Source organism: Suncus etruscus, chromosome 14 (genome assembly GCF_024139225.1).
Source record: "Suncus etruscus isolate mSunEtr1 chromosome 14, mSunEtr1.pri.cur, whole genome shotgun sequence".
Classification (NCBI taxonomy): domain Eukaryota; kingdom Metazoa; phylum Chordata; class Mammalia; order Eulipotyphla; family Soricidae; genus Suncus; species Suncus etruscus.
This window is the reverse complement of record NC_064861.1, coordinates 66,289,551-66,411,446: the sequence shown is the minus strand read 5'-3', so window position 1 is coordinate 66,411,446 and position 121,896 is coordinate 66,289,551. Positions and strand designations below refer to the sequence as shown.

At 44.5% G+C, this 121,896-nt stretch overlaps 5 protein-coding genes and 1 pseudogene across 5 annotated transcripts; 2 read left to right on the top strand and 4 right to left on the bottom strand.

Annotated features, from left to right (window-relative positions):
* The first annotated feature begins 3,224 nt into the window (after positions 1-3,224).
* On the top strand, positions 3,225-6,152 carry LOC126028451 (haptoglobin-like). Its single transcript, XM_049787431.1, has 4 exons — positions 3,225-3,336; positions 3,537-3,638; positions 4,148-4,222; positions 5,374-6,152. The coding sequence occupies exons 1-4, from the start codon at positions 3,225-3,227 to the stop codon at positions 6,150-6,152; spliced, it is 1,068 nt and encodes a 355-aa protein (XP_049643388.1).
* A 4,411-nt stretch (positions 6,153-10,563) lies between these two features.
* On the bottom strand, positions 10,564-19,016 carry LOC126028450 (ras GTPase-activating protein-binding protein 1-like). The gene is made up of 2 exons (XM_049787430.1): positions 18,869-19,016; positions 10,564-11,753 (listed from the first exon to the last, which is right to left on the bottom strand). The coding sequence occupies exons 1-2, from the start codon at positions 19,014-19,016 to the stop codon at positions 10,564-10,566; spliced, it is 1,338 nt and encodes a 445-aa protein (XP_049643387.1).
* An 884-nt stretch (positions 19,017-19,900) lies between these two features.
* On the bottom strand, positions 19,901-20,412 carry LOC126027459 (ubiquitin-conjugating enzyme E2 D3-like; annotated as a pseudogene).
* Positions 20,413-26,749: 6,337 nt separating this feature from the next.
* TXNL4B (thioredoxin like 4B) lies at positions 26,750-35,071 on the bottom strand. Its single transcript, XM_049786472.1, has 3 exons — positions 34,852-35,071; positions 32,254-32,405; positions 26,750-27,222 (listed from the first exon to the last, which is right to left on the bottom strand). Exons 1-3 carry the CDS (start codon positions 35,050-35,052, stop codon positions 27,057-27,059), a joined length of 519 nt encoding a protein of 172 aa, XP_049642429.1. The 5' UTR covers positions 35,053-35,071; the 3' UTR covers positions 26,750-27,056.
* Positions 35,072-36,375: 1,304 nt separating this feature from the next.
* DHX38 (DEAH-box helicase 38) lies at positions 36,376-52,272 on the top strand. The gene is made up of 27 exons (XM_049786333.1): positions 36,376-36,512; positions 39,220-39,561; positions 40,023-40,210; positions 40,861-40,965; positions 41,366-41,507; positions 41,625-41,743; positions 41,880-41,956; positions 42,341-42,496; positions 42,932-43,093; positions 43,248-43,355; positions 43,633-43,745; positions 44,472-44,609; positions 44,804-44,990; positions 45,075-45,260; positions 45,470-45,610; positions 45,924-46,034; positions 46,122-46,238; positions 46,396-46,503; positions 46,858-46,970; positions 47,547-47,755; positions 47,858-48,012; positions 48,439-48,594; positions 48,705-48,839; positions 49,008-49,133; positions 49,646-49,741; positions 50,786-50,907; positions 51,818-52,272. The coding sequence occupies exons 2-27, from the start codon at positions 39,239-39,241 to the stop codon at positions 51,900-51,902; spliced, it is 3,678 nt and encodes a 1,225-aa protein (XP_049642290.1). The 5' UTR covers positions 36,376-36,512; positions 39,220-39,238; the 3' UTR covers positions 51,903-52,272.
* A 257-nt stretch (positions 52,273-52,529) lies between these two features.
* On the bottom strand, positions 52,530-101,221 carry PMFBP1 (polyamine modulated factor 1 binding protein 1). Its single transcript, XM_049787429.1, is given in 21 exon segments — positions 52,530-52,631; positions 53,415-53,608; positions 57,437-57,675; positions 60,034-60,108; positions 60,746-60,849; positions 61,796-61,963; positions 62,304-62,471; positions 63,219-63,383; positions 71,909-72,046; positions 72,287-72,454; positions 73,126-73,279; positions 73,426-73,615; positions 73,915-74,137; positions 78,606-78,763; positions 78,873-78,999; positions 81,956-82,063; positions 83,006-83,176; positions 84,292-84,513; positions 87,431-87,685; positions 94,848-95,003; positions 101,210-101,221. Coding segments are annotated over 21 exon segments (3,297 nt in total).
* Positions 101,222-121,896: the final 20,675 nt, after the last annotated feature.

Sequence of the window (121,896 nt, the reverse complement as noted above, 5' to 3'; positions counted from 1 at the left end):
TAAACTGGTTTAGCTTCTCAGAAAAAGCAGTACAAAGTCTTCTCCAAAAACTAAAAATATGGAATGAAGAGATAGTTCAATGGGATGAGAGTATGCTTTGCATGTAGGAGGCCCAGCTTCAATCTCCAGCACTACATATGGTTTTTCAACTTCTGCCAGAAGTGGCCCCCAAATAAAAACATATGAAAAAATACAACTACCATATGAGGCAGTGATTATTATTCTTGCTATTGATGCTTCAAGGACACAAATATTTAATTTGAAAAGATATATGTACACATAGGCTTATTGAAATACTATTTCTGAAAGACAATATCTAGAAACAACTCATGTGCTCCCTAACAAATAAGTGGACAGAGGTTGAGACAGCTGTACACAATGGAACACTATTCAGCAATAAAAATGATGAGAGCTTGCATTTTGCCACACAAGGGGTGGAAATCAGAGAGTTGTATGAAGTCAGTCAGATGAAGACAAATACTAGATGATTTCACTCACATGTGGTGTATTTCTATACAAAGTAAAAACATAAGAGGAGAGGCAAAATTCTATGAAAATAAACTCTTGGTATGACTTGACCTGAGGTGACTAGAGGCCAGGAATTTTGGATAATGGTGAAGAGATAATGGCATATCAGTAATTGGAAACAACAGTCATTTTTTAAAAATTATTTATTTATTTATATTTATTTATTTATTTATTGGGGGCTTCTTTGGCCACACCCAGCGATGCTCAGGGGTTACTCCTGGCTCTTGTGTTGAGAAATCACACCTGGCAAGCTTGGAGGAACACATGGGATGCCAGGAACCAAACTGGATCCATCCCAGGTCGGTAGCATGCAAGGCAAATGTCTTACTGCTGCGGTATCTCTCTGGCCCCCACTTGTCATCTAAATAAAATAAATTGTCTTAATATTGAGGTGACGTGTATTTTTTTGTTTGTTTTTGTTTTTGTTTTTTTGTTTTTGTTTTTGGGCCACACCCGTTTAATGCTCAGGGGCTACTCCTGGCTATACGCTCAGAAGTCGCTCCTGGCTTGGGGGGACCATATGGGACGCCGGGGGATTGAACCGCGGTCCATCCTACACTAGCGCTTGCAAGGCAGACACCTTACCTCTAGCACCACCTTCCCGGCCCCAAGGTGACGTGTTTTACAGAGTGTTATCATTTATGCCTTTGGTGTAAATTTTATCAATTTAAAAATAATTTATGCCATTTATGCATAGTGACTGATTGCATCACCACCACGATGATTCCAAAGACTCTCCATGCCTGTCCCCAGGTCCCTCACTGTCTATAAAGTCGTGGATGCTTCACAAACCTGGAAGTCATCTTCATGCTGGAACCAAGAAAATCTCTCTGTATTGCCCCAACTTTAGCGTCCATGTGGCTCAAGTGAGACGTGGTATGGTTTTTCTGCCAGAGTATTCAGAAAGGCACCATAAATAAATCTGGTACTGATTCAGAGTTTAACTGCCTTAAGCAATATGGAGATGTTGACATGGGGTCAGGGAAGTGGTGAAAAGGAAACATTTTCTTCAGCACCTGTTTCAGCTGGAGCACAGGAAGTGCCTTGAAGGTATTTGAAATCACTCAAAGCCCTTTGGAGGGGGAGGTAACAAGGAAGTTCCCAAAGAGACAATAGGTGGCTCTTGTCCCTCTTGCTCAGCTGTTGCTTTTGGGAACGTGCTGGCAGCTCCCTAGAGAAATTTGAATATGAAGCAAGAGCTGGTCTCTTATCAGGGCTGCTATTTGTGGTCTTATTACTGGAAGATGTCCATAACTTGAGCAAGACCAACCCATGTAGACACAGGAATTACAAAATCGGGGTGGCAGGGGTGGGAGGGCTGGGGAAGCCAGGATGGCATAAAAGCATTCACAGGGCCTCCCACAGTACTGCTTAGACCAAGATGAGGTGAGTCCACTCTGGTCCCTCTCTCCTACCTTCTGACCTCATTTGTATCTGCCCAGGGGAAGGAGAAAACAGCAGTGGAGATGCAGACCATGAGAAATGGTGTATAGGGGCCGAGTGGTAAAGAAGGGGAGGGTCTAGTGTGCTAAGCTAATTCTCTTCCAGGGGACCCACTGCAGCAACTTACAGGGCTGGAATGGTAGCACAGCAGGGAAGGCACCTGCCTTGCACGTGGCTGACCCGGGTTTCAGCCCAGAAATAATTCTCGAGTGTAAAGTCAAGAGTTAACCCCTAGTGGATAGAGAGAAGAGAGAGAGAGAGAGAGAGAGAGAGAGAGAGAGAGAGAGAGAGAGAGAGAGAGAGAGAGAGAGAGAGAGAGAGAGAGAGAGAGAGAGAGAGAGACTGACAAGGAAAGAGGGAGAGGGAGGGAGAGAGCGGAAGCAAGAAAGAAAAAGAGGAGGAGAGAGGGAAAGAGAGAAATGTGTCAGTTTCTGCCTTAGAGGCAGGCTGGAGGGGGGGACAGGAGGAAAACTGGGGACATTGGTGGCAGAACATGTGGAATGGTGAAGGGATGGGTGTTGGAACAGTGTATCACTGCAACTCAATCACCACCAGCTTTTTAACTATATCACAGTGATTAATATATTAACATATATAATATATAATTATATATATAAAATGTATAGAAAATTCCCAGAGTAGAGGAGCCAGAATGAGAACATAGTGGGTAGGATGTTTACCTTACACGAGGTCGACCCAAGTTCAATCCTGACATCCCATATGGTCCCCAAGCCTGCCAGAAGTAATTTCTGAGTGCAGAGTCTGGGGTAACCTGAGCACTGTTGGGGGTGGCCCCCCAAAATAAAAAAAAATCTAGCTTACTTCATTTTATCAGCATCTGTGCCCTGAGCCTTAGGGGCATCTGAGGGCGGTTCTTTCTGCTGAGCACCCATTGACCTTGACTGGACTCACTTGTGCGACTGGACTGTGCCTGGTCATTGTTGCCTTGTGCTTCTGCAGAATTCTCGAGAGTTGGGATGTGCTGGAATTGGGGGGACTGGGAAGCTGCCCCATGCTGTGGGTAGGTGGGACAGATACTTAGTTCTAGAAAGGCCTAGCTCTAGTTTCTTTCCAACGGCTTGATAGAGCTTTGCGTGAGCTTGTGTGCGAACATGGGTGTATGCATCTATGTATGTGTCTACACATATGTGTGTATGCACGTGTTTCTGTGTACATGTCTGTGCATGCCCGCATCTGTGCATGTGTGTGTGTGTGTGTGTGTGTGTGTGTGTGTGTGCAGCAGGCTGCCAGCCATGAACTCTTTCTCGTCTCCTCCTGGCAGGGTCCTAGGAGCTGTTGTCGCCTTCCTGCTCTGGGGGCAGCTGTTTGCTGCGGACACGGGAAATGAAGTCACAGATGCAGCAGGTGGGCTCTTGTTACCAAGGTCAGCTCTACAACCTCACTGGGAAAGCAAACTCCCCCTTCTCAAGAGACCCTGGGAAGGGCCCTCCAGAAAGTGACTGTCCTCCTCTGGAAGGAGGGGTTGCTGATGTGCACAAAAAGGTCACTGGGAGCAATTTCCAAAGAAAACCCTTATCATTCTTCTTCTTCTTCTTCCCCCACAGATGACATCTGCCCCAAACCCCCTATGATTGCAAATGGCTATGTGGAGCATGCAGTGCACTATGGATGCCAGGAGTACTACCAGCTGCGCAGTGAAGGAGATGGTAAGATACCCAGCCTGACCCTTCGTTATGCATGGGGCCAGGGACCCAAGATTCCCTTGTTCTCCTTGTTCTAGTTAGTTTTGTCATCAGGCATTATATGCCCCTTGAACAAGCTAACATTTCTCAGCTCAAGCTCTGGTTAATGCCACGCTTCCAAGTAAGACCTACAGGTCCAAAGGGATGTGGTGGAAGAAATATAGATGGTGGAGGGCAGCGTGCAGCCTCCCCCAGAGAATCCTGACACCCAGCATGGTTCTCTGCCCTCCTCACGCAGGGATGCTGTGATCCTCCTCATCCTGCCTATGAAGAAGCAGACTGGGTGGGGACTGCCCCCAGGGGCTTGCCTCAGAGTCAGGATCCAAGTCTGGCTCTTTCTCACCCTGCCATGCCTGGCTGTGTCCATCACCACGGCTGAGCTGCCATGCTCAGCAGCCATCCAGCATCTGCCTCCAACACTCCTCCTACTCCTCCTGAGTTTCCCTGTTTCAGACTCTCTCCCTCCACTGCAGGAGTTTACACCTTAGACGGAGAGAAGCGCTGGGTCAATAAGGTTGTTGGAGAGAAACTTCCTGAGTGTGAAGCAGGTAGGAAGTGTGTGTGGGGGAGGGAAGGGAAGAAGAAGGGTGGCAGAGGGTGGTCGACAGGGGTCAGGATTCTCCATTGGATGGTCCAGAGGCACCTTCTGGTTTGTCTTCTGAGCACAGATAAAGAAGGTCCAGAGGCAACCTCGGCCAAGTGGCCAAGCTGAACTGAGCACACACTGGGAGAAGCTGGGAACTTGCTAAGGTCTTGCTTATCTGAATTTGGCCTTCCAAACTGAATTCTGTGCACATGACCCCCAGGCTCAGGTGCAGGCAAAGCCCAGTGAGTTTCAGGGGACATAAATGAGGTCCACACCTCACTCAACAAAAGGAAGCAGGGTGGGTACATAAGAAGGGCCTCCAGGTAGTTTGGAAGAACCACAGCTGCTCTCTCCGTTATTTTTTTTCTCAAAATTTTTATAAGTTGGAAGACAATATTCAACAACCCTAGGATCAGCAGTGATAGAGAATATTTATCATTTTGATGAAGTAGGCCATCTCAAAAATCCAAGTGGGTCAATTTAGAATAGAGAGAAAATACTAGAAATACTGCTTTGTCATGGAATCTCCTTTTGGAAGAAGAAAATCATGGCTTCCATTTGCTCTTGTGGTGGGGAACCTCTAACCTCTGTCTTCCAGCACTGAGAGCCGAGATTGGATTAACACTACTACTGACCCCATTTTAACATTGTACCCAGGGGCTAAGGTGATTGCACAGTGGGGAGGGCACTTGCCAAGGTTCAATCCCTAGCATCCCATATGGCCTGGCAAGCAGCACTAGGAATAATTCCTGAGTTAAAGCCAGGAGTAACCCCTGAGCATCGCTGACTGTGGTACCCAAACCTAAAACCAAAAAATGGTGTGTACCCAGGAATATGAATTGTAATAGCCCCCAGCCCTCTGACACGTTTAAGCAACCTGGGCCAGGTTTTGATGGGGAGGACCTATGGAAGGCATAGGGGCTGGCAGCCACCACCCAAAAATCTGGGTGACATTTCTCTTCCAATTGCAAGAGCTGCTAACAAGGCAGCAGAGTGAGGTCAGAGCACCCAGTACTACTGTGCTGAAGCAATGAGACACAACACTCTAGCCACCAGCAAGGGCTAGTTTCCCCAGGTGGGGCTGCTCAGGTTTCTTCTATCTATCCTTCACAGTGTGTGGGAAGCCGAAGAATCCTGTGACCCAGGTGCAGCGGATCCTGGGGGGATCTGTGGATGCCAAGGGCAGCTTTCCCTGGCAGGCCAAAATGATCTCTCCCCACAACCTCACCTTGGGGGCCACGCTGATCCACGAGCAGTGGCTGCTGACCACAGCCAAGAATCTCCTCCTGGGCCAGCCTGAAGGGGTGGAGGCAAAGGACATTGGCCCCACACTCAGACTCTACGTGGGGAGGCAGCAGCAAGTGCGGGTGGAGAAAGTGGTTCTCCACCCTGACCCCGCCAACGTGGACATCGGCCTCATCAAACTCAAGGAGAAGGTGCCCGTCAACGAGAGGGTGATGCCCATCTGCCTCCCCTCTGAAGACTACACCCAAGTGGGGCGTTTGGGCTATGTGTCTGGCTGGGGCCGGAACACCAATTTCAGGTATACAGATCAGCTCAAGTATGTCACATTGCCTGTGGCTGACCAGAAGAATTGTGTGGAGCACTATGAGGGCAGTGTTGAGCCTGAGAAGAAGGTCGCCAAGAGCCCCGTCGGGGTGCAGCCCACGCTGAATGAACACACTTTCTGTGCTGGCCTGTCTCGGTACCAGGAAGACACCTGCAATGGGGATGCGGGCAGCGCCTTCGCGGTCCACGACCAGGAGAAGGACACATGGTATGCGGCCGGCATCCTGAGCTTCGATAAGAGCTGCCGGGTGGCTGAGTATGGGGTGTACGTGAAGGTGTCCTCCTTCCTGAACTGGATCCGAGAAACCATGGCTGAGGCATAGGGCAATGCTGTTGCGAGCTCATGGCAGGGGAGGATGATATTGGCAGCCCTTGTCCTTTCATGGGGGCTGGAGCGGCAGCTCAATGGGCTTTGCAGATGGGAGACCTGTTCTGATCCCCAGCATCACATGGTTCTCTGCAGCAGCATTGGAATCAAACAATAAGCACAGAGCTGGGAGTAGGCACTGAGCATCAACAGGTGTGATCCCTCAAGCCAAAAAAAAAAAAATGAGATCACAATAAAGAGTTTCCTTTGGACCCATTTTGATGTGGTTTTTTTCTGAATCTTTCCTATCCCCATGCTCCCTTGGAAGTGTGACCCCAAACTCCGAGCCAGTTGATATCCCTTATAGTGATCATCTATCCCCAATGGGTGCTCAGCATGGCTTTGTTTCAGGTGCATGGCGCAGACTCATACCCGGGAGGTGCTTTAAGGCCATAGAGACTGTGTAAGCAAGCCGAACCTTGTACCTTAGGCTGTCAGATCACAGGGTACAAGTTCTTCCCTGTATCCTTTGCCCATTGGAAGCAGATCAGGAGAAAAAAAAATGCCAGCCTAGTAGGAAGAGACCGGCTTCCAGTGAGATGGAAATAAGCTTTTCACACAGCACAGATCCCAAAATCACAGCAAACCAAGTGAGAATGAAAAGGCGAGAGAGCACAGAAAAAACTGGGTTCAAATGGGTCAGTCATAAATTTGCCCAGTAGTTTAATGTTCTGGCCATCAGCCTTGTATACCTCCTCAGTATTACAAGAGAAGCCCCCTCTCAGCAGTCACAAGCCCTCTCCCAAGACTCAGATGCAGTCACTGCCTTCCATTATACAAAGATGAGTGCCTTACAAATCATAGCTCTCTTCCATGTTCCAAAGATGAGGGTTTTCCTCCTCAAGGCTGCGTTCCATGTGAAAATATGAGGGCCTTTTTCCTCAGGGATGCATTCCATGTTACCAAGATGAAAACCTTAAAAAAAAAAAACCGGGGCCGGACGGTGGCGCTGGAGGTAAGGTGCCTGCCTTGCCAGCGCTAGCCTAGGACGGACCGCGGTTCGATCCCCCGGCGTCCCATATGGTCCCCCAAGCCAGGAGCGACTTCTGAGCGCATAGCCAGGAGTAACCCCTGAGCGTCACCGGGTGTGGCCCAAAAACAAACAAAAAAAAAAAACAAAAAACAAAACAAAAAAACAAAACAAAAAAAAAACCCAAAAACAAAAAACAGAGATGAAAACCTATTACCACAACTATGGATCATGTACAATTGAAAAAAAAAAAAGAGTACCTTTCTACTAAAATCTATATTCCAGGTGAAAATGATTGAGAACCTTACACACAGGCTTGACTGTCACAAATATGAGGGCCATCCTGCTCAGGGCTGCCTTCTAGATCATAAAGATGAGGGTGTTCCTTCTCAGGAATGCCTTCCAAGTCACAGAGATGAGGACTTTGCAACTAAGGGTTGATTTCAATGTCCAAAACGATGAGTCTTTCCTGTATGTTCCAGGTCACACCACAAAGGAAACCTTTGAAAACCTTTCCCCAAATTTGACACTTTGGTTACAAAATAAGGTCCTTCCCCCCATTACTCTTAAGGGTACCTTAAAGGATGAGGGCTTCTTCCTCAGTGCTGCCATCTTGTCAAAAACATGAGGGACATGTCTTAGGGTTGCTTACATGTCTAAATGTTGAAAGTCATATTCCTCAGAAAAGAATTTAGTGTCAAAAGATGAAAGCAGGGCCGGGAAGGTGGCGCTAGAGGTAAGGTGTCTGCCTTGCAAGCGCTAGCGTAGGACGGACCACGGTTCGATCCCCCGGTGTCCCATATGGTCCCCCCAAGCCAGGGGCGATTTCTGAGCACATAGCCAGGAGTAACCCCTGAGCGTCAAATGGGTGTGGCCCAAAAACCAAAAAAAAAAAAAAAAGATGAAAGCATTCCTCTTCAATATACCTCCACCATAAACAAGATGATATTTTACCAACTACAAGCTACAATCCATGTAACAAAAAGGCAGTCCCAAACAAATATTCCATTCCAGGACATATAAAGGACTTTCCCCAACAATGAACCATTTCAAATCATAAAGAGACAGGAGGCAATCACCTTCCCCCATTCCAGGCTCCCCTACAAGGTCCTTCTACCCCAGCTGCAAGTGTTTCCCTTCCATGTCACATATTGCAGGCCTTTCCCCAACAATGCTCCCTTCCAAGTTACAGAGAGACGGGAGGTCTTCCCTTCTCCCCATTCAGGGCCGCCCAACAAGGTCACAAATAAGAGGCCCTTACCCCAAGAGGACCCTACACAGCTGCTTTCCATGTCACAATCAGGAAGACTTTCTTTCCATGTCTACCTCCCATGTCTCACACATGAAGGCCTTGCTCTTCAGTGTTGCCATCAGTGTCACAACTCTCAGGTCCGTGGCCCTCAGGGTTTCCTTTCAAGTCACACATGGAGGTCCTTTACTCCCCAATGCACAATTTCGCATCACAAAGCTGAGAGACATGCCATTGAGGCTTCCTACCAGTGTAGAGAGATCAGGGCCTTCATACTCTAGGCTCCTTTCCATGGTTCTAAGAGGAAGGCCTTCTTCTTCAACACTGTCTTCCATGTTGCAAACATGAAGTTCTTCCTCCTGAGTGTCACCACTCTCAGGGCCATGGCCCTCAGGGCTTTCTTTTAGGTCACACATATGGAGGGCCATTTTCACCAGTGCAGCATTCCACATCAGAAAGCTGAGGGACTTGCCATCGGGGCTTCCTACCAGGATGTGGTGATCAGGGTCTTCATACTCGAGGCTCCTTTCCATGATTCTAAGAGGAAGGCCTTCCTCCTCGACACTGTCTTCCATGTCGCAAACATGAAGTTCTTCCTCCTCAGGGCTGCCTGCCTTTCATGTTACAAAGAAAGAAGAGGGCCTTGGAACCCCAGGCTCAGCACTGCAGCACTGCCTTCCGGTTCCCAAAGAGTAGGGTCTCCCTAATCAGGGTTGAATCCCTGTCACATAAATATGACAGGAATGATGCCTCACTTCCTTATCATCAAAATCAGGGTTTTTGCACCTGAGGGCTCGCTGCTTCTTGGTCACAAAGATGTGGGAATTTCTTCTCAAGGCTCCCTCCCAGTCACAATTTGAAGGCCTTTTTGGGGCTCTTTTCTTGGGGGCCATCCTCCCATAGCTACCTCCCAGCTACTATTATGAAGGTCTTCTTCCCCAGGGCTTGCTGTAATTTCACAAAGATGAGGGCCTTTCCTTGCCCTCCCAAGGCTCCTGTCGATGCCACACAGATGAAGACTTGTCAATTCAGGCAGGCCTTCCATGTCCTAAATGAGGGCCCTCCCACTCATGGCTTCCATCCATGCTACTAATTTTCCTTTTTTTTGTATTTATTTATTTTTAATATAATTTTTATTTTGAACATAGTGGCTTACATATTGTTGACAATAATATTTTAGGTACATATTTGTGGGGAGCCTAGCTGATGAAACCTGGGACATAGGACACCTCAGTAATTCCTAATCTGGTCACCCACGTGACCAAAAGGCCCATGCCTTGAGAACAAAGGAAATAGACAAAAATAAAGTAATTCAGAGCAGCCTAATATATCCAGCCAGAAAGAAAAATATAGTTTGCCTTTGTGTTAGCAAACATTATTAAGAACTCTGTTTGAATCTTATGCCTTTTAGTAAAACGTGCTCAGGTCTACCTCTTTGCCCCTCCCTACTACCTGCCCCAGTTTATGCTAATGAATGCTTGTAACTGTGATTGGTGTAAAATTTGTAACACCCCTGACGTGTTTCAGCCCTTAAAAGCTGATCCCCCAACAATAAACTCCCCTTTTTGAACAGCATGCGTTGTCTTGAAGGCTTCTGTTACTAATTTCTCTAGTTCTTCTTTACAGGTCGGTTCTGCTCGAGTGAACCCACTAATAACTAGCAACTTTCATCTCCACACCCCCGCGGGTCGGGGGACTCCCACGGAAGTTGCAGAGTGGCGCCCAACGTGGGGCTGTAGAGATAGCATGGAGGCAGGGTGTTTGCCTTGAATGCAGAAGGAAGGTGGTTTGAATCCCGGCATCCCCTGTGGTCCCCCGAGCTTGCCAGGAGCGATTTCTGAGTGCACAGCCAGGAGTAACCCCTGAACGCCTCCAGGCGTGACACCCCCCCCCAAAAAAAAGGAAAGAAAAAGAAAGCAATCCCACAGGAGACAGAACCGAGACACTCCTTTTGGGGGAAAGGCCAGTAAACACACACACACACACACACACACACACACACACACACACACACACACACACACCTCAGTCTGTATACAAAGTAAGCCAGGAGAGTCAGCCCAAGATTGTGACTGGGGCAGACCCTATGACACAGAAAATGTTCATCCAGTGTCCACCTACTGGTTAAGTTAAACTCTCCTCTCACTGTCACGGGAACTGGTTTTCACCCACCTCCGAGTCGGACATCTGCATCAGGTTCCCTCGGGGAGGCCCTCGCGGGCCAGAGCCCGGAGCCCCACCAGGGCAAGAGTCCCGCAGGGCTGCTCGGGGCCTCTTCTCCTGCACGTTGAAGCGCACACCCCCCCGGATTGTGATGGGCCTCCTGCTCAGGGCCTTCTGCACCGGCTCGCAGCCATCGAACACCACGAAGCCGAAGTCGGGCGCCTCCCCGCCGCTGAGCACCCGCAGCTCCAACACCTTGCCAAAGGCCTGGAACACTTGGAGCAGCTCCTGCTCCTGCACCTCGTGGGGCAGGTTGCCCAGGAAGAGCTGGTGGCTGTTGGGGTGCCTCGACAACCTTGGCCTTCGGGGCACCAGGCTGCCTGGCTGTCTGGGGTCACGGAGGGGCCTGGGCGGCCCTCGGGGAGCAGGGTTGGTCCCTGCCTCCCTGCCTCTCTGCTCCTGCTGCCCGAGTTTCTGGGATTCGGGCTTGGACTCAGGACTGGGCTGGGAGGCCGGGACCTTTGGCCGCTGGGGTGGGGTCCCGGTCACAGGCCCCAGGTTCTTGCAGACCATGGACGCCCATGAGACGGGCGGCTCATCCTCCTGTGCTTCGGGGACCTGGCCTTTAGGGGCAGCATCCTCTGGGATCCTGTTCTTGGGGGCCTCCTGCTCAGCGGGGCTCTTCTCTGCGGCCTCAGGGACAGCTTCCTCCAGGATGGCCTCCAGCTTCTCTTCCTGAGGCTCCCGTACTGGCTCTAGCTCAGCTTCTTCTGGCTCGATCTTTGCTTCTTCCTTTGCTTCCTCCAGGATGGCCTCCAGCTTCTCTTCCTGAGGCTCTCGCACTGGCTCTAGCTCAGCTTCTGGCTCGCCCTTTGCTTCTTCCTTTGCTTCCTCCAGGATGGCCTCCAGCTTCTCTTCCTGAGGCTCTCGCACTGGCTCTAGCTCAGCTGCTGGCTCCCCCTTTGCTTCTTCCTTTGCTTCCTCCAGGATGGCCTCCAGCTTCTCTTCCTGAGGCTCTCGCACTGGCTCTTGCTCAGCTTCTGGCTCGCCCTTTGCTTCTTCCTTTGCTTCCTCCTGAGTCTCAGTGATGAAGCCCCCCAAGACTTCATCCTGGTAGCTGAAGATGTCGTTGTGCACGTAGAACTTCCCTTCAGGTGAGTCCTGGGGTGCGAGGACTAAAAAAAAAAAAAAAAAAAAAAATTCTCAAATGGCCATCAGGAATAATTTTTTCCTGGAGAATTTCTGGACTTTACAATCGCCCAACTTTCTGCTATGTGTAGTTAAGGCCAAAAGAATAAGGCCAAATGTGACTAGATAAAGAAGCATCTAGCTTTAATATGATAACTAATAAGTTTAAAAAAAAATTCATTTAAGTTCAGTTTAAAGGTTTTTGAACAATAGGCTATCATTAATTATAAAATTTTTTAAAGTGCTAAAGTCTGGCAAAAGTCACAAGGCATTCCTGTGGCATTCAAAAATAATCATTTTGCCTCCTGCCAAGCTGTTTTCTTATAGACAGACTTCCTGCAGCTTCCCGCAGTCCTGTCCTCATTCACTTCAAAAAAGCCTGTCACCCCTCCTGCTATTGCCATTCCTGCGGACCTGTTTCTAACTGACTCCACCTTTGACAATGCTGAATTTGGTACTCTGCCTGGCTGCCTCCAACCACCCCCTTCGAACCAAGGCTTCATTAATTTGTTTGCTCACTTGACTCTCCCTTGCAAGACGATAACAACACCTCTGGTTCCTTCCCTTCCCCTTTTATGGTGCCGGAGACATAGCCAACTCCCCTGGCGATGTCAGCTCAACCTCTCCCATGCCCTAAGCTCTTCAGAACTCTGCCTGCTTCCTCACCCTTCCAGCCCACGCTGTCTTCCGGACCCCCCTCCTCTTCTCAGCTCATCCTTGTCATGATCAATGCCTCCGCCCAAACGCCTTCGGTACCTGCTATTCACCCACCTCACCGGCCTAAATTGCTGCCTTGACCTGCCTTACTTCACCAATGACACCAACCTTCTGCGATGCGGTATGAAGCTTCAACAACGTGGCTTAACTTTAAAACTAGTGGTGGAACTTGAACTTTGCCCCTTGGTACCCAATATGATTCCCCCTATTGAAAATTGTAATCAAATTCTTGTCGTTGATTTCTCCTTTCAGTTCATAATTGCCCCCAATTCAACGTTTTTTGCCTATTTCACTGGTTTATCTCCCCCATTGTTTTACATTTGTTTCTTTAGTCCTAGGACTACTGTGTTTTGGTTGTTTTAATGCCTAAATTGACTGTTAAATCAAAAATTGCCTTATTACCTCTTAAAAATAACCTTGTCTCTCTCCCGCTGCAGTATAAAAACAAACATTGCCTCCACCCCAGCCTTATTGAAAGGCCTGGGTGTTACTGGTGTAAGCACAAAAATTTATTCATTGGTTCATACTCTAGAATCTGTTAATGCCTTATAACTGTTGTTAAAAATGTTTACAAACTTAGAAAAAGTTTACACTACTTAACTGTTGAATCCCTAGCAGTATTAGAGCAGAAAAACTGCCGTGGTTTAAATTTGACTTTTTTTGAGGGAGGGGGAAAATTTGTGTCATCCTCAGAGAAAAATGTTGCTTTTTAAAATAAACTTGGCTTAGCTAAAGATAGCATTAAACTTGTGGAAGAAAGTCTAGAGAATAGAAATAGACAGAGGGATTAAGATGAGTCCTGATATAAAAATTGGTCCTCTACCTCATCCTGGCTGTCTAAGCTGCTACCTAATTCGGTCCTTTCATTGGCTTTTTGCTAATTTTTCCTTTGGCCCCAAGGCATTCTGTCGCCTCACAAGTTTGTTAAAAATCCGGTTACTGAGATTGCCCTAATGTTCAATATAGGTCCAATATCAGTGGCTCTCCTAAATGCACCCCGAAGAACTTGAAGCCTTGGATATACCTCTGAGCTTTAAGGAGTTTTGAGTATCTGGCTAAACGCCCCTGCTTGCTCTGCTCCTGGCTGTGGAGATGCCCATGACGGGGATAGCTTGGTGCCAGTGTCTGGGTGCAAACATGGCATTCCTAATATTTTGCGCGCAAAAACTTTTAATTTGGTCTCTTGTTGCCATGTCCAGTACTGGAAGCCCACCAAACGACCTAAGACAGGCTACTTCACCCACCTTGCTCTTCTTCTTTTATTATTTACAGGAAAGGGGGAACTGTGGGGAGCCTAGCTGATGAAACCTGGGACATAGGACACCTCAGTAATTCCTAATCTGGTCACCCACGTGACCAAAAGGCCCATGCCTTGAGAACAAAGGAAATAGACAAAAATAAAGTAATTCAGAGCAGCCTAATATATCCAGCCAGAAAGAAAAATATAGAGTTTGCCTTTGTGTTAGCAAACATTATTAAGAACTCTGTTTGAATCTTATGCCTTTTAGTAAAACGTGCTCAGGTCTACCTCTTTGCCCCTCCCTACTACCTGCCCCAGTTTATGCTAATGAATGCTTGTAACTGTGATTGGTGTAAAATTTGTAACACCCCTGACGTGTTTCAGCCCTTAAAAGCTGATCCCCCAACAATAAACTCCCCTTTTTGAACAGCATGCATTGTCTTGAAGGCTTCTGTTACTAATTTCTCTAGTTCTTCTTTACAGGTCGGTTCTGCTCGAGTGAACCCACTAATAACTAGCAACTTTCATCTCCACACCCCCGCGGGTCGGGGGACTCCCACGGAAGTTGCACATATTTACATAAAATCAGGGGGATTCCCATCACCGATTTGTCCTCCCTATACCTCCGTTTTCATCCTACCTCCCAAATTCTCCTCTCTCACTCCTGGGGCTGCTAGAAAATGTGGTTCCCTTTGTACCTAGTTTACTACTTAGTAGTCTTGCACCTGTTTGGTCTTGGTGCCCCCCCCCCTTATTTCCCCCTCTAACTGGGAGGCAGGACTAGATAGTTCAAGTTATGTGGTTTTGTTTGAAGAAGAGAAAAGTAATAAACTGGGGTAAAAGTCTAATCCGCCGAAAATGGGTGGGATCCTTCTAGAGGCTCTTGTCATTGGTTTGAGAGACAAAGGAGAGAAATAAGGTGTAACACCCCAACAATACAAAAAGAAGTGTTAAATATCCAGTGAGCATTCCAACAATAACAATGATAAGCACCACAAAAATAGCCATGGTCTTGAGATAAAAAACATGGCAGGGCATATAAAGAAAGAAAAGAAAAAAAGGAAAAAACATAAATGTAAATGGGGACTGTAGCATATGAAAAAGTTTCCATAAGATAATTCTTGGAATTGTATATAAAAGTGTTTCCTTAGAATTGTTCTGTGACTTTTGCCCCACCTAACCCTTCCAGGTGGGGCGCTGTGAAGTTGAAAATAAATAGCTTGAAAAACAGGAGTGAGGGGTCCTTCTGTGAAAAGCTGCTGGCTGCAGAAGGATTCTCTGGCTCTCCTTGCCCAATCTTTTAAACCCTATCGTTCTTGTCTGTGTGAATTATTATTTGCTGCAAATAAATATTACCAAGGTCTTCCCCCAAAAGGAAACAAGGAAATGGAAAGTAATTTCTCATTCTGGGAACTGTTCTTGAATTCACAAATACCCAGCAAAGTTAACAGCAAAGATACATTGCAGGGGACAACTTCAATAACCACACCAAAACAAGGAAATTGACAAGAAGTAGATAGGCAAATAAAAATAATTAAAAAATGAGTATTTAAAAAAATAATATATATAAAAACATAAAAAATGTTTTGTGCTTTTTGCCTTTTTTCCCCCTCCTGCAATGGCACAGTAAATATTGGGGTCATTCGAAAAGGAATTCACTTGGCCTAAGAGATATGGGGTTTCTCCACCCTTAGAGTATATTGTCATGGGATTAACTATAGACTCCGTTCAGGTTCATTTACTCTCCCCTTGGTGCTTTCGTGGTGTTTGGAAGGCTTCTGCTCCTTCCTGGGTGATAAAATCAGACCTCTGTATCTAGAGATCTCAGTATCTGCACAGGTCCAGGAGTGGGATTTATGATGAAGTCTTTCTTTGTTGTTCTAGAAGTCCTGTTCCCTCAGTGTCATTTTAATCCATCTTCTGTGGTTGGTGGTCTTGGTCTTTGCACTGATCCTAGGATGGAACCTAGGATAGCGTCTTTCATTGTGTTTCCAGAAGCCCCATTCCGTTGCAATTGTCTCAGCCAGACCTTTGGAACTGGGGATCATGGCTGTTGTGCAGGTCAAACCCTAGACTGGGGCTTTTTTATTGGTCCCAAGATATATACAGTCCAGTCATGGTTCTAGTAGCCAGTCATCTGTAAATCGCAATCTTGGCATTTGGACCGACCAAAGGGTGACAAGTCTTCTGATTTTGTCTTATCATTAGCTAGTGAGGTAGGATAACCCGCTCTTAGGTCAAGTTGTTCCCATTTTCCTCGTTGTCAGGATATTATATTAGAGCTGACACTTGTTGGTGGCCCAGCAGTATCAAGGATGTCCTGGTTGGGATTTGTTTCCTGTAGCTGTTGTGAAGAACTTTGTCATTTCTATGTCTGGGATCCAGGGTTCAAGGCTGGATGGATGGTGTCTAATCACCTGGGGTCTAAGTTGGGTCCGCATGACATATTTTCAAGGTGGGAGATATCCCTGTTTTGTTAACAAGTATGAGTTCTTATCCCTAGTAGATAAGAGCTTGTTTTTATATGTAGGATTTCCCCTATTATTAGTGTGCCTTTGCAGGGAGGAATGGTGCTACATTATATTGTTGGTGCATTTGGGGGTGGACAGAGAAGAAAACAGAAACAGGTCGCACACCCAAAAAAGATAAAAATAGGAATAAAAATATATGTGCTCACCTATATATATGTAGAACAAACATTTTTTAAAAATGAATTAAAGTAATTAAAGGAACAAAGTGATTCAAGAGACTACTTTACTTTTGGGGATAAGCAGGTAAGGAGGTGGTGTAATACAGGTCTTATACTTATGTTGAAAGTTTAGGTTTCCCCATTGTCTTTTGGGATTTTCTTGTGGTGTGTGGGTTCCCAGGCACCTTTCCATCACAGCCCCTGACCTTCTTGAGATTGGTAAAAATTTGTGGCAGGGAGGTGTTGGAAGAGCTCTTGCATTTGGGATATTTTTAGAGCTAAGTCCAGTTTCAAGTAACAGTCCAGTTTCAAGTAACAGTTAGGGGGAGTTGGAAGGGAGGGCCACGCAGCCAGAGTCCGTAGGGGAGTTGGTTGCCTTTTCTTGCAGGGGACGAGGTGTGGGTTTAACTGGGTGTCCCTTTGCTTGGGTGCTGAGTACTGGTTCGTTGGGGTAGGAGGTCAGTCTTGATGCCTAATAGATTAAGAACTGAAGGTGAAGAGTTTTAATACGGTGGGAGGTCTGGATGGGATTGAAGGGTGAAGGGATAGTTGGATTTCCAAAGGGGGGAAAAGGGAAAGTATATGGAAGGTGTAGGAAGGAAGAAAAGAGAAAATACATTAGAAAGAAAGGGAGAAGAGGAAAGAAAAAAGGAAAAGAGAAGAAAGGTATAGAAAAGAAAAAAAAAGAAAGTAGTGAGAAGAGAGGAGAAAATAGCAAGGGAATGCTAGTTTGCTTGAATGTGCTCGATGAATAGGATCTGTTGTAGTATAAGTTTGTACGTCACAGTTGCTGCTTTGGTGGTGCTTCAAATCCTAAAAGAAGGTATAACCTAGAGATAAAGTGTATGTTAAAGAGTTTTCTCAGGACATTCTCGTAGTGCAAGCTGGGTATGGTATCTCGTGTGACTGGGTCCCAAGATGCCATCTTAGTTTGTCCACCCTTTGTATCCAAGAACGCCTATGGATAGAAAAGCTGAGAGGTTATTTTAAATATAGTAAGATTAAGGCATTAAAACATAGTGTTATGAGATGTTTCCATTGGAGTCAGTGATTTCCCGTGGTGTTCTTTACCTGTGATCCTGTATAAGATCCCTAAGGGATTATTATGGGCCTTTGTATTAGAAGGCTGATTACATACCTGTTCTCTCAATGCTGCTGTTTCTGCTGTTGCTGGTTTCTTTGTGGTATAATGTGTTGTCAAGAGTTTGTGTTGCTCCTTTTTCTTGTATTTTGGACCCTACTCCCGAGTATATGTTGACTATTACAGTGTTTGGAGTTTCTACCCTGTTAAACTCTGTTATTTGGTTGTTGAGTATTAGTTGTCTATAAGGTGTATGTTCTAGGTGCTTCAGAATAGTGCTATCATTCTGTGTTTATCTTTTGTCTTCTGACTTACTTTGTTTAACATAATATGTTCTAGGTCCATCCACGTTGCTGCAAAGTCTGTGATTGTATCATTTCTGACTGCCATGTAGTATTCTATTGTGTATAGATACACATCTTAATCCATTCATCTGTTGTTGGGCATCGAGGTTGGTTCCAGGACTTGGCTATTATACTGAGTACTGCGATAAATAGCGGGGTGCACATATACTTTGGAATGAATGTCCTTCCAACTTGGGGTATATACCTAGGAGAGCAATTGCTGGGTCAAATGGCAGCTCAATTTTGAGTTCTTTGAGCACTCTCCAGACTGTTCTCCATAGGTGTAGAACTAGGGGGCATTCCCACCAGCAGTGGATGAGAGTGCCTTTCATACTGCATCCATGCCAACACAGATTGTTCCCATTATTTTTGATGTGAGCCATCGTAAGTGGAGGACATTCCTGCGCAAGGTTTCCTACCGTGTTACTGTGGTCAAGACCTTCTTCCTCAGGGCTGAGTTGCATGTCACATCGATGAGGTCCTTCCAGTAGGTGGGGTTCCTTGTAACTTCCATGTTGCAGTGCTGAGAGCTTTGCAGCTCAGGGATCTTTACCTTTGATGTCTTGTCTCCAAGGCCTTCCAGCTGATGGCTTCTTCCATATGTCTCAGATGAGGGTCTTCCTTTTCAGGGCTGGCTACCCGAATCCCAAAGCATGTTTTCCCCAACCAACAAGGGAAAGCCTCCAAGGTCATAAATGACAGGCATCTTCCCAGTACTGTTCCCTTTCATGTCCCAAAGATGAGGAACTCCCCCACCATGCCCCCTTCAAGTATGCCTCCCATGGCACAAAGATAAGTTCTCCTCCCCAACCAAAATGCATTCCTGTCCATATACAGAATGAAGGCCTTTCCCCAATATTGCTCCCTTCCATTTCAGAAAGATGAGGGCCCCATCCCCGTCACCTTCCCTCTTCAAGGGTGCTTTGCTGGTCCAACCAATGAGGGCTTCCTCCTCAGGGCTGCCTTTCTCTTGAATCACACAAAGGCCTTTCTCCTCAGGGCTGCCTTCATGTCCCAAAGATGACAAGGGCCTGGCGCCTCATGCTGGACTTCCATGTCAAAAAGAAGAGGGCCTTCTTCGTCAAGGCTGCCTTCCATGTCCAAAAGATGAGTCTTCCTCCTCTGGCTGCCTCCCAAGTCACAAGGATCATGGTCTTTCACCACAGGACTGGCTTCCATTTCAGGAAATGAGGTTCTTCATTTGCGTGGCTGCCCTCCATATCCCAAAGCAGAGGACCTCCCCTGGTCACAATGATTCCCATTGGTCCCTGGCACATTTCAAAAAAGACATCACCCCCTCCCCTGCGCCACCCTTCAACTATGCCTCCCTTGTCACAAAGTTGAGGTCCTCCCACAAACTCGATTCTTTCTCAAGTCACATATTGAAGGCCTTTCCCCTACATTGTTCCCTTTGCGTGTCACAAACCAGGGCCTCCCCCCACACTCATCCTCTTCCAAAGATGACTGCTTCCACTTCACAGCTGCCTTCCTAGTCACAAAGATATGGGAAGTCCTCCTCAAGGCAGCCTGGATGTCGTAAATTTGAGGTCCGTCCTCTTCAGGACTCACATCCATGTCCCAAAAACGAGGGAGGGCCTTCCTCCCTCAAAAATGAGGATTTGTCAGTTTTTTCAAATCAGGGAGGCCCTCTGTGTCCTAAAGAGGAGGGCCCTCCCACTCATGGCTTCAATCCAAGTTGAGGACATTCCCCGCAAGGCTTCCTACTGCATGACCATGGTCAGGGCTTTCTTCCTCAGGGCTGCCTTCCATGCCAGAAGGATGAGGTCCTTCTTGTACGTGGCATTCCTTGTAATTTCCATGTTGCAGTGCTCAGAGCTTTACAGCTCAGGGTTCCCTATCTTCGATGTCAGGCCTCCAAGGCTGAGGGCTGCTTCCATATGTCGTAGATGAGGATCTCTCTTTTTAGGTCTGGTTTCCTTATCCAAAGCTCTTTTTTTTTTTTTTTTTTTGTAAACTCCTAGGGCACCCTTCGTTTTACATTTTGCAAATGTTTTCCAACTTTGCTTTCTTCCAGATATCAAATATGAGGACTTTCCTCCCTCTTCTTTTTTTCTCAGTAATTTAAAGTTTATTCCAACTGTAATGCAGGTTATTCTGACTTTAAGGGAGCATCACATGGCTTACTTCTGAGTCCATTCCCGAAATAGTCTGTTGTACTTACTTCTTTCTGTTTTATAGATCCGTGCAATCGCTATCACTAGGGGGTCATCTGGGTTTGGATCACATAGCAGTGAACAAATGGATAAAAGAACTTTAGAAATAGTTAAAGCAGGAGACCACTGTGACCTTAGAATATCGAGACAAATGCTGCCATTGCTGTTAATATTTGGATGATAAATTCTTGTTGTAAATGCAACCGTAGGTGGTTTGAAGGGGTAGTCTGTAGAAAAATGAATTGTCACAAAGAACACACCGCCTTGATATGGGCTGTCTTTAGGTCCCATATTTGTGGCTTGCCAATGAAACATATCGTCCCCAACTGGACCTGGGAACATTGTGCTGGAGGGTCACGGGCCAAATCACTAAGTTCCTTATTGATCCGCTCCAGCGCCATAGTCGTCTGTGCCGGTGTGCTCTCCGGGGCGGCCCGACTCCTGGTGTCTCAGGGCAGCAGGGACGGGGAATGGGGGAATGGAGGGTCGTCTCCCCTCCACACAGGCGCCTGGTCAGTGAGGAGATCGCGGGCCGCACCGGGGGCTGCTACGGCGGGGGAAACGACTCAGAGCCGGAGAAACAGAGAACCGAAAGGAGACCTAGGAAGGAAGGTAAGCGGTGCGGTGAGCCCCTCCCGCCGCGCCCCCCAACCGCGTTTCCTCACTTTATTTGAGGAGCACCTCCCTCTTCTTTTATTTTTGTTTTTTTGGGTCACACCCGGCAGCGCTCAGGGGTTACTCTTGGCAGGCTCGGGGGACCATATGGGATGCCGGGATGCGAACCAATGACCTTCTGCATGAAAGGCAAACGCCTTACCTCCGTGCTATCTCTCTGGCTCCTCCCTCTTCTTTTGAAGGCTTTTTTTTTGGGTTTTGGGTTTTGGGTCACACCCGGCGGTGCTCAGGGGTTACTCCTGGCTGTCTGCTCAGAAATAGCTCCTGGCAGGCACGGGGGGGGGGGGGGACCATATGGGACACCAGGATTCGAACCAACCACCTTGGGTCCTGGATCGGCTGCTTGCAAGGCAAACGCCGCTGTGCTATCTCTCCGGGCCCATGAAGGCTTTTCTTTTACTTAGATTGTGCTTCCTTGCCAAATTCCTTCCATCTCAATAAAAAGAGGTACATCATCTTCTCTTCCATTCATTTCCTAAATATAAGGGCTTTACTCCTCAATGCAGCATTTTGTCTCTGATTTTTTTACTCCTGAAATATCAAGGTTTCCTTTCCCTTAGAACATAGTATGAATCATCAATACCCATATTAAAAGCCTTTCCCCAACACACTCACTTACCTATCACCAAATGTCTTTTCTCTCTTCCTGCAGTATACGTGACTTTTTTTTTTTTAGGGTTTTTGGTTCACGCTCTGCAGTGCTCAGGGGTTACTCCTGGCTCTACACCCAGAAATCACTCCTGGCAGGCTCAGGGGAACCATATGAGATACCGGGATTTGAACACTGTCCTTCTGCATGCAAGGCAAATGCTCTACCTCCATGCTATCTCTCTGGCCCAATATAAGTGACTTCTATGTCACAATGTTTGGTGCCATATTCCTCTTACATTTCATATCCACTTTTCATGTTGTAACGATTATGGAACCTCCTTCAGTTCTGCCTTGTCAGAATGATGACCTCCTTCTTATCCAACAAGGATTCCCTTTTACATCACACATATGGGTTTATCAAAAAATTCTTTTCCTCCTTGTCACAAAAGTGAGGTCATCTCTAATAAAATGATTTCCTTTTATGTCACATATTTAAGGATTTTCCCAACCTTTCCCCTTCCATGTCCTAAATGAGTGCCTTTCCCCAAAGCCTTCATATGTGCCTTCCGTGTTGCAATCATGACATAGACTCCTTCTCATGCTACATATAGAAGACCTTTCCCTAACATTATTTCTTCCATGTTATATATAGGAGTGCTTTTCAGCCTCCTTTGAGGGGTGCCCTGTCAAATGAGAGCCTCTCCCAATCCTCACACCTCAGGGCAGCCTTCTTTGTCACAAACATGAGGGCCTTCCTTCTCATGCTATTTTACAAAATGGAGGGACTTTTCTCACTACTTCCATTTCACATAATCGAGGGTCCTCCTTATTAGGGATGCCTTATGTATCACAAAGTTTAGGTATCAATCCCAAGGGCTTCTGTTTGTCAAATGTTTAATGCCTTTCCCCAACCTTGTCCCCTTTAAGTCACAAAGATCAGGTCCTTCTCACACCTTCATGGCTACCTTAAAAGATCTGAAACATAAAAGGCATTTCCCCTCACTGTCTTTCAAGTCTGCTTTTTGAATTACAACCAGGAGGTACTTTTTTTCCCCTCAAGATTTCCTTTCATGCCTCATAGGTGAGGTTCTTCCAGACAACATGGATTCCTTCCCATTTCACTATTTTCTGGCCTTTCCCTAACATTGTCCCCTTCCATGTGCCAAAGAGGGCCTTCCCCCACTATCCTTCATGGATGCCTTACAAGTTCCTAAAATTGACGTCTTTCCTTTCACCATCTTTCAGGGTTGCCTTTAATGTAATAAATAGGTGCTCCCTAACCCACAAGGGTACCCTTATATGGCACATATTGAAGGCCTTTCCACAACATTGCTCCATTTCATGTCATAAAGAGGAGTGCCTTCTCTCAACTTCAGGGCTGCCTTACAAGGTCACAAAGATGAGGACCTTTCCCTTCATCATTCTTCAATGGTGCCTTCCATATCACAAAAATGAGGGTCTTCCTTCTCAGGGATGCCTTTCATGTCACATAAAAGAGGTCCCCCCCAAACAAAGATTCCCTTCCATGTTACTCAATGAAGGCCTTTTCTGAATATTCCTCCCTTCTGTATCACAAACAGGATGGCCTTCTTCCCCATGTCACAAAGTTGAGGGCACTCCTCCTTAGTGCTGCATTCAATGTCACAATAATTAGGGCCTTCCCCCTCAGGGTTCCCTTCCAAGTCACATAATGAGTGGCTTTCCTTACTAATGTACCCTTCCATGTCAGAAAGCTAAAAAGATTTCCCTCCAGAGTTCCCTTCCATGTCATGAAGACTAGAGGCGTCCCACCAGGGCTTTTTACCATTTATAATGATCAGGGCCTTTTCCCTCTGGGTTCCTTTCATGGCACGAAGATGAAGATCTTCCTCCTCAGGGCTGTCTTCCATATTGCAAAGTTCTTCCTCCTCTTCAGGCCTGCCTTCCATGTCACAAAGAAGAGGGTCTTTCACCTCCCCCTCAGGACTGCCTTCCATGTCATAAAGACCAGTGCTGACATTCCAGCCACACAGATCAGGGCCTTCCCCCTTAGGCCTCCCTTCCAAGTCAGAATGATGAGGGCCTTCCCACATCTGGGTTTTACTCCATTTCACAAAGATCAGAAACCCATCCTCCAGTCAACCTTCTATGTCACAAAGATTAGTCATACTTCTTATGGCTGCCCCCCCCTTTTTTATCACAAAGATGAGATCCTTATACCCTCACTCAGGGCTGCCTTCTATTTCTCTAAGATTAGGGCCTGCCCACATCCTTCATACGTCCCTTCTATTCACAAGAATGAGGAATTTCTCCCACCTAGGGTTCACTGGTATGTACTACAGCTGAGGACTTCTCTCCTCAGGGCTCCCTTCAATATCACGATGAGGGCTCCATACCCACCCCACCAAGGCTTCCTTCTAAATTACATAGATGATAGTCTCCCCTTTCAGACTGACTTCTATTTCACAAATACGAGGGAATTCTCATCATGGCTCTTCCACATGGTTCCCTTCCATGTCATAAACTTGTGGGCCCTCCACCTCATGGTTTCTTTCCATGTCACACAGATGGCGGCTTTCTTCTTCTGGGGTGTGCTCCATGTCAGAAGATGAGGGACTTCCTCTTCAGGTTGTCTTCTATGTTCTAAGATGATGGCCTTCTTCCTCAGAGCCCTCTCCTTTCATGTCAGAAAGACGAGTGACCAGATGGGAATATATTAAGCTGAGAAGCTTCTGCACCTCAAAGGAAATAGTGCCCAGGATATAAGAGCCACCCACTGAGTGGGAGAAACTATTCACCCAATACCCATCAGATAATCTCCAAAATATACAAGGCACTGACAGAACTTTACAAGAAAAAAACATCTAATCCCATCAAAAAATGGGGAGAAGAAATGAACACTTTGACAAAGAAGAAATACAAATGGCCAAAAGACACATGAAAAAGTGCTCCACATCACTAATCATCAGGGAGATGCAAATCAAAACAATGATGAGGGCCGGGAAGGTGGTGCTAGAGGTAAGGTGTCTGCCTTGCAAGCGCTAGCGTAGGACAGACCGCAGTTCGATCCCCCGGCATCCCATATGGTCCCCCAGGCCAGGGGAGATTTCTGAGCACATAGCCAGGAGTAACCCCTGAGCGTCAAACGGGTGTGGCCCAAAAACAAAAAACAAAAACAAAACAAAAAACAAACAAACAAACAAAAAAACAATGAGATACCACCTCACACCACAGAGAATGGCACACATCACAAAGAATGAGAATAAACAGTGTTGGCGGGGATGTGGAGAGAAAGGAACTCTTATCCACTGCTGGTGGGAATGCTGTCTAGTTCAACCTTTATGGAAAGCGATATGGAGATTCCTGCAAAAACTTGAAATCGAGCTCCCATACGATCCAGCTATACCACTCCTAGGAATATACCCTAGGAACACAAAAATACAATACAAAAACCCCTTCCTTACACCTATATTCATTGCAGCACTATTTACCATAGCAAGACTCTGGAAACAACCAAGATGCCCTTCAACAGACGAATGGCTAAAGAAACTGTGGTACATATACACAATGGAATATTATGCAGCTGTCAGGAGAGATGAAGTCATGAAATTTTCCTATACATGGATGTACACAGAATCTATTATGCTGAGTGAAATAAGTCAGAGAGAGAGAGAAAAACGCAGAATGGTCTCACTCATCTATGGGTTTTAAGAAAAATGAAAGACATTCTTGCAATAATAATTTTCAGACACAAAAGAGAAAAGAGCTGGAAGTTCCAGCTCACCTCAGGAAGCTCACCACAAAGAGTGATGAGTTTAGTTAGAGAAATAACTACATTTTGAACTGTCCTAATAATGAGAATGTATGAGGGAAATGGAGAGCCTGTTTAGAGTACAGGCGGGGGTCGGGGGGGGGGGGAGGAGGGAGACTTGAGACATTGGTGATGGGAATGTTGCACTGGTGATGGGTGGTGTTCTTTACATGACTGAAACCCAAACACAATCATGTATTTAATCAAGGTGTTTAAATAAAAAAAAAAAAGATGAGTGACTACTTTGTTAGGATTGCCTCCTTGTTCCAAAGATGAGTTCTTTACATACCCTACTCAAGGGCTGCCTTCCATATCACAAAGATAATGGCCTTTCTCCCAACGGTTAGGACTCCTTACCACGTCATGATGAGAGCTTTCCTCCTTTGGGCTCCCATTCATGTCACAGTGAGGCTTTCCTCCCTTGGGCTCCCTTCCATGTCATAACTAGAAGGGGCTTTTCCCTCAGGGTTGACTTCCATGTTACAAAGATGAGGGTCTTCCTCCTCAGGGCTCCTGATTTATGGTTCCTGTGAGTAGAAATCTCTGAGCAAACTTCTAGCTCTAGTTTTTTATATATTGTACCCATGTTTCATTGGCAGACCTTACAGGGCCTTTCTTCTTGATGTACAATGCCTCCTATGCCATTGCCCTCTTCCCCAGGTTATTCTTACAGCTCTTCGTTAATTTTTGTGGACAAAACTGTATTGTAGACCTTGTGAAAATACTTATAGAAGAGAAGTACTTCCAAACACATAGAAATATTTCTCTCAGCAGGTGTACTTTTTCTCCCTTTTGGTAGGATCTTCATCATCAAACTTTCTTGTAGCATAAACTACCTGTTTGTTTGTTTTTGGGACACACCTAAGGGTTCTTAGGGTTTACTCTGATTTTACATTCAAGAGTAACTCCTGACATGGTGTTTGGGGGACCATATTGGGTGCCAAGGATCACACCTGGGTCAGCCAGGTTCAAGGTAAGCTCCCTACTTGCTGTACTATCTCCTTCCCCAGTGCTCTTAAAATTTAGTTACTATTAAGTGGTTACTCAAGAGGTATATAGTAAAAAATGGCACCTTCTTGTTTTGACTTTTCTCTGCATTCTTCCTCAGCTGTATCTTCCCTCATATTTCAGCCACACTGATCTATAGCTGCCATCTTTGGCCCATTCTTGGCAGCCTCTGCTCCAAAATCTTCGCCCATAAAAGTACAAGCATTGCCTTCCAAGTAGCTCCTTGCCCATGAAAGTTTAGTGCTGTGTTGTCCCTCAGAGAAGCAAGAAGGATCCCTGAGTACAGAGCCAAGTATATGGCCCAACACCCACTGACCCCCAGACATAAAAACTTGTAAAGTGAGTAAACCAGAGCAGTTTTAAAAATACGCCATAAAGATCTCAAAATAAAACACTTGCCTATTGAAAAGGGGGTAGTAAGAACTGGAGACAGTAAGTGGGAAGTGTGAATGAAGAAACAGTGAGGGCGAACACAATTGTGTGTGTATCTAGGTAAATGAGTATTCTTGCTCTTGTAAGAATTAATTTTTCCAGGACCAAATAGATATTACAGCAGTTAAGGAGCTTGTCTTGCACAGAGATGACCCAGGTTCAATCCCAGGTATGGTACCCCAGGACTGCCAGGAGTGAGCCCTGAGCAAAGCTGGATGTAGGCCACAAACAAAACAAAAACAACCAGCTTTTCCTTTTATTTGTATATCAAATAAACTTGCCTGTTGAGGCCTCTGTATTGTCTTTAGAAGACAGAAATGTAAATAGAAAGAGATGGTCCAAACCATAAAGTGACTGCAGGTGACTGACTGTGGAGAGGCTCAGCATGGGCCCTGGGCCAACCAGCCCAGCCTTCCACATTTTCTATAGACAAGACTTTGCACTCACTGGACACTGAGCACGTTTCCAAAGAACTCTGGCACCCAGTCCAGCCAGATTCAGTAATAGCTTTCAGAGACAATTTCCCCTTCCATCCTGTGTCAGAATGTGCTAAATATCTTGATAGAGGAGGTCATACTTGGGGATATTCCTGGGATCGATGGGACTTTGCACAATAAGTTTCCCTCTCATTGCTCCTCGGTAAATTACTTCAATCAGGTCTATGAAGTCTTGTTTGGTTTTGAAACTTCCCACAAACTTAGTGTGGTCTGGAGACCTAAAGAGCGTGAACAGAAAAGAAAAACAAACAAACAAACCCTTTTTCAGAACATATAATTGTTAAAAACCTTCAGGATATGCAAAACGGACAGTAGATATTTCTTTTTTATCTTGGAGAGTTAGCCATCAGGTCTAATGCTGATTTTTCTCACTGTGATTATATATGGTTCATTTAGTATCTGATAATAACTAGGGCTGGGCTTTAAAAAAAAGAAGTTTCATGCTGGGATAGCTTGGGAAAAGCTTCTGTTCAAAAGGTACACCCCCTGACACCCATACATAAAAACTTGTAAAGTAACTAAACCAGGGCTATTTTTTGGGGTGACTTTTTAAGTCATTGTTAAGCACAATTCTCTTAGAAATTGGCATGGGCTTAATTTTTGTTGGGTTTGGCTAGGGACTACACACAGTCTATTAACCTATATCTCTGAGTGCTAGTCATATTTTTCCTTGGTCAAATCTGGTAGTATTCAGGGCTTATTACTGACTCTGTGCTTAGGGATCACTCCTGTTGGGGCTTGGGAGACTCATATGTGGCTCCAGGGATCGAATCTAGTTGGCCACATGCAAGGCAAGGACTCTACCCATGTACTGTGATTTAAAACATTCAATGTTATTAATTTATTTTTATATTTAACTATTTGAAATATCTAACATGTTTATCAAAAAAATTGAAAAAGTTACCTGTGAGAAGTGGCCACATTTTTGTATAAATTCTTTTAATCTACTCTTACGTGTACCAGTATGTATTTGTGCGTCTTTTTTCACAGAAACTGTAATCACAATTTTTTTGTTTCTGGGTCACACCCAGCGAGGCCCAGGGGATACTTCTGGTCTGTGCTCAGAAATCACTCAGGTAGGCTCAGGGGACCATAGAGTATGCTGGGAATCTAACTTGCGTTGGTCACATGCAAGGCAAATGCCCTACCTGCTGTGCTATAGCTTTGGCCTCACAATATAAAATTGCTTTTTTTTGAGGGGGGGGGGTCATATCTGGCAGTGCTCAGGGGTCACTCCTGGCTCTACGCTCAGAAATTGCTCCTAGCAGGCTCAAGGAACCATACTGGATGCCGGGATTCAAACTACTGTCCTTCTGTATGCAAGGCAAATGCCCTACCTCCATGCTATCTCTCCATCCTGCCCCCACAATACAATATTTTAATACACTCTTTTCAATCAAAATAGACTATGTCTTTTCTTTTTTTTTTTTTTTTTTTTTTTTTGTGGTTTTTGGGTCACACCTGGCAGTGCTCAGGGGTTATTCCTGGCTCCATGCTCAGAAATTGCTCCTGGCAGGCACGGGGGACCATATGGGACGCTGGGATTCGAACGGATGACCTCCTGCATGAAAGGCAAACGCCTTACCTCCATGCTATCTCTCCAGCCCCACTATGTCTTTTCTAAAGTCAGTAAATATACACTTATAACATCTCACTAACTTGTTATCTATATCATTTAGTTAACACTGTTAACAATTTAACAATCTGGGCCCGGAGAGATAGCACAGCAGTGTTTGCCTTGCAAGCAGCCGATCCAGGACCCAAGGTGGTTGGTTCGAATCCTGGTGTCCCATATGGTCCCCCATGCCTGCCAGGAGCTATTTCTGAGCAGATAGCCAGGAGTAACCCCTGAGCACCGCTGGGTGTGGCCCAAAAACCAAAAAAAACCCAAAAAACCAAAAAACAATTTAACAATCTATCTGTATTTTAGATATATTGTTTTAGAAATATCTTACTTTCTAAACATGGCATGAACATAAGTACAGCCATTTTTTTTTTACCCCACTTCTGTGAGGGTTTATTTTATGAGACACTTCAGAATTTTAGGAAGGAGAATATTTGGGTTAAAAATTTTCTACTTGGGGCTGGAGAAATAGCATGAAGGTAAGGCGTTTGCCTTTCATGTAGAAGGTCATTGGTTCGAATCCCGGCATCCCATATGGTCCCCTGAGCCTGCCAGGAGTGATTTCTGAGTGTGGAGCCAGGAGTAAACCCTGAGCACAGCTGGGTGTGACCCAAAAACAAAAACAAAAAATTTTATACTTATTTGGGGCCGGAGCGGTGGCACAAGTGGTAAGGCATTTGCCTTGCCCATGCTAGCCTAGGACAGACCGTGGTTCAATCCCCTGGCGTCCCATATGGTCCCCCAAGCCAGGAGTAATTTCTGAGCACATAGCCAGGAGTAACCCCTGAGCTTCACCAGGTGTTGCCTAAAAACGGAAAAAAAAATTATATTTTGTTTGTTTTCAGGCCACATTCAGCAGTACTCAGAGCTTATTCCTAAATCTGTGCTTGATGATCACTTCTGGCAGGCTCAGGGGACCATAAGGGATGCTTGACATTGAACTCAGTTGACAGTGTGCAAAGCAAGTGCCTTACCCATTGTACTATCTCTCCAGCACTAAATTTCATACTTTTTTTTTTTTGTTGTTGTTCCCATGGCAGTCTTCCTGTCCAATTTTAATCATGGAGATGTTCAGATTATGTACAGATAACCGTTGAAAAAATGGTGCAAAGAGTAAACAATAATGCAAACATAGTGATGAGAAAGAGAAGTGAAAATTCACCAAAGCATAAACTTGCAGCTGATATTTCTGTTAGATTACAAGGACCTACCAATAACCTCAGGATTGAACATTGTAGGAGTTAAAAAGACAAACAATGTCATCCTCAGATTCTGGTATAGGTATAAAGAATTGAATTGTGAACATAAAAAGAGAAAATAACAACAACAACAACAACAACAAAACACAAAAAAGGAAAAAAGATTAAAAAAAGTACAAAAAGAAGAATTGAATAATGAATTAGTGCATGCATGAATAGACAGATATATAGATAGATAATCCAAGAATATTCAACATAGCTAGACTGCAAAACAAGTTTCTGCCCTAAACACAATCTTATCATCCTAAGAAAGCCATTTTACCTGCATAGGCTTTAATTTCTTCCTTGGAATAAACCAATGGGTTCAAGAGTTTATAAGGTTCCTTTAAATTAAAATATTTAAATTAATTGCATTAATTAGTAGTAGTGGGCCATAGATGAACATATTTTCACTGCTATGTCTTTTCACTCAACTTCCTTAGTTCTAGTATTAGAGCTATTGTAGATGGATTATAAGGTTCTTTATAAAAGTTCTCTCAGAAAATAATATATTGGTTTTTGGGTCACATTTGGCAGTGCTCAGGGTCACTTCTGACTCTACACTCAGAAGTCGCTCCTGGCAGGCTCGGGGGACCATATGGGATGCCGGGATTCGAACCATCATCCTTCTGCATGCAAGGCAAATGCCCTACCTCAATGCTATCTCTCCAGTCCCCAGAAAAAAATATTTCAACATTAAATTGCAATTTTCAGTGTCTGTTCTTTCCAGCTATGTTCCTTTTTATTTTTAAATAATATCTCTATTTAAGCACCTTGATTACAGACATGACTGTAGTTGCATTTCAGTCATATAAAGAACATCCTCCCTTTATTTCATACTTTTTTTTTTTTTTTTTGGTTTTTGGGCCACACCCGGTGGTGCTCAGGGGTTACTCCTGGCTGTCTGCTCAGAAATAGCTCCTGGTAGGCACAGGGGACCATATGGGACACCGGGATTCGAACCAACCACCTTAGGTCCTGGATAGGCTTGCAAGGCAAACACCGCTGTGCTATCTCTCCGGGCCCTATTTCATACATTTTTAAGGTGATATGTTACATCATATATTATGGTCTACAAATAATGCATTACCACTTCTAAGCTAGGAAAAGGAATAACTTTAAAAACACTTAAAGCAGGTATTTAAAGCTCTTTCATGTTATGCTATACTGGCACACAGAACAACTCAATCCTAGTAAAAAAGGAAAAGAATTCTGGGTATATTCAAAACAAACATTCAGGGACCAAGGAAAAGGTTTGAAGGGCTTTGTAAGTAGAAGTTCTGGCACTGTGTAGCGGTTAAGCCCTTTCAGAACCCTGGGAATAAATCTTTGAGCACTAAACTCATACTATACCCAAATACTAGGTATGACATAAATATTGTAAAATAAATATTAAGTACTGAGACTTAATACTAGATCAGATGGAATAAAAGACTTTCAAAAATATTTTGCTTTCTTTTTATTTCCTCTTGGCACTCTATTGAAGAACTACTTTAAAATTGCCTGAGTGGCCTAGATAGAAAAGTTGGCAAGACATTTGTTTATCTTGCTGGATATTTCTTTTAGAAAGTCCTAAAAGTTTTGGACCAGAGTGATAGCACAGCAGTTGTGGATTACCTGGGATGGACCGGGTTCAATCCCTGGCATCCCACATGGTTCCCTGAGCCTGCCAGGTGTGACTTCTGAGCGCAGAGCCAGGAGTAACATTGGAGCACTGCTGGATGTGGCCCCAAAATAAAAAAAAAATAATAAAAAACCCAGAAAGCCCTAAAAGTTTAAGAATGACTAAATGTGTTGCTTTAAGTGAAATTCCTGCAAAATGTTTTCAAAGTTATTCTGTATTTTGAACTGAAAGATGGAGTTGACGGGGCCGGCGTGGTGGCGCTAGAGGTAAGGTGCTTGCCTTGCCTGCGCTAGCCCAGGATGGAGCTAGGTTCGATCCCTCGGCGTCCCATATGGTCCCCCAAGCCAGGCGCGATTTCTGAGCTCATAGCCAGGAGTAACCCCTGAGCACCACCGGGTGTGGCCCAAAAACAAAAAACAAACAAACAAAAAGATGGAGTTGAACATCAAAAACTGCAAAACTTTCATACTTCAGTTGGAAATAAAATTCTTCCCACAAAACCCAAAACACTTGCATTTTACAGCAAAGGTCTGGCACATGCTCTGCACATGGGAGACACAGGTTCAAATCTCAGCATCACATTTCCAGTTCTGAGCTTCCACCATGCCTGCAGGTGGCCCCCAAGTAAATGAGCAAGCGAGGGTATTAATCCAGTAAACACCACCAAAATACAGTAACAATGAGGTAGTCATCGCATGGCAACAGATGGGTGAATTAAAAGTGAACTCAAAGTTTCAGATACAATAACTTCATTCTAACCTACCCATAATCAACTTTCATATGCTGTCCATTGAAGAAAAACACTGTGGATGGAATGTAACTGATGTCAAAATAGTGTGTGTAAACTGGAGTGCGATCCACATCTACCAGATAAATAGCAGCCATTTTGCTCAGGTCCCCGGCAGTCTTAGCAAGCTGCAAAGAGAGAGTAGTTTATAATAGAGAGAGAGCAGATGTTTCTTTTCTGTGGTACAGTACAAGAATTTAGTGCTTTGCTTAGATAAAGTTCCAGAGAACCTAGTGGGTTTGCATCCTCATGAGGCCTTGGTGTTCAGTCTGATTCACTGTTTTAGGAGTTTCTGGAGTTTTTAGAAGTTTTAGGAGTATTCTGGACTTTATTTCCTCCTTTAGGAGTATTTCTTCCTTTATTTCCTCTTTTTGACTGCAGAACTGTTTTGGGTTGAGATGTGGCTCAGTGCTAGAATGTAGGCCTTGCACGTGTGAGCCCATACTCATATAACACAAACCACAACACAACAACACAATCTGTTTTTTTTTTTTTTTGACCACACCCGATGGCACTCAGGGGTTCCTCCTGGCTCTGTGCTCAGAAATTATTCCTGGCTCAGGGGACCATATGGGATATGCCAGGGATCAAACCTGTGCTTGCACTGGGTCAGCTGCAAGCAAGGCAAATGCCCTACCACTGTGCTACCATTCCAGATCTACCAACACATCTTGATCAAAACACTGTGAGGACCTGGGTCAGAGTGACAGCACAGTGGGGAGGGCATTTGCTCGGCATGCGGCTGACCAGGTTTGATCCTTGGCATCCCATATGGTCCCCAGAGCTGGCTGGGCGTAATTCTAAGTGCAGACCCAGGCGGAACCCCTGAGGAAAACCTAGGGTAGCCCCAAACAAAACCCCCAAACAAACAAAAAACATTGTGAGGGGCCGGAGAGATAGCACAGCAGTAAGGCATTTGCCTTTCATGCAGAAGGATGGTGGTTCGAATCCCGGCATCCCATATGGTTCCCCGAGCCTGCTGGGGCGATTTCTGAATGTAGAGCCAGGAGTAACCCCTGAGCGCTGCTGGGTATGACCCCCCACCCCCCCCCCCAAAAAAAAACAAATAAACATTGTGAGGACCTATAAATCCAAATGCATTTAAACAAAAATCAAAGCCCAGAAATAAGTAATACAGGGCTGGAAATGTATTTTTGCAGCCCTCTCCAAGATAATTATATTAATAATAGCAAAACAAACATTCCTATATGGTACACACCTTTTAGTTCTTATTTCGTAGATGAGGAAAGTGAGGCAAAGGGAGGTAATTTGTCCTGATAACAGGGCTTCCCAGGTTGGAGACTTGGTTTTCTCTTGTCTTTTCCCTTATAGCTGAGGGGCACAATACTCTTACTTTCCCCCTACTCCAGGTTAATACATCTCATATATCCATTTTTATGTTTGTTTGTTTTTAGGTCACACCCGGCAGTGCTCACAAGTTAGTTCTGGCTCTGCGCTCAGAATTAGCTCCTGGCAGGCTTGGGGAACCATATGGGATGCTGGGAATCGAACCGGGGTCAGTCCTATGTTGGCCACATGCAAGGCAAATGCCCTACCGCTGTGCTATCCCTCTGGTCCTACACCCATTTTTAAATAATGAGGGCTTTTTCTATTAGAACCATATAGCAGATGTTGATGGACTTAGTCTCTTCTCCATTAGAAACAGGCCAGAAGGGGGCCAGATAGGTAGCACAGCATAAGGCATGCGTTTGACCCCGGATGAACCCAGTTCAATTCCTTGGTATCCCATATGGTTCCCTGAGCTTGTCAGGAGCGATTTCTGAGCACAGAATCAGGAATAACATCTGAGCATCTCCAGGTGTGGCCAAAACTCAATCAATCAATAAACTTTTTAAAAAAGAAATAGACCAAAAGCTGTCCCATATTCCCTCCCATATGTCTCAGCGCAGGAAAATGTGCTGTAAGATTAGAGGTAGATGCAGTACCACACTGGAGGCAGCCCACTAGAAGAACAATTTCTTTTTTTGAAATTGGGGGGCTCATACCCAGCAGTACTTGGGGACTAGTCTAACACCATACTTATTTCCCCCAAGGATCAAACCTGGGCCTCCTGGTGCAAAGCATGCATGCAGGCTGTCAAGCCATCTCTTGAGCAGGCAGTGAGAGAAAACAAAGTCAATCCCCAATTATTATTATTATTATTTTTTTGGTTTTTGGGCCACACCCATCTGATGCTCAGGGGTTACTCCTGGCTTTGCACTTGGCTTGGGGGTACCATATAGGACACCGGGGGATCAAACCGCTGTCTGTCCTACGCTAGGCAGACACCTTACCTCTAGCGCCACCTTCCTGGCCCCCAATCCCCAATTTTGTAATAGCGGCTATGTGTGTGAATGTGGCCCGACCTCTCCACATTAAGCCCATGGCAAAAAATAAAACAAAACAAAAAACAAACAAAAGGTAACAAAATAACAAACCAACAAAACTCTCTACATAAAAAGTTATTAGATACATGTTAGTAATATTTGTTGCCTGTACCTTTTCATAATTTGTGCATGTTTAAGTTAAGAAATAGATATATTTAGGAAAAATTGCTTATTAAAATTTACTTACAATATCATCCAGTTGCAGACAGACAGGATCCTCATCTCTCCCAAACCTGAGAACCAACACCTTTTCTGCAGTACTTTTTATCGCATGGTCAACCTCTGTTTTGCTCGTCAGTTTGGGCAATAGGAAGCTCATCTTGAAATCATTCAAAAAATAATCCTTGTGGTTAGTCCTGAAATAAAGTCCTAATGTTTTTAGATGCATTAAGCGTATGGATCTGCATTAAAAAAATCGAAGTATCTGTTTATATAGTTTACAAAGAAGCAACACAGAAAAGGACACTGGGGCTCAAGAGATGGCTTGACAGGCTGGCATGCATGCTTTGCATCAGGAGGCCCAGGTTTGATCCTTGGGGGAAATAAGTATGGTGTTAGACTAGTATGAGCCCCCCCCATTCCAAAAAAAGAAATACTCTGAAAAAGGCTCTTTCTTGCAAACCATATCATGATTTCCTTTAGTTTTTCCAAACATCTTCCAGAGTTTTTTTTTTATATGCTCAAGAGGAAACACAAAAATTACTTTCTATGTTTTCTCCCTCTTTTATCCAAAAGTGAGTCAGGGACCCTGCAGGATATAGACAACATTCTCCGACAGGGAAATCAGAACAGATTGTTGTCACAGTGTGTGCAGGCAAACCCAAGCTGAGGGTGGTGAGGGATGCAAGGCAAGTGCTCTACCCTGAGTCGTATTCATGCCAACAAGTTAACTTCACAGAGTAACACTGGTGGCTATTAGGGAAATTCTGGGTTCAGTCCCCAAAAGCATAATGAGGAAGAAAACAAATGCATTTAAAGGCCTTAAGCTCCATTCCAACCCCTAGTAAACCTAAACAACCAACCAAGAACAAAACCAACAGAATCATCCCGAGACTCCTGTAGATTACTTATAAAGAGAAAGCCGGGCGTCCCGGGGAGCTCTGTAGGTCGCAAACATGTTCCCCAACATCTGATACCTGACTAAAGATAAATGAAGCCTGGGGCTGTTATTCCTGGATTTAGTTGCTAAAAGACATTTACTTGTGCAACTCCCTCCTCTGGAAGCCGTCAGCGACTGCAACCCCGACTAGACGTTTCCTCTCCACTGAGACGATCCAGAACTCTGGTCTCGGGTAACCCAGGAGCGATCGCCTAGCAACCCTGATGACAGCTACGGGGACACGGAAACGGAAATAGAGGGGGCGCATGCGCAATAAGGGATCCGAAGCTCTGCATCACAATAGCCAATAGAAGGTAGAATTTTTACTCGCCTTCCCGGATGCTAAACTAGGACCGGAAGCTGTAGAGCTACTTTCGCCCTTAATAAACATGACGGATTCCGTGTCTCTTCTCATTTGGAGGCGGGGTCTCGCCTCTTAGCTTAAGCGTGATTGGCTCCAAGGAGATGCGGAAGTGTCGGTGATAAGAGTTCCGAAGGAGGTCTCTCTAGCCCCAAAGGAAGTTGTTATTGGCTTTCCGTCTCGTAGTTGGACGCTGGAACGACGTTTCCGGTTGCTCTCGATGGTATCTTCGATGGCTAGAGCGAGGCTCTCTCACGAGGCATTATGGGACAGTAATGGACGCTTTGAAGGTGTGGGTTTGTGCTCTCTAAGGCTGTCTGAGCAAGTATTGGAGGCACCGCAGCCCCCGAATTTGGGACCGAAGGTCCCGTGTGCCGGTCTCGGGGAGGTGAGTGTCCCTTTCCTGTTCTGATTCGGATCTGTGCCAATCCTGGCAGCTCCCAGAGGCGGATATTGTCTCGCCTCTGGTTTGGGCCTGGCTTTGGCAAGTCTTGCTCCTGGTCCCGCCCCAAGTGCTAACTTAGCTTACGGGATGTGACACTGGTCTCAGATGCGCCGGACTTTCTCTTTGCTCTGTTCCGATTCGGCTGCCTGGGGCGATCTCACTCCATGGATGCTGTTCCGGACTCAATCAGCATCCTTCCCCAAGTCTCCACCTTAGCCCACTCCAGATACACAGATCTGTCTGTCTGTCTGTCTGTCTGTCTGTCTGTCTGTCTGTCTGTCTGTCTGTCTGTGTCTCATCAGCATCCTTCCCCAAGTCTCTACCTTAGCCCACTCCAGATACACAGATCTCTCCCTCCTTCCCTCCCTCCCTCCCTCTCTCTCAGCATCTTTCCCAAGTTTCCACCTTAGCCAGATACACAGCGCGCTCTCTCTCCTCCCTCCCTCCCTCCCTCCCTCCCTCCCTCCCTCCCTCCCTCTCTCTCTCTCTCTCTCTCTCTCTCTCTCTCTCTCTCTCTCTCTCTCTCTCTCTCTCTCTCTCTCTCTCTCCCTCTCTCCCCTCTCTCTCTCGTTGGTTAGATGATCTCCTTATCTCTACCAAAATGTCATTAAGAAGGCAGGGGTTTTTCTTTTGTTCTCTGCTGTCCCTTTTTGCCAAAGGACAGAAATTAGTTTGCAGAGGGCTCTCAATCAGTGTTCATTGAATGAGCAAGACCAGTTTCTTCCTCATATTCTTTCTTGTATACTTCCCCAATCCTGCCTATAACTCCCTCCACTTTTTTTTTTTCTCAGCAGGTAGTTACATCTTGTCTATCAGGCTCTTTGTCTGTGCTATGGTATCTTTCCTTGGAGCCTGTAGTAATGTTTGAATTCCTGTTCTTTCATTAGTTTACGTATAGTCATTTATTTGTCAAATGAATTCTGGGCATGTATTTTCTGAAAACTCTCGAACAGAGCCTGCATATCTCTAGCTTTCTGTTTAGATTTCCTCATGTGTGTTCACTCACTGATGTATAACTCCCAGCTGCCCATTTCTGTTTGATGGCATTTGCCCAAATTCAGCTCTCATTTCTGCATTCATATGATGTGGTCATTCTATCAAGCAATACAACTCTATGTAGCTGTGCACATTAATCTGAACTAGGTCAAGTATTCTGGATTCTGGCATTAACCCATCTCTTGATAGTTCCTGTAATTCACTGACTTTTTGGAACAAGGGAAACCATACAATTGCTATTGTATGTTAATAATTGGATGGTGTTTAATGGGAAGTAAAGAGGGATTTGTTGGAAGTTGAGTACCAAAAAATTTTACAGTCATCTAAAGGCTTTGCAGATTCGGAGCCAGAGCGATAGCACAGCAGTAGGGTGTTTACCTTGCATACGGCTGACCCAGGTCGGACCTGGGTTCGATCCCTGCATTCCATATGTCCCCCAAGTCAGAGCAATTTCTGAGTGCATAGCCAGGAGTAACTCCTGTGCCTCACTGAGTGTGGCTCAAAAACAAAAAACAACAACAACAAAAAAAGATTTTGCAGATTTACCATTTCCTACTCTTGTGTTTTTCAGTAGTTTTGGTTAACATTTAGTGTTATTAAACAGAAAAAAATGCTTTAAAAATACAGCTTATCTTCCCAAATCACTCAATATATGGATCACAGGTAGCCCTATAACTTTGGTTTAAAGAGAGGGATAGAATAATTTGGGGAAAAAATGGCGAGAACCCCATCAACATATAGAAGAATGGCAAAGATATTATTATAGTTATACTTGTGTAACACTTTATGGATAGAGAATGTTAACCTATACTTTCATATTGGATTCTCTGAGTAGATAAAGCAAAGACCATTCCCACTTAAGAAATAAAGGTGTAAAAATAAATAAGAAAAAGAAAAAAGAAAAAAAAAAAGAAATAAAGGTGCAGGGCAGGAGCGATAACACACCAGCAGGGCATTTGCCTTGCACACGGCTGACCCAGGATGGAGATGGGTTCAATCTCCGGTGCCCTATATGGTCCCCCAAGCCAGAAGCAACTTCTGAGCACATAACCAGGAGTAACCCCTGAACATTACCAGGTGTGGCTCAAAAACCAAAAAAAGAAGTGTTATGTCTAATTAAAATTAAGTTGATTAAGTTGTTTCTGACTTAGAATTTAAGTAGTGTTTCCCCAATACTGCTGTCATGTTCTGTGGGAATCTGAGTGTGGTCTGCCCTGACTCAGTGATATCTTCTTGGGAAACCAGTGTTTGGGAATATGTGCTGGCATTTAGCCAGAGGATCTGTTAAGTTTCTCTGAGATCTGATGGACAGATCTTAGCAAGACTTAGCTAAAGAAATCCTGGTTTAGAAGAGGAAGCTTAGTTTCCCTGAGATAGAGCAAGATAGATAGAGGAGAGTGGCTAAAGTTCCTCCCGGCGTTCATAGTGGGAATCGCCCTCACCAGCACCTTTATATCGGGACTCAGAGAGGGGCCACCGGCCGTCTAGCCAAGACGGGTAATATACTGGTGGGGTACCCCAAAGTGGGTAGCCGAGGGGTATGATGAGGGTACGTTGGTGTTCATGGTTCAGGTCCCTGCCCCGCACAATACTGGGTCTCCTATGTCCTTTGTCCCTGGAATGTCCTCTACCACCTGGTTTGTCTTCCTTCTAGGCACTTCCCAGAGTCTACCATGGAGGATTCGAGCGAGGACACCTCGATCCATCGGTTGGAGGGCACTGACCTGGATTCTCAGGTTGGTGGTCTCATTTGTAAGACCAAGAGCGCAGCTAATGAGCAGCACGTCTTCAAGGCTCCAGCTCCCCGCCCTTCCTTGCTCGGCCTAGACTTGCTGGCTTCTCTGAAACGGAGGGAGCGAGAGGAGAAGGAAGAAGCGGAGGACAAGAAGAAGTCCAGAGTCTCCTCCTACAAGGACTGGGAAGAGAGCAAGGATGACCAGAAGGACATGGAGGAGGATGGCAGTGAGCAGTCTGGCCGAAGTGGCCGGACTGACAGGTAAAGGCTTTGACCTGAGTCGATGTAAAAGGAGGTTTTTTGTTTTTGTTTTGTTTTGGGGTCCACACCCAGCTGTGCACAAGTGTAACTCCTGCTTTTCACTCAGGAATCACTCCTGACAGGCTCGGGGGGACCATATGGTATACTGGGGATAGAACCTGGGTTGGCCGCATGCGAGGCAAATACCCTACCCATTGTATTATCACTCTAGCCCAAAAGGGAATTAAAGTAAATTTCTTGTTGCATGTCTAGCATATTTGGGTTTTACTATAGTTTTATAGTGTTGAGAAATTGATATATTCTTCAGATTTGTAGACAGTGTTCAAAGGTTACTGCAGAGCAGGTGATGGAAGTTAGCAATGCTTTGGGTGAAGTTGGTGGGGAGAAAGACAGGCCATTATTGACTCAGCCCAAAATCTGGGGTCAGGATTTCTCTTATAAAGTGAACTTAACTTTTTCAGGCATTATCGATTGGCCCGAGTAGAGACCCCCTCGCATCCTGGTGGTGTGAGTGAAGAGTTTTGGGAGCGCAGTCGGCAGAGAGAGCGAGAGCGGCGGGAACACGGGGTCTATGCTTCCTCCAAAGAAGAAAAGGAGCGGAAGAAGGCGAGGTCGCGTGATCGAGATGGGGAGCGCAAGAGAGACAGAGGTAAATGCCTGCCTACAGCTCCTCATGTATGAACACTCCTGCCTCTTTCCTGGGGTTTCCAACGTTCATACATAAGGGATCCCAGCTTCCCTCAGGCACATCTCAGAAACCATAACTGACAGTTGCCTTGGCTATAAAGGACAGTGATTTGGCAAAGCGAGACATAAAATCCATCCTTGGCTTTGCACGGAATCACAGGCATTTTATAGTTCATAGATTCATAATTAGACTAGAGACATGTAACTGCTCTTTTTTCAGTTCTTGAAGGAAAATAGCTGTTTGAATTTGAACATTCTAGCCAGTTTTCTTATCCTTGAAAGCATGATTGTGTGTCTGATTTTTCTTTTTTTGGGCCACATTCATTTGACGCTCAGGGGTTACTCCTGGCTAAGTGCTCAGAAATTGCCCCTGGCTTGGGGGGACCATATGGGACGGCGGGGGATCGAACCGCAGTCCTTCCTTGGCTAGCACTTGCAAGGCAGACACCTTACCTCTAGCGCCACTTCACTGGCCCCTGTCTGATTTTTCAAGAGCCCCTGGATCAGCCTTAGAGCAGGGCAGGTAGCAACTGATTGAGATGGAGTCAGGGTGAAGTCAGCAAGTTAGCGGCCACCCAGAGCTTCCTGAAAACCATGTGTCATTCTTGATAGATGAGCGGGACAGAAGCCGCCACAGCAGCAGGTCAGAGCGGGAAGGTGGGTCAGAGCGCAGCAGCCGAAGAAGTGAGCCCGAGAGCCCGCGACATCGACCTAAAGGTAGACCACAACGTTGTTTGTGAGCTTATGGGGTCACTTGTGAGATTCCTGTGGCTTATCCTTAATGGATTGCCCATTGACAGAGCCAATATTCCAGATAGTTTCCGAATTTCTTGGGATCTGTAGTTGGAGCCAGGTGGGAATGTTCTCTGCCCTCGGCCCTCTGCTGAGTAAGAATGTGGCCTGGTGATCACCTAGTGATATTCAGAGGTTACTCCTGGCTCTGGACTCAGGAATCTCTCCTGGCAGGTTTGGGGGACCATATGGGATGGCAGGGATTGAATCTGGGTAGGCTGTGTGCAAAGCAAGCACCCTAACTATGCTATCACTTCAGCCCTAGTTGTTGAGCCTCATCTTGGTCTAATAAGTTGCTGTCTGTGTCTGTCTCCCTGTGCCCCAGATGCCAGCACCCCGTCAAGGTCCACCTGGGAGGAGGAGGAGAGCGGCTACAGTTCCTCCCGGCGTTCGCAGTGGGAATCACCCTCACCAGCACCTTCCTATCGGGACTCAGAGCGGGGCCACCGGCCATCTAGCCGAGATAGGTATTATTCTGGTGGAGCACCCTGGAGTGGGTAGCCAAGGGCAGGTGTGATGAGGGTACGTTGGCGCTCATGGTTCAGGTCCCTGCCAGGCACAATACTGGGTCTCCTATGTGCCAGGTCTGTGCGGAGTAAATACTCAGATGACACTCCCCTGCCAACCCCGTCCTATAAGTACAACGAGTGGGCTGATGACAGAAGGCACCTGGGCTCCACCCCGCGGCTATCCAGGGGTCGAGGTAAGGTGGGGTAGTAGGAAGCAGCGTCTCACACCCCAGGGAAGCCACAGAGCAGGTACCTTGGTTCTGGCACGCCTGCACAATGCTGTGGAGATAAACTTGAGGTCATGACAGCTGATCTGCCCCTGTTCTTCAGGACGACGTGAGGATGGTGAGGACGGGATTTCCTTTGACACCGAAGAGGAGCGACAGCAATGGGAGGATGATCAGAGGGTAAACTTGGACATCTTTTATGGGGCTGAAGTGATGGGACCTTCCAGGGGCATGTAAGTGACCATAAGTGACAGCTGTGGGGGTCCTCAAATTACACACTAGAAGGACTAGACAGTTGAGCAGTGAACAGTGTGAAGGAAACGGAAACCCATAGCCCTGGAATCTCTTTCCAGAGATTTTCAGAAGGGCTCTGACTCCACAGAGAAGCCTCCTGCCTCCTGGGGAAGGTCACACCTATTGCTTCTAGTGCACTGGCACCCCCAGGTGGCGAACCTAAGGGAGTGCAGCCACATGAGGCTGCTTCCTGAAGCCCCAGACCCCAGCTTCTAGTCTTCAGCTTGTGGCCCAGCCCTTGTCCTCACTGCTCTGTCTTGTGTGCTGCAGCAAGCTGACCGTGATTGGTACATGATGGATGAAGGTTACGATGAGTTCCACAATCCCCTGGCCTACTCCTCTGAGGACTATGTAAGGCGACGGGAGCAGCACTTGCATAAGCAGAAGCAGAAGCGCATTTCTGCCCAGCGGAGACAGATCAATGAGGTGAGGGGAGCAGAGCAGGAGTAGGAAACACAGGGAGACAGCTGGTCATGCTTGGGGGCCTGGCCTAGAGCCCTAGCAGTGGCTTAGAATTCACTTTAGGTTTGTTTTTAATTTGGGCTTTTGTGCCACATCCAGCAAGCACCTTGACCTCTGTTCTGTCTCTCCCACAAGTAGCTGAAAACAGCACCCCTTATCTCAACCTCTCTGCAGCACTTGGAGCTGATAGGCCAGTGTACCTTTGTGCATGTCCATGTAGAGGGTGGGCCGGAGAGCGGTGCTTAGCTTGGGCCAGTAGTGAGGCCACTGGGAGTCAGTGCTGCCTCTGTCCAAGGAGTGACTCCCTGGTCTAACCCCCCTCTATCAGAACTCAAGGCTGGATGTGCCTGGACCTGGGTGGCTATGTCTGAGCATGGCATCCATTTATGGCCCATTCAGGATAATGAACGCTGGGAGACCAACCGCATGCTCACCAGTGGGGTGGTCCACCGGCTGGAGGTGGACGAGGACTTTGAGGAAGACAGTGCGGCCAAGGTGCATCTAATGGTGCACAATCTGGTGCCTCCCTTCCTGGATGGGCGCATTGTCTTCACCAAGCAGGTGGGTGTCCTTCTCTTGGCAGAGAAGAGGTGAGGTATTGAGACCCTCATCTAGGCAGCGTGGCCGCCTTTCTCTGTGGTGGGTTGCTCCGGGGCAGGGGACCTTTTGGTCGGCTGCTCGATTGGCAGAAACTGACCTCTCTCTCCCTCTGCAGCCTGAGCCTGTGATTCCTGTCAAAGATGCCACCTCTGACCTGGCCATCATTGCTCGTAAAGGCAGCCAGACTGTGCGCAAGCACCGGGAACAGAAGGAGCGCAAGAAGGTTGATTTAGGGCACTGCTTCTCTTCTCACTTCCTTTAGAGAACTCACATGTCCTCCTAGGCTGGGTCCCTGGGGGAAGGTTAAGGACCCATAGCACCAAGATCAGCCTCCAGGGCCTGAGCCCTGACACTTTGGGAGTTGAAGGCTGGAGTCTGGCTTGGGGCTGGGGTGGCCTGTAGGGTCATATGAACCTTCCTTCCATCAGAGGAAATTGCTGCTAGTCCCTTCAGTCACAGACTGCTGATGGGCTGAAACCACCCCATTTTTTCTATCTCAGGCTCAGCACAAACACTGGGAACTGGCTGGAACCAAGCTGGGAGACCTCATGGGTGTGAAGAAAGAGGAGGAGCCTGATAAAGCACTAACGGAAGACGGGAAGGTGGACTACAAGTAGGGGCTGGCGCGTGCTTAGGGCTCGGGTGGTATAACAGATAAATGGTGGTTGTAACCTAGAAATATGTTACTTTTTTTTTCATTTGTTTTTGGGCCACATCCAGTTTTGTTGCTCCTGGCTCTGCACTCAGGAATCACTCCTGGTGGGCTCTGGACCATATGGGATTCTGGGGATTAAACCTGGATTGGCATGTGCAAGACAAACATCCTGTCTACTGTACTGTCATTCTGGCCCCAGGAAACACACTACACTTTGAAGCTTTCTGGCACCCCATATGGTTCTCCTAGTGACCTCTGAGCTCAGAGCCAGGAATCAGCCCTCAGCACCACTAGGTATGGCCCCAAAACAAAACAGAATAATTGAAACCAAAGAAGCCCTAGGTAAACTAAACTAAGGACGTGCCATGCTGAGGAGGGTCGCCCAACTGGGCTCTTGACTTCAGCCGTGACTTCTCTCAGCCTTCTGGCCATGTGCTGGGGTTGGGTCTGGGCAGATTAGAGTAGCCTCAGTTCTGAGCAGGGGCTTTGCTGACCTGTCCCTGAGTGTGCAAGGGATCAGCTGTGCCAGTTTTGAGGGGTGAGGGGGGTCCTCTGGAGAGGTGAAGCCTTGTAATTTCTATGGCTGTTCTTGTGGTGGGGCAGAGGCTGGAGGGCAGTGACCCAGTTTGGGAGTCATGGGTGTTGGGACAGGGCGCAGACTCTGAAGCTGCTGTGCTTTCTCAGAACGGAGCAGAAGTTCGCAGATCACATGAAGAAGAAGAGTGAGGCCAGTAGCGAGTTTGCCAAGAAGAAGTCTATCCTGGAGCAGCGGCAATACCTGCCCATCTTCGCAGTGCAGCAGGAGCTGCTCACCATTATCAGGTCATTCTGGCTCTGTGAAGGGGTGGTGAGGATTTTTGGATGCTGTATCATGTCTCTGACCCCTCACTGTCCTCTGGTGTCCCGGCATGGAGCTTCACTCTATACGGAATCTCTTTTCCAGTCAGGCATGCTCCGAGCTGCCTCCCCGAGTGACTGAGCCTGACTCTCCCTTTGCCGTTTCCTCCCTTTACCAGAGACAACAGCATCGTGATCGTGGTTGGTGAGACAGGGAGCGGGAAGACCACGCAGCTGACGCAGTACCTGCACGAGGACGGCTACACGGACTACGGCATGATCGGGTGCACACAACCACGACGTGTGGCTGCCATGTCCGTGGCCAAGAGAGTCAGTGAGGAGATGGGGGGCAGCCTTGGCGAGGAGGTGAGTGGGCGTGGTGGGAGGAGCTGGGTTCCTCCTCCACCCTAGTAGCAACTGTGTCTCTGAACTTCTGTCTCTGTCTTCAAGGTGGGGTACGCCATCCGTTTCGAGGACTGCACGTCGGAAAACACCTTGATCAAGTACATGACAGATGGTATCTTGTTGCGGGAATCGCTTCGGGAGGCCGACCTGGACCACTATAGCGCCATCATCATGGACGAGGCCCATGAGCGCTCGCTCAACACTGACGTGCTCTTTGGGCTGCTACGTGAGGTGGGGCCCCTGCACTCACAGCCACTCAGCAGGTGGAAGCAAAGGGGGCCTTCTGGTCACTTCTCCTCTGCTGCTCTGGTGGCAGCTTGTGGATCTCTCCCTTGCACCTTCTTTGGCACTGACTTGGGGTTTGTTTGGGAGAAGTACTGATGAAACTGGGAAGCAGCAGCCTCTCCCACGGAGCTGCCTCTGAGGGAGTCTCTTTTTAGGTGGTGGCTCGGCGCTCAGACCTGAAGCTCATCGTCACCTCGGCCACCATGGATGCTGATAAGTTTGCAGCCTTCTTTGGGAATGTCCCCATCTTCCACATTCCGGGCCGTACCTTCCCTGTGGACATTCTCTTTAGCAAGGTGCTTCCAGGGGCTGGATTGGGTGAGGGATACTGATTTGGAGGTGACTGTGAGGCAGGAAGCAGCCCCAGAGCTTGGGGACATAGGATGGCTCCAGCAGGGGAAGAATTTGCTTTTCAGTGGGTCGTCTGTGTGGGACCCAGATCACTGGGTCTCACCACCCATAGGTGCAGCAACCTTATAGCTTTGGTGTCAGGCCCCCAAGCAGCAGCTTGGCCCCAGTGTCAGTGGGGTGTGGTGGAGAGTAGTAGGGTGTGATGATGCCTGGCTGGCATGCCCTGGCCTATGTGCTGATAGGCTATGGCTGCTGCAGACCCCGCAGGAGGACTACGTGGAGGCAGCAGTGAAACAGTCCTTGCAGGTACACCTGTCAGGCGCTCCTGGGGACATCCTTATCTTCATGCCTGGCCAGGAGGACATTGAGGTACCTGCCATGGATGTGAGGGACCACTAAGCTTTCCTTTGGGTGGTGCTGGGACCTCAGGGGAACTCACATTGTCTCTGCTCTCAGGTGACCTCGGACCAGATTGTGGAACACTTGGAAGAGCTGGAGAATGCGCCCGCCCTTGCTGTGCTGCCTATCTATTCCCAGTTGCCCTCTGACCTCCAGGCCAAAATTTTCCAGAAGGTAAAAGAAAGCTGAGCCAGAGCTCAGAGTTCCTCTTGTGGCTTGGTGGGGGACAAGATTTTGGGGATGTTTTTTCACTGGCAGGGTAGATATCTCCTCACTTCGGAAAGTAGTATCTTCCTGACAGCCGCTTCTGCTCCGCACCCTCTTCCTGCAGGCTCCAGATGGCGTCCGCAAGTGCATCGTTGCCACCAATATTGCCGAGACGTCTCTGACGGTGGACGGCATCATGTTCGTGATCGACTCTGGTTATTGTAAATTAAAGGTGAGAGGATACAGCTGGGCATCTCCCAAAGCTACCCCATCTCTGGGGTTCTCAGGGTAGGCAGGTGCTTGATCTCCAGCCCTTTTTGAGACTCAGGGGTATTCTTGATTTTGTTTTTGGGCCACACCTGCCGGTGCTGCGAGGTTACTCTTGGTCCTGCGTTCAGCAATAATTCCTAGCAGGCTCGGGGGACCATATGGGATGCTGGGGATTGAACCTGGGTCAGCTGCATGCAAGACAAATGCTCCAGCCCCAGGGATGTTCTTGGGTGTGGGCAGTTTCTCGGGTTTGTCCTGCCCTGTACTACAGCAGGTTTATATTTGTAGCCACTTGCTTCTTTGCTGCCTCTCGTAGGTCTTCAACCCCAGGATCGGCATGGACGCACTGCAGATCTACCCCATCAGTCAGGCCAATGCCAACCAGAGGTCAGGGCGAGCCGGCAGGACGGGCCCAGGTCAGTGCTTCAGGTAGGAGCCCTGTGCTGGCCTTGCAGGGCGGCGCAGCCTTGCTGTGTGCAGAGTCCTGGTGGGGCCAACCCAGAGTGGACTAGTCGACTCCTGAGGAGACCTGGAAGCCAGTTTCTTTCTGTCCCAAGTGGCCACTTGGGCAACGCTCCTTGTTTTGGCCATTCAGACCCTGGAAGACAGTCCAGCACTCCCCCAGGCTCAGACTGCACAAACGCCCTTACTGCTGTCTTCCTTCTGCACTTACCCTTTCTCCTTTCTGCTTCAGGGTTTAGGATAGGCTTTCACTGTCTGAGAACATGTTCCCCATAGAAATTTTGGGACTTGGGACCCGAAGCCAAGAAAACCCGGCTGTGAGCCCAGGCCTGAGGGCAGTAGAAGGACTAAGGCACTTGCAGGCAGGCAGGAGGCAGAGGCGCGGGTGGGCTGAGTTAGCTGTAGGTGGACAGCCAGGGTCTCCGAGAATGCAGGTGTAGAGGGATGAGGAAAGTTGGGGGGTGGGGGTTCTCCTGGCTGCTGTGGGAGTGCTGGGGCTGCATCACCACAGGCAGCAGTAGTCGAACCCCTTGACTCCCATAGGCTGTACACCCAGAGTGCCTACAAGAACGAGCTGCTCACCACGACAGTACCTGAGATCCAGCGGACCAACCTGGCCAATGTGGTGCTGCTGCTCAAGTCTTTGGGGGTGCAGGACCTACTGCAGTTCCACTTCATGGACCCACCACCCGAGGACAACATGCTCAACTCCATGTACCAGCTCTGGATCCTGGGTGCCCTGGACAACACAGGTATGGGGATGGGGGACCCTAATACCCGGCCCCTTGACACTTTCCCCTCCAGCCCATGCCACTGCATGCTCTGAGTATTGGGGTTCTGCTCTCCTCTCACAGGCGGCCTGACCTCGACGGGACGGCTGATGGTGGAATTCCCATTGGACCCAGCCCTGTCCAAGATGCTCATCGTCTCCTGCGACATGGGCTGCAGCTCTGAGACACTGCTCATCGTGTCCATGCTCTCAGTCCCTGCCATCTTCTACCGGCCCAAGGTGGGCTCTGGCAAGGGCCCTGGGCCCTGCCCAGAAACCTCAAGGAGGGAGCGGGGAGACTTGGCTTTCATGAATGGTTGGAGGGCAACAACATCTGTTTTACTCTGCAAAAAATTGCATTTTTTTTTTTTTGGTTTGTTTTTTTGGGCCACACAGTGGCACTCAGGGGTTACCCCTGGCTTTGTGCTAAGAAATTGCTCCTGGCAGGCTCGGGGGACCATATGGGATACCAGGAATTTAACCCGGGTTTGTCCCAGGTTGGCTGCTTGCTTGCAAGGCAAATACCGTACCGCTGTGCTATCACACTAGCCCCTTCAAACAACTTTCTGCAGCTCCTGCAGAGTGAATGCATCTGAGGAGATGACCTGAGGACCCAGGTCCTTCCCTCCATACCCAGATTCAAGCTCCTGTCTTTTTGCTTCCCAGGGCCGAGAGGAGGAGAGTGACCAGATCCGTGAAAAGTTTGCTGTGCCTGAGAGCGACCACCTGACCTACCTGAATGTCTACCTGCAATGGAAGAACAACAACTACTCCACCATCTGGTGTAATGACCACTTCATCCATGCCAAGGCCATGCGGAAGGTGTGGGAGTGGGACACCTGGGAAGTGGGGTGTAGGGAGGCAGGGGGGGCGGGTTTGAGCAGGCTGAGTTGGGAGGGTCTGTCTCATTTCCCTCTGCCATCCCACCATAGGTCAGGGAGGTGCGCGCGCAGCTGAAGGACATCATGGTGCAGCAGCGCATGAGCCTGGCCTCGTGTGGCACTGACTGGGACATCGTACGCAAGTGCATCTGTGCCGCATACTTCCACCAGGCTGCCAAACTCAAGGTGAGCCCCACGGTGCTGGGGTCTTCCTGGCTCTGCACCTCTCATGGCGCCCCAGTCCCCAAAGTGTGAACCCCAGTGTGTGGTGTGTTGGGAGCTGCCCATCTGCACAGCCTTCTCCTGATGTGGCCTCCTCATCCTGGGCTGTGTCCTGTCTTCTTGTCTTCTTAGGGGATTGGGGAGTATGTGAACGTCCGAACGGGGATGCCCTGCCACTTGCACCCCACTAGCTCCCTCTTTGGAATGGGTTATACCCCAGACTACATCGTGTATCACGAGCTGGTCATGACCACTAAGGTAAGTCTTGCGGCATGGAGGTCCCCGGATAGACCTTCAGAGCCCTTCATGTTTCCCGAATGAGCTCAGACTCAGGAGACTGTGGCTACTGCTGCCAGGCTTTGAGGAGCAGCAGGACAACATTAGCAGCATTAACTGCCGTCTAGTGGTCTCGGCTCTGCCAACACCATTGTTGGACACTAGTAGCCTGGGACCAGTAGCCCTTTTGGTGGTGGTGGGTCTGTGGGGTGTTTTAGGGTGGCTGTGCCGGGGTGTCATGTAGTGGTAGCTCTGTGGGATATTTTAGGGGTAGTGGCAATGTAGGGGTATCTTGCTGGTCATCACGAATGGGGCATTCTCTCATGTGTGAAGGAATTTGGGTCAGAGAAAGGGGTGCTGGATGGCACGTTCCAGTGTCAGAGTGTTTGCCACTGGTTCCCTGCACCCTGGGCCTGGTAGTGGCTGCTGTCTGTGTTGATGTGGATACTCCCAAGCGTTGGCCTTCCCTGACCGCCTATTCCCTCCCATGGCAGGAGTACATGCAGTGTGTGACCGCTGTGGATGGAGAGTGGCTTGCAGAGCTGGGGCCCATGTTCTACAGTGTGAAGCAGGCAGGAAAGTCACGGCAGGTATGGTGGCACTTGGGTTACTCCTGACTCTGCTCAGAAATCACTCTTAGTGGGCCCTGGATGGGATGCTGGGGATTGAAGCCAAGTTGGCCTTATGCAAGGCAAATGCCCTACCCACTGTGTTAATTGCTTTGGCTCCTGGAAACAGTTCTTGAAAGTGCAAACTTTCATGGAAGTAGGGAAAATTAGCTCAAGGAGCTCCACTCCTGCTACCTTGCTCCCTGATCATACTGTTCTGCCCGCTTACGGTTCCATACCCCACCATTTTTCCCGGGGAGATTGGAAGTTGTGGTTGTTTCCCTTTGCTCCATTGAGAACCACCACTGAGCCAAGTTGGTAACCTCTGACTTAAAGTAGCACAGGTGTCAGCTTAGATCACCCATAAATCTTGGGGTCTGCCTATTTCTCAGAATTTTGCTTAGAACCCCATCTGTGGTCTTGCAAGACCATTAATCCTTGACGGTCGCTAGAGCCTTCCACCCTCCTTCACATCACTCGTTTTGTTCCAAGGTCACTTTATGTGACTGATGTGCTTGACTTAAGTCTCAGACAACATGGTTGGCTGTTGTATAGATTCTGTCTCATCCTCCTCATTTAGCCTGGGAGATGCTTTCAGTTCTTACTACCAGTGGCTGCTTCCTCATGGTTTTGTCTAACTGGGCCTCAGCCTCAGGGTCAAACTATTTTAGGATGAGCAGAGAGCTAGACTTGTGGCTGGCTCAGGGATGTGGAAATAAATGCATTTTGGGGTATGCTGGCACAGCTCTTTAGAGCTGTGGGGGCACATGTGGTGCCGTGACCCGAGCCCCCACTCACCTGTCTGCCTATGCTCCAGCTCCTCACAGACCTGGTGCCCATTTGCATCAGGTCTGTACCTGTGCTCAGGTCCAAGTGCTTAGGCTGCAGAAAGGGGTGGTGCTGTGGTTCTCCCCTCTGTTTCCCAACATTTCCTTCTGAGCTGGGGAGGCTGGGGTTGATGCACTTGCCTGCAGCTTGGAGACACAGGCTCATGAGGCCAGCCCCCATTGCCCCTCTTGTCCCTAGGAGAACCGCCGACGGGCCAAGGAAGAGGCATCTGCCATGGAAGAGGAGATGGCGCTGGCCGAGGAGCAGCTACGAGCCCGGCGGCTGGAGCAGGAGAAGCGCAGCCCCCTGGGCAGTGTTCGGTGGGTGATGGCACCTCAGGGACTGGCAGACAGGACTGGGCTGTGCTTCCCTGCCCCTCCTAGCCTGGTAGTGCTGAGAGCAGAGGAAAGGATACCAGTGTGGGCCCTGGATACCATCTCTGCTCCGATACCCTTCAGACAGTGGCTCTTTACTGACACTTAACACAAACGTTTCAGTGGCCCATGACCATGTTCAGTAACCTCCAGAACTTTGGAGAGTCCAATGTTCTGGGGAATGGTTTTCTTTTTGCTATTGTTTTTGGTTGTACTTGGCAGTGTTCAGGGGTTACTCCTGGTTCTGTGCTCAGAAACCATTCTTGGCAGGCTCTAGGGTCCCTATGGGTTGCTAGGGATGATGCCGGGGATCGAACCTGGGTCTGCCGCATGAAAGGCAAATGCCCTCCCTGCTGTGCTATTGCTCTAGGCCCAGGGGCTGGTTTTTGAATCACATAAAGTTCAAATTGGAAGTGCCCCAGGTGAAATCAAGAGCTGGGAGGTGTGACACTTCGATGTCCATAGGGTGGTGTCATCCTCCTGGTTCCTGGGTATATGGTGGGATATCAGGGCACTGTCCCCTGGGGCAGTTCCTTCGAACTCAATAATTTAGCCTTGTTTATTGGGTTCATTCTGCCCCTGTAGGGGCCAGGCTGAACAGACAGGGCCTGAGTGTAGGATTCCTAGTGGTCCTGCCCCATTAACGGCAGAGCCACAGTTCAGCAGAGGAGGTCTGAAGCCCAGCTTGGGAATGAACAGATGCTCAGCTCCTTAGAATCCACCTTAGCACCAGCCTGGCCATGGAACTGGGCTCTGTCCCTATCCCTAGTGGAGCAGCTCAAGACACCCCTCAGCACTGTTAGACATCCTGTGGGAATGGGCAGTGCAATGCATGAGCCTTTTCCTTTGTTTCTAGGTCTACCAGGATCTATACTCCTGGCCGGAAAGAACAGGGGGAGCCAATGACCCCTCGCCGCACACCGGCCCGCTTTGGCCTCTGAGCTGACACTGGGCTTGCAGAGGAGGGACCCTGTGGCTGCAGCATCCCAGAGCTGTCCGGCAAACCCTTCCATGTGTCCTACCCTGGCACGTCAAGCTTCCAGGGGACATGCCTCCTGGGCTAGGCCTTCTCGGTGCGGGCACTGGAAGGAACGAGTGCAGAATGGTCCAGAAGCCGCCCAAGCACCCAGAGGTGCTGAACTGCAGCCCATGGCAGCCAGCACCATCCACGGGACATGGGGTGTCAGAGACTTGGCCAGGATGCTGTTTTTTAAAATGAAATCTTGTGTAAAGCAACAAAATAGCTTTAAAGAGGGAATTTTAATTTGATTATAATTCAGGGTTTGGAAATAAATTTATTGTTTATAAAAATGTTAGGGCATTGCTGATTGGTCCTTTCCCTGTCAGTGCCCTGAATGAATCACAATGGAGATGTGACCTGGCTCTTGCCTTTTGAACCCAGCGGAGGATGTTTCCTGTCAAGTTATGAGCCCCTTTCTCTTGGCCTGCCTTCCCCAGCTGATGCATCTCAAGTCTCCTGTGGCCGTCAAGCAGGAAGATTGATCTTCCTGGGGGATGGAATGTCCTAGAACCTGAGTGGCACTGATTTCTGTCTCCTGGCTGTGCCTCTAAGAGATGGGTGGGCTGGGGAGGGAGTATGAGATGGAGGCTGCAGCAGGTACTGCTGCCTTGGTGGCTGTGGGAGCTGGGCTAAGTGCCAGTTCCTGAGGCTGCAAAGGCAAAGGAGCCCTAAATGAGGCTGAGGGCCAGAGGCTATTCTGAGGAGCTCAGAATTTTTGTGGCAGCAGGTTTCTCTTGTATGTGGGAGGCTGAGCATTGGTGGAACCAATGTTAAACCCTTTGATTTTCTCCTGGGGCAACCACTAGTTTTTTGTGCTTATTATGTAGTGTTTAAAGCCCACCAAGGGGACTTTTGCTCCCTCCCCCTTTTTTTTTCCACTTATCTTAAGAGACTTCAGGGTTGGGCTTCTTCAGGACTGTTGTGCTACATCGACCCGTATCAGACTCTAATCCTGAGACCTAAGGAAGGGCACCAGGTTTGAAAAGGCCCTCCCTTAGGCAGCTAGTGCTTTTCAAACCTGTGCAGCTCTGTGCTAGGGCTTCATAGTACCTTCATTCTGGGTGAGTGCTTAGTCGAAGCTCCTGATGCCTGGCTTGGGGGTTGTGTTTCCTTTGCCCAGTTCCTGGGTGAATCTCATCTAGGGTAACTCCAGTGTTTAAGACTTCAGTCAGTATTGTGCAGGAGATCAGAAGCCAAGTTCTGGTAGTTAGCCTGAGCCACATCCTTGACATTTGGGTCTGTTTGGTTTTTGATTTTGGGACATTTCTGGCAGCTCAGGGGTTACTCCTGGCTCTGCACTCAGGAATCATTCCTGGTAGACTCCATGGGCCCTATGCTATGCTGGGGGTCAAACCCTGGTTGGCTGTGTGCAAGGCAAATACATCCCCGCTGTACTATTTCTCTGGCCTTACGACATCCATTTTTTAAATACCTCTGGCCCCTGTTGGAGGAATGCGGGTGAGAGACAGTTGTCACAGTCATGCAGAAGAGAGAGGGCCTCCAGAGGTTGCTGGGAAATTTTCTCCTTTTGGCCCTGGCCTGAGAGGCTGGATGATAGTATGCCTTGGAAGTGGTGAGAAATCAGCTGGGGGTGGAGCCTATTTACAGACTTGGGCCTGGGAGAAACTAAGGAGAAAACAGAGGCTTCAGGTAATGACTCCATTACCCATCAACTATGACCCCACTTGCAAATTCACCTTCAAGTCCATTCAGTAAGAAAAATGAGGCCAGAGAGGTTATGAAAAGCTTTGTTTCAACCTGAGTTCTGGATGTATAAACAAGGAACACCTGGGAAGGGATACTGATTGGCAAATGGCAGGTGTCACACTGCTGCTGCATCTGCCTCAGGTTTGGGGACTTCCACCTTTGAGTCTGTGGACCCTTAATCACAGTCTTTATTCAGGCTGGCCTTAAGAGTTCCTTCTTGTCTGAGGATTTGGAGCCTCACCAGCTCCTTCTCAGATGAGTGCAGACTTTCTCCTCAAGTACCAAAGCAAATCTGTGGTGAGCAGCTGAGGTGGTGGTTGCTTTAGTTTGGGTGTCTTTAGCATGGGGTGGTGGGGAGAATTTGATCTGGCTGGAGTTCCTGAAAGGAGCTGCAAGGGGACAGGGTGGCCATAGAATGGGGCTCCCTGGCTTGGCTTTCAGTCTTGCACATCTCTTCCATAATGCTGAGTTGACAAGGCACTTAGTGAGGTTGGGATTTCAGGGGCACAGGCTGCTAGAGGAGCTCCTGGCCAGGTCAGAACTTGCTTGCCAGGCCTTGTCCATGGCAGGCAACTTTCTCTTCAGCTGGGCCACAGAAGAAGCTCGAAAGGCCAGTGCATATATCAACAAAGGGGCTGCAGGGACAGCCTGTCACCTTAATAAGAACAGCTGAAGTGACTGCTGCCTAATCTTTAGAGCAAGGGGAGAAGAAATAAACTCTAGCGAGTAGAGGAAGGTTTAAATCTGCTACCAAATGGACTCAATAGGCCCCAGGCGAATGAGGAGTGCCTCCCCCACTGGTTGCTGAATGCTTATTTATAATCCCTGTGATGAAGTACTAGCTTCTGAGCCCCTTTTTCCCCTTTTCTGGTATTTATTAGATCAGTTTTAGGTGCTCAGTAAAACCCTGTCAGGGTACACTGTCTTTCCTTACACACCTTCACCCTCTTTCCAAGCACAGTTCCCTGACCCCATCAACATGGTGACCAGAGGGGCTCATTTGTTTCAATGAATGAACCGGCATCGACACATCTAACCACTTAGAGCCAATAACTGATGTTCAAGGTCACTCATGGTGCTGGACATTCAATGAATTTGCACAAATGTACCACTTCTATTATCCCACAGAGGCCATTTCTCTTTAGGATCACTGTCTGAACTATATTCTAGGAGCTCACTTCTTTGATTATTTCTTCAAGAGTACTAGCCAGCCAATGCTCCCTTGCCCTTCTCCCATCTCTAGGAAAACTATACTTCTTTAAGTCCAACTTCGTTACTCAACTGGGTCTCCATCTTGTGGCAGGCTCATCAGGTCTTCACTGTGCTGACACCTACACTCTTCTCTACTGCTCCCTTGCCCTCTGGTATAATTACTCCATAGGAAGTGAAAGACAACTTAAAAAAATGAAGTACAACATCCAAGGGATCTAGTTATTAACACGTGGGCCAATATACAGGTGAACTTCTGGCAAATTATAGAGACAAAATATCTTTTGTTGTTGGCTGTGGAGATGAGAACTTTGAAAGGGATCAAGGCTAGAGCTAGGAAAACTATTTCCTAAGTAACAAAACTTCCCATTTTAATTTTCTCTGGAAAAATATGTTCTTATTCTAAGCTAACTGGGGAGTCAGACAAAAACACACAAATAACTGTCAGCACAGAAGCCACTAGAGCTATCACTTCCTCAGGCTGACTTTCTAAAATGTTCCACTTCCGATTCTGTCAGGGCAACCTGTGGCACACAGGATGTCGCTGTGAACCATGAATTTGGGAGTGGAGGCAGTGACTTGGGAGGAGTGATATGGAACATTCCAAATCCTGATCAATGTACATCTCCTTTTTTTCCTTCCTTCCTGTCTCCCACACCCCACCCATGAAGGAAGCAAGTGCTCTAATTTTTCTCTTACATTACCTTTGTAGTTATTTCTCTCAGTTTCCTAGAGACCACACATATACATTCAGGACATGTTGTGAGTATAACAAAATATCCTATCCCAATAAAATAGTTTAGCTGTCCTTGGAGTTTGTCATACTGCAATTTTACTTGAATTAAGCTGGCTAGGGAGGAAAATAAAATTGTTAAGAGGAGGGAAAGAACAGAGAAGCCAGGGAGGAAAAAAATGTTCTTTCTCCCTCCTCCCTCTGGAAAATGTCTCTCTTATCCTCTTCCTTTTGGTGATTTTTTAGGGTTTATTTATTTATTTTTCTCCTTAAACTCTAGACATAGAAGGAAAGAGACAAAAAAAAAAAAAAAGCTAATTACCTCTTGCTGGCTTAAGGGCTAATCTAGATAATCCAGAAACTTGCTTTGGGAATCAGGGATTCCCACTCTATGTGAATGAGATCTATAGCATTTAAGATCCAAAGAAAATTAGGGCTCAACATGCTGTTACCAGGGCCCAGGAGGCCAGAGGCGTCTACGAGGTGATCAGAGCTCACTGAGACTGCTGTGCTTGTGTCTTTATTTTAGAATTTGGGTCTGGAGATGGTAGACACTTCCAAGTCTCACTCCATTTGCAGGGAGTGTCCAAAACTCAACAAAACGTTTTTTGCAGCTTGCAAAAATAGGACAGGAACTTGATTTTGGCTCTGGAGAGGTGATCCTGGTGATTTGGGGAAGGCGCGAAGATGAGGCTCAGGATGAGGTGCTGGTTCTAGTACAGGGTGCCTGAGGAGAGAGGAAGAGGATGACAGTCTTGATTTGAGAAGTGAACGTGGGGGATCTGTGGGGACCAGCCTTCAGTCAGGCAGCTGTGAGCTGGGGTTACTTTGTCCCTCTGGGAAGACCTGGAGCTGACAAGGTGACAGAAGAGGAAGATCATCTGGGTTGTGTGAGGGACCAGGTGTTTGTGAGGCCCCAGAAACCTAACAGGAGGAAGATGCTTATTCTGCAGACTCCTCTCTTGGCTCCACACTTCACATAAGGGACCACATCAGAGGGACCTGGGTCTGAGGATGGAGACACTAAGGTCAAAGTAAAAAAATTTTGGGGGGGGGTTTGGCCCACACCTGTGCTGCTCAGAGGTAATCTATGGTGCTGTGCTCATAAATTACTCCAGGTAGACTTGAGGGACCATATTGTGATGCTAAGGATTGAACCCGGTTGGCTGCATGTAAGACTAACATCCTACCTGCTGTGCTATTGCTTCAGCTTCACAGCAAGGATTCAAAAATTGTTTTTAGTCACCCCCAGGGCTACTCAGAGCTGACTTCTGGCTCTGTGCTCAGATTTCACTCCTGCAGGGCTCAGAGGACCACTTGTGTGACTGGGGATTGAACCTGGGTCAGCAGTGTATAAAGTAAGTGCCCTAGGGGCCTGCACAGCGTTGTTTGCCTTGCAAGCAGCCGACTGAGGACCTAAGGTGGTTGGTTCGAATCCCGGCATTCCATATGGTCCCCCCATGCCTGCTAGGAGCTATTTCTGAGCAGATAGCCAGGAGTAGCCCCTGAGCACCGCTGGGTGAGGCCGCGCCCCCCTCCCCCCCCCCCCCCGGCAAAAAAAAAGTAAGTGCCCCTAGGCACTGTACTATCACCTTGACCCTCTCAGCAAAGATTCTTAGGCTCAAATGAGCTTCCTAGGTGACCTTCCTCTAGGGGCGAGTAGTGACCATCTCTGGTCCTGCCTTTCTCTGTCTGAGCCCTTGACCCAATGATGGCTTGAGAAAGACTATTGCACTGCTGATGGCTCACCCGGGAAATGAAAGCCAGCACCCAATACACCGTGGAAGAGGAGAGAGTGGACATACCTGAGCAGTGGGACATCCCCCAAAATTTTCCCACCTCCAATCTTTGGTGCATTTCAGGGGATGCCCCCCTCCAGTTCAAGGTGGCCTGTACTTTCTCCCGCTGGAAGCGCTCCAGTTTATTCGGAATCGGGGTCCTGCTGCAGCCCCACTGGGCCCCAGTGCGCAGCCGCCTTTCTTCTATCTCACATTTCAGCTTCTTGTTCTCCTGCTGCAGGTGAACCATCACATTGTGGAGGTGACTGAGGGGGAGGAGGAGGAACACATGGTGTCGAGATGGCATCAGCTCCTTGGTTCCAATCCCCCCAAAACAACAGGAAAAGGCACCGCAGGAAGGAGGCCAAGGTTCACACAGCTCCCACCAGGCAGTCTGGCCTCCCCTCACCCATTTTTGTGAGTCGAGGCCAAGTGTACCCCAGGGATGGGCTCGGGTGGACTCAGAATAGGATGCTCTATGGCAGACCTAGGCCTGTTTTCTCATCTCTTGGTTGGTGCCCTGGAGTCTGAGCCACCCGCTGGAGTGCCCTCAAACACCATCTTGGACCCTTGCAAGGGACTGAAGAGAACCAGAGTAAGTGGGGCATGACCATGCTGGCTGATGTCATCCCCACAGATCTCAGGTCACACACACAGTACAGGCTCCACTTTACTGCCAAGCTGAACACCTGCCTCCACTGAGCACTTAGGCAGGTCCCCAGTCTCTTTTTTTTACTGATGAGGAATATGGAACAGCAGGGTTTGGAACCTCACTGGGAGTTGAGAGACTGGGTATACTCTTCTGTATCCAGCTTATGTAGTCTTTGGAACATCACAAATAACGTAAAGCACTAGAGCGCAGAAAACAAAAAATAGGAGCTGATCTACTGTTTTGAGTGGAAAACCAGGGTTCCCTCAAATGGGGTCCAGATGACTAACATCTTGTTCAGAAAACAAGCTCCCTGGAACTCAGTGCAGTTTGAGAGAGTAGGAGTTCTTGGCCACCTTCAGATTCTGAGTTTTATTTTTTTCTCTCCTGTTATAGCCTTTCAGAAAACAATTTTTGCTTTTGAGCCATACCTGGAGGTGCTCATGGGTTACTCATAGCTCTGCACTCGGATTATTTTTGGCTGTGCTCAGGAGGTGATTTAAAATACCAGAGATCGAACCCAGGTTGGCTGTATGCAAGCAAATACCCTCCCTGCTGTGCTTTCCGGCCCCTATATTTTTGTTTTTGTTTTAATTTTGAGAAGATCAATTAGAGATGTACGGTCCATTCTGTGGTATCTGGTCTACCCTCTACTCTAGGATCTGCACACAGAACTCCTTGGAGCTTCTCAAGTCTCTGAGGGGCTGATGGGACTCCCAACCCTGCCTCTCTCTGCTTTTGTCAGCATCCAGGTATTGTCACAGCTTGCACTTCCTTTCTTGGAGGAGGTACTCCCTAAAAAGGTACTCCCAAAGGGTGCTGAGGAAGCCTGGAGACCTGGTTGGTGGTTCTTGTTTTCGGTGACAGTGGAGGATGTGGGGAATGATAAGTCACCTGGTGATTCTGGAGGCCTCCAGGGCAGTAGCAGTAACACTGGGGACCAAACCTGACTTAGGTGCCTGCCCTCCTAACCACTAAATATTTCCAGGATTTTCTGCCTAGGCCCCGGACACTCAGTGCCTTGAGCTTCTTACTCAAGATAATTCCTTCCTGGAGTCTAGAAATATCACAGTAGAGAGGGAATTTGCCTTGCACGTGGCTGACCATGGTTTGATCCCTGGTATCCCGTATGCACTCCCCTCAGCCTGCAAGGAGTAATTTCTGAGCATAGAGTCAGGGAAAACTCCTGAATGCTGCCAGGTGTGGTCCCAAAACAAATAAACAAAAAAACCCCAAAAACTCCCCAAAATTATTCCTTCCTTCAACTCAGCTAGTCCCCACAAGAGCAGGGCTAGGAGTAAAGCTTCATACCAGCTTTATCCTAAGCAACTGTGCTTCCAGGGTGCCATATAAATGTGTCATTTTACAGGGTCAGGGCAAAGTGAAGCTGTGTGTGTGTGTGTGTGTGTGTGTGTGTGTGTGTGTGTGAGAGAGAGAGCCTGGTATTGCCTATGGAATGGGATGCGAGCTATCTGCACCTCTCCTCTGCTTCTAGCCTCAACACTCCTTCTCTCCTAATACTTTGCATATCTGCCCTTGACCATGAAGACAAGGTCATAGGCCTGGGGGACAGTGAAGAACATACAGAGGGAAGTTAGGTCCCTACAGGGCATTAGGCAACACCTTGGCCTGCTAAATTGGATCCATGATCTGCTGTTGGTTACAGCATCTTTGTCCCTGCCTGGTTGTCACTGCCTGCCCTGTAGCACATTTGTGATTTCCCAAAAATCACAGAAAATCACCAGGGAAAGGGGCACAGACACTATTCACAGCCTGGTCATGTGGGGAGGGGACTCAGGCCTAGAGCAGTAAAGTGGGGATGCTCAAACCAGTGGGTTTGAGCTCAAACCAGGGGTACCCAGGTCTCAGGGTCTTTTCAAAGTTCTGGGCCTTCTGGATGAGCCTCATGTCTGGGCACAGTCAGTCTAGGCCCTGCTGACCTTCCCAGCTGGCTGGGTGATGTGTGCTGACTTACTCCTTCTCTCCAGTCAGCTTGGCGATGTATTTGACCTGTTCTCGTAGCTTGTTTCCCAGCTTCTCATTTTCTATCCTGTAAGCATGAGTGATAGTGTTGGGGGCCAGCAAGGCTTCTGTTGGGTCCTAGACCTCCTGCAACCCAGAACTGGCACTTTCCTAGCACAGGGCAATGATGAGGTCTTGCCAAGTCTAATTTCTATGCAGGCAGCTGGAGGGACCAACAGTGAATCAGGACCAGGTCAGAAGGGAAAATGCCAGAAAATGCAGTTTCTTTCTGCTCTCCTGCTGCCCTATTCTGCTGCTTTCCTGAGTTAGCAGAGATTTCTCAACCAGCCCAAATAGCAAGATTCAGTTCATTCCCAGCCATGTGTGTGGACTGAGACAGGCCCACTGCCAAGGACAACTGTGTATATGTGTCTATGTACACATATGTTTGAGATGTATATGGTATGTGTGGTGCATGAGTGATGTAATATGCTGTGGTATGTGTGAGGTGTGTGGTGTGTTTATGGTATGTTGTATGTAAGGTATTTGTGGTGTGTGTGTTGTAGATGTGGTATGTACATTGTGGTATGGTATGTGTATTGTGCTATATGGTGTTATGTGTATTATGAATATGGGGTGTGTGTGTGGATATGTGGGATACCACTACTCTTGTTACAGTTCTCAGTCCCCCCAGACTTTGGACCCCTTCTTTTTGCCTTCCTTACTTCTGCTCTTTAGCCCACTGCTCCATGTTGCACATAATCTGCTCATTCTCTTGGTGGATCCTGCAGGTCTCTTTGGTCATGCCCTTCTGGGACAAGCAACTGATCTGTGGCACAAAAGAAAACAAGAGGAAAGAGTCCAGGCTGGCTTCTTCTCACTCCCAAACTGGGTCCCTAGTGCAGGCTCTAGGCACAAGTTAAAACTCCCCACTAATCTGGGATCAACTATTTTCCCACGAAGCAACCTGTATTCACATCACAGCAACATTTCTGTTGAGTATATTTAAACAGTCATCATAATTTTCAGCTCAAAGTCAGAAAATAACTTGCTACCCTACTATATGAAAGTAGAATGATTCTTTTTGGTATGATTTGATTTGGTGGTGGTGGTGGTGGTGGTGGTGGTGGTGGTGTGTGTGTGTGTGTGTGTGTGGTCTCAGAATTTAGCCACTGTTGATTTATATGGAGACAAATTTGAGCACTCCCAGATCTCCCAAATAATCTACTGCATCATCCCAAATAGGAATATTACACAGATGAAGAAAGAGTAGGCAAAATCTGTATGCTAATACTATATTTTAATAGATGGAAGGCATGGCATATGGAGGAAGAAAAGTCTTTTCTCCTGATTGGAGCAGGACTTTTGGTCAATCCAAGGTATCTTTGGTTCTTCTGCCTCAAACTCTGCAATTTAGAAATGTGGGCATGGGGACTTATCTTCAGGTCTCTTAGCCACTGATTATACTCTAGGCTCTGGGGTTATGGATAGTAAGTATCAGGGAAAGCTATGGAGGGGGTTTCCTTGTGGTCAAGAATTCAGGGAACTGGATAAGTCTGGGACAAGGCAACAGTCTGCCCTGGGCCTTTGCTCTGCTCCCCGAATCAAGCCCTAGATCTCCAGGGCCCAGTCCCTGAACTCTGCATTGTTCCTAGTAGAGGGAGTTTTCTCTCTGTGTATTCAGGTATCTTTGGCGTCCAGTGAATCATGGGATGTGCTAGGAGGAACAGGGAGGAAGGATCTGGAAGACCAGGATTTGGGGGGGGGGTACTCACCTCCTTGTCATCCGCCACTAGACTCTTCTTTAAGGCCATCATCTCCTCCTGGAAGCCCTTGAGTTGCTTCTCTTTAGACGCCAGCATCTGGAGGTCAGCCTGGTGCTGCTTCTGCCACTGCAGCACTTGGTTGCTCATGTCCTCCAGCTTCTTGTCAAAGGCCTGCACCTGCTCAGGAGTCATAAGTGAGGAGGGCCAGGTCGGACCCCCAGAGGGTCCACGTTACCACTAGGGGTGCCCTCTCAGCTTCTGGACACGCTCCTGGAAGGAGTAATTCCCTGTGGCCGGCAGAGGGCGCTCCTGCTCTGAGCGTTCCTGGGAAAGCAGAGCTGGTGGTCTGGGCCTGGCCACTGAGAGCTAGGGGAAAGGTTGAGCAAAATGGTACTAGTTGGGTTCTAGGTAGGTTCTAGGTGGGTTCTAGGTGGGTACTTCTCCTTGGGTGGAGAAGATACCAGGGTGGGATCCGGATCAGGACAGAAGGCAGTCTCAGCTCCTAGTTGCTCCTTACCTCTAGCTCACTCTGCTGGTGGAAGCTCTGCAGTTTTTTTAATTCTATGTTGACTTTTTTCATTCTCTCCTCGTAAATAATGATCTCCCCCTCCAGCTTGCTTTTTCTTTCGTGGGCTACCAGCAAGCTCCTGTGCAGGTTTTTCGTCTCCGTAGTGGCATTATTGAGCTTCCAGTAAAGACGAAAGAAAGAAGAGTAGGCCCCTGGGCTCCCTAGTTCCAGGCTCTAAAGCAGGGGTCTCAAATTCGCGGCCCGCGGGCCATTTGCGGCCCTCTGGGCAACATTTTGTGGCCCGCGATCGGCCTTCAAATATCGCAGTATTCGTGATTATTTGCTTACCGAATAATCGCAATAAAAATCGCATTAGTAAGAAAAAAATCGCATTAAACATTCGCATACCCCAAGCAGTTCCGTTCGGGGTATGCAAATGTTTAATGTGATTTTTTGCGATTTTTTTCTTACTAATGCGATTTTTTTTTTTATTGCAAATATTCGGTAAGCGAAATCCCTTATGCGGCCCTGCCTCACCCGGACTTTGCCTCCTGTGGCCCCCAGGTAAATTGAGTTTGAGACCCCTGCTCTAAAGGGATTCTGAAGAGAGACTCAACCCAATCCCTCCCCAGCGTCCGTTCAGGGCTGGGTGGACAACCTGATAACCTGCCCACTGCCCCAGAAAGAACATGGGCTGGGTCACTGCATCATTGCCTCCTCCCCGCCACTACTTTTCTTCTGATTCTACAAATGGATCAATCAGGTTTGAGTCGCCCAAACAGGCCCTCAGAAATCAATCCTGATGATGCTTGGGGGACCCTCTAGGTGTGAAAGAGGGAACTCAGATTGGCGTTGTGCAAGGCAAGAAGCGCCCATGCCCACTGTGCTACTGGCCAGGTCCCAGTCAACCTGGGTATGGCCCACCTTCTCCAGGGTCAGTGCCAGCTCTTCCTTGCAAGCTGCCGACTTTCGGCACAAGTCCTCATGGACTTCCCTACTGATCATGTCCTGATGATTTTGCTGCTCTAGCTGCTCTGCCTTTTCCAGTTGGATCTGCATATTCTTGAAGGTCTCCTTGTAAGTGGAGATCTGTAAAGAGAGGAATCTCACTGAGGGGATGCAGAGCTATCAGGCTTTCTGGTCTCCAGAAAGGGACAAGAGTAGCCTCTTCCCCACACATCAGCCTGCAGTGCTGTGTCTGTGACAGGGTCTGACTTTCTGCCTCATTGCTAGCAAAACAAGCCAGGCTCTTCTACCCTGACTGAGATAGACAAGGACTGTGTTAAGGATCCCATTTCTGCCTCCACCACAGTCTGCTGCTCTCTCTGTGCTTTGCACCTCCAAAGGAAATCAGAAATCACTCCTGGAAGGCTTCGGGGACCACATGGGATGCCGGGAATTGATCCTGGGTCTGATCTGAGTTGGCAGCAGCAAGGCAAAAACCCTACTGCTGTGCTATCACTTCGACCCCACCTTCTAGTCTGCCTTTTAAGAACAAGAGGAAACAAAAGGGCAGGGACATGAGAAAGACAAATGTGAATGGTTCCCTCATGGCACAAAAATGTTGCCCAGAAACTTTTTAATCATTTCCATGGTTCACTCGTCATGGCAGATATACTCTGTGGAAGGACATTGTTTTCTACAGTCTTTTCTCAGGAGGCGTGTAAAAAGGCCTTGTAAAACTTTGGAATACTTTTCAGAATTACCTACTTCTCTCTTCTCTTTCTCAAGGGTTCCAGTGAGAACCAAACCAAGGGAAGACCCTGTGGAGGACCCTGGATGTTTATTCAAAGGAGCCAGGTTGTGAGGAATGTGGTGGGTGCACTTGATCGCTTCTCCCCCATCTAACACCTACTAGTTGCTTGGCTCAGCCTCCTCCCTAGGGAAGCTCCTCTTGTTCCTGCCCTTCTCCATCATACACACAGGCCTTAGACTCCCATGTGTTCTTCTGGATCAACCCACCAGAGCTCAATGGGAAAAGGTAATCCTTGACAGTCACTGGACACTTGTCAAGCAGAACAGGGAAGAATTTTTTTTTTTAAATTATGAGAACAAAGATTCAAAGAAAGAGGACAAGGTAAAGTTACAGTGGAGGGAAGAATTTTTAATGACAAAATTGCACAGATATTTATGATTTTTCATGTGTACATTGTTTCAAAACCAATCCCTTTACCAGTTTCACTAGCTTCCACCAATGTCCCCAGTTTCCCTTTCTACCTCTTTGGGGATGAACTGACTGTATAATTCTTGAAATGTGTTTTTAAAAATTAAAGTCTGGGATATACAGGAAAAAAGACCTTGCATAATGTTGACTCTAGTTCAATCCCTAGCGCCACAAATGGCTCCTTAGCATTGCTAGGAGTGATCCCTGAGCACAGGGCTAGTAAAAGTCCTGAGAACTGCTGTGTTGGCTTCCAAATAAAATCAAGCCAAAAATCAAACGACTGAAAATCTATGGGGTAGGTGTCTTAATCTTGGAAATGGATATTTATGGAATAGCTAAAAACAATTGGGATATAAAATGAAAGGATCTTGATTCTGTCATTCATTTAATTTCCCCAAGCCTCATTTTTCTTTTCTCCAAATTAGAATGAATTTAAGTGCTTTATAGTTTTGCTGTGATCATTGAATAAAATTCTGCATTTAAGAAGAGATCTGCTAAGGATATGTAGTACTTCTCTCTGAGCTCTGATCATGATCACATTATATACTTAGTCATATTATTACATGAGGACAGAGTTCTTCTAACTAGAAGCAGCATATGCTGACTTTTGTACTTTTGGAATTCAAGAATTTGTATTTTCCATGTAGGGCATATACACAGAAACATAGTCTTTGGGCGTTTTCTTAGTAACTGCTCAGTACTTGGTCTTTGTGATCTTTCCTGAATGACATTTTGATTATCTTTGACTATTGGTATTAGTAAACTAATTATGACCCTGTATTTACATGTTGGAGGGTCTTGTCAAAATAAAGTACATTCTAGGTGAGAACTCTGAAAGACATGTACTTAAAAATGGTCTTTTTATTCATGCAGCACTATCACAATCTCCAAAATCTGGAAACAACCCAAATGTTGAAGAATGAATGACTGGATAAAGAAATTGTGGTACGAGGGAAATGGAAAGCCTGTCTAGAGTACAGGCGGGGGTTGGGTGGGGAGGAGGGAGATTTGGGACATTGGTGATGGGAATGTTGCACTGGTGATGGGTGGTGTTCTTTACATGACTGAAACCCAAACACAATCATATATGTAATCAAGGTGTTTAAATAAAATAAAATATATTAAAAAAAAGAAATTGTGGTACGTATAATAATAGAATACTATTTAGCTATAAGAAAGATTAAATTATGCAACTTTCTGTCACATGGAAGGTTCTGGAGATTATGCTGAGTGAAGTTAAAGGGAGAGGACATACACAGAATGATCTCTTTTATATGATGAATATAAAGATGCAAAGTAGGGTAATAACGAATTCCCTAAAGCAACAGAAACTGAGAAGGGCTCTTCAGTAAGCAGCTTACCATAGGAGGGACGAAGGAGGAGGCATTGGGGTAATGGTGGAGGAAAGAGGATACACTGAGGGAGGGGATGTTATGCATGAAACTCTATCTTTAACAGTATTGTTAGCCACAGCATGTGTATGTGTGTGTGTGTGTGTGTGTGTGTATATATATATATATATATATATATATATATATATATACACACACAGACAGACAGACATATATATATATATTGTTGAAGGGAAGTTGAAACTGTGGTAGGATTGGTGTTGTAATGTTTTTTTTTTCGGCGCCGGGAGGAGGGAGAGAGGGAGGCAGGGAGGAGGGAAAGGGGAAGAGAAAGGGGGTACCGGGCATGGGGAGGGAGAGGGGGAGGAAAGGGGAGGGGAGCGCAGGGAAGGCGCATGCCATGGGGAGGAGGAGGAGGAGGTGTGTTGTAATATTGCATGCCTGGAGCTGGATTATAAATAGTTCTGTAACTATTTGAGTTACTTGAGTAAAATATTTTTTTAAAAAGGGTCTTTTCAATAAATCAGGGGAGTCAATGGAGAAATAATAACTCACCATAAGTTCTTTTTTGGGGGGTACACCTGGCAAGTGCTTAGGGATTACTACTGGCTTTGCACTTAGAAGTCACTCCTAGCAAGCTTTGGGGACCATATGGGATACTGGAGATCAAACCCAGGTCAACCATGTGCAAGGCAAACTCTCTATCCTCTATGCTATCACTCCAGCTCATCACCATGAGTCTTGACAAAAATGTCATCACATATTTGAGACACTCAAAAGTGGCAAAAAAAATCACAATGAAGTAAAATATAAGTTATGTTTCTCTTACATGAATGATTTTGTGTGGAGAAGATTCCAAAAATCTAAATGTAGACTAAGGTAAGTTATAGAATGAAGAAGTTATAATAGTTCTCATTAAAATTCTATTCTATATTTGGCTTAGATGATTTTATAGGCAAGTCTACAAATTCATGCTTGGTTTATCAGCTGTCTTATGTTTTTCCCATCAGTCTCATAGATATTATTGCCAAAACATGTCCTGAATTTCTTATGTATTAATTTGGCACTCAAATCTGAATGGCAATAACCTAACTGTTCCACAATTTCCAGAGAGGGAGAGGGATCCCCATACCCCAAGTCCAGGTAGGACAAGAGATGCAGGTCCAGCAGCAATTCCAATGCAGGAAATAATCCACACATAGTTGGAAAGGAATAGCAGACCAGAAACTCACACTGCAAGCTGTTTACCCACAACCCAGTCACTCCACCATGTGGAACCACAAGCCAAGATGGCAGCTTTCCCTCCAGGCCTCCAGAGCAGTTTTTATTGGGTAAAACAAAGCTCACCCTCAAGGCGAGGGGAAAAAGCCAGATGATAAATCAATGGGGAAACATTTTTTTTAACATGTACCAAAGGAACCAATCGAGAGACATCTAATTAGAAGGCAATATGAGGACCAATCCAAAGGCCTCTACCAACAAACACCTATCAATTCTCTCAATCTATTTCAACACATCAGTAGAGTTACATTTGAAAGCTTAAATCAAATAAGCTCCTGTTCCTTTGAGGAAATCTCATAAATATCTTTTCATGGTTCTTAGAATTAAAAACCCAAAACTCATTATTACTATTTAAGAATGTTTTTTTTTTTAATAGAAATATACAGTGGTCAGAGGATATGGAGTCACCCCTACTGGTTCTTGACCCAGAGTATAGGCCTGATGTCTTCAGTACTCAGAGTAGTAGTTAATTGGGGATCATTAGGAACATAACCAGCAGTGCCTCAGTTGGGGCAGAAGTCAATGCAGGAAGAGTAAACTTAAGATTCAAGGTCCTGTGCTTGTTCGTCATGTGCTCCATCACTTAACTCATCTTCCTAGCCCCAAACCCAGTTTCATAACAGAGGCCTCAGTGTCTGCATCTGTCTATCTTATTTATACCATCCTGTCTTCTTATATCACTTTAGTCATAATGGCCTCATTTCACTTCTTGAATGTGCCACATACTATAAATAATATTTATGATATCCATGATATATACTCAGTACTTATGTTAGGAGTAAAGGAATAGGTTGAAATGAGAATCTATTGATTTTATCCTCTATATTACATATTTAAGGAGAAATATGAGATAATTAACTCAGTGACTACTGAGGAAAAAAACATTTGGTGGGACAGGAGTGATAGTACAGCAGGTAGGGCATTGGCCTTGTATGCAGCTGAATTGGCTTCAATCTCCAGTATCCCATATGGTTCTCTGAGTGTGCCAGGACTAATTTCTGAGTGTAGATCCAGGAATAATAAGGCAAGTGCCTCGTGAACCACCTACTTCCCTCCTATCTGAGTGCTACTCAAAAAAACTAACCAAATAAACAGAAAATCATTTTGTACTTCAAATACTCCAAAATTTGTATTGATTAAAACATTTAGTAACTGGGTAAATAAATGGAAGAAGCTTGGTGAAGGATAGCAGTGTGATAGATCATGGAATCTCATCCTGAATCTGATGGATTCTACCAGTGCTAAGTGCAAGGGAAGAATGCTACTGCTGAACATTATAGGTACTATCGAAGACAACAAGAAAAGAAAAACAAAAACTATAGATACACAAAGGTTTAGAAAGCTGTGTTTGTTTTTTTTTTTTTTTTTGTTTTTTGTTTTTTGCTTTTTTGGGGCCACACCTGGTGATGCTCAGGGGTTACTCCTAGCTATGCACTCAGAAATCACTCCTGGCTTGGAGGACCATATGGGATGCCAGGGGATTGAACCGTGGTCCATCCTAGGTTAGCGTGTGCAAGGCAAATGCCCTACTGCTTGTGTCACCGCTCTGGTCCCAAAAACTGTGTGTTTCTTATACATTATATGATCACCTTCTTAGAAAATTCATGAGCAGCAACAGAAAAACTTTACTGATTAGGAGTACAAGATGATGTCCAAAGACAGAATCAACATATAAAAACATCTTTCAAATATTTGCACTCAACAATCAGATAAAGTTTTGATAAAAGTACTCACAAAGGTTAGCTCCACAAAACCTAAAACCACATCAAATGGGAAGAGGAAATAAACAGACATTTCACTGAGGAAGACCAATAGATGGCCAACAAGCACAAGAAAAAAATGTTCATCATCACTTATTAAGAAATCCAAATCAAGACAACAATGAGATATCATCTTAAACCAGTGAGGATGGCACATATCAAAAATAATGGGAACAATTTTTTTGGTGGGAATGTGGTGAGAAAGGGACTCTTATCCACAGCTGGTGGGAATGCTGCCTCTTCCAACTCCTATGGAAAACAGTATAGAGGGCTCTAAGTAAAGTAAGAATCAATTTACCATATGACCCAGAAATATCATTTTTGAATATATATTCGCAGGACATAAAAGATCCAAAAGGATGTATTCACACTGCTATTCATTGCAGCACACAGTACAATAGCTAAGAGTTTGAATCAGCCTTGATATCCAACAATAGACAAGTGGATTATGAAGATGTGGTACATACATACAATGGAATACTACATAGCTTTAAAGAATGACACAATCATGCAATTTTCTGCAACATTGATTGAATTATTGATTGATGAATATTACTGAATATTGAATTATTGTTATTGAAGGATATTATGTTAATAAAGTAAATCAGAAGAAGTATAAATAGAATGATATCACTTATATGTAGTATTTAGAATAACAGTATGAAGAAATGCAATGGTTTAACTGGGAGTTGTCTCAAATCCTCTTGACCCCAGAGTTTAGTAAGAAGGAAAGATGTTGAGTTGAGGAGCTGGAGAGATAGCACAGTGGTAGGGCATTTGCTTGCATGCGACCAACCCAGGACAGACCCTGGTTTGATCCCCAGCATCCCATATGATCCCCTGAGCCTGCCAGGAGCGATTTCTGAGCACAGAGCCAGGAGTAACCCCTGAGCGCTGCTGGGTGTGGCCCCCAAACAAAAACAAAACAAAACAACCCCTCCCCAAAAGAAATTAAATGGAGGAGAAACACAAACATAAAATAATGGGGGCCAGGGGACAAGTGTTTTTGGTGCATTTTTGGTGTTAAAAAAAGACAGAAGTACATATCCAAGCCAAAGTCAACAACAATAAATCATGAGATTCAAACTTTAACAATTGAAACTTAAAATGGGCCTGTTATATAACAGCCAATAACATAATATAATATAATATGTAATATTATATTATATTATAATATATAATTATAATATATAATATATAATTATATATTATAATATAATATAATATAATATAATATAATATAATATAATATAATATAATATAATATAATATAATATAATACAATAACATAACATAATATAAAGCCAATAACAGCTGGCAGGCGGGGGATAGGGATAGTGGCATAAGATGCACTCTGGGAACATTGGAAGAAGGAGGTAAACACTGGTGTTGAGATTGGCCCTGGTATGTCTGAAACCCAACTATGAAGAAATTGTAAATCACAATGGTTTTAATAAAATATTTGAAAAAATCTTTCTACTCTAGGGCACCCTGGGGAGGGGAAAGGTCTGAGTCCATACACTGTCAAAGGCCCAGCAGCTATACCCACATCCTGTAATTGTCACCACACCAACTGTTTAACTCCACTGTTTTACAACTAATCTTTGGTGCAGAAATACAAAACTGACAAAAAGAACTAGGTACAGCTGAAAACTCTGGGGTCTTCTTAGAGGGGAATGGGCAGCTCCCTTAGCCTTTCCATTGGCCCAGCTCCACAGATCCTGAATTTTCTGGAGTGCATAACTACATACATGAAGCATGAACCTCCAAATTCCTCAAAACTGAAATTCCAGTCGGAGCACACTAAATTAGATGTAAAGGTAGAACAGAAGACACCTAAGCTCTATGAAGTCACTAACATAGAATGCTCATTGAGCAATAAACAGCTTAGTAAACTTTCAGACAATGACTTAATGACCCTATTGTGAGATATAATAATTTCCACAAATTGCCTTTTACTGGATTTTTTTTTCATAATTCCATTACCATTTAGCTGTAAACAAGTAAATTATTTTGTGCCTGCCAAGGGGAGAGACTTGGGGGTGGGAAACTGAGGACACTGGTGGAGGGAATGTTAAACTTGTGGTGGGATTGGTGTTAGAGAGAACATTGAATGCCAGAAACAACTATATTCTGAACAACTTTGTAAACCATGTTGTTTAAATAAAGTAATAAAATTTAAAAAATAAAAAAGAAATCAGCTTTCTTATTCAGAACCAATTAATTATAAAATTATAAATTATAAAAAGAATGTTCTAGGACCAAAGTGATGGAAAAGACCTCAAGGTATATTGTCTTGACTTCAAATGGGAAATTTAAGAATTAAAACATGGAAGATTGATGAAAGAAAATTCATTTAAAACATATAATGGAACCACATTCTTGTGGCTACTTCAATTGATTCCATATGTGGAATATACTTTTTAAAAGTTGAGTTTTTAAAACACTCTAACCTCCTGATTCCCACTGCTTCTAAGCTTTAAAAAATTTATTTTTAGACACATCCACTGGTGCTCAGCTTACTCCTGGTTCTACATTCAGGAATCACTCCTGGTGGAGCTCAGATAACCATATAGGGTTCTGGGTTCTTAAACCCGAATTGACCATGTGCAAGGCAAATGTCCTACCTACTGAATTATAGCTCCAGCACTGATCCTCGCTATTTCTGAAATTAAAGTTTTTTTACCTGACATGACTTGCTTTCTTTGGAAAATATGGGGACAGGACACTTAAAATACGTAGATATTGGGCCCGGAGAGATAGCACAGCGGTGTTTGCCTTGCAAGCAGCCGATCCAGGACCTAAGGTTGTTGGTTCGAATCCCGGTGTCCCATATGGTCCCCCGTGCCTGCCAGGAGCTATTTCTGAGCAGACAGCCAGGAGTAACCCCTGAGCACCGCCGGGTGTGGCCCAAAAACCAAAAAAAAAAAAAAAAAAAAAAAAAAAAAAAAAAAAATACGTAGATATTCTGAGATATTCCCCCAGGGAACTGAGTAAAGTAATTCAGGCTTCAATTCTGAATCACATCGAAGGAGAGATTTATATCTGGTTACTCACCTCATTCTTTAGTTCTTGGATGGTTTTCTGGCTGCTGTTTAGTTTGCCCCTAGTGGCATCTAGTTGTGTAGTAATTTGTGCTACCTGCATTTTCAGAACCTCGTTTTCATCTTCCAACTTTCTCACACATTCCTTTAACTGTTTGCATAGCAAAGAACAAAGCCCAGTAGAGTGTTACCTCCAGATTTCTACAAACCTCCCCCACCTCCCTTATCCTTCCCTCACCCACAGTTTCATGCTCTTCTCTTTAGTGTCTTTGGTTTCTCCCTTCTCTGCTGTGTTCTGAGCACTCATGGTCTCTGGATCCTTCAAGACTCAGAGTGCTCATATCCAGCTCTGGATTTAGAACCCCACCTCTCCCTAACACTCTCTTCTCACCATTTTTTCCTTCCTTTTATCTTCTTCCTGGAATGCCTCAAGCTCTAGCTCTAGAAACTTTTCCTTCTCTTTGCACTTTTTCAACTGTTCCCGTTTCTCTTCCAGGGAGTTTGATGCCTCCTGAAAGTCATCTTCTAGTTTGCTCATGGCACAACCTTGCTCCCTATTCTGAGGAATTAAAGAGCAGAATGAAGACAACCTTAAACCATATTTTTGGAAGAATCATACCCTGCCTCCAAACTGCCTCCCTTTCCCAATTCCCTGTGACAATTCTGCACAGGAAAGAGCAGAAATAAATATGAGAATAACACCTTGGTTAGTTAGCAGGTATATGAAAAATGTTTCCTCTATGTCCAGTGACAGTTTTTCTTCATCCAATTAGGCAAAGCAATTTATTTTACTTATAGATCTAGTTCTACTGGCTCAACCTCACTAAGTATTTCCACATAAAGGTTCTTTAAATGTAGTAAAAAAAAAATCTTAGAACAGCACAAAGAGAATAATTAAGAGATCAAAGACTAAGTGAAACGACAAGGATAGCCTCTGATCCAAGGAGAAAGGTATTACGATTTGACTAATTATTGGGGGGGGGGGGGCTTCTGAAGTGTACCCAGGAGGCCCTGGTGAGCCTCAGCCAACAGTGTACTATCTTTCATCCACCCCCATTTCCCTTTGACTAATTTTAAAGCTTAACTCTTGAAAATGCTTATTTGTTCATTGTATCTGAAGTCTAGTGACTGGAAAATTTTGGAAAAATTGTTTGTCACAGATTGTGGAATCTTCCTGATTTGATGATCTTCAGTAAATAAGTGAACTGGTTGCCCCCTCACCCTTCATACCTTGTGTTGAACGACTTTGACATGATCTAGCAGTTCATTCATTTTTAAATCCTGATCAGACAAACTATTCTGAAGCTGTCTCTTCTCCTTATCAGAATTTTCAAGATTTCTCAAGGCCTCACAGAGTTCTGACGACAGGTCCTTTATTTTTTTCCTAACGCAAAATGGCAATATCACCTGGGCTTGTCAGTGATGGCCAGGGAAGACCATGAGAAGGCCTCTGGGAGAACCTTGCTGTCCCACTACTGTTACACTGACCACCGTGGTCCCTGATTCTCTTGAGAAGCAAGTCCCCAGTACCTGCTGCAAGAGAGTTCCTCTTCAGATATAAGCGCATCCTCCTGCAGCTTCTGGAGGTTTCTTTGTAGATCCTGGATGGTGTCTGATTTCTGCTGTTCCATGAAAATGTAGTTTTGAAGTTTCTTCTGTGTTTCCTCCAGTTTCCCTTTGGTCATCATGGCTTCCTCTTGACATTGGGCTAGATGTTGTGCTGCAGAAGGCATGAGACAAAACTGGGGGAGTGTGTGAGGACAAGGTTGCTTTTCTAAACAGAGGTGGTGTTTGTTCTGAGGGGTCACGAAGGAACAGTTGAAGGTGTGGTAACTGCCATGTGCTGTGAGGTTGGGTGGTGAGGTCTGAGAAAGCGGAGGAGGAGAAGGCAGGTTTGAAATAGGGGTCCAGGGAGTCCTGGGGTAAAGTGTGTGTGTGTGTGTGTGTGTGTGTGTGTGTCTGTGTGTGTGTGTGTCTGTGTGTGTGTGTCTGTGTGTATGTTACTGTGCGGTGCCTCACCAGCCAGCATCTGCTGCTGTTGACTTTCTTCCAAACACTCCTTCAGTCTCTGGATCTCAGCTCGAAGCACCTCACATTCGGCTGCCTTGCCCTTATCTTTCTTGGCCTTTTTGATTTCTTGCTTCTCCTCCTCCAACTCTATCTCCATCTTCATGAGGGTGTTCTGAAACTGGGTCAGTTCTTTCTCTAGCTGGTGTCGCATTTCATCTTTCTCTTGGAGGAGCTGAGGAAACCAAATTGTTCATCATGATGAAGGCCGGAGCAGTGGCCAGGGCAAAGCCAGTGTGATATTGTTCTGAGCTGTCCTGATCACTCCCTTCAGCTGGTAGAATGTGGAAGCGTCTGTAGCTTCCTACAAGTCCTGGCTGCCACCCCTGGGGTTTTTTTCAGATGAAGTCTCTGAAAATGCAAGTCAGATCTTAGTATGGCCATGATCTGGCTTCATGGTATCCAGCCACACACTAGCTTCTTTAAAACTATGATCTGATCTTTGGGTACCTAGATAATCTTTATTTGGACTCCTGCCTTCCTTGAATATTCTTGAATATTCTCCACTCTGCCTTCCTTGAATATTCTTATTCTATACTGCTACCTGGTGGCTCCCTCACTTCATTCAAATCTCTGCCTCAACACCTCAGCAGAGATGCCTTCCCTGCCCAGCCTGCTGTGAGAAACAGCTACCTGGCTCGTTCAGCAATACCCCTGCATGGCACACTCATTGCCTTGCTCATTGTCCATTTTGCCGCCCTACATGCAAGCTCTGCGAACATGATAGAAAGTGACACATTTTATATGTTCTTGGTATCTAGAACATTTAATGCTGTGGGGCTCAGAGTATTGGCTGTGTGAAGGACCAGAAAAAAGCTATTTAACCAACTGTTTGCTTCTTGTCATTTGCCTTCTTGATCCTTTCATTTTGAGGGTGGGTCTCTGCACTTTCATTTTGCAAGGTGGGTCTTTGGATACAAGACTTACAACAATGCTGGACAAATGGATGCACTAGATTACTTTTTTGTTAGTTTACACCCTGTTACCCAAAACAAAAAGATCCCCCCAACTTCCTCTTTCTTTTCATCAAGCCCTTTGACTTTTTCTTCTTTATTTTTGGGTCACACCAGGTGATGCTCAGGGGTTACTCCTGGCTATGCACTAAGAAATAGCTCCTGGCTTGGGGGTGCCATATGGGATGCCGGGGGATCAAACCAAGGTCTGTCCTAAGTTAGCATATGCAAGGCAAACACCCTACTGCTTGTGCCACCACTCTGGCCCCACCCTTTGACTTGTTAAAGTCCACTTGGATCTCACCCAACCTTCCCCCTCTTCGTTGATCTATAAAGAGATTTCAGTTTGGCTGAGAGAGAGCGGGGAGAGAGAGAGAGAGAGAGAGAGAGAGAGAGAGAGAGAGAGAGAGAGAGAGAGAGAGAGACACCATGAGGTGACAAGCAAACTGAATCCATGATTCTTTCATTACTGGTTTGGTTTATTAATCCTATTAATTTATTATTTAAGTTATCTGTTAATTTATTAAGACGCTCCCTGCTTCAGACTCATTCACCTGGAGTTAGAAATATGGTGTGTGGACACCTCCCCTCCAACATGGACTGGAGCAAGCTACTGGACTCAGCTCCTGAAGGACCCCAAACTCGAGGACACTACCTGAACTGTACTGCTGCAAATCATTTCTCAATCTCAAGAAGACCACAGCATGGGATGAAAATATGCCCTGGATATCATCCCCACAGATATCTATATGTTCTATGTATGTTTGATTCTGCTTAACATGAAATTCTAGAAGAAAAGTCTAGCTGGGATAAAATAGCACAGGCCAAAACCAGGGCACAGAGACTGTATAGCCTGCCATTTCTACCAACAGAATGAATTCTACCAATCAATGCACCAACAATATAATATGGCATCATTCCTTTTGCATAGGCACATTATAATGGGAATTTTTTTATATAGACAAGCTCTTATCTACTAGGGATAAGAATTCATAAATTTTAAAATACAGGTGCACCTCACACCCTGAACACTTGTCATGAGAACTCAACTTAGACCACATGAGATAGGACATCAACTGTCCAACCCTGAACCCTGGATCCCAACCTTACAACTGACACAGTTCCATGCACCAGCACCAGGAATCAAATTTCCCCCAGGGGAGTCCCTAATACCACTTGTGCCAGGCTAGGTACAAAGAAACGACAAGGGAACAGCAACAACTTGATCTAAGGCCAGGCTCCCCAATTTCATCACTTAATGGTGAGATGAAATCAGAAGGCACTCGGCCCTTTGACCTGTGTAAAAACCAAGATCACTAAATCAGAAGACTGACTGCAACAATTGTGACTGAGAAGAACTTCTGGAACCATAAAGAAAGACTCTATCTTAGATTTCAGCCTGGGACCTGTGCAAAAACCAAGATCTCTAATTACAGAAGACTGTCCTTGTCAACCACAACTGAGCAGAACATTTCCTGGCACCATTAAAAAACCCCCAAAAACCTTGGGGTTTGATAATGAGCATGGCCATAGCCTATAGTTGATCCTAATACAGTGTGATTCAAGGATGGAGAAACCCTGTATCTATTAGGCCAAGGGAATTTCCTCTCTAATTTCCCCAATTACTGTGCATACCCCCCAAAAAAACCCAACAACAACAAACCAACAACAACTTGCCACATCAGCCCCCTCCTATTTTTCTTTTCTCTTATAATTTGGTGTGGTTTTGTCTTTGATCTTTCTTCTTTTAAATTTATATTTATAGCTTCTATACATGGGCATATCCCTGCTTTTATTCCCAACAAAACCATAGAACACAAATCAGCTTGTTCTGCCTCTTAAATTCATAAAAAAGTGGATGTATGAGGGGCAAGCAGCCTCATGAACACTGAGTTGAAATAAAAAAAGATCATCTCTAAATACCCAACCCAAAGTCAACAACAATAGAATCAAGAGACCCAAGCTACAACAAGCTATACACAAAAGGGACTTGTTACACTAGCTGTCCAGGGGCTAAGGGTGGAGACAGGGCAAGCATGCTGAGAACAGGTTTGGAGGGAGGTCAACACTGGTGATGAGAATTGTCCTAACTAACTGTCACTATGAATCTTAACTATAACTGTGAAAGACTTATAATTCACAGTGGTCTCAATAAAAAATGGTGTGTGGGACAATTTCACAACTGACATCTGAACAAAGACCCAGGGACCTACGGAGACCCCAAAGATGCTTAGTGACTTCATCCTCTGGTGGATAATCACTATGAAGGCCCCCTCAAGCTGGACTAAACATGCAGTGCCCTTCACTGGAACATTGGTGCACATGATCCCCATTCTGAATGGCTTCATATTTCTCTGGTCCATCTACCTGTACTACTTGTTCTGGACTGTACATGCCAGGCTCCTTAGAGATTTTCCCATGCACATGCTCCAAGAGGGGAAGGGTGCCTTCCCAGTGGTGATAAGTTCTCCATCTAAAGGCCGATGCCCACCACCTTTCTTCTACCAAAGGTGTTTTTGTGTGAGGACCTCATCCCCACTTGCAAACAGATAATTATGTAGCCAACTCTAGTGGTTTAATATTAGTTTGCACAGTTCCAGGGAAATGCATAATGTTGTTAGATTTTTAATGGTTCTCAGCTATCCTAGTAAATGGCTGTGATGCTTGATTGTGTATGTTATTTAGCAACTTATTCTCAAATTATGTCTGCAAAAATTTTCTAATGTCTTTGCCCACAGAAGTCTATGGAAAAGGAACTTGGACACTCTTATTATAGACTTATTATAATGAACATTCTAAGAATGTTTTAGCAAACTTATTTTCAAACTGTAGAAATGTTCTTGTGATTTTGTTTAAAGAAGTTTATGGAAAAGGAATTTGGATGCTATAGACATGTATTACAGTGTTTGGTATAAGAATGTTTAAGATTTTTTAAATTAAGTATATCTGCAGAAAGGTTCTAATGTTTATGTTCAGAAAAGTCTATGAAAAACTTTTGTGATAAGTATACGACAAGAATATGGAAAAAGCTGATTGTTTTGAGAAGGATATATCCACAATCTAACGTATGACGCTTTTTACAGCCAAGTCTACCCTCACAAGCTGTGATTCCTAGGAATTAGAAAATTTCTTTACCACTTTACTTACTGCTAAAGGATTTTTTTATGTTCCCCAACTTTTATTGTGCCTATATAAATTAACAGCCACTTTGGGGTTCCTGCATTTTTGAATTTTCAAAAGTACAGAACAAAACTTATCTGGTTCTACTCAATCTTTTGAACAGAAAAGGGTGAATTGTTAGTTTGCACCCCACTTTTACCCAAAACAAAACCATTCCCCTAAACTTCCTCCTTTTCACCAAGCCTTTTGATTTGTTAAAGTACACCTAGATCTCACTCACCCGCCCACCCCCGTTAATTAATAAAGAGGTTTTGGTTTGGTTTGGCACCAGAGAGAAACCATAAGGTGAGAAGTGAACCTGACTCCATGATTCTCTCCTGACTATTAATTCTTCGGCTGCTTCAGCCCCATTCACCCAGGGTTGGGAATATGGTGCAAGGGGTGATTTCACACTTCTATGAAGTAAGTTTTGGTTGGGGCAGCACAGATCCCAAATGACTGCTTTTATCCTGTTTCTACTCCTGTTCCAGTCAAAGGCTCTTCTGGGTGCTTGACTGATGATGGTCTTACCTGATCTTTCTTCAACACCAGCTTCTGGGTCTCCGTGAACTGCATCTGTAGTTCCTGCAGTCGCCGTTGTAGGCAGGTGATCTCCTGGTCCTTCCGTTCTATGTGGGCAGAGGTCTCCTCCCGCAGCCCATGCAGGTCCAGCTCAAGCTTCATCATGTCTGCCATACCACCCACCCCCAACAGAGAACTCCCTGACTCTGAAGCTCTTTGGCTTGAGCCAGAAGGCCAACTCCCCAATTGCTGCCTACCTGCCCATGGGTTGGTTACCTTTCATGATGCCTTTCTTCTGCTCTGACACGGTTTCCAGTTCCAGATTCAAGTCCTTCACCAGGTTCTTGTACTCCTCCACATGCAGGCACTGGCTGTCTTTCTGCTCCTGAAAGTGCCTCAAGATCTGGGAAGACAGAGGAGGAGCCAGCAGCAGCGGACATGGAGGGAGACTTTTCTAGAATGCTGAGAGTACAGGCAGGCAAGGCAGTAGAGAGGTCAGAGAGTAGAAGCAGGGATGGCCAGGGACTAGAGGTGTGGAAAGATGGGGGCTATATTGCTCATGGAAGTGGATTTCGTTTTAGAAGGATGACAATGTTCTGGATTTACTAATGATAATTGTCCACTGTTGCAAGTCAGCCCCTGAAGAGGTTGACTGATGGAGGGATGGAGGATGAGGCTTTTCTCTTCCAGCTCGGAGCACGAGTCTGCCACCCTGTCTAGCCAACGGTTCTGAGGTGAAACGGCGGGTAAACAGCTCGCAGTCAGTCAGGCTCGTGGAAATATTAGCTTTATTCGGTGGACAAGACTGAAGTCCAAAGACTCAGCCTCAGTTCCAGCAAAAAAGCCCCGGCCTTCCACAGACCCTTGTTTTTATCCCCCAGAGTCAGGTACCACCCAATGGTGGGATCAGATACCAACCAATGGTGGAAGCAGAATCAGGTACTACCCTAGGGTGGGGGCAGAATGCCAGGTACACCCTAGGGTAGGGCACAATCACCAATCAGTTTAGGGTGAGTAACATAGTAATCCCCTAAAATATTTACATACACAACAGTCCACTTTTCTGACCAGACTGAGTACCAGGGAATGTGTCTTTTTTTAAAGATATTTTTAATTTTTTTATTTTGATCATATCGACTTACATATCTTTCACAGTAGTATTTTAGGTACATATTAACATTGAATCAGGGGAATACCCATCGCCAAGTTTGTCCTCCCCCCATCCCCATTTCCTTCCTGCAACCCATATCCCCCACCATCACCCCCCGGGCTGCTAGAGTAGGTGGTCCCCTCTTTGTCTAGCTTACTATTAGTGATCATATATCTATTTGGTCATGGTACCCTCCCTTGTTTCCCCCTCTATTTGAGAGGCGAAGCTAGATAATTCGAGTTATGTGGTTTTGTTTGAAGGAAAGAAGAGCATTAGAATGGGGGTAAAAATAAATAGATAGATACATAAATTAAAAAAATCAAATAAGCTGAAAATGGGCGGAGTCCTTCTAGAGGCTTTCAACCTCAGTTTGAGAGAGGACATGAAAAAGGTAATTGAAACACTAAACCAAAATCCTCATTAAAAGACACATTCCCATGTGTCTTTTAATGAGGATTTTGGTTCAGTTGGTTTTGGGGTCATGTCCAGTGGTGTTCAGGGCTTACTTCCAGCACTGTGCTCAGATATTACTCTTGGCAGTGTTTATAGGACCATATGCAGAACTGAAAAACTGAACTGGGATCAGCTTGCATGCAAGGCAAATGTCTTAATCATTGTTAAGATTTTTCCTCTGGCTTTTAAATGGAGGATTTTATGATATGCCACTGATATAGTAAAAAAAGGGATAAAAGAAAGTCTCAACCCCCACATGCAGAAAACAGGTGGAAGCAAGCCACCCTTTGTTCTTTGCACCAACAGTCTTTTATGGAGTTTGAACTGTGCCAGGCTCAGCCTAAGGTCCTGGAGTGATAGTACAAATAGCACAGACACTATCTCTGCCTCACAGAGTTGACTGTGAGTTGGTGCCACAGTATAGAGTAAGTAGCAACTTCCTGTGTTTTGGTTATGATATTGGTAAGTGCCATAGGAGAACAGAAAGAGAACAGAGTGGAGGGTATTTTTTGCTTTTGGGTTATATCTAGAGGTGCTCAGGGTTTACTCTGGTTCTTAGCTCAGGATCACACTTGAAGGGGATCAGAAACTAAAATGTGCGAGATGCCTTACTTGCATTATTTACTGCCTTTGCAACCTCAGGGGGTGTTATTTGAAATAGGCTATATGGGCTGGCTTCACTAAGAAGGTAGACTAAGAAGGTATGCTTTCTGACACCCCAAAATTCAATATTGATTCCTTTATTTATCCAACCTCCTGGCATAAGAAAGTTTTGGAAAGAGATCTTTGCTTCCAACAACCCCTAAGCCAAGAGGAGTTCTGGGAATGCTTGTATATGTTGTTTTTCCTCTTTGCCAGCTTCCATTGCTGTTTTAGCATCAGCTGGTTTGATGACAAGCAAAACTTCCCCTGTGTTGCTTTATACCTCAAGGTAAGGCATGATTGACTTCCAGAGGGAGGCAGAGTTCTAACTAGGTTTGACAGGTGATGGCACAAACCTTGTTGTTTATTTATATGGTTTAAAAACATTTATGATTAGAATCACCAAATTTGAATGGTCTTCTCTAAGTTTTCTATTTTTCAATTTTTTTTTTGTTTTTGGGCCACACCCGGCATTGCTCAGGGGTTACTCCTGGCTGTCTGCTCAGAAATAGCTCCTGGCAGGCACGGGGGACCATATGGGACACCGGGATTCGAACCAACCACCTTTGGTCCTGGATTGGCTGCTTGCAAGGCAAACACCACTGTGCTATCTCTCCGGGCCCTCTATTTTTCAATTTTAGGCAGAAATAAAACATTTGGTTTGTGCACTTTAGAAAAAGAACAAATTTGTCTGTCTTGTTTGGGTTTATTTACTATTATAAGCAAGTTAAGAGGACAGAGCCCAAATTTATTATTGCCACTTGTTGGGGATAAACATACATTATACACAGCATTCTTTTGTTTTTGGGCCATACCTGGCAGTGATCAGGGGTTACTCCTGGTTCTGTACTCAGAAATCGCTCCTGGAAGGCTCAGGGGACCATATGAGAGCTAGGAATTAAAAATGGGTCTTTCCCAGATTGGCTGACTGCAAGGCAGTGGCTCTACCGCTGTGCTATCACTCCAGCTCCATATTTGCAGTATTCTTATGATAGGGCAACTAAGGACCCACAGTATAGAATGGGGGAGAAAATAAGCAAGAAAACTCAGAATCTAATTCTCTAATTTAACATGGTTGGACCTTACCAGGAAAAAAGAAACATAGTTCACTCACCTTTTTTATGTCTTCATAATCTTCTGAGGAGTTAGGATGTCTGTTGACTGCTGTATATGAAGCAAATTCTGCTTGTAATTTTATTAGAGCCTCTTCACGTTCCAGAACCTGCAACATAGATCAGCTGTGTTGAATGAGCCAGCAATGTTCTTAGTACAAGTGTTATTATTTTATTGTTGTTGTTGCAGGTTTCCATTTATTAGCCAAATTTTGCTGTAACACTATGTAACTCATCACACACTTTTGAACTGGGAACTTCTCCTGTGTGGTACACAGAAGATGTTCCCAAATGTACATAAAATTTTCCTATGGAACAGATATTGGTTTGTCTTGATGTTGAGGAACAGATACTGTTTGGCCTTCTCTCGTAGTACAGAGATGTTTCCATATTTACATAAACTTTGCATGAGGAACAGATATTGGTTTGTCTCGAGTCTAGCTGGATCCCATTAAGGACTCTCTCCTGGACCTCTATGTGGCACAGTGTCTGAGGCAGAAGGTTCTTAGAAAATTGTGGTGAAAAGATTTACCTAATCTATAAGAGGATGAGACCCAAAGTTCAAGTATTCAAAAAGAATGTTTCTTCAAAGTATGTGAATGTGTGCTTTTTGGGAAACAAAACAAAAATCCAAAATATCAGAAACAAACTATGAACGTTTTATTAGTTGTTGAAAATACTTCACATGAAACTGAAATCCAGGGTGACAATCTCTTCACTTATTCTCCCTAGTCTCAAGTCACTAAGGGGTATGTTAACTGAGAGGTAGTATCTGGTTAGCACTTATAGTCAAAGACTTCAAAGTAGAACTGAATTGTACACAGGATTCTTGAATTTAAGGATATCCACATACTCCTTACAAAGCTGCTTAATCTTTTAACTTGACTGCATATTATTTTATACATTGTCTAACAATTTGCATTAATTAATTTTTGGATTAAACTCAACCATGCTCAAGGACTCTGTGCTAAAAGGATCACTCCGGGAGGTGCTTTGGAGACCATGGTTAAATACATTAATATAGAAGCTAGAGAGATAGTACAGTGACTTACCAAAGCATTGCTACAGGCTAGTTTATTTCGGAGTTGCTGGATGAGATCGTCCTGCTCAGAGATCTTTTGCCACACTTCTGACAGGCCTTTCAGTGAATCCTGATGCTCTTGAGTCAGGCAGATTGATGTGGAAACCTGCAGCTTGGAGTCATCACCTTTGTTCTTAGGCTCCTGGGATAGTTCCAAAGAATGGGTTGGTACATTTAGTTTAGCTTCAGAACACCATCATTATGATGTAAGATGACACCCTGCTATTAACCCGAAACAAAGGGTTTTGGGGTTGGAAATACAGTGTGCGGGGTGACCTCACAACTCTGGGGTTTTATCTTATACTATGGAACATAGTGTAAAAGTTTATGTTTATAGATGTACTATGTAGTCCTTAACAGAAGGGAAAGAAAAAGACAATAAGTTTATCTACTTGGTAAAAAAAAGTTCTTATAGTTCCTACAAGAATCCACTGGAAAACCAGTATTTCATCTTAACCTACCAACTCAAGTTTCTTCCATGAGAGTCTGTTAATAAGTTTTTTCTAGAATCCTCCCAGGAATACTTTATACAGATTTGCATGTGCTCACTCACATGCATATATAAATATGTCACTAATTATATACACACAAGCATTCATTAATAAAAGCATGATTAATTAAATGGTTATAAGATTTCATTCACAAAACCAATTTGAATCATAATTTATCTAGGAATAAATTTAGCAAGAAATATGAACTCTATTAAGAAAAGTGTAAAATCTCAGTGATTCAATTAAAACGTATTAATTACAAGAGAAAAGTGTTAAATCTTAGTGAAGGAAACATAAGGAAATATGAATAAAAACAAAATCATGTCATGACAAGCATGTCATGTTTTCAATTATTTTCCAAATCGAAATTTTTCAAAAGTCTATGCAAATCTAAATCACCAAGAAAAATATACACAAAAATGGCCAAGACATATTTTAAAGCAAAGCACTATGAAGAAGGATCTCCCCTAAAAGAAGCTGTCAGGATAGTTATTATTAGTCAGTAAAATACTGACCATGTTACAGGAACTGACAAGCACAGTCATTTGGGCATTGGGATGAACACAGTATATACTGACCCTTAAAAAGCAATCTTCTAGGAGACACAAAGCAGGAAGTACAAAGGCCTAGAGCTACAATATTCATGGGAAAGAATGACATCTGGGTGAAAGGTGGTGTCTGGAGGAAGAGGTGAGCCGACAACGCTGACAAGCTGGGCACAGGTCTGTGTGTGCTCCAGGGCCAAACACCATGGTTCAGGTCCTACCTGGTTGGCTAGCCCGCTGAGTTCCCCTTCTAGCATCTTCACTTGGCATTCCAGTAATTCAATGTTGCTCAGGGAAGCCTGATACTTATCCCTGTAGAGGTTTAAGCTCCTTTCCAAGGAAAGGATCCTGTCCCCGGCTAAGGCAAGCTGCTCTTCTGCCAAAATGAGCTTCTCCCCCGTGTTGTTGTTGTGATTCCCCATTTCCTCTTCATAAAGGATCACCTGTTGGGGCAGGAAGGACAGCATGCTCAGGCCGCAGAAGTCTCTGGCAAGGAAAGGCTTAAATGGAAAGAGCCCGTGCAGGTATGTCTTTTATCTCCTCAAGAAATTCAGGAAGCTACAAGCTGAAAAGTGTCTTATCAGAATGCTAATCATTAACAACTCAAAAATTATTTTTACTAGATGATTACACCCTTAGAACTAGAAGTCATATCTATATCCTATTTTGCCTGGCTTGTATAAGAACTTAATAACAACTTGGTGAATAGAAATGAAGGTGTATAGTTTCAAGGCTAAGGGCTTGAAACACCAACTTTCTCTCTCTCTCTTTTTTTTTTCTAGTATTCTCCAGAGGCCTAATTTAGAATCGTCCCAGCCCCTCAGACACACAGGCCCCATCAGTCAGGATCCCTAGAGATGGTGCCAGAACATGACCTGTAACCCCTCTGGGATTTACACAATCCTTATTTAGACTCCTTTTCTTCTTTATCATTTAATTAGCCCACCAACTGACAGTTATTTGTTGAAAGCTTGAAAGCACTGTGGGCAATAAGGGGGTATAATACATCAGCCCCTCCCTCAAAGAGTTTACAAACTTAAATTGGAGGAGATAAGAAGTCAAAGTAGCAAACAGTTGCATCTAGTTGAGTCTGTAGACATGTAGGCTTGAATTGTACAGAGTGGAGGATTTGGGAGCAGGAAGGTCATCCGGGAGGACTTATTTTGGCTCTAATAACCTGGCACAGAAGCCTAAGAGAACTCCTTCTTCTGGCCAAAGGTAATTATGTTGGCTGGCTGCCAACTGAGGATTTTGTTTTTTAGGAAAGAATCATCTAGTTTGAGTTGTTTATTAGGCAAGGGTAAGAGCTGAAGAACAACCTATATTGAAATGTTTGGAACATCAGCTGTCTGCCCATTTCTCCTTGGCAGGCACCATGCACTGGCACCTACACTTTTCCCTCTTTACCAAAGCAGACCTTGGCAAGGGTAGTGGCAGGAGCAGCTCTTAGTCAGTGATAGGGTTGGCTGGGAGTGCTCAGAGCTATATCTCTCCCTGAGCTCGCCAGAGGAACTATATCCCAGTCACTCATGGTGAGAACCTTAAGAGCGATTTTTCCATAAGTCAAAATCCTTTGACTCACCTCCCCTGTACTAACTCACCTCCTGAACTGCCTGCCTTCATCTCTTTGTTTTAGGACTTGTGGTTGGTGCTCAACCATAGACAGAATTAGGGTGTTTATGTTTAATAATTATTGAAAGAGCATGGCCAGAATGCCTGAAATTTTATTCCAATGCTTTCCTTGTTTGGGATTTGTCAGTAATTACTTACAGTTACTTGTTGAATCTCATATTAATGCTCTCTTTCTTTCATACTAATAGAGAAGCTTAGGAGGATGACACAACTCACTACAACCTATTTTCTAGACTTCCTAGGCACTGGCTATAGCTATTATGATTAACTTTGGCCAGTAACATGTAAAGAAAAGTGTAGTTTTAGAAAGTGCTGGAAAAAGAGAGAAATGTATCTTTTTTTATATCTCCTAATGCCTATCCTGATTATATAAAACAGGGGTGTGATAGCTGGTGCTCCAGCAGCCAATGTACTCACCAAGAGAAGAAAAGCCAGGAGTTGATGATGGAGTTAAGAGATTGGATTAAGATATCTGGAGGCACATGCAGTTACCACAATAGTCCTATATCATCCAGTTTCTTTGATATGTCAAAGAAATATGTCACCTCAAGCTACCAGTTGATATTTTCTGTGAAGCAGCCAAATAGAATACCAACTAATTTGGGCTTACTTCAACCAGGCTGGATTCTCATTTAAGTTATAGCGACCAGCTTTTAACAGAGCCTGCGTCTTTGTTAAAATGTGCCTTATGTTCATAGGCTTTGTCCCAAGTTGTGCTTTGTAGGATTAACTTTTCTGTATCTCTTTCTCTCCCAGTCTTTTCTAACAAATTCTCATAAACCACAATGTTCCCATAATTCTGTGTTCTTTTAGATCCCCATAAACAACTTGGACTTAACTTTTAGGTAGTAGTGCTGCCCAAGACAATTCTTGTGTTTAAAGATTTTTACCTTTAAACACCAGGAAAGTTAAGAGCAGGGGAGGCAGCCTGTGACATTTCTTAGACCCGAGGGTTTCACTTTCGTCTCTTCCTTCTGCTCTGCTGGCCTGTTCCATAGCACCTGTCTTTCGAATTTCCTTTGGATAACATGAGACGGTAGTTCTCCACTTGAATAAATATTACCGTAGTACATGAACAGAAACCAATACCTTGCATCTACCTAATACTTATATATATATATATATATATATATACTTAGCTTAGATATATGCAAGGTATTGATTTATATAATTTATATCTATAAACACATATATACATCTATATTAATTTAAGTATATATAATATATACAATTCCAGTCTTGAAAAAGGACTAATCTGGTACCTCCAAACCTTAGATGTAGTTAATCAACTATGCAAGTGTCAGGAATTTTCATAATATCAGTGAGTTTTCCTAAAAAAAAAAAAAAAAACCAACAACAACAACAGAAAAAAAAAACAAACCCAGGTTCATTTAAAGGACTGTATATCTCGATAATCCTAAAACCTTAGGACAACAGTATAAAAATAAAGATGCTGGGTCTGCATAGTCCTAAGAGCACATGGGCACCCTGTTCCCTCCACCTGGTCCCATAAATTTGTATGGAGATCTGACCCATGACGCCATTTTGTTGCATTCCCTCTGTTTAATTTCCAAAAAATCAAAAATAAAAAGCAAGAAAGTTTATGAAGCCTCCTGGGCCACTGTGCTGTTCTTTTTCCAGAGTTCCTGGGAGCCTCCTCCAGGTGTGGCCTTATATCTTTAGGTACCAGGGCTATATGGGCCACCAGAAGGATAATTGCATCTTTACCTCATCTTCCTTCATTTTGCAGTGTTGATGAAGAAGAACCAGGTCTGAAGTCTGCTTCTGCAAGACAGACTGGTACTGCAGGAGGGAGCAGTAGGATGCCTGCAGCTCCTCTGTACGGAACTCCAGCTCCTGCTGAAGGGCCAGCAACTTTTTCTTCAGTTGTTGGAGCTGTGTCAGGTGACACTGTTTAGTAGGCTCAAACTCCACCTGTAACTTCTGCAATGATAATGGTTACTCTTGACTCTGTCCTAGTGACTGAATGTACCAGATAGGCTTGCGGTTGTTCCTAAACGTGCATTTAAAATTTTTTTTGGTTTTGGCCCAAACCATGCTGTCTGCACTCAGAAATCACCCCTGGTAGTCTTAGGGTACTATATGGGATGCTGGAGATCAAACCAGGGTGGCCATTTGCAAGGTAAACACTTACCCATTGTACTTTTTTTTTTTTTTTAAACATTATTGATTGATTGGTTTTTGGGACACACCTAGCAGCGCTCAGGGATTACTCTTGGCTCTGCACTCAGAAATCGCCCCCGGCAGGCTGGGGGACCATATGGGACTCTAGGAATCAAACCGGGTCCCTCCCAGTTTGACCGCATGCAAGGCAAATCCCCACCAACGCGCATCTCTCCCACCCCCTCACTGTACTATCTTTTTGTCCCCAACATGCATTTTTTTGTTTGTGCTGAGACCACACCCAGTGGTGCTCAGGGCTTTATTTTGGCTCTGCGCTCAGGATTTATTCCTAGTGGTGCTTAGAGAACCATATTGTGTGTGGGAGATCCAGCCCTAGTTGGCTGTGTGCAAGGCCAGATCTTGCCAGCCCTATTTCATACATAAAAATTAATCATTGTAAGCATACAACTCAAAGATTGCAGCACATTTATAGAGCTATGTTACCATCATTATGTTTAAGTTTTAGAACACTTCTGTCATCTGATAAAATATTTCCTTAAGGGCCAGAGAAATAGCTGCAAACGGTTGGAATCATGGTCTGTATAGCCTGGGTTTGATGCCTGGTATTCCATATGGTACCAAGATACCAAGCTGGGTGTAGTCCCTGAGCACTGCTGGCTGTGGCCTCATAAAATAATATTTAAGATCTTCATATCTATTAATAACTCTAGATTCTCTTCTAGGCTCACACATCCACTGATCTGCTTTTGCTGCTAAGGATTTGGCCTTTCTAGACACTTCATATACATGAAATTGTATGTATATGAATTTTATTTTCTTCACTAAGCATGATTTTTGGGTAGGGAAAGTTGGGCCACACCATACTCAGGGACCACTCCTGCTGGTGCTCAGGGGAACATAATTGATGCCAGGGATCATATTTGGGTCAGCTGCTTGCAAAGCAGGTGCCTTAACCCTTATAACCTCTTGGCACTGATTCTAATAATTTATTTTGTTTAGGTTTTGAATCACACCTGCTAATGCTCAGGGGTTACTTCCTAGCTCTGTGCTCAGAAATTACTTCTGGTAGACTCAGGGGATCATTTGGGATGTTGGAAATTGAACCCAGGTTGGATTCGTGCCAGGCAAATACCCTCCCCTCTGTGATATCACTCCAGTCCCCGATTCTAATGATTTTAATGTCTGTTTTCAGGGAGATGAAAGGCCACTGGGAGTCTTGTGGAGAGGGGAGACAAGATCTCCTTTAGGTGTCACAAAGGACATCAGGCAGCTCTTTTAAAAATCAGCACCCCTGCGGTTTGTTGGTGCAGTTTATGTGGGACAGTGGGAGACTGTGGTTTGTCAAGGCAGAATAACTCCAAGATGAGAAGAACTGGAGAAAGGGAATTTTAATGAGATTAATTAATAAGAGCTGGATCCCAAAGGGAGAGAAATCTCTAGAAAAGGGACTGGGGACAGCACCGAGAAGATAAGGGATGCCCATTCCGGCTCAACACCAGACACAAGAGCTGATTGTGTCAGTTCGATTTGAATTACTCTCGGCGGCTCTCACGGAAGTTTATTTCAACCTAAATGCTTCGGAAGAGCAAGGACAGGCAGAGAAAATGGACTGCTATAATCACCAGGCCAAAGAAATTCGAGACAAAGACAAGCTGAATTCAGCCGGAATTCCCAGGGCGTGTGCAGTGTGTGTGTGGGGGGGGGGGTGGGGGGGGAGTTGGCCACGCTTCTTTCTGGAGGCAAACAGAGAGGAGGTTTGTGTTTACTCTGTCTAGCTTTAATTGCCAGCCTTTATATTAAATGTTTTTCGTTAAATGCTTCCATTATTTTCAAGATAAGAATGTACTGCTCTTCCAATTTGTCAGCCAATGAGGAGGGAGCTGGGAGCAGTGCATTCATGCACACAGATGCACACCTGCACACACTTGCATATGCACACACAAACACACACAGGGGAGGTTTGCAAGAGCTATAACCTGCCTACACAGATGAGCTGGGCAGTGGTGGGCTACTTGAAAAACAAAAAGACAGAATCATAAATACTCGATCAGACAGAACTTAAACACAGGAGTGTGTACATTCAGGAGGGTTTATTTCAGTGAAGCAGATTCTGAATAAAATCCTCAGGACTGGAGAGATAGCTCCAAGGACTGGAGTACAAGCTCGGGAGAGTTCCAAGTCTATTCTTGGGCTCTGCCTGATTCCCCGAGCACTGGGCTTAATCTCTGCCCTGAACTACTGGGTGTGGTTCAAACCAAAGCAAGTCAAATATCCTAAGTATACTTGGCCAGAATCCTGCTTCTCCTATCTTTATTAGACCCTGGATAACTGTTGAGTGAGATGGTCTCTTCACTACTGGGTATGCATGCCTCATTAGAAAACTAGTGTTGACATTTATTTAAGTTTTTACTTTCTTATCAATGAGTGTTCATTTACATTGGGCCTTGACCACTGCCAGTGATACTTAGCTAACAGGGCTGGATGGTTTAGTCTAGGGTCCAGACATATGTCATTGCTCAGGCCATGGAGTGCTGAGGACCTTCATGATTACCAGTGGCAGTACTGAGAGATCTCGAGGGCTACTCTTGGCAGTGCCAGACATGTCTTGACCCCTCTGAGGTCTCCTAGATCCCTCTCCTTAATTCAAGATTATTTTCTTGATTTTACATGAAAAGGACCTGCTCTGGATTAAACCTACATGATCTTTATGTGTTAGAGACATCAATGTCTCAATGTCATTCCTCTTTCTTCTCTTGTCTTCTTTTGTTTTTGGAGGAGATCTATTTGGTGAGGTTCTTCTCTGGCCTTTAAGATGAGAGCTGGAGAAAATGATCAAGTTGGAAATGATTGTGTAAGTCAGATTTGATCGTAGAATAACCAGCCAGAGTCAGATGTGGGTCCTGAGGTCAGCTGGTCCTCCAAATTCTTAGAGGTTGAGAGAAGTTCAGCTGGAACTCAGCGGTCTTCAAATGCAGAGTGCAGTATCCACCTGTGGGAATCTCTTCCCATGGTTAGTGAACCTTTCCAGTCTGCATATGGCCAGAGAGATTATAGCTATTTTCTTCCTCCTTGCATAGGTGGCCACTTCATCACAGAAGGAAATTAATTAGCCTGGCACAATTTGCCTTTTGAAAAGTCACATTGGTTTCCACCCAATACTTTGAGCTTTTCAAGTTGATGCTAATTGATTGATGTTAAGTTCTATATTTTCCCTGATATTGAAGTTAAGCTGACAGGCCTATAATTACCAGGATTGTCCTTTTTTCCTTTTTAAAAAGATGAGCACTTCATTTACCCTTTTTCAGTCTACAGGGACTTGCTTTATCCTCTTGAGTTCTCAAAAATAATCGCGAGCAGCAATGTAATAACACCTGCCAGTTCCTTAAGTACTCTTCCGAGTATGTCATCAGGGCCTGCTGATTTGCTTAAAGCTGGCTTTTAAAAAACACTTTTTTTTTTTAACCATTTTTATTCCTTATTCTAGTTTGTACTGGCTCTCTTCTGGTATTCTCTGATAGCTGGATCCTTCCTGACATTGCCCCTACTTCACTAAAAAGGATGTCAAGTTTCATCTTTTTCAGTTACTGTCAGGAATATCTTTCCCTATCTTCACACTTGAAATGGGATATTTTACTACTAACTTTGGATTGGCTTCTGTCACAAGATAAGTTTATCTTGTGTGTTTTAGTGGGGACTGTTCTTGTGTCAGTGCTCTGGGGATTATGTGGTGTCAAAAATTGAACTTGGAACTCTCATGTACAAAGAATAGCTCCAGTCCTAAGGCCATCTCCCTGGCCCCTGTTTGTTGTTATTTTTTATATCTTCGATTTCATTTTGGGTCATACCCAGCGACGCTCTGTTGTTACTCCTGGCTCTGTGCTCAGAAGTCGCTCCTGGCAGGCTTGGAGGACTATATGGGATGCTGGGCTTCAAACCGGGGTCCTTCCTGTGTTGGCTGCATGCAAGGCTCTGTGCTATTGCTCTGGCCCCATTTTTTATATCTTCTATGAATTGTGTTTCTTGTATGAAGTCTCCCTAACTGAGAGAGTATAGAATTGTGAGCTTAAGTGGCGTAATATGTTCGTTGGGTTCATCTTTGTGGCTTAGACATTTTCTTCCTCTGTGATTTCTGCTTGCCATAGGAACACTTTTAAATTTTTACAAAAATTTTGAAGTCATATAGACTTCTCTTATATATAACTGACCTACCATATCCTAACATTGACATTTTATATAACAGTAGTGCATTCAAATGAGGAAATTAACATGTTACTTTTTGGGGGGAGGTGGGGTGGGAGAGGATACCCAGTGGTGCTCAGGCATTATTTCTGGATCTGTGTTCTGGAATAACCCCAGAATAACCCCAGTGCTTAGAGGACCATAAATTGTGCAGTGGATCTTAACTGGCCATTCAAACACAAGTGGCTTATCTCCTATACTCTGTCCTAACCTCAACACTGGTTATTTTCCCAATTAGTTAATTAAGACGTGAACACTTTAACTCAAACTATATGCTTTATTTGGATTTTATCAGTGTTTCTTTTTCTTTTTTTCCATTCCAGATCCTACACTGCAGTGAGCAGTTTCAACTGAATGCTTTCATTCCTAATGACTTAAAGTGATATCACACTAGATGATAATTTTTTACTAAGACTCTATTAACAGATATTTATCTGATTACTTTTATCCACAGATAAGATTTATTTCCTTCCTTCTTGTGAGGGGATTGCAGCAAATTATGTATGCATGGTGAGTTTTCTACCACTAAACCTCAACCCTGGTTATACGAGTCAAACTTGTCCTGAAGTTTTATGTTAAAATATGTCCGCCTTGGGCTGGAGAGATAGCATGGAGGTGGGGCATTTGCCTTGCATGCAGAAGGACAGTGGTTCGAATCCCAGCATCCCATATGGTTCCCCGAGCCTGCCAGGAGTGATTTCTGAGCATAGAGCCAGGAACAACCCCTGAGCACTGCTGGTTGTGACCAAAACCAAAAAAAAAAAAAATAGTTTTTCACAGGGTTAAAAAATGAGTTAGACAATCAGAGCTTTACTGGGTGTCAGGATGTTCCCTCCATACCATTGCCAGGACCAAAGGTAAGCTAGAAAATTACTTTAAAAAAGACCCTTTAGGGCCGGAGAGATAGCATGGAAGTAATGCGTTTGCCTTTCATGCAGGAGGTCATCAGTTCGAATCCCAGTGTCCCATATGGTCCCCGGTGCCTGCCAGGAGCAATTTCTGAGCGTGGAGCCAGGAATAACCCCTGAGCACTGCCGGGTGTGACCCAAAAACCACACACACACACACACACACACACACACACACACACACACACACACACACACACACACACACACACAAAGACCCTTTACTGGAACTGGCTGGTCATATCACTCAGTAGAAGAATGAGACTCTGGTTCCATTTCTGGCAACACACACACACACACACACACACACACACACACACACACACACACACACAAAGTAAAAGACTCTCTTCTCTAACTTGCTAGTGCTCTTAGTTGCTATATTTTTGACACTTTCTTTTTCTGCTTTAATCAAGGCATTCCATGAGGCCTAGCAGGAGGAAGTAGGTGCATGTCTTAAAAGACTTCAGTCTCAAGGTCAAGTAGCACTATTATCAGAGAGTGGATGCTGTTTATGTTTTGTACCCCAGGCACCTCACTTGCTTTCTTCTAATCTCTGTACTTTGGATTTGGGGCAAGATGCCTTCTTGGTTTCCAAGATCCTGCTATTTCCTCACCACCCAGCTTCTGCTACTCTTCAATTTCTTACAGTCTGATATATTAGTTCAGGCTTCTCATGGCATTGTGGGCCTGAACTCTGACCTCCCACTTACCACCTCATATCCTTATTAGATATAGTCAAACTTTTAATAAAAAAAATCTTGTATGTCCTCTTTTGTTCCCACATTTCATTTCCTGGTGGAAGGCAGATGTTTTAAGGAGTTTCTTGGTGGATAAATGTAAGTCTACATCTAATTGTGTTTTTGTATGCAAAGTCTGAAATTTAAATTGTGTTAAGGGCTAGGGAGAAAAGTCCTTATTAAAGCTTGTTTCAAGCTGTTAGGCCTTCTTCTGGGCAATTAGAATAATAAAATGCAATTTAATACTGTGTTTCCTTTCCAAGTTGCCAGGTACATTTATAAGTCACAAGACTTTACCCTAACTGGGGGAATAAATAAACTGTGGCAGCTGGTGTGAAAATATCCTGAAATGTTAATATTTAGAAAGAAGTAAATTATGATAATATTCTTCCTGAGATCCATTTAGGAAAACCAAAGGGTTTTTCTATATTTATGACTTCCTGGAGTAAGTTAAGGTCCAACTTTTGTGCTAGGTAGCATTTTTAGGGCATTTCTGAGGATCGGTTGCATAGTTAGAGGGTTTGAAGAAGTTCTGGGATAATTCCAGGAGACACAATGAATAGAGAAATGATCCTTGACCACTACTATTGACACAGGGTGGTATCTACGAGCTAAGAGGCTCAGGATCCAGCAAGAAATCTGTACAACTGGGACTTATGGTACAAATTAAATTTTTTTTTTTTTTGGATTTTGGGCCATACCTGGTGGTGGTCAGGGCTTACTCCTGGCTCTGTATTCAGGGATCACTCCTGGTGGGCTTGGGGGACCGTATGAGATGCCAGGGATTGAACTGAGTTGGCTGCATGCAAAGCAGATGCCCTACTCACCCTGGAATCCACTTTACATTTGCTAAGAGCTAAATTGCTGATAGAGAAATAAAGCCTGTAAGAAGGAAATTCTTGGATGACCCAAGGTTTTAGAGAACTCCAGAGTAATCTTTCCCAACTGCTCCACTCCCTAACTTGCACTGATAGAGATTGATGGGAAGACTTTAGGGCAGAGTTTCCAAAGGCAGAAGACCCCAGACCCCTAACCTTAGATGACGTCCACTGTGTAGAGGAAAAATGGGTAGGATTGGAGGGAGCAGTGGGGAGTAATGGACAAAGTTCTTACATGGTTGTTGTTCTCCATCACTTCCTCCCCGCAGAGATGACTTTCCTGCAAGGTCTTCCCCTGTCTCTTGCAAACATCATGGAGATTCTTGATGTCCATTTGCAGGCTCAAGAGCTTGTTATTTAGGCTGCTTACATCTCTGTCTCTGTCCTCTGCCTAGGCAATTTGCAAAAAACACAGCCATCAATTATAAACCATCAAGAGAATGCTTACTCTCATTCACTTACAGGGTTGACAGACTTTAAATTTGCTAGAAATTTGTCCATCAACCTTCCACTGTCATCACTCACCAGGTGTAACATTTATACAGTGTCCATTTGTGAGGTGCTTGTGCACCCTACATTATTCAGACAATTACTTACTGATATTAATTAATCTTCACTGTACCACTGTGGGCGCATTGCAGACATTCCCCCCTGCTTTTCAAGAGGAAGTCAGCGCCTAGAATAATTCAAGGTTTCTATGAATATGAATGGCCCTACCACTGATGGAGTGAAAACAGTGAGATGTCAGAGGAACTGGTCAGGACGAGTGTGTATTCAGTGATGAAGCGGACATGGATGTTGAAGACCCAAAGACCTCTCTTCATTTATAAACATAGAGCTTTTCTCTGGAGATATACACCCATGGGAATAAAAGTCAAAAATTCCTTGGCTGGGGCCGGAGAGATAGCATGGAGGTAGGGTGTTTGCCTTTCATGCAGAAGGTCATTAGTTCGAATCTCAGCATCCCATATGGTCCTCCTAGCCTGCCAGGAGCGATTTCTGAGCATAGAGCCAGGAGGAACCTCTGAGTGCTGCCGGGTGTGACCCCAACCCCCCTCCCCAAATTCCTCAGCTGATGGCATCAAAAAATTCTGGCTTGGAGAAGAGTGATGATAACTAGGCTTTTATTTTATTGCTATGTCACAATGGAAACTGGTCAGAAGAAAGTGTGTGGAGAATAGTGACTTGGGAAGGGGATGGTGGAAAAAGACGAATACTCCTCATGCCTTCCTCTCTCAGTGCTGTGAGATGAAAAGAAACATGGAGACCATCTGTGACCCTGCATGGGCCTTAGATCCTACCACAGTGCAGGTGTGTCTGAACTTTCATGAGGACAGACAAAAGGTCCTTCACATTGTAGATGTTGGAACCAAAGCTGGTTTTCTTGTAGGAGGGGCCTGCCTGTGGCCAGGTGCTCTAGGACAAGTTCTCAGGTGAGCTTTCACCTTCACAGCATTTATGACAATGACACTCTCAAGTGTCATCAGCAAGGATGCTGGGCAAACAGGGCCAAAGAAGTCCTGATCGAAGGGGAAAGAAAAGGGACTTTCAGTTGCACATCAACTGTCTGTGGCTAAGGGTTGTCTCTTGGGATGTGAATGCCTCCAAACTGCCAGATCAGCTCTGTTCCTGTCCAACCCCACTAACCCAAGGCTAATCCTGAAAGTGCTGCAGATGCAAAAGAACACAGAAACCAGGACCTGCGTGCTTGGGAGGGGGCCATGTTTCTAGTGCTTTTGTCCAAGGTCCTATATCATCTGTCTTAGCACCTGAGTTTTTTAGTTCTCCAGAGTTGTTACTGGACCATGTGGACTCCTCTGGTTTCTTACATCCCTGAGATGCATAACACACCTTCCCAGGGGAGCTGGAGGACTAAGATGGACACGATAAATCAAGCCTGGCTGGACAGGTTCGTTGCAGAGGCTGCACAAGGCTGATGGGGGCTAGAGGATACCGGGGACTCGGACATTGCAATGTCAGAGTGTTCGGAATTCAGAAGCTTCCCAGAAGTGCTGCTGTCTCAGCTAATTTATTTCTTCATTTCCATTTAGTACCTGGATTTTTTTTTTAGCCACTTTACAGTTTAATTAGGTTAACGGCATGGCTCTGTCATTAAAAGGATTTCATTATCTCAAAACTCTCGCTTTCCCTCTCCTAGCTATCCCTCCTTCCTTACTTTCAGAAAAATAACAGTGGATGTCAACTGCCCCGAGCATGTAATTACCATTAAGACAATTACCCAGAACTCTCTTCAGAGAATACGTCTGGAACAGCTGAAACAACTCCAAACAAAAGGTGTTCAGACACTGAAAACTAGAGGTGGGAATTTTATCAGGTGGGAGTGGTTGTATGAATCTAGAGCCTTCCTCACTTTTCCTCAAGGCCTCACTCTGCATGGACTGCAGAGAACATGGGCTCACTGAAGAGCAGAAACCTGGGATTCTCCTCCTGATTCTTTCTTTGGCATCCCAGTAGGTTAGGGGGACAGTTCAATCCCTGCTCAAACTAGAGTGCCACATGCTTTTTGCTTTTGGTGCTGCACATTTGCTTTTCAAGGTGATAGCCAGGTGGTCATATTGTCGATATGAAGCCAGCCACTGCAATGTGAACTCATCAACAGACCAGTGACATAGGAGCTGGGTTTCTCCACATTCAAAACTCAGTGTCCCCTTTCACTCAGGCCAATAATACATATTATATCCTGCCAATCCCCGGCAGCTTGAGGTGCCCTTTTGGATAGGGCCTGCTATCCCAGTTCTGCACAGCCACCAGGCTGGAGAATCAGCTGCTCAAATATAGATAATCTCCTCTGATTTGGACATAGGCATTGACTGAATCTCTGAGCTGATGCCTATATAAAAACAGAGATTTGTGATAAATGGACTTTCTTTGAGGATTCCCTAAATAGAAAATGAGGATTTCAAAATAACAAATGCTTTCCCCCCCCCTCTGGATATAAAATGAAATTTGCTTTTGAAACCGTAGCATAACAATTCACTAAATCATAAAGGAATTACAACTATTTCTTTAGAGGGGCAAGAGTGATAGTGGGTAGGGCATTTGCTTTGCAAGCAGCTGACTTGGGTTCTATCCCTGCACCCCTTATAGTCCATGAGCCCACCAGGAGTGATTCTTGAGCATAGTACCAGGAAGTAACTTCTGAGCACTGCCAAGTGTGGCCCCAAAACATCCCCCCCAAAAAACATCTGAACAGGAATGAAAGTAATGGGAGAGCAAGAAGATGATTTTCATGAACTACGTATTTCATGGGTTTGCAATTATTATTATTATTATTATTATTATTATTATTATTATCATCATCATCATCATCTCCAGGGAGTTGTGAGAAGAGGTTCTTCTATTTAAGCAACTTCTGAGGCTGCAGTCAATCTAATTTCTTGTGACCATCTTCTAAGGAGGTCACTGGCCAGGATTTCTAATCCCATCTTCTTTATGAAGGCCAGATTCCAGGCAGATGCCTTTTGAGTATCAATATGCAGTAGAAATTGATTTAATCTGACATTTCATCAATCACAGCTCTGCAACCAGTTCTGGGGCGAGACACAATGAGCGTCATAATGCGAAGCCTAAGGCACCATTCGACTGTGTCCTGGATTTGAAGTCACTAATGATGGCTGAAAGCTTGTGCTTTTGCAGAGAGGTGACTCCTCACCCTCCAATAAGCCAGGCAGACACTTGCCTTGTCCCCTGCGGTTGGAGCCTAGTTGCTCTGCTGGAAGGTAGCAGTAGCCACTGACCCACTGGTAATATGGTGGTTGCTGATTCTGCAGTTGCTGCCTACCTCATGATAGTTACGAAGATGTAGATTATTTTCTGCAGCAAAGTTTTTGTGTTGACAAAACTGGTTATTTACTTTTCTCAGTGCATACCTTCAACAGATATTTTCAAAGAAGGGGAAGAAGTATTGTTTTAAATTTTTTTTATTTTGGCCCCACTCATCAATACTCACGGGTTACTCCTGAATATGAGTTCAAGATTCACTCCCTGTGCACTCAGGGGACCATATAAGATACTGGGGATCAAACCTGGGTAGGCCATGTGTAACGCAAATGCCCTACCCACTGGACTATCAATCTGGCCTGAAATTTTGCTTTTTTCAGGTGGCTGAAAATATTGGCAATCTCCTGTTGCTTCCTGGGGGGCAGCCCACGATAAGTGAAAGTTTGGGAACTAGAAGCATTCTCAGAAAACAAGTACTTCATGTTCCCAGGGACTTGGCATTTGGACAAGAAAGCTTGGGTGGCAGTTTTTAGGGTAATTTTGGAATCAGTACACATGAATAAAGACCATCATCTTTGAGAAATTATCTTCAGGGCTAAAGCAATCTTCAGCAATGAAAAACCTCTAACCACCACTACTATAACAATCATTTAACAGACATGAAGTTGTAGTGAGTCATGTCTTAAAGAGCATAAAACTTTCCAAATGAAACTGGCACCAGGAATTTTGCATTTCACTTGTGTAATAATAGCTTACAGTTATCTATAGCAATTTAAAACACTATTGCTGTTATTACAAACTTGATTCCCATGTTGACTTTTCCATCGATAGAAAGCTGGCAGTTTTTGATTACTTATGATAGGAATTAATGGGCTGTACATAAGGATCTGCCTGGGAGCAAAAATCTGAGAACCAATTTTGTTCCGATAGTGAAAAATAAGTATATTTATTTTCTTTTTAAACTTTAATTCTTTAAAAATTGGCATTAATATATTTATTTTTATTAATTTATCTATTTTGGCAATATCCTATGATTCTCAATTCTTTGAAAAAATGGCATAAGTATATAATTTTTATTTATTTATTTATTTAGGCCACACACTATGATTCGCAGGGGTTATTCCTGGCTCTGCACTCAGGAATCACTCCTGTCAGTGCTTGGTGGACCATATGGGATATTGGGGATCCAACCTGGGCCAGCAACTTGCAAGGAAAGTGCCCTATCCACTGTATTATCACTCTGGCTCTGATAAGTGTATGGTTTAAAATACACGTGACGCACAAATCAGTGGTCAGTCAGCTGTAAAGTAACACTTCCCCCAATGTCTTTTTGAGATATTAATCCCACCTGGATGGTCAAACCAGGCCAAACCTAGGATAGGTGGGTGGTTTTGAATAAAGGATAAAAGAGTTTGGCTGTGGGAAAGGGAGAGGAGCAGCAAAAGGCAGAAAACCAGAAGAGAAGCAGAGAAAGCTTGGCAAAGAAGCTTAGCTGAGAAGCAGCAGAGAGCTCAATAGGAGAAAAGATGAGTTAGGTAAACTTGGTGCAGAGGTTGCACATGGCAGAGACTGGGCCATGGAATAAAAGCAAGCTGACTCCGATGAAACTTTAACTGACTGCTTGTGAATGTCTCCGAAGTTACCCTGCTTCTCCAGACCCATCTGCCTGAGGGGTTAGAACCATGGTGCCTAGGACGGCCTCACCCAACATGTGGATCTCTTATTATTTTGTATTTTAATTCTATAGTCAGCTATGGAATATGAGCATATTTTTAATGGCACTTGGAAGTAGCTACGTATTTTCCCCCTCACATCCTTGGAGTAATTATTCTGAAGAACAGTGATGTTCTTTATCCTCATCCTCAGTATAATCCCCATGAGACACACCGAAGGTGCTTCAAAGGTATCAGCTGAGAGAAGAAATGACCACCTAGAAATTCCACATCAGATCCTTGTTCCTTAAAGAACTTGCTCTGTCCTGCATAGCTCCCTTCAGCAATCTGACAGGAAAGAAGCTAAAACACCTCTTTTAAAGTTGATCACCTCTTTTAAGGAAGTTGGGTTTAAAGGCTATGTCATGTGGTTCAGCCCTAACCCAACCAAAAAGTACCCCTTAAATTTCTTTTGGAGCAAGTTAATAATAGTTTGAACAAAGCCTAATGATAATACAGATGCTAAAACTGCTGCCATGACTGTGACCAAACACATGTGAGCTCCACAACCCAGTATGTTACCCCAGACATCACAACAAAAGTAAAAAAGCAAGGGAAAGGAAAAAAGATAGAAAGCATAATCAAAGAAAAAGATAGGAGGCCTAATCAGAAGACTCATTTTTCCATTTTATTCCAGATAAAGAATGTTGGCAACAGTATCTGATCTATAGCTATTCCCAGATGCCAAGCATGAATGATTTATTTGCTATGTGTTGTTATGCTTTGATTTTTTGGGTAACACCCCAAATAGTTCTCAGGGCTTAGACTCTTTCTCTCTTATTGATTCTTGGGGGTGGTGCTGGTGAGCAAAGTTGGCTCCATTCTATTGTATTTCTGACCCCCAAAGTTTACCTAAAATGTCTCAGTTAATTCTCAAGCCTTTGATATAAGTGCTCATTAGTCCCATTTTCCAGGGAAGGCAAAGGAATCTCAGAGAAATTGTGCAAAGTACCCAATTCCAGCCTGATATCTGACAAGGATCCAGCCCCAGCTAGGATAAACTTGAGCTCTTATATGAGTTATCCCACTGTCTATAATTTGTGGGGGGAATGCCTCACATTGGAACTTTGGACCATAAAATCTGAAAAGCCACCCCTGGAACAAAGGGTGAACTCTCTGTATAGGAAGGACTGAGGAGTCTTACCTCTTCTTTCATTTCTTTGGCTCCTCTCAATTCTCCTTTAAGCTTTAGCATTTTATGAGTTTTGCAATAAATCTGAAAAAGTTCAAGAATTTAAGATGGGATATGTATCAAGAAGTTTGGCCCTATAAAGATTTCCCTGGGTCTTAGTGTGTTCTCTTTGTGGGGGGCAGTGTCAAAGGGTTCAGGACTTTTTCAGGACTAATAGACCTGCCCATATATTCGAACTAAAACTTTCACCTGGAAGAAAGTTTCAAGAACTTACTTCCCCATACATCTTTTCCAAAATGAGTTTCTTAATGTATTCTTGAATAAAAACAACAGATCTAAGATGATCTTATTTTTCTAGACTTTTATTGCTTCTGTGACAACTGCCATTAACATTGGACTCAGACGATGAACAAGACGAGGACTCTGCATCACTCATGTCCATTCTTAGATCACCCTGGCATGGACTGTTCATGTCACACTGTCCATGTCACAGGAGAGCAAAACGAAGCCTGGAGAGACTCAGTGACTTATCCAAAGCTACAGAGATGCTCTTATTGTGCCATTAATTAATAAGTTTTAAAAATAACTGATGACTTCATTTTTCTGAATCCTCAATTTACCATAATATTGATGCTTAATCAAGACAGGAAATTTGGTGTTGGTGGTGGTGGTAGTGGGGTCTGGGGTTGTGACTCAGGGAAATAGCACCTGCCTTGTATATTTGGGGTACAGATTTTGTCTTTACAACTGTCCTACACCATGGAGTGAGACACCAGCACTGCAGATGTGTTTCTTGGTGCCAACCATGAGTGTGATCAGGTAAGTGCATTGTGAACTTCACAACCAATCTGTCACCTCTGGACATCACATCAGTGATAAAAAAAAAAAGGGAAGGGAAGGGGAAAAATGATAGGAAACTTGGTCTTATCTAAGAATAAAGCTTCAGAGAAAACCAAAGGTTTTTGCAAATGTATATTTATAAGGACAGGGTGATGCATTCGGAACCAGAATTAGCAGAACTTACTGAAATAATCTAATTCAATACATTTTTAATCAGAGACTAGAGGAGATTTCCACCAGGTACTTACATGCAGAATAGTTCCAAGAATGAGAAGCTATCAAAATACTCATTCTTTGTAATGAACCACATCCCTCACCCCAGTAGAAGCCAAGAGGAAGAAGAAAGAATGCTGGTGAGATAATGGAACTTGGAATGTTCTAGGGGGTTGGGTTCTGGAGTGCTGTGTTGTTTCCCTCTTTAGTTTATACACAGACATACATGGTGGTAGGGGGGCTGGACTGAAGAATTCCCTGTAGGGAAAGGGTGAGTGTTATTGCAGTAACAAACACTCCTCAAATTTGGAGGGCTTAGAACCATGAAGGTTTAATTTTTCCACTCATGCTACGTCTCAATCATTTGGGCTCTGCTCTTCATTGTCCTCAACAGGTAGAACCTCTATTATCTGGTAGGTGGCCTGTTGCCATGGCAGCAAAAGGGAAGATGGTGAATGGTATATGTAGGCTCTTAAAGTGGAAGCTGAAGTGATAGCACTGTAGTAGGGCATTTGCCTAGCCAGCTGCTTACATGGGACCAATCCAGATTCAATGCTGGACATCCCATGTGTATGCATGGAGAGATTAAAAATGATGTGGAGTGACTAAAATGATTATGAGTGATTAAAATGACCAGGAATGATTAAAATTAATGAGAAATAATTAAATAGATGACCAGGAGTGATTTACAATGACGACGATGACGACGACGACAACAACAACAACAACAGAAGCCTTGGAACAGAGAGGAACTCTCAGCAACAGAGAGGGTGGGTTGGAAGCTCCCAAAAACTTAAAAAACAAAACAAAACAAAACTGGCCAAGTCACAGGATGAATGTTTGAAACATTAACAGTCAGTCATGCTTGGTTGGTGGATAAGAGGCCATGCTTTGAGGGCGCTTCAAATTCTTATATGTTACATGCACACCCACAGTGCTCACTGAGGTCAGGACAAAATTTTTAAATTTTATTTCATTGTAATATTTATTAGGACAGATTTTTTTTTTACTGAGGAGGGAACTTGCCTCAGCTGAAGAAGCTCCTTCCTTGATAGGTAGATCCTTTCTGACCAGGATTTTCATCCTTCACAAGGTTTCCTCCTTCTCTGAGGTGCTTCCCTCTCCTATCTCTCTTCAGAGACTTACTTGCTCTAGTTTGATCTTTGCTGGCATCTCTGATTCTCCTACCTCCACCCAGACAATAGGTTTGTAAGATTTCAAAGTCCAGCATCTCTCTTTCCAGTGGGCCTCCTTTGAGGGACAGCTATGCTCAGAAACATATCCGAATCTACACACAAAAAGAAATGTCGTGTAAATAAAAACTTGGTTCCAGCAGCTTGTTGTCTTCTGAGAAACGCTGGGTTTCACTTTACATGTGGCTGGATATAGGCAGCTAGGAACTTGGGTGTCCAAGGCAAAAGGACTACACTTGCTGTTCTCAGCTTCTCATTGTGTTTCATTTCTGCCACATAGCAGAAGAGAGCATTTTTATTTCTAAGTAAAACCAGAGTTTTAAACTTAACAGAAAATCAATTCATGAGTTCCTCCACCTCCTTATGAGCCATGTTCCAGAATGAATCCAAATTCCTGGGATCTTGGCATCCGGATCACTTCTGGCCCATAAATAACTGCTGTTGCTTCAGATGTATGAACTTTTTACATCATGCCAAATTGTCTTATGACTGAGGATATTAACCTTAATCACTACCAAATTTATCCTTTTATACAGTTAACACTCTCCCTACTATAATAAATAAAATGATGAAAAGAAAGAATGTTCTGGAGAATTTCAGAAGGTAAGATTCACTCTCTTCAAAAAGAATTTCCAAAATTTCTTTACCCTGTCTCCAAAAGTGAGTTCCTCTACCTTCTTCCAGGTCTCAAAGGTTTTTATGAAAATATAACAAAACAAAATAAAAATCTAAGGCCTTTGGAGGCATTAGAACCATCTGGCATTTGCCTGGATGCCTACTCTCCAGCAAGACAGGGGTTAAAGACTTTGGGATAACTTCAGCTGCCAAGTCTCTTAGGTTCAGCTCAGCCATCAAACTGGATAACCTAATAGAGCCCCTGGTGCTATGGGGAACACAAGACACTGATTTATATTTTAATATCAGTAATTTCCACAAGAGCAACATTTCTGAGTGTCATTTTACAATTTCTGTCAAATGCCAGCCCAGTTTTTCTTAATTCTGTTTATTGAGTCTGAATTTGCAAGCTCATCCGCAATGCAGATTCCTGGTTCCCAGGAGAGAAGCACATTTCCATCTTTCTCTACAATAGGAGGGATGGGACAGGGTTAGAAAAGGCCTATAGTCTACATGGGAATAGAAAGGAAGTGCTGCTTATAAGAGTGGTTAGGAAGTACTTTTAGTTTTAACAAAGTGTGTGTATATAAATGTTTATGTTCATGTGTGTGTGCGTATGCACGTGCACATGGTTGGTGAAAATTGAGTAAACTTTGCTAAAAATTGACACCCTGGGAGGGTGTTCAGGATCCTGACTGGACTCTTTCCTTCTAGAATGAAGAACGTTTCTATTTCTCACAAAACTGAGACGAGGAATCAGGAGAGAAACAAGTAGGCCCATTTTCTCGGGCAGTGGCCAGACCCAGCAGCTCTTTGGCTGGTTGGAAAGTGATTTGGGATCATTGAGGATCCAAATGGTGCCCATATGCTCCATAAAGAGGGCTATGGCTTTCAGGACACTCTCCTGTTTCCTTGGAAAGTCTAATAAAAGTTAGAAGTAGGTGCAGTTGAACACAAACCATGTCCCCTCAGTGTGCTGAAGGTGAGAGACTGACTGTTTCAGCTGCATGTCCTTGTGTCCTTGCACCTCCAATGTACATCCTGGCTGGTTTCCCTGTAGGCTTGCAGCCCCAGCTCTGCTATGGTCCTTTTCCCCACGGATCATGGCCCTTTTCCTGTAATAGAGCATCTTCCTGTTTCCTGGAGAGTGGACGGGGGCGTAGTCCCCAGAGTATGCTTCTAGGGGTGGTTATAGAAGCCGGCCACGAGTCAGAGCCCAGGCACCACATCTAGGGAAGCTGCCCTGTGTGTGGTCTTTCTTACACATCTCTCACAAGAGAAGTGTTCGGTTCCCAGGATCCTGGCCTCTGGGAGCCCATAGTCTGTCCTTTGCATCCCCATGCAGCCTCCTGCACCCACCTTGCAGCCTCCAGTTCCAGCCCTTCTCCCTCCAACATCACATCTCATTGCCAAAACTCTGGCAGAAGCCGTGTTGAGTTTCTCAGTGGAGCTATCGACCACATTGACTGAAGCCGCCGCAACGTGTTTCTCCCCGTCCAAAAGGGTAAAAATAACAGGAACAAGTTGTCGGAAATGAAATTTCAATTCATCCACGCCCTTTCTACACTTCTGCTGCGACTCCCAAGCAGGGATCAATAGTGTTTAGACAGCCAAGGAGATTTTTTCCCCTCTTAAAGCACCAGATCAATAGGGGAAAAAAAAATCCTCCAACCCTCTGTATGTGTTGTAGTAATGTGAACAAATCAGAGGCCCTCGGCTAAACGGATTGAGCGAAGGCAGCTGCAGTCCGCTGCTTTGTAACTAAGCGCATAGTGGAGTGGCGGGAGACTGGGAAGCACAGCCTGCGGGACTCCGGCGCCCACAGGTCCCTTGTGGATGTGGCAAAGGGAATTCCTATTCCCCCCAAGGAGGACAAGGAAGGAAAAGACTGGTGCGATCTTTTCAACTAGACATTGGCATGGCTGTCCCTTGATGAAAGGGCCTTTACTTCCTCTCCACTTGGCGTCGGTTTGGTTTCGACTCTTTTTAATTCAAAAAGTCAAGTTCTAGATTCTTTTTTTAAATGGCTTTGCAAGTTTTCTTCCCTATTTTGCTGTACAGTTTTTAATCATCTTCACTCCAAAAGATCTCCAGTGCGGCCTTTCTGGATTACCTGCCAGCGCTACATTGCTACATTACTGGCACCCACCCCAGGTCATTTTTCTTTCTTTCTTTCTTTTTTTTCTTTCGGTTTTTGGGCCAAATCTGGCAGCAACTCCTTGCTCAGCGCTCAGAAATTATTCCTGGCAGGTTCGGGGGATCATATGGGATGCCAAGGATGGAACCTGGGTTGACTTCGTGCAAGGCCTTCCCTGCTGTGCTATCATTCATTCCAGGCCCCCCCAACCCCGATAATTTCTGACCCATTTGCTTTCCTCATCAGTGGTTCTCTTTGAGGCCAACTCTAGATCCTTTAATCCCCTTCTTCATGTGAGAAAAATCAGCATCAAACTCAATTTTGATTTTGCTCATGAGCAACCATTTCTTCTCATGAAAATTTCTATATTTCATTACATTGTCCCCCCTCTGAAATGAATAGCATGTGAATATTGTAGATATTTATAAGAATATCCTAGTAATCGGACCCATTGTGAAATTAAGTTCAGTTTTAAGCAGCTGGGATCCAATGGATTGAGCCCTTACGAAGGCTTTAGATTGAAGCTGAAGACTTGTGAGGTGTCAGGACATTAAAAAGTTCCTTTAGCTGCACTTAGAAAAGGAACCCCAAAATCTTCTACACAGCTGTTTTGTGGAATTAAGAAATTATTCAGGGCCCGGAGCAGTAGCACAGAGGATAGGGCATTGCCTCATATGCAGCTGACCTAGGTTCAATTCCTGGAATCTCATATGGTCTCCCACACCTGCCAGGAGTAATTTCTGAGTATGGAGCTAGGAGTAATCCCCGAGCACCACTGGGTATGGCCCCCCCTTAAATTATTCAGGTTGTCAAACCTAAAAGTGAACATATGAATGTTGACCTGCCTAATGAAAGCCTGGCAATTCTTATCAATGCTTATCAAGTTTATATTTGTCAGGAATTCATTAGAGATAAAGCACTGGCAAAATACAGTGTTGAGGAATATATAAATGATACCATGTCAACATGTTTTAGCTTCAATAATATAGTCTTTTGTAGCAGATTCACTTAATTATATGTTTACAGTCACAGACAAAAGATATGATTCTTACTGATTATTTTATAAACAGAAATTTTCCTGGCCACAGAGATAGTGTTTGATCCTTGTACCACATATGGTTCCCCTGAGCACTGCCAGGAGTGATCCCTGAGTGCAAAGCCAGGAGTCAGCCCTAGGCTCAGTCAGGTGGAGCCCCAAACCAGAAACTCCAAACAAATTAAAAAAAATACAACCTAAAACAAAAACAATCATCCTCTCCCCCTCCAAAATTTTCTTTTAGAGTTATTCCTATGTCTTATGAAATCACAATTATTTAATGAATATATATATATGTATATATATATGTATGTATATATATATGTATATATATATATTTTGGGACCACATTGATGGTGCTCAGAGACTATTCTTGGATCAGTGTTTAGAGTTCACTCCAGGAGGTACTTAGGGGACCATGCATTGATGGGGACTGAACCTGGATCTTCTGCATGAAAAACATGCACTATATATAACCTTTTGAGCTTCCTCTTTGGTCCCTGAACTAATTTACATATGTTTTCATATGTATATTAAAATTATAGTGTTTAATTTAAAATGCCATTTTTAAAGCAAAAGACAAAAATGTTTTCCTTCTGCATTAGTAGCCAGACAGCAGGAATCACAAATCCATCTTCCCACCGAAACTCAGGCAGGAAACCTCAGTGAGCAGAGAGAGCAGGTAAAGAGAAGACTGTGGCAACTACAACTATTGAGATCATGTGCCTTAAGGAACTGGTCCTACTCATGGGGGCTGATAGTTTCAAGAGGGCCCATTGGCTCTTTGAGTATGCCAGGCACAGGGATACCATATTTGGGTTTTTTTTGGGGGGGGGTGTCACACTCAGCAGCAATGAGGGGTTACTCCTGGCTCTATGCTCAGAAATTGTTTCTGGCAGGCTCAGGGGACCATGTAGGATGCCGGGATTCGAACCACTGTCCTTCTGCATGCAAGGCAAACGCCTTATCTCCATGCTATCTCTCTGGCCCAGGGATACCATATTTAAACCTATATTTAATTCTATTTTTAGTGGGAGGAGATTTGGGCCATACCACGAAGTACTTAGGGGCTGTATCTTACTCTGTGCTCAGGGTCCTTGACAGTGCTAGGGGAACTCTTTGCTGTGATGGGGATCAAATCTCATGCAAGACAAGCACCTTACCTCCTGTATTATCTCTTTCCACACACCCATATTTTAACCCAGTGATGCCAGCACATTCCACTGGGGGCTTCCACTTGAATGTGGCAGTACAGGATCATTCTCCCAGGCATGTGCTCCTCAAGGTCTCCTGAATTTATCAAAGGGGAATTCCAGAACAAGACAGATTCAATTTAGTCACTACAAAGAGGTAAAGATAGGTGTTAGTAAAAAAAAAAAAGTCACTCTCTGTGGATAGAGGCAAAGATAAAAGAAGGGAATTACAGATTATAAATATTAATTTATTCAGTAATTCGGAAGTGTTAAGAAACCAGGATGTATAAGGTGAAGTCAAAGTGCACAGTGACAAATGTAACCTTGGGAATTGGTGCCATAAAGCAGAACCATCTCTTACTTGTAAATGATTCTTATTAGCATTTTAGTAGCTCAAACATTTGAATATGTTGTATAGCCCAGTGGCTCCAAAATATAAAAGGCATTGGGCAAGTTTTTTGTTGGCTCTAACTTCTTCTTCTTTTTTTTTTTTTGGTTTTTGGGTCACACTCGGCGGTGCTCAGGGGTTACTCCTGGCTGTCTGCTCAGAAATAGCTCCTGGCAGGCATGGGGGACCATATGGGACACTGGGTTTTGAACCAACCACCTTTAGTCCTGGATCGGCTGCTTGCAAGGCAAACGCCGCTATGCTATCTCTCCGGGCCCTGGCTCCAACTTCTATTCACTTCTGCTCTCCCTCTTTCATGCTCCTTAAGGGGACTTGTGAGTGGCCAAATGTGGGTGGTCAATGCATTGACCACCCTTTGGTCTTTAGCTTAGGTATAGCATAAGCATCTCAGAATGTTGTGACAAGTGCTCATCTGTGTGCTCAGATGTGCCTCCAATAGGCCTCTAGAGTAATTGGTGCTTGAATCACACCTCCAGTGGCTCTGCTACTCAGGTTCAGTTTACCCTTTCCTCTGGGGGGAGGCCATAGAGGGAGCCTGGGGGCCCTCAGAGCTCTGCCTTTTCCTGGACACTGCCCTCAACAATAGCTCGTACTTACTACCCTTATGTTCACACCAATTGTCAGGCCATATTTATTGATGACTAGCTGCAGGGAGACACTTTCTTCCTGCTAGAACTGCTTCTGGGGCTGGTAGGACCCAGCACCACAGAGTGGGTAACTGAACATAAATCTAATCTCACAGCCAGGGCACTAAGAAGTCAAGAGATCAAGCATCAGTGCCACATCCTCATCCTCCCGGGACCTCAATTTTACCTTCATATTCACAGGTCGATAGTCCCCAGGGACATGAATGTCTGAACTTTCCTCGGTAAGGAAGCTTGTCATATCACATTGGAACTTTGTTTCTTGTAAAACTTCTGGTAACTCATTACATCTGCCAAGACCTAAGTTCCAAACAAGGCCACATTCTCAGGTCCCAGGAGATGGAACTTTAACCTCTGGATTTTGGAGGATTCAGCTCTCACTATTAGAGAGCAATTAAAAATGCTCGTGTCTCTTTTGTTAAACTGACCAATCTACCAGAAAACACTTGCCTTGTTTTTCTTCAAGAATATATTACTTCAGAGCTGGAGTGATAGCTCAGCCATAGGGCATTTGCCTTGCATACAGCCAACTTGGAATGGACCTGGATTCGATTCCTAGCATCCAGTATGGTCCCCCGATCTTGCCAGAGCAATTTCTGAGTGCAGAACGAGGAGTAACTCCTGGGCATCACCAGGTGTGGCCCAAAATTAAACAAACAAAAATACCCCCAAAACCATAAAAAAGAATATATTGCTTGACCAGAAATCAAACTCCCACCTGGGGAGGCCTTAATGCTGCCCTGGCACTAACTTGCTTCAGGGTGATCTCGTATGACACCCGGATGACTAGGAAACAGCAACAACTTGCTTTCAGTGAGGTTTCCCTGCCTTGCTACCTAATGGAGAGATAAAATCAGAAGATGCACTGTGACACCCTGGCTGTGGCATAGTATCTGTGCAAAAACCAAGATCTCTAATAACAGAAGCCTAACAGCAACAACTGTGATTGAGTAGAACTTTCACTGAGTCCATGAAGGAAGAACTTGGGGCTGGACAATTAGGCTGGACAAATAGGCCCAGAGCCTATAGTCAGTCTTATGACAGAATGCTTCATGGGTAGAGACACCTGTTTTATTTTAGGCCAAGGGTATTTCCTTTCTAATTTCCCCAATGTTTGCTGCACCTATGCAAAAACAAAACCAAACCTCAGCCACGCCCCCTTTAAAATTCTATTTGTATCTTCTGGATAGGGCTCCCACCTTTTTCATAGAACCTTGGGACATGAATTGCTTTGTTTTACCTCATATTTTGGCATTTTTCTACAAATTGAGAGAAGAAAAAAAAGACGGGGGGCCCATGGGCCAAGCCAACTGGTCTCAGGTGTATTGGTAGAGAAAAACAAAAAAAGGTCAGAAATAAATACCAAAGCCAAAGTCAATGACAATAGAATTGAGACACCCAAACTATAACAACCTAAACTTAAAAACGAACCTGTTACACTGGCAGGCCAGGGGACTAAGGGTGGTGATGTATGCTGGGAACTTTGGTGGAGGGAGATCAACACTGGTGGTGGGAATGGCCCTAATTCACTGTCACTATGCTTGAAATCCAACTAGGAAAAACTTGTAATTCACAATGGTCTCAATAAAAAAAATTTTTTTTAAATAATATATTGCTTGAATCAGATATTTCTTTATATGTCCTTACCTTGGAACCATGCCCCTTGCCATTCTGATTGTTCTGAGTCAAACTTTTGTCAGACTCAATGGACTTTTTTGTTCTTTTGCTGTATTTGAAAGACTTAATATAGCAGCCGCTTCTTCCTAGAAACTCTCTCCACGCTGGTTCCAGAGACCCTCTCTTAGTTTCCTTCTGGCTTCTGAGGTTGATCCTAGTGTACTTGTCAGTTACTTCTCCTTCCCATTCCTGAACCATCTCATGAGGTTTAGTCTGGTCTCAGCCTTTCTCATATCACCCTTTCATTTGACAGTATGCAGAGCCTTGATTTCAGTCACATTCATAGAACAAAGTTCTCCAGCAGAGACTGCCCCCACAGAGCGCCATGGTCTCAGGAATCTCTGCATCTCAGCATCTTGAAAATAAAACCCAGAATTCTCTGCTACAACCACTCTATTTCCTGGTAGTCACTGGATGTGCTGATTTAATCAACACACATATCACATTAATTATGAACACCAGATCCGGTTCTTAGTATCTCGCCACTAGCTTATATAATCTGCACAACAACTTTATGATACAGATCCTCTGGTCATCATCACTATAGATGAAAAATGAAGGACACAGGAAGTAAAAGATCTCCATTAAGGATGCTGGTCTGGACCCCAGGTCTGTTTGAAATCCCTGAGATAGGTTCAGACAACTTTTCCATCCATGTCTATATCTCTTATCCCACTCTGCATCCAGGCTGAGAAATTCTTCTTTCAATAGGCTTCTCTGGTTGAGCCAGGTATGCAGAGGAGAGAAATTCTGTTTCTGTGAGGTACCCTTAACATGTATTTTCTTTTCTAGAACAACCTACCTCTTATTCTCAACATTTGGAGGAACCGTGCACATGCCCCCCCCCCCCAATAATCCACTATGGACAGGAGCCAGAGAGGGTACAGCAGATCAGAGAGGCTTGGTTTCCTTTGGAGAAACCAAGAAAAACTTGATGGAGATGGATGCACATTACCTTGCCCCTTTAATTTTAATAAGGGGAGATGGTCTGTATAGGGGGATTTTGAAAGAAATTATTTCCAACCAAAATACATAAAGTAGGAGAGAGTGGGTAGGGTGCTTATCTTGCATGTAATGCACTAGGTTTGAATCCTGGCCACACATGGTCCCCCTCTAAGCACTTCCAGGAGTGATTCCTGAGCCCAGAGCCAGGAGTAAGCCATGAACATAGTTAGGTGTGGTTCCCAACCCAACCCAACCCAACCAAATGAAAAGTAGGAGGAAAACTGTGGAAAGTTTTAGAAGTTAGGGTGAAGAATCTGGAATTTATTTAGAGATACTAAGGAGCCAGAGAAAGTTTCTGAGCTAGGGAGGACACCTGAAGAGTTGTGTCAGGCAGAGGAACCAGAGACAGTATAGTGGGGGAAACATTTGTCTTGCATGTGGCCAACCTGGGTTCAAGTCTCTCGCATACTATCTGGTCCCCAAAGGCAGCCAAGAGTAATTCCTGAATGCAGAACCAGGAATAACCACTGAATATCACCAAGTGGGCCCAGAAATAAAAAGAAAGGAGAAACATGTAAGAGACAGGCAGACAGAAGTAGAGAGAAGAGAATAAGGTCCAGTAAGTGAAAGGATTTGGGGCATGAAAGAAAGTCTTACTCTTCCTGCCTGTGTTCTCTGAACCTGGGTCTCAGTTATTTATCTTTTTGCTTCTTCTATCTGGAGAAGCCATTGTTCTCTTCTGACCAGGTACTTCCTCTCTTTCTTTCTTTACTCTCACATCTTTTTAAGTAAGTTTCAATAAAAACAACCTTGCTTTACCAAAAAAAAAAAAAAAAAGCCAGTTAAGTAGAGCAATAGATAAGAAACCTAACTTTTTAATTTGTCACTATTGAAAGAGTATAACATAATATTCAGGTATATAAGTGAAACACACCTGTGTTTATTGAATACAATTAAGAGCAAAGAATAGAAATTAATTTCTCAAGAAATCATTACTGGGAGGTGAGATATAAAACCAAACCACAGAGACTGTCCCATTGTATCCTGAGTTACTAATTTTCTCTAGTTCATAGATAAATCTAAGCTTAGATTTGGTTTCCATGGGCTCTAAGCACTGGCTCCAATCTTTTTGGTTTGTTTATTTTTAGGTTACACCCTGTGATGCTCAGGGCTTGTCAAATCACCCCTTATGCCATATCTCCAACCCCAGCTGAACAAGTCTGAATCAGAGTCATGCATGAAAAAAATCCAAACGAGACTGAAAGTGAAACAGTATAGTCTGGCAATCTTTTACTTGGTATCTCCTGCAAGCTGCCTGTCAGAACTGTTTTTGAGTACAGAGACCATTCCCAGGTGGGGCAGTAAGTACATAGTAAGGACAAATAGCTCAGGCTATCCTGAGCCTGTCCTACCCAGGTTTACATATAAGACAATCTTTGTTTTGGGTGAAGCCAAGTTGTAAACAAACAGATATAAAGAAACTAGGGATGATCTTTGTTGTGGGCAAAAGAAGATGTAATCTAACAAGGGATTACTCCTGGCTCTGCTCTCAGGAATTTACTCTGGATCGGGGGATTGAACTTGGGTTAGCCATGTGCCAGGCAAGTGCCCTACCCTACATTTCACTGGTTGGGTTAAAGTAGGCCAAGTGCTGGTCAAGGAGTCTGAACTGACTTAGAAAAAAAATCTCAGCATTTTCTTTTATAGTTGAATCCACTATTACTCTGAAGGGTAATTCTGTTCCATTTTATTACTAACCCTAAAGGGTAGATAAGAGATGAATGTAGGGCTGATTTTTAGAAGGAGTGGTGTGGAAAGACTATTGATATCAACCCTATTTCCATCTCGAAGTCTTTCCCTTCAGCTCTCCAGTGATCAAGCCTACGCGGGAAGGGAGAGTGAGGTGGTTACATAGGGGCGCTGCTATTGTTATGTCAGAAAATACTTTTTGATGTACAGTCATTTCCTTCCACTGCCAGAGGGTGTTGATAATGAGCAAATTACCTTTTACTCCCTCTGGTGTGGATGTGAAATTGGCTGTTAATAGAGTTGCTAATGCTACCGGGTTAGCTTGTGATTGTTCTATTTTAAGCCAATTTAAGTTATATTTGGGGAGTAGCCAATCAGGCATCTCTTAAGAATATGGGGGGGGGGCCCAAATGCAGCATTTAATATGGGGGAACCTTCCTCACCTACAGATGTGGCCATGAGTGGAATGTGCCGATCGTGCCATCGTTAATATGAAATGTTTTAATACAATGTCTTTTTCCCTTGGTAGGTATGAAATGGTCTCATTAGGCAGATACCAAATGTTTTCATGATCAGCTATGATCATCCTGGACCCATTCCAAACCCTAATCATGCAGAATGCTGCCAGCCAATGAGGCACTCTGTTTAATCTAGCAGTGGGTTAATATTGGTCATTTAATGACTGCTTGTCAATACAGTGAAAGGAAATGTTCAGAAATGAGTTGGAAGGAGCAAAAACAGTGAGGGATTTTATAAAGTTGTATATGCTGGCTTGGGCTAATTAAAGGCAGAAATGCATTAGTAGGTTATGGGGACAGCTTTGATTTCTAAATATGCTTCTCAGAAGCAGAGGCAATGTTTCTTCCATAGTCCTGGCAGCCCCTGAGGGGAAAGATCACAGCGTTTCTCTTTGACTTTCTGATCCTGGTCCTACAGTACTTATGCCCTCCTGGCATCTGGTACCTGATCTACTAGAAGATTACCCATTATTTCGGAAAGTTTCTTGATTAGAGCATTTTTTGAAAAAGCACTGTTGACCTGTGATTTTCATGTTTTATTGGCTTTTTATGTTTTAGATGTGAAGCTCATTAACTACACACAGAGAGGAAAACAGGAACAAAGGAAAGGAAATAAAACTCAGTTGATGTGATGAATAAAAGCACAGTGTCCTTCTAGCTTGGATTAATTGGGCTTTGCACTTCAAGGGCTCCTGTCACCTGATCTTATTGTGAAGGAACCTGGGGAATGGAAAGGGCCAGAGCCTTCCAACCCCATTCCCTGCTCAAATACCTCCCAAGAAAACTTGAGGATAGATCTGGGTACCATTAAGATAGGTGGGGGGTTGGGGCCAGAGAGATAGCACAGCAGCGTTTGCCTTGCAAGGAGACGATCCAGGACCTAAGGTGGTTGGTTCGAATCCCGGTCTCCCATATGGTCCCCCTGTGCCTGCCAGGAACTATTTCTGAGCAGATAGCCAGGAGTAACCCCTGAGCAACAAAACAAAACAAAACAAAACAAAAAAAGAGATAGGTGGGAGATGGCAACCCACTTCCTTTGATCTTCCTGTCATCTATCACACTTTTGAGCCAGGGGGATACAGGAGTGAGTGGGAAGGGTCCTTGACTTAAGGAGTCCAGAGGCATCATAAGAAAACTTATTTTGAAAACTTAACATGGGGGCCAGAGAGATTGCACAGTAGTAGGGCATTTGCCTTGCATGCAACCAATCCAGGACAGATGGTGGTTCGAATCCCGGCATCCCTCATGGTCCCTCTTGCCTGCCAGGAGTGATTTCTGAGCTCAGGACCCGGGGTAACACCTGAGCACTGCTGGGTGTAAACCCTCAAAAAAACCCCTAACACATGGTGATAAAAGGTGATTAAAAGGAATTTTATGTTTGTTTTTGTTTTGCTTTATTTTTAGGCCACACCCAGAGGTGTTCAGGACTTACTCCTGGCTCTGCATTTAGGGACCACTCTTTGCAGGGCTCGGTAAAACATATGTGGTGCCAGAAATTGCACTTGGGTTGGCCACATACATGGCAAGTGCTCTACCATGGCACTATTGCTTTGACCCCCAAAGCTTGGATTTTTGAGAAGGGGAACAGTTACTTCCCCAATGAAGGTACACGGGCAGATACGAGGGATTGGAGAAAGTGTTCATTGTCACTTATTATTAGGAAAATGAAAATAAAAACATCACATACCATTAAGAAATGCCTCTATCTAAGACATTAGAAACAATTAGTGTTGGAGGGGGTTGGTGAAAAAGGAACTGTCAGTCACTGTTGGTGGGAATGTGGTCTGGTTTAGCCTCTAAAAAACAGGAGATTGCTAAAAAAAATTGAGTTTCCATGTGACCCAGTGACTTCACCTCTTGGCATCTACCTCCCAAGCATGAAAACATTATTAATTAAAAAAGATAAATGCACACCCATGTTTCTTGAAGTGCTAAATACAATAGCCAGGACGTGGAAATAACCCATATGTCCCACAACAGATTAGTGGACAAAGACATTGTGGTATACTGAATGAAATACTGTAAAAATGACAAAACTTGCTGTCTGATGTAAGTTGGATGAAACTGGGGGTGTCATGTTAAATGAAATATACATCAGAGAAAGAGGTTCAAATACTGTTCATCTCACTCAACTGTGGTATGCAAAGAAAAATGCAAGGGAATAGAAAGTATTGGATGATAACCAACTTTTGGCATTGGATTATAAAACTGAGATTACTGAGCAATGAGATGATGAAGAAAAGCGAAGAAAGAGTTGGAATAGAAGTAATGTAAGAGGGGCCGGGCGGTGGCGCTAAAGGTAAGGTGCCTGCCTTGCCTGCGCTAGCCTTGGACGGACCGCGGTTCGATCCCCCGGTGTCCCATATGGTCCCCCAAGCCAGGAGCAACTTCTGAGCACATAGCCAGGAGTAACCCCTGAGCGTTACCGGGTGTGGCCCAAAAACCAAAAAAAAAAAAAAAAAAAAAAAAGAAGTAATGTAAGAGCAGTTCAGGAGGGTATTGTAGTGTTGTGAAGGCTCAGATGGTGAGCTTCAAAAGCAAAAAAACTTTAACACTATTGTAATGTTTAAATAAAAAAAAACCTTTACATCCAGAGACATAGTATAGCTAGTAGGGCACTTGCCATGCATGAGCTGACCTGGGTTTGAGCCTTTGCATCTCATATAGTTCCCTGAGCACTGTCAGCACTAATTCCTGAGAATCTCTGAATGGGTGACCGAACTATAGCCCTGAGTTTTCCTCAAATCCCAGAATTCAAATAAACAATAAAGCAAAGAAACTAATACATGGACCAAAATGGAAGACAAGGAAGGGGAAGAAAACGTTTAAGCACAATTAGTCAGAAAGAGAAACCAAGTTTTTATATTGAAGCAAACATATTGATCAGGGTCTTTATGAAAACTGAGGTCCTTGACTCAGAAGCATAATTACTCTTTATTCTGAACACATGGTTTAATAAAAATATCTCTGATCAGAGACTTCTTTTATGTAAAAGTCTTCTAAATGGGCATATAGAAATCACTTGGAGCTGATGTTTGAAATACCTTAAATGTATGTGGTACTTACAATATTCCTGGCGCCACTCTAAACTCTTTGCAAATAATAACTTATTGAATTCTCATAGTCTTTGGCAGCAGTATTTTCTTATCTTCATTCTCTAGTGGAGGAAAACGAAGCAATAGAGAGATGGTAAGTAATTTTCTCAAAGTCACAATGATCACCAAAGCAGAGACAGGATTTGTACCCACACCATTAGACTATAGAGGCCAAGTCGTCAGCCACCCATTCTGCTTCCCCTTTAAGTCAATCCTTGGAAAGCAACTGTGAAGGGGGAAGAGGAGATGAGATGAGAATCCCAGAAACAAAATCCCAGGAAAAGGGACAGCTGATCTAAGGGCACAGATGTGACTCCATGAGGCATAGGAGGAGAACCCCAGGGGTGAGAGTAGCAGCTGAAGAGGTGTGTGGTTTTGGGGTATGAGAACTGATTCTGGTGGGATGTGTAGAGAAAAGGAAGATGATGAAGAGGGTCAAGAAGGAGAGTGCAGGAATCTACCCCCATGCCTTCCGTACTTCTGGAAGCCATGTCAGCTGAAAATAAGCCCCACAAAAACCACAGTATAGAATTCCTGGACTGCATAAAAACTCCATTTTTGTTTAACACTGTCATTCCTGTAGGAACACACCAATGTAGATGACAATGTTTATCTGAAGCAACCTAATATTCTGAAACAAATGAAGTAAAAGAATGGTTAACTAGCAACAAGAATTTATTAAACCTCTGACAATGGCTAAATGACCTCATTGGAATACAGTAATTTTCACAAACATGTTACTCACTCTACTCTTTTTCTCTCTCTATTTCCCCTTTCTTTTCTTTTTAAAATAATTTCACTTCTGCTTCTCTGGAAACAAATGTATTATAATCAAGTGTATCAACTATGTGATACATACTGCTTAAATAAATTAAGTCTAAACAAGGAGATCACAGAAAAAAAAAAACCCAACAACTCAGAGAGAGAGAGAGATCCTCCCAAAAGGGAGAAAACAGAGAAATGATAATGGTGCAAGACGCTAAAGTAAGAGGAGAAAAATCAGGTCATTATGTTGGAACAGCGCTGACCTTCCTGGGTCTGGGGTTGAGAGCAGAACAGAAACCGTAAATCTGCTGGAGTCCATCCATGAAGAGTTTCTAAAAGAAGAGAGGGTGTGAATACTTTTACAAAATTCGAGTGTGTGAAGTAGGAAAGGAAAAGTAAGGAAGAATGTTGGTGGGGGGCAGAGGGTGGAAAATCAGAGTGAGAGAGGTGGGGTTAGGAGGAAGTGCTGGAGATAAGGAAGATGTGGCATGAATGTTTCCCCTGTAAATCTCAATTTGGAGAACACCAGACACTGCAATTATTGTTAGGAAACTTTTCAGGCAATGTAAAGGAAGGTGACAGGTTTCAGGTGAAAAGGTCTAAAGAAGCAGTACAGGGGTTGAGGCATATACTTTCATGTAGCCTGGTTTGATCCCCTGCACTGCGTAAGTTCGCCTGAGCACTACCAGAAGTGATCTCTGAGCACAGATCCAGGAGTAACCCCTGAGCAGCACTGAACGTGGTTCCCAAATAAAACAAAAGTTTTTGCAGCAGATTTAATACAGGGGCTTTTCTCAGATTCCTTGGCTATATGTCCCTAACAGAGTACTAAGCGGAGAGCAGGCTCTCAGAATGTTTGTTGAATGAATAAATGGGTCTTATTTACATTTTTATTATGGATATTAAAAAAAAGAATATAGTGCTGATCTTAAAACACTCAGAAACACAGTCATAAAAAATAACATTTTATGGACTGCAAGTCATTTTATGAAATGTTGCAAATACATATATCCATCCTGCCCGGGGCCTTGAAGTAATAAGACCATTATAAGATTTCTCATTGGGTCATCAAGAAAGTTTCTGCTCTCATATTCCTGCTACTTTACAGACCAATTCCGTATTTTATTAAAGGTAGGAAAATAGATTGTTTCTGAAGCAGTGGGTATAGTTAAAGGTGTTAAGAAAATGTAAAACAATTTTACTAGTGTCTTGACTATTAATTTGGATAAATGTTTATTATCAAAATGTTCCAGCATTATCTTTCTTCTTCCAGAAAGGTCAGGCACATGCCACTAAAAATACATTTAGTATATTCGAGAATATATTTCAAATGATTTATTGGGGGAATGTATGGACTATTTATTTAAATATACCTCCTATTTCCAGTAATGCCACAACCTCATTAGAAGTGACTTGGCTCATTGCTTAAGCAAAATGATTTAGCTATTTAGAACCTCTCCTTTAAAAAGAGGTTATTTTCTGCTAACCGTTTACCAGAATTGGGATGTATTTTTAGACGCGCACAAGTGAATGGGTAAGGTCATAGCACCAAGAGCCTTAGGGAATTCTATGAGAACTTGTGTGTGTGTTGTACTTTTGGATGCTTTTTTTTTTTTTTTTCTTTTCTCTTTTCTTCATTCTTCAGAGAGCAGGAAATTTCTACTGGAGGTGTGAGGGAATGAACAGTCACTTCTGAGGGATTGTGGAATCTTCCAGAGAGACCTAGGATTGTATTTTGAGGCAAGCACTCACTCAGTAAGATGCTGAGTCTTGGCTTTAGAGGTGGAAAACAACTTTTGCTCTTTGGGGACATTAGAGTTTTATTGACTGTTAACAAATGAAATTTGTTAACTCATGATTGTGCATTACATAATCAGCTCTTTGTGGATGATACATTCAGACACTTGTAAAATATATGTAAATAAAAGGAGTTTGTGGAATTTCCTCTAGGAATTATTCCTGATCTCATACCCTCAGAGCCCCTGCCATCATCCTCAGAGATAACCACCTACTTAACGTCATTGTTATTTATCAAATAAAAAATGCATTAATCACGTAGGTCTTGTAGCTCTAAATAATGTGAATGTTTGATAACATATTAAGTTTGATTTTCTGACCCAAAATGGAAAAATAGAAAAGTAGTTAGGAAGTGTGGGGGTGTGGGGAGAGAAAAATGGGAGAGAGAGATAGAGAAGAAATGAATTATAGAAAATACAGAATTTTTCAGGTGTTCAGTTTAGTTCTATTTAATGATCCAAAGCCAAGTGTTTCGGGATGTTTAGAATCATATTGGTTTGAAAGTTTAAAAAAATTATTAAACTTAATTGGTGCATATATGAGAAAACTGCAATTTCATTTATTGTTTATGGAGTGTTAATTGCCCTTTTTCTTGAAAGCAATTTAGCAATACAGAACAAAAGTGTTTAAGAAAGTATAATTCCCCTCTTAGGATGTTATTCTAAGGAAAGAAAAGAATAGCATAAAGATGTTAGTTTAAGTATGCTAAGTGCAGGATTAATGATAGCAAAGTAAATAAAAATGAACAGAAATAATCTAAATGTCCAAAAGTTATTGGCTAAATAACTATAGAGGAATTAAAAATAGTGGAAGGATTTGCACATTATAGTGAGAAGAAATTCCATTTTGTGTGGAAATATTCTAAACATAGGACCATCCAATTTTTATAATAACTTCATTTATTTTCATGGGAAAATTATGAATGCAAATTTTATAAGAAGTGGTAGGATTTTAGGTGATTATTTTTGCTTATCTGTCTTTTTTAATACAAAAATAATGTATTTCTTATTCTGATTAAGATAAAGAACAATTGGTTGCAGATTGCTCAGGCAAGAGCTCAGGGAAGAGAAAACATAGTCCAGAGCCTGGGAAATTTATTCTTCCTTTTCCTGCCTCGAGGCCTCCACCACAAGCATGTGCTCCTTGGTGATCCTTGGGTAGGGCACAAAACATCAGGCACCCTCTTGGGTGGACCTTGGGGATGGATCCCAAGGTGGTGAATAGCATTGTGGATCTTGTGCCTTACAAAATGCCACTGATGAGATCAGGGATAACTCCAATTGGCTGGGGAGATGCACCAGCTCACAGGTGGCCTTCCTAGAGCAAGGCTTAGCTATTGTACCCTAGAGGTGCCAATCCCCGTGCTTTTCCCAAATGTGGGCGATCTGGCCACATATCTTGACAAAGGGAGGGCTGCACTCTCCCTTGGGAAAAAAAATACTCAGAACCCCAGGACCAACAGTTGGGTCCCAAGGAACAAAGCAAGCTTAACTCAGAGAATGGAGATGAGTGAATGGGAAAGAGATGACTTCAGGAAATACTTCACTATGAAACTGCCTTAAACAAGAACCTTCCAGAAGCCCAATTTCTCACTCAACCAGGAAAGGTTTCTCCTCCAAACACACAAAAATGTATTGGTGTATTGTGTTAGAGGGAGGAAAAAGAAAACAAAAGGATTTGGAGGGTGGAGTGTTGATATTGGAGGCTCTGTTTCTTGATTTATTTGTGAGTTATCCTTAGAAATTTTAACATCACTGATTTTCACCTTCTTACTGTTGCCTCCTTTATTTCTGACAATGTCAGTGGACTTCACATCAACTTGAAAAACAAAAATAGAATTATACAAACCCAGGCCCATGAAGAACTCACTCAA

Bases quoted from the DNA above. Each gene is read 5' to 3' on its own strand.
- LOC126028451 (XM_049787431.1), top strand. From the start codon at position 3,225: ATGAACTCTTTCTCGTCTCCTCCTGGCAGGGTCCTAGGAGCTGTTGTC. The intron at 3,337-3,536 runs GTGGGCTCTTGT...CTTCCCCCACAG, and splicing joins TGAAGTCACAGATGCAGCAG to ATGACATCTGCCCCAAACCC. The intron at 4,223-5,373 runs GTAGGAAGTGTG...TATCCTTCACAG, and splicing joins ACTTCCTGAGTGTGAAGCAG to TGTGTGGGAAGCCGAAGAAT.
- LOC126028450 (XM_049787430.1), bottom strand. From the start codon at position 19,016: ATGGAAGCCAGTCCTGTGGTGAAAGACCATGATCCTTGTGACTTGGGA. The intron at 11,754-18,868 runs GCCCTTGTCATC...TTTTTTTTTTAG, and splicing joins AGTCCAGCATGAGGCGCCAG to TCCTCGCACCCCAGGACTCA.
- TXNL4B (XM_049786472.1), bottom strand. From the start codon at position 35,052: ATGCATCTAAAAACATTAGGACTTTATTTCAGGACTAACCACAAGGAT. The intron at 32,406-34,851 runs GTAAGTAAATTT...CTCTCTTTGCAG, and splicing joins GTCTGCAACTGGATGATATT to CTTGCTAAGACTGCCGGGGA. The intron at 27,223-32,253 runs GTAGGTTAGAAT...CACGCTCTTTAG, and splicing joins CATATGAAAGTTGATTATGG to GTCTCCAGACCACACTAAGT.
- DHX38 (XM_049786333.1), top strand. From the start codon at position 39,239: ATGGAGGATTCGAGCGAGGACACCTCGATCCATCGGTTGGAGGGCACT. The intron at 43,746-44,471 runs GTAGGGGCTGGC...GTGCTTTCTCAG, and splicing joins GACGGGAAGGTGGACTACAA to AACGGAGCAGAAGTTCGCAG. The intron at 45,261-45,469 runs GTGGGGCCCCTG...GTCTCTTTTTAG, and splicing joins TCTTTGGGCTGCTACGTGAG to GTGGTGGCTCGGCGCTCAGA.